The sequence below is a fragment of the Myodes glareolus genome, chromosome 8 (genome assembly GCF_982192425.1).
Source record: "Myodes glareolus chromosome 8, mMyoGla1.1, whole genome shotgun sequence".
NCBI lineage: Eukaryota > Metazoa > Chordata > Mammalia > Rodentia > Cricetidae > Myodes > Myodes glareolus.
This window is the reverse complement of record NC_142033.1, coordinates 45,018,135-45,162,313: the sequence shown is the minus strand read 5'-3', so window position 1 is coordinate 45,162,313 and position 144,179 is coordinate 45,018,135.

Sequence of the window (144,179 nt, the reverse complement as noted above, 5' to 3'; positions counted from 1 at the left end):
GTCAAAGGAATTAACTCTCCCTACTGAGGTGAAGGGAGCTCATCTGGGCTCTTCCTTTCCTTAAATGTCCAGAATCTCAAAACAATACTTACACATGCAATATTGTCACTTGACGATTTATTACCTTTAAATTCTATTTTACTTGCTTTTTACTGTTTATTTTGTTTAATTGCATTGTAACTTAAATTTTGTTTAGTTGTTATGACAGTCTTATTTTATAACTGAAGTTGGCCTCTAACTCGCCTTGTCTATCCTGAGTGATGGAATTAAAAGTATATGACAGCATCCATAATGATACAAGTTTATTTATTTATTTATTTATTTATTTATTTATTTATTTATTTATTTTGGTTCTTCAAGACGGGATTACTCCATGGCTTTGGAACCTATCCTGGAACTCGCTCTTGTAGACCAGGCTAGCCTGATCTGCCTGCCTCTGCCTCCCGAGTTCTGTGATTAAAGGTGTGTGCCACCACAGTCCAGCTTGGGTTTATTTTCTTTTATGTTAGATTGTGTGTGTGTGTGTGTGTGTGTGTGCGTGCGTGTGCGCGCGCGCGCGGTTTTGAGCATCAAGGAACTATTCTTAAAGGTAGATAACATCAGAGCTTGTGAAAGAACTAATATCTGATTTGATTTAACGCCCAACCCATGAGATGAAACCTATACCCAACACTGCTTGGGTGACCAAGGATCTGAGGCTAGATAAACTAAAGACCATATGAGGAAAGTAAATAATGATGTTCTATTAAAGGAACAGAGAAATAAGATAGTTCTTAAATGCATTCTACTAGACTCATATATCAGTGTCTTGCTCATTATCATATATGAGTGCCATCATTAGGCATGCCCACACTTGTAGTAAATGTGAACAAATACAAAGACTTGGAGACAGACAAAATGCAGATTGTGAGAGATCTTGGAATAATCATCCTAAAATGGGATATCTCTATCACATTTCTCTTCTCAGGGCTCAGGGAACTCTGCAAAAGAGGAGGCAGAAAGAGTGAAGAGTGAAAGACCCAGAGGAAACGGGAGTCACAAATAAATTAAGGTCTTCTAAACAAAGCATGACCCTCAGATACATAAACTCACAAAAACTGGGGGAGCATGCACGGGGCCTGTATGGGTCTGCACCAGATGGGTTTCTAGAGCTGAAAACAGAAGTGGACACATAATCCATCTCTCACCTAGAATCTATCTACAAATTGTAACCACTTAAAATGAAAAATTAGTTTTCCCCAAAGTGTCTCTGGAGAAACAAACTATTCTTAAGGGTAGGCCTCATGTCCAGCTGTAGAAGGCCGTCACAAGAGGAATTCAGCAACTTTGGGATAAGAAGAGTTGGGTTTTCTTTCCTTCTTTCTTTCCTTCTTTCTTTCTTTCTTTCTTTCTTTCTTTCTTTCTTTCTTTCTTTCTCTCTCTCTCTCTCTCTTTCCTCTTTTAAACTTATGGGTCCCTTTCATATATTTTATGCTGTTCAATTTTTTTTATTTTTATGGTGTTCTGTATATACAAACATGTGTGCCTTTGTGCATATATGTGAATTGTAATTTTCCTTTTGCTCCTTTTATATTTATCTTGACCTAGTGAAATGTTCTTAGTCTTTTTTTATAATTTTGCAAGTTAGATAATTATACATGTTTATTTTCTAACGAGATATAGAAATTGTGTGGAATTAAATGGGAGGGAGGGAATTTGGGAAGGAACTCGGAAAAGCAGGGGGACAAAAACTGTAATCATAATATATTGCATTTTAAATTCATTTTCAATAATTTATAAAATAAAATAAAACAAAATAAAAATAATTTGAAATAGATAATGAAATAAATTAATGGCATGAATAATACAATAATAATTCAAGTGTCACTCACTCCTTGCCAAACATTGTTTTGAAATTTGAACCATTATGTCCTTTAACTAATTTCTCTTTCTACAAAAGCAGAATTTGCATAAGCATATTGTAAAAGTCTCCCACAATATAAAACTATTATAATTTATTAATCACAGCTTTGCCTGAGAAGTTGTAATTCTTTTGATAAACTCTTTAGTGGTGGCAGTGTAAAGCAGCTGCTAAGCATTAATGGTACAGTAAATAATTTATTTTGAACTAAGCAAACACAGTCTGAGAATGTAAAGTTACCTTGAATGCTAGGAACACCTAAGAAATAGTTTCATTCCTTCAGAATGATGGATGGTAGTTTCCAAACATAAGGGTAGGAAGTATATAGAATTCAAGAAGATTATAATACCCCTAGAGACTGCAGATGTGACTTTACTCTTAATTTTGGGGTTGGTCTAGGGTAGAGACCACCAAACTTAAAAGTACTTTATACCTACCTAACTATCTAACAGATTTGAGCATTTTAGAAAAGATATGATGGGCACAATGAATGGTTCTTATTCTTATTATATATATTTTTGACACAGGGTCTCTCTGTTTAGTTCTGAAGCCTATCCTGGAACTGACTCTGTAGACCAGACTGTTCTTGAACTCACAGAGACTCACCTATTTCTGTTTCTCAACACCACCTGGTGAATAATTATTTTTTAAAGAACTTATGCTTATACAGCATTATTTTGAAATTCAACCATCAGTATTCCATCATTATAAAGTGTCAATGTTCTATTCAATCAAAAGCAGTATGAAAAATATTTAATACTAATGGCTTCTTCAGAGACCTTCAATTTCAAACCTATGATACACTCCAATTTAGTGAGAGTCAAACTCTAAATACAAGAAACCATATATAATCAAACTCTAAGAATGATTCCGTGCAGAAATTTCTTTGTGTGCAAATTCTTTCCTATGAGTGTTCTCGAATGCATGGAAGTTCAGGAAACATAAAACAAATCTCAATTTTAACAGTGTTTCTTCCTCTCCCTGTGTCTACTCCACAGTACCCTCTGCCATATACTCCAGCCTTTCAGTTTGTCAGTATAATTTTTCCCTCTCTCCCCACAGGCAGAAAACACAAACTCTTCAAGGGAAGTAGACAGACACAGAGAAGTAGCCTTTTGGTTTAGAGAACATGTCTATAGGCTATACATATACACATGTATGCACACGCACACACATACGTGTGTTTATATACATATGTACATACATACATACATATATATGTACACACACAATACACATATACATCAATGCTGGACATTATCAAGCTGGCAGATATGAACTTGAATGTCTAGAACCAAACTATACCCCAACGAGACAGTCATCTGAGATCTCCAAGGCATCCTTCCCAGAAACGAAAAGGTGGAAATCAGTTGCCTGAATGTACAAAGATGACTGGACTTCATCTATGAAAGATAGCACACAGACAGGAAGAACCGGACTTTTCATAGTAAAAATGCTAGGAAGGGAAATGAGGTTAGTACAGGCCCGAGGATTGATAAAGAGAGTGCCATTAAGTCTGACTTTGTATTTTCAACTCCTAAAGACAATAATGAACCAGTATGGAAGATGGACATGCCTTGTCTCCAGTATCACCTGATAACATCATCGTGACATATGGTGCTGATGAAAAGTTTTATAATTTAAGAGGGGATTAATCATCATTGATCAATTCTCCTGAACACATTTATCATATTATTCCTACAGCCTATCAAAATGCAGATAAGTCTTTTAGTCTACCATTTTGTATTATATTATACACCTGAAGTAACTTGGAAGCATACCAAATCTTACTAGAAAGTAAATGATCATGGAGATTTGTATTTGATGAATTTGAGTCACATATTTTTCTTTAAAAATAATTACTTTTAAAGTTCAGTTAACTAAGTAACAGATAAAAATCTGTCTACATATGACTTTTTAATACCTTCCTGATACACACATACACAGTAATGCCATATGGAGATAGGAAAGATGTAATATCACATAATAAAATAATCACCATAATGTGTTATCTCAGTATGTAGCTCATTCCTATTTAAAGAGATTAAACATAATAATTATACCAAAATCATTGATAATTATTCCTGTAAGATTTCCTAGTGAAATTGTGATTTTATAACCTAACTCATGGGTTCATGGCCAATTCTGATTTTACATTGTCAAAATCAGAAATAGCTAGTGAGTTACATGCTATCTCAGTCACTTGGACAAATTTTTACAACACACTGATTATTTCTTCTAAGCAAAGGGAATAACATTTTTGTAAAATTATAGTTTTGAGTTAAATAATGCTGCAATGCCGCTTAGTATCATGAACCTAGTGATCTTAACAAAATAAAGTACTGAAAATTCTACCACAATAAGCACTTTATCTCAAAAAATATTTATTTTAATCTTTGTATATATGTTTCTACTTTGAAACATTATTAAATGACTTCATTAGGAGATATGTAATTCTCTCTTAGAAGACTTTTAACTTGTCAGTTATATCATCAAATATTAAAATCTCCCTAACTTTTTACTTTAAAACAAACTTTTCTTGCCTTCTATGAGTCACTTCATCTAATTTTTAGAATCCTTTATAGATCCCAAGAGGGTAATATGTCGCCTTTTTAGTCACATAGAAATGGCAGCAGAAAATAAAGAGTGATGAGAGAAGGCATCAGAGGCTTGTGGAATTACCTGAGATGTCTTTAACTTGTCATGTAACAAATGCCACCAACTTCCTCCTCTCCTGTGAAATGAGTCTTTGCTTGATATAAATGTTGCAACAGTAACTATCTAAGGACATACTGTGACAAGAGGTCAGCTACATTAGTGATAGAGACATTTTTCTTAAGATATCAAATTTCATGCTTTAAAAATTACTGTATTCTGTTGTGTCCTATAATCTATCAAGGTTTCAAGGCCGGATGACTTTCTGAAAATGAGCACACACAATTTATTCAGCACAAGCTGGTGGACAAAGCGTTAAATAAAAGCGTTTTCAAATATTATAGATTTTAACAAATTCAAAGAGAAAACTGAATGCACAGTAGAGAAAATGAATTCTGCTACAGCAAATATTCCATTTTATTTTAAGGATGAGCGCATATAAATGTGGGATTCAAATACATACACCAATTTCAGAGAAACATTATAAAACCATTTTCTTTTCCTTACCAGGGTGAAGGCTCGGGTACATTAAAGAATTTGATGATCTTACAGCATCAACTTTCATTCTCTTTCATTATAGTGCATTGAAGATATTAGGATGAAAGAACTTAAAAGCTAGGTATCCAGATTTGTGTTTTTGAACCTAACATGCCCAGTACTTAGGGGAGAGTACTTCAAGTTCTAATTTGACATATTATTTAACCTATACTTTAGATAAGCTTCTACTGAAATATGGCTTTACACAAAAAAGGTATTCCAGAAGCAGTGCCTATGGGTCATGCCTTGAGTGGTGTTCTTATTTGTAAAATCATGTGTGAAATTATAAATAAGAGATACCTACCTTATTGATCTTTCTAACCTATACTTGAACATTGACCCACAGTGGAAGCATAAATACTCCTCCAGATGCAATTACTGTATTCTAAAAATATGAGCCTCCCTAAAAATTGACATGCAGAAATTCTAACCCCAAAGCTGATGTTAGGAGGAGTGGCCTTTTGAAAAATCCATTACCTCCTGCAGAAAAGATGCCAAAGGGAATTCAGCATCTCCATCTACTGTGAGAACACAAAGGTAGAAGCTGGCACATATAAAACACGGAATGACACTTGGTTAATAAAGAGTCTGCATTGGGCCTATAGCAGGGAACAATATAGCCAGGTGGAAAATCTGATATATAGAGAGAGTACGCAGAGTCAGGGAGATGCCATGTAGCCTCTGAAGGAAAAAGATGCCAGAAAACCTTAACACTAAACCATGAGCCCCATGGTGGTATATAAATTAATAGAAATGGGTTATTTCAAGATGTAAGAGTTAGTTAGAAATATACATAAACTATTGGCCAAACAGTGTTTTAATTAATACCAGTTTTAGGTGATTATTTCGGGTCTGGGTGGATTGGAAATGAATGAGCTGCCTCTGCCTACACAAGCTTTTGTTCTTAAGATAAAGAAAATAAAAACATGGCACTGGAATAATAATACCTGGTTAATGGTTTCAAACAGATGGATGACTTTTTAGTGGCCATAAAAGCAACGTCAGAGATTAAGTTCTACAGTGGGATGTGTTTTACCAAAACACAGATCTATTTAGAAACTGTAGTCAGAAGTTTCTGTCCCTCCCAGTTCCACAGCAGTTCAATCCCAAGGAAACAAACATAGTTCTACATTAATTATAAACTGGTTGGCCTATTAGCTCAGGTTTCTTATTAACTCTTACTTCTTAAATTAGCCCATTTTTCTTGTCTGTGTTAGCCATGTGGCTTGGTACCTTTTATCAGTGAGGCATTCTCATCTTGCTTCTTCTGCGTCTGGGTCATGACTACAGATTCAGTCTTTTCTCTTCCCAGAATTCTCCTATTCTGGTCTCCCTGCCTATACTTCCTACCTGGCTACTGGCGAATCAGTATTTTATTAAAGCAATATAACTGATGAATCTTTACAGGGTACAAGATCATTGTCCCATAGCAGGAAACCAGATCCTCATCTTCAATTTCCTTTCTAAGATGTGATTTGCATGTTGGTGCTCTATATTCTCTTTGTCTGATTTCTACGTTTTGGAAGGGTATTGTATATTGTTTGACATTACATGTTGGAAGTATGCAGTTTACTTTGGGTTTTATAAGGGATTACAATATAGAGACTGTCTTGAGTCTCAGGAAAAAACCCTTTTATTTTCAAACAGTTTTAAAGCAGAAAAACTGCAGTAACTTTTGAATATGGGAAAAAGCATTTTAGATTATATAGATTAAGTAATGAGATCTTAGGGTCCAGAATGTGGAGTGTAGAGATTTGAATAACAAATTTTCCCTATAGTTAGGTTTTTGAACAACCCATGAGGTGGCCTTCCTGGGAAAAGCATATTATGAAGGCCACTTTGTGGTTAAAAGTCTCACTACACTTCCTCTTGCCTTGGTTTGCTTTATGATTGCTACACCTGCACAGGCTGCCCTTTTCTACCTACCCTAACATGTCTCTTATGTCTCTGGAATTGCATGCCAAGATAAACTCTTTCTTACATAAGTCACCTTTATCACAGTGTTTTATTCCAGCAACAAAAAAATAAAAAATAAAAAAAAGAAGAGAAGAAATAAAACCCCAACAAACAAAAACAAAAATGTAACTCAGGAAGCGAGTGATTCTATTCATGTGAATATTGTAAAGCAAAATGTTACTAAGACAGAGATGAATATAGTCTTAAACTTAATCAAATATGTCACACCTGCAATGTGTTTTATGCTGACATACTTTTGTTGGCTGAGTAGTAATGAAACTCTCAGTGAGAAGTTACTGTGGGCTGTGAACTCCTGTAGTCATCATGCTAGAGATGGTAATGGTGTCACTTTTGAAAACTCAGGTCTTCCAAGCTTATGCTTTGGCTTTTCTGCATCTATTGATCTGTAAAATGCTTGAACCACAATAGACAGAATCCTCAATCTATTTGTAGTTCCAAGTTGAAACTATTCACTCAATATATTTGCAAATAACAAGGAGCAAGCTGTACTCCTTTTATGACTATTACCCACACAGAATAGATCACATAGTGTGTTACCCACACTTTAATAAGCATTATGCTTCACTTTCAAACTTTGAATGAGTTCTAACAACATCGAGCAAATCAATAAATGCCACTTATTTTGGAAAACTATTTTTATGTGTTTCATTAAGTTTGAATGTATATAATTTTAAATATCTTCACACTATTACAGTCTTTAATTTTTTTAATTTAGTAAAATTTTGTAGTGCTAAGTATCTACCTCAGTGCTTCTCACATTGTTGATAATCATCCAACCACTCTACTATAACTTAACCCAGTAAAGCCTTTTAAACATGTGCTTCAACACAGCAACTTCAAAGAAAGACAAGTACAACCATTTATTTTTTTTAAAGTTGATACAGAATGTGCATAGGCGTGTTGTTTCAAAACATTTTTTACAGTATAAAGAAAATAAATATTTTTTAGGAAACATCTAGAAATCTTTTCCTTTTAAGTTTCAACATACACTTTGACCATGCACTAATTAGAGATGGTGTGGTGGGATGCTGTGTTTAAATTGCTGCCATTTGGAATGTTTTTGCTGCATTTCAAAATGTGATCACACACCGAGTTAAAAGCTTTTTCACAAGCATCTTTACTTCCAGTTTCTACAGTTCCATAAAATAATTTAGCTTTCTTGTCAGTGTGGTTATTAAATTATGCTCATTCTTACTGCTCATCCAGCCTGAGGAAGCAGCAGGATGCTGTGGTGACAACGTGGTATAAACACTGTCCTCAGAGAAAAATTTAAGTGGTAAGATATAAAGTCCAAAAATAAACATTAATTTTTATTACTTAATGTGAATTCATATTATTGTCAATGCAATTTTGATTGTCAAATGATAATATAGAAATTTTAACATAAAACATTAATTATAGAGGAACAAACTCTATTGCACAAATAGATTTCAGTTAATTATTAAATTAAATATCATCCCCCCAAATTTTCACTGTATATAGATATACATACATATGCATGCAGACATTCGAAACATGTATATACATATGTATGTATATGCACTAAGCATGACACTTTGAACTTGCTAATTCTTTACATTTGTCTCTGTTAGAAAAGTACCGAAGGAAACCCTGGGGGAATCAGAAGATAGATTTCATCAAGTCAAAAGTTTGCCATGGTGAAAATAAGAGGAATACAAAATTCAAGATGTCATTGATTTTTACTGCTGAGTAAAACTCCAATGTGCATATGTTCCACACCTTCTTTAACCATTCTTCTATTGAGGGTCACCTAGGTTTGTTTCCAAGTTCTGGCTATTACAAATAGTGCTGCTATGAACATAGCTGAACAAATGCTTTTGTAGTATGATAGGGCATCTCTTGGATATATTCTCAAGAGTGGAATTGCTGGGTCCTGAGGTAGGTTGACTCCCAGTTTCCTGAGAAATCTCCACACTGATTTCCAAAGTGGCTGCAAAGTTTGCATTCCCACCAACAATGGATGAGTGTTCCCCTCTCTCCACATCCTCTCTAGCATAGTCTATCATTGGCGTTTTTTGAGTTTAGCTATTCTGACAGGTGTAAGACGGTATCTCAAAGTTGTTTTGATTTGCATTTCCCTGATCGCTAAGGAGGTTGAGCATGACCTTAAGTGTCTTTTGGCCATTTGAAGTTCTTCTGTTGAGAATTCTCTGTTCAGTTCAGTACCCCATTTTTTAATTGGGTTAATCAGAGTTTTAGTGTCTAGTTTCTTGAGTTCTTTGTATATTTTGGAGATCAGACCTTTGTCTGATGAGGGGTTGGTGAAGATCCTCTCCCAATCAGAAGGTAACCTTTTTGTCTTACTGACAGTGTCCTTTGTTTTACAGAAGCTTCTCAGTTTTAGGAGGTCCCATTTATTCATTGTTACTCTTATTGTCTGTGCTACTAGGGTTCTACCTATGAAGTGCTCTCCTGTGCCCATGTTTTGTAGACTACTTCCCACTTTCTCTTCTATTAGGTTCAATGTGGTCAGATTAATGTTGAGGTCTTTAATCCATTTGGACTTGAGTTTTGTGCTTGGTGATAGATATGGATATATTTTCATTCTTCTACAGGTTGACATCCAATTATGCTAGCACCATTTGTTAAAGATGCCTTCTTTCTTCCATTGTATAGTTTTAGCCCTTTTGTCGAAAATCGGGTGTTCATAGGTTTGTGGATTAAGATCAGGGTCTTTGATTCAATTCCACTGGTCAACATCTCTGTTTTTGTGCCAATACCAAGCAGTTTTCATTACTGTAGCTCTGTAATAGAGTTTGAAGTCAGGGATGGTAATGCCTCCAGAAGTATTTTATTGTATAAGATTGTTTTGGCTATCCTGAGTTTTTTGTTTTGCCATATAAACTTTATTATTATTCTCTCAAGGTCTGTGAAGAAGTTTGATGGGATTTTGATGGGGATTGCATTGAATCTATAGATTGCTTTTGATAAAATTGCCATTTTTACTATGTTGATCCTCCCAATTCAAGAGCACGGGAGATTCTTCCATTTTCTGGTATCCTCTTTAATTTCTTTCTTCAAAACCTTAAAGTTCTTGTCAAATAGGTCTTTCACTTCCTTGGTTAGAGTTACCCCAAGATACTTTATGCTATTTGTGGCTATCATGAAAGGTGATGTTTCTCTGATTTCCCTCTCTGTATCTTTTTTCTTTGTGTATAGGAGGACAACTGATTTTTTGGAGTTGATCTTGTATCCTGTCACAGTACTAAAGGTGTTGATCAACTGTAGGAGTCCTTTGGTAGAGTTTTTGGGGTCGCTTATGTACACTATCATATCATCTGCAAATAATGAAAGTTTGACTTATTCCTTTCCAATTCGAATCCCCTTCTTCTCTTTATGCTGTCGTATTGCTATTGCTGGAACTTCAAAACGCTTTACTGAATGAGATAACCCAGACACAAAAAGAGGAGTATTGTAGGTATTCACTCATAAGTGGATTTTAGCCATAATTAAAGGACATTGAGCCTATAATTAGTGATCCTAGAGAAGCTAAATAAGAAGGTGAACCCAAGGAAAATCATACGGTTATTCTCCTGGATATTGGAAGTAGACAAGATTGCCAGGCAAAACTTGGGTGCACGGGGTGTGGGGTGAATGGATGTAAGGGGAGATGGGTAGAGAGAAGGGAGAAGGGGAGGATTCAGGAGAGCTTGGGGGAATGGGATGGGTGTAACATGAGGGCCGGCTTGTTGGGGTTTCTGTCCCGCCCGGTACCCTACAGCCAGTAATTCCCAAAGAAAATCATACAGGACTCCATGAGATTATCAGTGCCCCCAATCATCAGGAAGTAGCCTGGGATACTACGTCCACATTCCCAACAAATGGATTATGGGTATTTTCCTTTGTTTAAAAAAAAAGAGAGAAATCGTGTGGGAGAATTGTCTGTATTCTGCCAATCATATTTTAAATAAATGCTAAATGGCCAGGCAGGAAGTATAGGTGGGAAAACCAGACAGGAAGTAGAGGTGGAGCAAAGAGAACAGGAGTATTATGGGAAGCAGGAAGCTTCCTCTGCCATTCCAGTCTGGAGCACTGAAGAAGCAACATGTGAGCTGCCCAGCTGGAAAAGGTACTGAGCCATGTGGCTAACGTAGATAAGGATAATGGGGTAACATAAGTTATAAGAGCTAATAAGTAGCCAGAGCTAAGGGCCAATCAGTTTATAATCTTATGGAGTCCTGTGTGTGATTTTTTTTGGGATTTGCCCACTGTGGGGTACTGGGCGGGGCAGAAACCCCAACAAACCAGCCCTCATGTTACAGATGGGTGGGGTGGAGGAGGGGTGGATATGGGAGCAGAGAAGTAAATATCTTAATTAAGGGAGCCATTTTAGGGTTTGCAAGAGACTTGTCTCTAAAGGGGTTCCCAGGTCCAAGGAGAGGTCCCCAGATTGTTCCTTGGGCAGCAGAGGAGAGGGTGTCTGATCTGGCCTTGTCCCATAGCCATACTGATGAATATCTTGCATATCACCATAGATATGCATCTTCATCTGGTGATGGATGGAGATAGAGACAGAGACCCACATTGGAGCACTGGAATGAGCTCCCAAGGTCCAAATGAGAAGCAGAAGGAGGGAGAACATGAGCAAGGAAGTCAGGATCACGAGGGGTGCGTCCACCCACTGAGATGGTGGGACTGATCTAATGGGAGTTCACCAAGGCCAGCTGGACTGGGAGTGATGGAGCATGTGATGAAAATGGACACTCAGAATGTGGCTGGCAATGAAGGCTGACTGAGAAGCCAAGGACAATGGCACTGGGTTTTTATTCTACTGCATGGACTGACTTTGTTGGAGCCTGGTTTGTTTGGATGCTCACCTTTATAGACCTGTATGAAGAGGGGAGGACTTTGGACTTTTCACGGGGCAGAGAACCCTGACTGCTCTTAGGACTAGAGAGGGAGAAGGAGGTGGGGAGGGGGAAGGAAAAGGGAGGTGAGGAGGAGGTGGAAATTTTTAATAAATAAATAAATTAATTTTAAAAAAGAAAAACATAAAGCAAAACAAAACAAAAAAATAAGAGGAATAGAATGAAGTCTAGATGATTTTTGTCATCGGAGTGCTTTGTAGTTTTTGTTTAGATTAATGGCTGAAACACACTGGGCAACCACTAAACGTTTGTCTGTGAAAACTTGTAGGAAGTAATTGATCACATTAGCAAAATTAAAGAAATCATTGTCAATATAATGTGTTGATATGTATTCATATCAACGTAACTTTTAATTAATTCCCAATTTTTTAGAATGAAGAATGACAGAAGAAAAGTCACCTGGCATTTGAGGCTTATATATTTTTACAGGTGTTATCATCCACACATTATCTTCCATTTTCAAATTAAATGTGTACATTTGGAAATTTCATATATTTAATTTCACTGTCTTTTCTTGAGAGGATATTTACTTTCAAACATAGCCAGCCTCACTGAATACAGCTTTCTAACAAATTATTGTCTCCCATTAACTATAAGCTTGTGAACACAAAAGTTTCTCCAGAAATTAAATAACCACTACCAATAATAAAAATATTACAAGCCAGTCTATTGCATTTTTATTTTATTTAAGCATACAACATTCTATTTGTTTGACAAATTCGTTATTGGATAAATTTTAATGTTTTCTTTATAATTACAGTATGTGGTAAATTTATGAATTCCAATGTTCATGTATCACTCAGGTTTTACTTCAGAAGACTGACCAGTGGAAGATACGCTAAATAAATAGTGGTTTATTTTGTTGTTCAATTATTTACACTCAGATAACACTAAAATCCATTACTGTTTCTTTCATAACACTATATTAATTCACTTTAAATGTTGCTACTTAGTGAAAATAAGACAAAACAAACTCCAAAAATATAACACCATAAATATTTAAAAATGCACTCGTCCTATACAAGTGATTTTCTGTATTGAAAGAGCAAATGAACACATGAACTAGTGTTCTTACATGAGCTGAAAGATTATTCTGTGAAATAGATTTTGCAAAGCATAAGACTACAAATTCTAACCCTGTTGATATAACTTTAATATTAATGGAATTTTGAGTAAAACTTAAATAGAGTTTGCTACTTCTTCAAAAAATTTTCACTGGCTGAATACTTCTTTTCATAACTAGCGTAAAATAAACTTTTTTAAAGGTAGAATTATGCAGATCACTATAAAGTGCCAACAGAATAACTGAGGAATGACTGTTTCCAAGATGAATATGCTTGAATTAATCATCTGCCCAGAGAATGTAAAAAACACAGAAAATTAAATAATCAGTATGATTTCCTCTTCATTGACATTTTTAAATTTATTCTATGCTTATGTATAAGAAAATATTCAAGATTACAGCCAACTTCAAAAGGAAAACAACTATATTTAAGTCTGTTAGCAATAAGAACAGTATTTTTTCTAAATTGGAGGGATTTCTGAGTAATATCTACTCATTTTTCATTCTCAAAGTGTATCAAACACATTCTGCTTACATGTTACCCTGGTCAGGTCTTTCATATTATAATCACTGTGCTGAGTAATTAACATTTAAAATTAATAAGATTGCTTTCATCAAAAGTAAAACAGTTTTGCTGAAGTCAATAATTCGACTAGGTATAAAAAGAGGAACAGATTAGACGTCAACAAGTGTTGGTATCAAATAGCCGATAGTCTTCAGACTTTATTAGCAGGAATGTTCCTACTGTCACACTCTTTAGAGTACATGTGAGTATGTTGTGAAATATTAGTTTAAGATGTATTACATTTGTTTATTCTGTGAAATATTTTTTAATGATGTGAAGATGAGTTGCGCTTTTTTATGTTGCTTTAGTTTAACTCTGTGAAGCTTTGTTACTTTGTCTGCCTAAAAAACATGATTGGTCTAATAAAAATTTGAACAGCCAATAGTTAGGCAGGAGAGGAATAGCCTGGGATGTCAGGGAGAGAGAATAAATAGGAGGAGAAATATAGGCTCAAAAAGAAGAGGGAGGAGTGGTAAAAGGAGGAGAGGAGGTCACCATGGGCCAGCCATTGAGCCTCACAACTAGGTTGGAAATAAAAAGGGAAGAAAGACATTTAGAATAAAGAAAGGTAAAAAGCACAGAAGTAAAACATAGATGAAGCGAAATGGGTATATTTAAGTTATATGAGCTGACTTGAAACAAGCCAAGCTAATGCCAGACATTTAAAGTAAGAATAACCCGAAGTGTTTTGGGAGCAGTTAGCAAGCTCCCAAAAAGTTTAAAAAACAAAAAAACCCTGCATGACTGCATGAGTACATAGATTTTCTCAAAAGAAAGTACTACGTAAAGCTAGATGAAAATGAAATAAACAATAATTATAAACATTATAGGATATATTAGATTATGCATCATAATATACCGTTGTAAAAAATAGATCCATATAACCATAATATTGATAAAGAAAGTTGTAACTGGATTTTGAGACCCGTTTAAAAAATACATATGGAGTTAAAGAGGATGAAAGGAGAGTGAAAGAAAGAAACAGGAGCTGATCATTTGAGGCAGGGAAAAGTTTATAAAAAACATGTACAGAAAGTAAGGTACTAGACATTTCTAAGCATGTAACAATAAATGTTGAAATGTATCAATTATTGGTTTATGCAGACATAAATAGAAAACCTAAATTAAAATTTTAATTTTCTAAAACCTAAAATTAAACAGCACTCATACAATATTTATAGATTTTTATTTCTAAACAATTATATATTATTTCATTCAAATTTAAGATTGTAATGAAATATGGTTACAATATCATATTCCAAATTCAGTCAAGGTCAGCATGGACTTTTATTTTTCCCAAACTTACTTTAAAGTATAAGGAATATAGAAAACCTTTGGTACAAATGACAGTAATTGACATTTTTGGCAGCCCAAGAAAACTAGGTGCAGATTTAAATTGAACATGAATTAACCCACACATTCTTGTTTCAAGCAGTTTCCACTGGACTTTAAGGTGCTATTACTGAGTGGCAGAGTTCATGGAAAATAACAACAATAGAAAAATGCTGTATTGCCAAAGGTATAAGAAATCTGTGTGATTTGTTAAGTTTGATTTTATTTTTACTCTCTTTCCTATTTTAAATAAGAATATCAACAAATAAAAACTGGTTATATTAAACCTGACCTCATAGTGATTTTTTTTTCTGAACCAAGCTATACTACTATCAAATAATTGACTATGAAGAACTTATTGGAGTTGGTAAAAGACTGAGCTTCTGTCCTCAGTGAGTAGCTCAGCACCATGTTAGCAGTGCTCAGGGTACTATCGTCTGCTGTGAAGCTCAAGCCATCCAATTATTGACAAAATTATTGCTTGCATTTCTTAAGGTAGAACATAACATAATTCTTCTCTGCTATTTTACTAATGACTGAATGAATTTACATTCCTAGCAGCAGTATATAAGAAGACCCTTTCTTAATGGTCATCGTCATTCCATCTGGAGTGACATAAGACCTCTGTATGATTTTGATTTGCATCTCCTTTTTGGCTAGTGACATTGAGTACTTTGTCATACACCCATTTACAATCTGTATATGTATTTTATGAGAGATCTCTGTTAAGATCACTTGTGATTTAAAATTTTTATGTCATTGAGTTGTTTGAGCTCCTATTGTAGTATGAGTTTCATTTTCTTGCTGTTTGTATAGTTTAATTTTTATAATTGAACACATTTAATGGGTATTTTATGATAAATTATGCATGTATAATGGGGAATCATTAAATCAAGACAATGAGTATTTTTGTGCTAGGAATCTTTTTGTCTTGTTTTTTTGAAATATATTAAAAACTTGCCAACTATAATCATTGATTATACATAGAGTACTAGAATTTCCATATCTTACTGACATGTGCTTACTTCATTGTTCTAGATATCAGGAAAATATTTACACAAACACAAAAAAAGAAAAAAATTAAGGCACATAAAGATGTCAAGAAGCATTCTGGTTAACACTTTATGAAGCTTGAGTCATGTACAGAATCTACCTCCTCAGAAAGCCTTAAACATAAGACTCAGAGTCTTGAATACTAACTAAATTGGATAAAGGACAAAGTTCTAGGACAAGTCAGAAATACACATTTGACTCTAAATGCCACTTTTAAAAGGGCATGTGAAAACTAAACTACGTAATATTTAGAATGTGTAGCACTTCAAAATTCAGTACAAAATTTACTGCAATAGTATTGGATGCAATTCAAATGTGGGCGCTAATTTTCATCCAAATGTTTTTTGATAATTTTCTTCTTCAGAGTTGCACGAGGCCACATACAGCTCCTAAACTCTTCTTCACTGTTGTATGTTATTGCAAAATACCAATTATTTCTGTTTTGTTGAAATTTTGATATTATGTAATACCGATTTTTTTCTGAAAATACTTGTATTTATAGAGTAGGTAGCTATTAATGAGGGAGAAAGAATGTCATGCTATAAAAAAAGGAAGCAGATATCAAGATCTTGTTTCTAGGAATAATGTTTCCTATTAATTTTCCTGTCCTGTAGGAGATTTGATCATCAATTTTAAGAGGGAGGAGAAAGAACAGAGATTCAGTTCATCAAATGATGATATTTAATATTAAAGGTAAAATGAAGTTAGACATAAAATAAAGTGGCCAACCCTTTCTGACAGTCTTTGAAACAGTTGCCTCAATGGCTTCCTCTGGCTGCTTTCATATCATGAGACAACATCATAATACTGTTAAATTAATACAAAGCATATGAAAAAACTATTTTTAATTCATAGTCCTGTGCTTAGCCATTATGTCCTAGATATATCTTTGCAACATTCACTTATAGGCTTAAATAGAACACACTGTTGATAGACATAATCTAAAGATACTTTTGTCTTAACTTGTGTAATTAGGTAAATAATTAACTGGCTTGAATAATATTAAAGCTATTTTAGTCAACAGTTTATAAAAACTAAGGATGGAAATTTCTAAGCACTGATTACAGTCAGAGGAAAGAGCATCAAGCCATGACTCTGGAAGGAGACATTCTAAATTTACTGTAAGGTCATTGATCGTGATTTGTCAAATCCTGTTTTCAGAAAACCTTAAATTCTGTATGTTAAGTGTTTAGTAGTGTGTTTTACCATAAGAATAATTTCCTTTATTACAGGAGTCAATCCAAATGAGCCTTTTGATATTTTGTACAGAGCAGCACCACTTAGGAAAAACAATCTCTTATAGACATTTTGAAATAGTGTAAAACCATTCAAACTGTAGATATGGGCAGTCTCATGGCATGAGGGTGTGCTTTAACCTGATGTAAGTTCTGCCTATCTTCTGTACTTTACAGTGCATGTGCCCTCTGAATTTTTTCCTTAGAGGCCACAAGGAGAGGGCGCTTATGAATAAGAAGCATTGAGGCTGAGATTCCAGTGACAGCCTGTATACATGTATATATGCATGTACATGTATATGAATTTTAATGCAATATCATGCATACATAAGCACAACACATACATATATATTTATACTACACACATATCATAGTGCATATGCATTATACACTTATATTCACATAAACACACAATATACATATATGCATATGAACAATATATATGCATACAAACATGTAATACATATACGTATACAAATATGTGTGTGCATATATCTATATATGTGTGCATGCATATATTATATATATTATATATGGGAGAGAGAGAGTACTGAAGAACTTTTAAAAATATAAAACATTTTCTGATATTTGTTATCTTTAAGGATGATTTTTTTCCTATTGCAAGGATGGCGATTTAATGAAAATATTTGAAGTTTTCACACCAAAAAGAATGGTTACAAGAGCTTGTTATTGTAGTAGAAAAAGAAGGCCTCAATGTACAAAAACAAACAAAAATATATTTAGACAGATGACTGTTATCTTTACCTAGAAACTTTGATTATGTTTTATTTCAAAGTTTCTATCTTTTCAACAACTTGTTTGTATTTTAATCAACATGACATATCTCATGAAGGCTCTTGTAAATTTTCTTATTAATCTATGCCATCTAGAACTTACTTTAATCTATTAAGAATTTATGATTTGTGACACATGAAATCTCGGTAAAAATTTTCAGCTAAAAGACAACCTATAACCTTCTCAATGCAAAACTTAAGGGAGAAAATGTAGGCAGAAGACTGCTTATATACTTTCCTTGGAGAGGACCAGGATTAGGCTTACTAGCATCACCAAGGGAGCCCACAACCACCGGTTCCTCCAGTTCAGGGAATCCTATATCATCTTCTGGCTGCTTTACCATTGCAGTGCTTCATTCAACTCATGCACATAAATCCATACAGGGCCATACATATAAAAATAAAGAATAATGACAGTGAAGGAACCAGCAAGAGACCAAACAAGGCCCTCTGAATGTGGGTGACAGCTGTAAGCCTGAGTCAGACTGTGTTGCTACTGGCAGTGAGACCAGGATTTAACCCCACTGCTTGTTCTAGCTTTTTGGAACCCATTCTCTTTGTAGGGATACATTGCGCAACCTATATATAGTGGGAAAGGCCTTGGTGCTGCCTCAAAGAAATATGCTGGACTTTGTTGACTCCCCATGGGATCCTTACTTTCTCTGAAGAGTGGATGGTGAGTGGGATAGGGTGTGGGAGGGGGGAAAGTGGAGGAAGCAGAAGAAGGGGAGAGAATGGAAAATGGATTTGACATGTAAAATGAGAAAAGATAGCTTTTTTTAAAAATAAAAATTAAAAAAATTAAAATGCAAATAAATATTTAAAAAATAAAAGTAACTCAGCAATTGTCAAGGACATTTTGACTACAGGAAGGATCTGTTAAAATAAGAACACCAATGTATTATTTCCAAAAGGAGATGAAAACTTGAATTAATTAATATAGGTGGGTCTAACAATCAAAACTCTATTACAAATTAGCAAATTTTTTTCTAGAGTATATAACCCATTTCACTCTCTATATATGTGCTGGAAGCAGAAACCAACTAGAACTCATAAGGTAAATATCAACTTTTGATGGGTGCTTATAAGGAAAAATGAACATAAAACCTGCTTATCTTCAAAAGTTGCATTTTTAGTGATGAGTAATGATTCTAGGGTATTGATATCTATTCAGAGAGTAGAAGCTTCAAGGGGCAAGGACACACAGCAGTAAAGCCAATAAAAATGCTAATTGTTACTAAAGTTAATTATTAAGTCATTAAAAATAATAATTTCCCCTGATTTTGAAATCTGAATTATAATCCCAGCTTGGTGAAAATCAGTCATATTAGTATATTATTGATGGTTTGAACTTCTAATTATGAAAGGCTCAGAAGACAGCTAATGGCTCACATCATATGAATTTGTACAGCAAATTAAATATAATACTTAATGAAGCATAGAGGCTATTAGTGCCATTACCTATAAACACTTGAAAAAAATTTGAAAAAGGAGGATTAATATGTGTTGCTCCAAATTCTCAAGTGACATCTAACAAGGTCAACCAGAACAGATAAGGAAATATTAGAGCATTGTGAACAGATGGCAACAGTGTTTGATGTTAGTCAGTAATAAACCTTATACAGGAATATAGTTCTATTTAGACTAGGACATTTGTTGAAAAACAGTATATACCTAAAGATTACCATGAATAATTTCAGTGCTCACCGTGTAAAATGGACACAATGTCTATAAATAAATATATTCTGAATATTTTATGCCTTTGGGTAATAAAAATTCCAAAATAAGTAATACTTGTTAGAATATGAGTACTTCGCTCAGGCAAACCTCAACTATTATATTATCCTATACCTAATACTCATTCAATAAATGTTAAGGTCGTGCTAATAAACCATTTTTATTTAATGATGTTGGTACCTTTTATAACATAATAAAAATAAGACTGAAAAAAAACACTATAAAATATTATTTATTAAATTAATAAATATTTCGTTTCATATTAAGATTATAGTAATTGATAATCCTGGAACAGTATATATAAGATAGATAAATAAATATACAGATATACAGAGGGATGGTAATAGATTCATCTTTACGATTTAACATTGAAAATACTCTTAACATTTAATGACATCCTCTCTGAAACCAAAATGAAGTGATTCAGGGCCATGTAAGCAAAGATTTTAGTAAAGACCTCTATCTTTGAACTTCTCACCTCCAATCTTTCAAATAGAAAATGATACTTAAAAGCAGTCACGTATTTCTTTTTAACAGAGAAGGAATACAGTACTGCCTACCAGTGTTCTTCTTATTATAAATTATTCCATTTTGCTGCTACTTCGATAAAAGAAATTTATTTCGTATACATTCTTCTGGATCCCCATAAATTGAAGTACATATTATTGGCCAAAATTCAAAGCACAGACTTTGTTTCATTATTTTCAAGTAAAAAAGAATGTAATATAACTATTCAGTAAGGCATGCTCAGGTTTATTATTCTTATATTTAGTAATAAACACAATGAATAACTGTGGTTATATAGAACACTTTTAAAAATCAGAAATATAGAGAGAAGACATACTCAAGAGACTCAAACTCTTCCTGTTTCATATTTTTTAATTTGCTATTTGCCATAACATAGCAAGGAATAATTTCAAGGTTGATAAAACCACGTTATTTCCAGCTTCTTCAAAAGTAATTTGAATAAATCCTTTGAGTTTAGATCAGATTTAACAGATAGAAACACATAATATGGTATTTGACAAATTCATCCTAAGTGAAGACATAAGTTGTTTTATCTACCTTTCAGGTGCGCTCAGAATGAATAGATAGATGTCTTCCTTGTTAATAAGGTCACGACTCTCAAAGAATCTAGAAGAAGCCACACCTCTTCATGGACCAAGTGACTGGCTGAGCAACTAAATGGAATGCCCTCCATCAGTCTCTAAACAATCATTTTAGTTTGCTGTCGCTCATTTTATATAACTATTCCTTGTCTTAAACTTATTTAGTCTCTCTTCTTATCATAAATATAACCCCAGCAGCACAAACACTAACAGAAACAATTAATAAAAGGAACCTCCTAAAACTGAAAAGCTTCTGATGGGGAGACCCTGGGGGAATGGGATGGTTGGGATGGAGGAAGGGTGGATATGGGAGCAGAGAAGAAGATACCTTAAATAAGGGAGCCATTTTAGGGTTGGCAAGAGACTTGACTCTAGAGGGGTTCCCAGGTGTCCATGGAGAGGTCCCCAGTTAGTTCCTTGGGCAGCTGAGAAGAGGGAGCCTGAAGTGGCCCTATCCTATAGCCACACTGATGAATATCTTGCATATCACCATAGAAGCTTCATCTGGCAATGGATGGAGATAGAGACAGAGACCCACATTGGAGCACTGGACTGAACTCCCAAGGCCCAAATGAGGAGCAGAAGGAGGGAGAATGTAAGGAAGGAAGTCAGGACCGAGAGGGGTGTGCCCACCCACTGAGACGGTGGGGCTGATCTAATGAGAGCTCACCAAGGCCAGCTGGACTGGGACTGAAAAAGCATGGGATCAAACCGGACGTTTTGAACGGGGCGGACAATGAGGGCTGACTGAGAAGCCAAGGACAATGGCACTGGGTTTTGATCCTACTGCATGGACTGGCTTTGTGGGAGCCTAGTCTGTTTGGTTGTGCACCTTCCTGGACCTGGATGGAGTGGGGAGGACCCTGGACTTCCCACAGGGCAGGGAACCCTGACTGCTCTTTGGATTGGAGAGGGAGGGGGAGGGGAGTGGGAGAAGAGGAAGGGAAATGGGAGGTAGGGAGGAGGTGGAAATTTTTAATAATAATAATAATAAAGAAGTAAAAAATCAACAAACAGAGAAAATATATCAGTTGTTATAATCATATAATATATGATATTAATATATGATTAATATATATGATTAATGTTTAAGTTTTCCACAATGAACAATAAGTTTTTCCTGCAGTGACATTTGAAGTTTCCAGGAAGAATATGGGGCCCCATAACAACAACTCCACCTGGTTGATATGACATCATGATACTGATAGCGCTACTACAAGACCTGTTTTGAGTACCAGCTGCACAAGACGATTCCAACGTGGTTAGCTGAAATGATGCACATCTTGTACAACATTCTGGCCAGTCCTCCACAAAATACTCAGAGACTATTTGCAATTTTAAAAGACATTGATCTTGAAATTTAACCATCATTTTGCTTTCACAGGATCCCCTAGAAAGAACGTCGCCCCCATGACAGCTGGAAGTAATTCTAGAGAACGACGTCCCCTCTCCCAGTAAAGTTTGTCCTTGGGTTTAGGGACATCATTTAGGGGTTGGTTATAATTAGTATAGGGTTGAGGGTTGGGGGAGGAATTTTATAAGCGCAAGAATCCTTAAAAAAAAAAAAAAGAGGGATAATTGGATTATGGGATAATAGCTTTGTACTTGTGAGTTATTGTTTTTAGACAAATATATTGGTATTGATTCTTATATATTGATACAAACTTAAATTATGTTGACTATTTTATGCATGCATGCTTCTACCTCTGTTTAAAACATTTTTATGTATTGACATATATATATATTGTATTGATATATGTATATTTTACCATATTGCATTGTACACTTCTACCTCTGATTAAGATACTTATATATTGTTTATGTATTGATATATACATTTACCATATTGCAATGTATACTTGCACATTGTTTATATTTGGAGGTCATATTGTCCCCATTTATTGCACAGCAGCGGAAGTTACTCCCACAAGTTGTCATAAAGGAAAAAGGAAAGAAGAAATGTTATTAAAAGAGAAGATACTCAAATGAAATACAGAAAATAATCAAAGATTTAAAAAAAAGCAAAGGACATGGTCAACAAGACAAAATGACAGCCTACAGAATCCAAAAAGTTCTTCACTAACCCAACATCAGACAGAGGTCTGATATCCAAAATATATAAAATATACAAAGTATTCAAGAAATTGGTCATCAAAAGAACAAATAATTTAAAAAAAATGGAGTATAGACCTAAACAGAGAAGTCTCTGATGGAGGAGGTGAATGGTTAGTTATAGTTTTCCTTAGTTATGATCAAAGATAAAATAGATATAAATATTGTAACTGTAATTCTTGCTTGATAACTTTTGTTATATGTAATTTTACTATGTTAAAGCGAAAGCCTTTCTTTTTTCTTTAGACAGAGAAAGGGGAAATGATGGAGGAGGGTTGTCTGTCTATTGTTACTTTCATTGGTTAATAAAGACACTGCCTTGGCCTTTTTGATAGGCCAGCCCTTAGGTGGGTGGAGTAGACAAAACAGAATTGTGGGAGAAAGAAAGCAGAGGCAGGCAGTCGCCATGACTCTCCTCTCCGAGACGGATGCCAGTTAGAATCCTCCCGGTGCTACACAGATTATTAAAAATGGGTTAATCGAGATGTGAGAGTTAGCCAATAAGAGGCTGAAACTAATTGGCCAAGCAGTATTTAAAAGAATACAGTTTCCGTGTAATTATTTCGGGTAAAGCTAACTGGGTGGTGGGACGCAGCCCGCCGCTCCTTCTACAAATAAACACAGAGAACCTCCCTTAGCCTTTGAGTAGAGAATAAGAGAATGCTGAGTGTTCAGTCCTTTCCCACATCACAAGGCTAAAAGATCTGTGTGGCCAAGACAGAGGAAATACTGTAAGAGGCAGAAAAGTGAATAATCAAGGGAGACTGTGCCCTTCTCTCAAGACAGATCAAATCCTAGCATAAAGAAGGGCAGCAGACATTACTGGGGAAAGTTAGGGCAGAAACTTGGAGGCAGGAACAACTGCAAAGGCCATTGAAGGGTGTTGCTCATTAGCTTAATCCACATATATTACCCAGGCTGCTTTCATATAGAACTCATGATTACCATCCTGGAGATGGGATCACACACAATTACCTGGGACCTCCCCTATCATTCACCAATTAAGAAAACGTCCTACAAGTACTGACTTACAGTTTCAGAGATTTAATTCATTATCATCATGAGGGATATGGATCTCAGAGTTGAACTTCTTGATCTGCAGGCAGCAGGAAGTAAACTTATTTGAGCTTCTGAGACCTCACAGCCCACTCCCACAGTGAAATACTTTCTCCAGCAAGGCTGCACCTACTCTAATAAGGCCACACCTTAAGCAGGCTACTAGTACAATATGTAACACCTAATAGTGTTACTCCCTATTGACTATGTATTCCAACACATGAATCTTGGGAGTCATTTCTATTTAAACCACCACAAAACATATATATATATATATATACATATATATATATATATATATGTATATATATTACAATGAGTAAAAGTGGAATTACTCTGTAATGTAAGGACAGTAGCCAGACTAGATACCACTTACTGGGAAGTAAAATTCCTTGTGATTTTTATCTCAATGGGTTCCCAAACACACCCAAATATTACAGACTATTTAAATTGCTTTTGTTTAGTCTTAAGAAATTTATGGTAAGATTCTTTTGCTGATGGTATCTTATATTCCAGTCATAAACATACCTGTAAACTTTATCTGACACGTCTTTTGTTCTGGGTACTTTTAAAGTTTTACGAAAATTTGGTATAATGTATGGTTTTATTTAATGAAAATCCTGTATCACAGTTTGTAATCTTTGACTTTTTATCAAGATTTGGAGTTCTTTTTCTTCATGATCTTTAAGATAAAAATATCTTGTTTCACTCCTTATATACAGGATTGCCCTTAGAGAAATAAACATTAACTAACTAAAAAAATATATTTTCTGGATATTTTATAGAAAAGTACAAGTTAATAGTATGCATCCATGCTTGTATGTGTCAGTATTACATGGAATTAATATATATTTATTGGTCTACATAATAGCATTTAATAAAGTATGGTGAGCCATTGTATAGGTAATATCTATGAAAATAGTAAAACACTTTGCAAAATTAAAGCCTGATATTGTATCCTAAATAGAAGTTATAATTATTTTAAGTATTCTTTTATCACGATTCATGTGATTTATAGTTGATTATGAGTTTTTATTTTTTTTTATTTTTTTTTCAGTTAGACTTGTTTATGCAAGTATCCGAAAACACTCTTTCCACTTCCTCCCCTCCTCCCAATACCCTCCCGCTCCCCATACTCCCTCTCCTCCTCCCTCACCATTCCCAAGAGCAGTCAGGGTTTCCTGCCCTGTGGGAAATCCAAGTTCCTCCTCCCTCACTCCAGGTCCAGGAAGGTGAGCATCCAAGCAGGCCAGGATCCCCAAAAAGCCAGTCCATGCAGAAGAAACAAGACCCAGTGCCATTGTCAATGGCTACTCAGTCTTCATTTGGACCTTGGGGGCTCAGTCAGCCTCCATGTCAGCCACATTCAGAGAATCCGATTTGATCACATGCTCGTTCAGTCCCAGTCCAGCTGGCCTTGGTGAGCTCTCATTTGATCAGTCCCCTTGTATCAGTGGGTGAACGCACCCTTCGCGGTCCTGACTTCCAGTGCTCCACTGTGGGTCTCCGTCTCTATCTCCATCCATCGTAGGATGAAGGCCCCCTCTGATTTTGCTTTCCTTGCTCACGATCTCCCTCCCTTTGCTTCTCATTTGGACCTGGGAGTTAAGTCCAGTGTTCCAATATGTGTCTCTGTCTCTATCTCCATCCATCGCCATATGAAGGTTCTGTGGTGACATGCAAAATATTCATCAGTATGGTTATGGGCTAAGGCCAGTTCAAGTACCCTCTCCTCTGTTGCCCAGAGTACAATCTGGGGACCTCTCCTTGGACCTGGGAACCCCTCCATAATCAAGTCTCTTGCAAACCCTAAAATGGCATCCTTAGTTGAGATATAAACTTCCCTGCTCCCATAACCATCTTTCCTCCCTCCCCCCTCCCATTCCCCCAAGCCATCCCCAATCCTCCCCATCTCGCCTCTCCCTAACCATCTCCCCTTATTTCCACCCTCCGCCCCCCCTTGTGCACCCAAGTTTGTCTGGCAATCTTGCCTACTTCTAATATCCAGGAGGATAACTATATGATTTTCTTCAGGTTCACCTTCGTATTTAGCTTTTCTAGGATCACAAATTATAGACTCAAAGACCTTTAACTATGGCTAGAATCCACTTATGAGTGAGTACATACCATATTCCTCTTTTTGGGTCTGGCTTACCTCACTCAGTAAAGCATTTTTTTATTTCCATCCATTTGCATGCAAAATTCAAGATGTCATTGTTTTTTACCGCTGAGTAAAACTCTAATGTGCATATGTTCCACACCTTCTTTAACCATTCTTCTATTGAGGGGCACCTAGGTTGTTTCCAGGTTCTGGCTATTACAAATAGTGCAGCTATGAACATAGTTGAACAAATGCTTTTGTAGTATGATAGGGCGTCTCTTGGGTCTATTCCCAAGAGTGGAATTGCTGGATCCTGAGAGAGGTTGACTCCCAGTTTCCTGAGAAACCGCCACACTGATTTCCAAAGTGGCTGCACAAGTTTGCATTCCCACCAACAATGGATGAGTGTTCCCCTCACTCCACATCCTCTCCAGCATAGGCTATCATTGGTGTTTTTGACTTTAGCTATTCTGACAGGTGTAAGATGGTATCTCAAAGTGGTTTTGATTTGCATTTCCCCGATCGCTAAAGAGGCTGAGCATGACCTTAAGTGTCTTCTGGCCATTCGAAGATCATCTGTTGTGAATTCTCTGTTCAGATCAGCACCCCATTTTTTAATTGGGTTAATTAGAGTTTTAGTGTCTAGTTTCTTGAGTTCTTTGTATATTTTGGAGATCAGACCTTTGTCTGATGAGGGGTTGGTGAAGATCTTCTCCCAGTCTGAAGGTAGCCTTTTTGACTTACTGACAGTGTCCTTTGCTTTACAGAAGCTTCTCAGTTTCAGTAGGTCCCATTTATTCATTGTTTCTCTTATTGTCTGTGCTACTGGGGTTCTACATAGGAAGTGGTCTCCTGTGCCTCTATCTTGTAGACTACTTCCCACTTTCTCTACAATCAGGTTCAAAGTGGACAGATTAATGTTGATGTCTTTAATCCATTTGGATTTGAGTTTTGTGCATGGTGATAGATATGGATCTACTTTCATTCTTCTACAGTTTGACATCCAGTTATGCCAGCACCATTTGTTAAAGATGCTTTCCTTCTTCTATTGTATACTTTTAGCTCCCTTGTCGAAAATTAGGAGTTTTTAAATTATAATTAGCCTTCAGTTCCTAATTGTTATACAGACTCTTTCCATAATTGAGTTCTTACGGAACTTTTTTTGGACTTCTTTTATTTCAGGTTTTTAATGAAGTGGCTACTGTGTTCTCATTCATCTTTGAATATGAGGTTTAATGAGAAATAAGGAATCCTACTTTAAATTCGACTAGGATTTCCTTTATTGAACCAATTTTAGTAGGTTTTAGAAATATTCCATACATAGGGTTCTGAGAAACTCTATACTAGAAGAGAGATTGAGTCACATACAAATTATTTACATAATAGTTTTAAAGACTTGGGAAAATAAATAAGAAAGAAATAATATCTTTACTATAGCTCTTTAAAAGGTTCTAAATTAGCTAGGACAAAAGAAACAGAAGGAAACTTCTAGACTCAGATTCCTGTTGTGTAACATAGGCTGGGCATAGACACGATGTTCCGTGGACAATGTGAGTATTTCAACTTTTAAGTGTATGCATTTACAGGCATGTGTGATATATATCCATCTACATCTTGAACTGTGTAAGTTATAACAGACCTCTATTGCTATTATATCCTCATTATACAAACATTCAAAATTTATTTCTTCAAACTTTATTGTAACTTCTTGTTGCAACTCTTTTCAGTACAATAGCCTGCTGTAGCCTTCTTGTGCCATTGACTGTATGTACTATTGACAAATATTTGTGTATGCTAATTTTCCTTAACTCTGGACCATGACCAATATCAATTCTTAAATTTTCTGAAACAAGTTTAATCAACTCAAAATTTGAAAGGCATGGTTAGAAATGGCAGAAGACACCTACCACAACTATCATGTGTTAGTTTGTTCCATTGAAAACATTTTCACTCATATTCTTTTTATTTCAAATATGTAAAATAATACAACCATTTAGCCCTTTATGTCTTAATTACTTTCCTTCAGTTTTGAAACAAGAAAAATAATTTAGCTCAGTCCTTTTTTTCTTCTGATTTCTAGAAGTTGTGTATTTACAAAGCAGAAAATATATGCACTAAAGTAAAATAATTTAATTTTAAATTCATTTGTAAATTACAGAAATGTATTAGTTACATTATTATTTTCCAACAAATTTGTCCACATATCTTACTTTCCAGATTTTCTATCAAAATAGTCTCATTAAAATGATACGTTAATGAGAAAGTGCGATCTAATTTGCTTCATATTGTTCTTCATTTTGGCTTGGAATTTTTTGTTTTAATTTTAAAACAATTATTTCAGATGGGAAAAAAAGAAGTTTTTAGGTTTGTATAACTGCAGAGATGTTAATCTGTCATCTTGAAAGAATATAATATCAGGAGTCTCATTTTTTCCTTTAAAGTAGAAGTGGAAGAACTTGACCATATTACATTATTCTTTGGTTTCTTAGTCCTCTAAATTCATTTAAAAATTACTTTCACCCAAGCTTACTAAAAAGTGTGGTACAAAAATTGTTTTTGGAGCTTCTGATATTTGCATAGGTAAGGTAGAAAACTAATTAGTTGTTGGAAAAATTGGTAATGGGTGTCTTAAAATTAATTGCAGACACCTTGTATTTTTTATTATCTTATATAAACTTAAAGTAATAAAAGCAAGCTCAAATAAATTCATTCATGTACCTTGAGTTGAGCTTTCAGTTTTGAAAGCATTTAAGAAAGTTTAACTGTGAAGCCATCAGAAAGATGGCTCCAAACCTCAGTTCTTATTTAGAAATCAGTAAGATCGTGATGGGTTCACCCACTGAAAAAGTCTACCTGAGCTAATGGGAGGTCACCAACTCTAGCCAGACTGGGAAGGAACAAGCATAGAACCAAATTATTCCCTGTGCGTGTGGTTGACAGTTGCATGGCTGGGGCACACAGTGGGGCCACTGGCAGTGGCACCAGGATTTATCCCTACTGCATGAGCTGCATGGAACCTAGTCTCTTTGGATGCATACCTTGCTCAACCTAGATATAGTAGGGAAGGCCTTGGACCTTCCACACAGCAATGTGCCTTACCCTCTCTGAGGACTAGAGCGGGTTGGAGTGGGAGGATGGGTGGAGGAAATGAGAGGAGGGGAGGAAATGGGAACTTGGATTGGTTTTTTTTTAAATCTAATAAATTAAAAAAAGAAATAAGTAAATTAACTTGCCTTTCACCTCTGACTTTCCTGAAGTTTAATATTTTAGAGGAAGTAGTGGATAATACATAATTGTGTTAAAAGAGCCCATCCACTCTTGTCTGCATTCACTGATATATTTTATAAATTATTTTTGTGTTAATTTACTCTATAGAATCCTGTTATATCTGTAAAACTGAATAATCTGTCACAAAATTTTATCTATTTTCACAATATTATTATTACTTTAAATAATATCAATTCAAATGTGCTGACTTGTATAGCCTTTAGAATTGGTTGTTATCAAAATTTCCCCAATTCCTTCCATCATTGAGTTCCTATAGATAATTCTTCTTTGGATACCTTAATCTCACATTTTAAATAATGTGGCTAATGTGTGACCTTGCTCATCCTTGACTGTGAGGTACAAAGACAAACCAAGATTTCTGCTGGAATGCAATAACTAATATCTTCAAAAGGAATCCAGGATTACCCAGGACATAACTTTAGAATTCTAAAACTTCAAGGTCACTCTGCATAAGCTTGGATTCTTATCTGAAGCTTATTTAAACTTTCTAAATTGGTAAAATTGAGCTGTTAACGTCACAAAACAGACTTCCTCGTGTGATTTACTGTACTTTAACTTCTGTTTCAAACTAAGAATACCAAGAGGACAATTTCTTACATAATATCCATCTGGAAAATGTTCAAGTCTTAAAAGCCAGACATGAAAATGCAGGAGGGTGAGCTCAGGAGGAAGGCAGAGCACAAATTGATCTAAAAACTTCATAAACGCTTGTTTTAATTTTTTTTAAAAACAAACTACTGTTTTCCTTTTCAGAAGTTTATTTATTTACATTCTTTGCTGCTTTTTATTTGTTGTTTTTTAAGATGTTTTTGTTTTGGCCTGGAAAGATGGTTCAGAAATTAAGAGCAGTGACTGTTCTTTCAGAGGACCTGGGTTCAATTCCCAGTGCCCTCATGGAAGTTTACAACTGTCTGTAACTCCAGTATCTGATGACTTACACAGACTTACATTCAGGCAAAGCACCAGGCACATAAAATAAGAATAAATAAATTATTTAAAAAACAAATATTTAATTTTGCTTCACGTGAGTAGGGTGTGTGTGTGTGTGTGTGTGTGTGTGTGTGTGTGTGTGTGTAGACCAAAGGATAACTTATAGCAGTCAAAATTTTTCTTTAATCATTTTGTCATAGAGATCAAGCCTGGGCCTTCAGGTTTGGCAGCAGAGATGTTTACCCACTGAGTGAATCACTAACAGCCCACACTCGTCACCCCACACCCACACCCCTGTTTTAAGTATTGGAAGTTTATTTAGTTTGATATAATTTCACAGTTGATAATTTCATTATGTATGAGATTAATTATTACTACAAGTATCCTCCTGCCATCTCTCATCCTGTCCCAACCCTTACTCACTGCAATTTCACATTTACATTTAATTGGCCCACAGAATTTAACACAGACTGCCGAGTGAGAAAGCTGAGAAGCTAACCACTGGCATGCAAGTGCCTCACCAGTGTTTAGAACACTGAAAACCAGACTCTTCTACCAGCATTCATTGTTAGCCATTGACTCTCCAGGGAAAAGCAGAGTTCAATGAATATGAACAGGCTCAGTCTTGTGTAAGCACACTGAAGTAAATCTATCTCAGCTTCTCTGAGCTCATGATAGCAATCTCAATGTCATATTGAAGAGGTAGCATTTCTTTCTAGGTAGAAATCCTTGCTATCTTTTATTTCTGCCTCTTTCTTTGCGATTTTCATTAATATATTATATTCCAATTGTAGATTCCCCTTACTCCACTCTTCTTGGTCTTCCCCCATGCCTTGCCTTTCTCCAGAACCGCTCTTCCCCTTTTACCATTAAAAGAAAAGAACAGGCCTACCATATAGGCACTGAACATGGATTAAACAGGCCAGAGGCCTTATATTTATAATCATTCATATCCCTTTACCATAAAAGAGAATCCTTCACTAATCAAGATTGAGAATGGCACTTGTTTATTGTTATCAGACATATACATTGGGAAGGTTGTTTTGCACAACATACATTCAGAAAAACATTAGTAAAACTTGTTCTCAGGGATATCTACTGAACATGTCCCAAACAGACAAGAGCCCTTATATTCATAATCATTCATAACAATTCCTCATAAAAGAGAATCCTTCTCTAATCAAGGCTGAGCATTGCACTTATTTACTGTTCTCAAGCATGAACATGTCAAAGATTTTACACCACACACATACATTTAGAAAAACACTAGTAAATGAATGTCCCCAGTAGGAGTAATGGAAGGTGTCTATCCTCCACAGACATGAGTGTATTTATTTATTCTTCTATTTATTTTGATTGTGGAGCTTTTATTAAGCTAAGAATTTTCAAAATTGTAAAGATCTCCTTGAAAGAAATAAAGGTCTCATAATCCTATGAATGATTCAAGGTAAATTTCAGCATAACTAAAACTCATTATAAATTAACATTCTAAAATGATATTAAATAGCATCAAGTCTCTAGTCCATAATACATTCTAACTTTGGTTTAACAACCAATGTGAAATCATGGCCACATGATAATGTTCTTTTCCAAAATAAAGAAATATGCATGATCCAATATTTTTATAGAACACATTTGATGTCACAAATAAATACTTTTTATATAAAACATATTTTTATATCTCAGAAAGAAAATGAATATGATAGAAAGTAGATACTACATGAAAAGTATTTTCATTAAAGAAATTTGAGGTAAATATGTGAATACAGCACAACCAATTACCATTAATTAACAACACATAAAAATAGATCCTGAATGGATCAGTGCCATGTAGATCTTTAGCAGAAGATCAGTAGCAGTAGATCTTTCTTATATCTGATTTATGTGAAGCATCATGGAAAAAATGGACAGAAATATTTCTGGAATTACTTGTAGTAACTGACACAGGTGGCCTTAAAGGTACAGAGGGCACACTGAAGTTACTTACATCTCTTTCAGGTAAAATGGAAAACCCTTCTCCTGTGATAATGAAGCCAATTCACAGACACATTCTATACCAGTCACTGAAACATTCAGTATTTGTTAGTAAACAGTTTCAACAATGAACACTATGCAGAAACCTTAGCATATTCTGCTGAAAGTCTAGGTGGTTAACACTAATTCGTCGTACATAAACATATATGATGTACTATTACATGAGCAATTATTTCAAAAGACACTGAAGATTTACCATGGGAAAAATATAGTTCATGAGAACAGAAAGTATGTTAATTTTGTTCCATCAGTTACAACAGAGAGCCACATAATATTGTTGATTCATTGTACCTCAAGCTATAAAATAGGTATTTTAAATATCATAAACTTTATATAACTAATATTGACTGGCGTGTGTGTGTGTGTGTGTGTGTGTGTGTGTGTGTGTGTGTATTAAAAGGGACAGTATGGAGATTGTTGCATGATGATGGGGAACTGACATATTGAAATGGCACGTTGTGTTTCTGATGACCTGGAATCTTAGTTAACATTAACTAACTCTAACATTGACCATGCTTAATACATCAGTATTTTGATCAAAACTCCCATATGGTGAGATGATCTGATGAACTTTGCCATTAAAGCAACTCTTTATTAAATTATGTATTTTATTAACTCTTCATTCTTACAGTTCCATGTTATATATTAGAAAATACCTACTGTATGCCTAATTAAAACTAATGACAAAGGTCATATAAATCCTATAGATTCAAAGAGTTTGAGCAAAATAGACCCATGCTTCAAATCCAAGATATTTGACTAGATATTATACATTTAGCTACTGCTTAAGTGTTAATTCTAATGCTGACTATCTGTTTCAGTGATTCTGTGTTCAGTACCAAAGTGTTTAATTCATTAAACTATTAATGGTTAAATGAGTGAATGTTTATAAAAATGCTTGCTTTCCAACCTGGATTGTAATGAATTCTTAATAAGTATCAGTTATTTCATAATTTTTATATGTTAAAATGAGTTATTATACAGTAACTTTTACTAATATTTCATTTTAGTCACTAAATTTTCAAACCACCCACAATTATGAATTTTGTCACATCTGTTTTCTTTTTCTTTGTTTTTTTTTACACTTGAATAATAATATCCACACTTTCCCAAATTTCCAGTCTTTTCTCTAATGAGCAATGAAAAGTGAAATTGAGAGCATAGAGTGGTAGCAGAAGGTGTAGCGACTAAGGCGTGTCAGTAATTCAGGTAGTTTTTAAGGGATAAAATCTGTAATTTTAAAAATGAAAGTATATATCAGAATAGGAAAAATATGGTATTACAATTAAAAAACAGAAGTTCTACTTACATAATTGTATGGAGTGGAATAATTAACGTGAGTGCTATTTCCTTTTAGCAATTTAACATCCCTCCTCTATTCACTTGAAGGGGTATTTTGTCATCCAGCTTGCTCGCTCATCTGTCCCAACAAATAGGACTGTATTAAAAAACTGACTTGTGCACTAGAGGAAAGAAATGTCTGTTCAAAACTCTCCAATTCTTAAGCCCAAAGTGACTGTTATTTTTATCAAGATGTAACAAGTGAAAAGCCAAGTTAATAGCTACAGTAGAAAAATCAGGATTGGCACATACTAAAATGTCAATCTTATACCCAGAGTATTAGAACTACTTTCTTTTGATTGCTTCTAAGGAAACCTGTTTCTTATTAACACCCTGAGGCCATCTACCTGACATTTTCATTTGTATTTCTACCCTAAGCTATAAACTGGAGAATGAGAAGAAAACATTAATATAACAATCATTGAAAGTTGTGATGCATTGATGAAATGTCAAGAGGAGCTATCTACCCTTGGAATCTATATGAAGGGTTTAGTTCAATGACACATAGTCAGGGAACGAGGAAAGACAACTTGGCAACAGAAAGCGAAAAATTAATTCAGAAATTCACCTAAACGCTTTCCCTTTCTTTTAAGAAAGGGCCAGGCATTTAAACAAAGTAATAAATACAAATTTGAACAAAGCAAGATTTACCAGTCCATGCTTTTCTATGCTCAGTTTGTGAACCAGAGGTTTCCAAAACTTATCCATCTTTTGAGGAAAAATAAAATATTTAAGAATCTTTAATTACCCTCATTTTTATTTACAGATAATATCAAGATGTGTAAATAAATAGATAATTATTGCACTATATTATTTTGTTAACAGTTTAGATTAATTTTTAAATTCCTTATAAAACACAATAAACTATATGCGTTAACACTTGCAAAATTATATTACATAAACTTAGAAATGGAATTACGACAAACACGTAACATACATTCTGATCAAAGCAATCCAAATGATACATTTATCAAGTAAATAAGCTAACATTAGTAGGCCAAATGGATCTCCAAAAATCTGTATCTCCTTGTAGTTTGTAAGCTGAAGTTCATTTCAACAATTTACACTGAAACAAGATATGACTATACTGGTTAACAAATCATAGAGTTTAGTAAAATCTGCTCATTTGTTTCCCAGCCACCCAGATCCAAATAACACAGAAAGTATATTTATTACAACACTATTTGGCCAGTAGCTTAGGCTTCTTATTAACTAACTCTTACATCTTAAATTAACCCATTTCTTTTTTAAAATATTTATTTATTCTTATTTTATGCACATTGAGTACATTGCTATTGTTTCTGTATATGTGCATGTTTGTAAGTGTGTTGTTTTATGCGTGTGTGTTGTTTGTGTGTGTGTGTGTGTGTGTATGTGTGAGAGAGAGAATGTCAGATCTGGAGTTACAGACAGTTGTGAGCTGTCATGTGGATGCTGGAGAACTGAACCTGGATCCTTTGGAAAAGAAGTCAGAGTTCCTAGTTGTTGAGCCATCTTTCCAGCACCCTAGAAAGAAATTTCACTGGGGTATGATCAAGATGAACTAATGGATAAAAGTGCTTACCAACAAGTTTGATTGCCCCCAAGACTGACATAGTGGAAGGAAAGAACTGACTCTCTAAAGCTGTCCCCTGACCTCTTGGATGGAGTGCCAAGGCCTATGTGTATTAATGGGCACATAAAATAAACTTAAGAAAGGAAGGAAGAAAAAGAAATATATTACTTTAGGAGCTAGAGAGATGGTTCAGTGGTGAAGAGCATTTGCTACTTTTCTAGCGAACCAGAGACTGATTAACCTATTTCTCTTAGTTACGTTTTACCTGAGGCTCGTGGTTTACTAGTAAGGTTCTGGCAGGCAGGCCTCTTTCCCCTTCAGTGGCTACGTGGGATCTCTTTGACTCTGACTACTTTCTCCTCTATTTCTGCTTGGAATTCTTGCCTTGTTTTATTTTGCTTGTCGTAGGCCAAAGCAGCTTTATTCATTAGCAACAAAACCACTGGTAACAAAAACAAAAATTCACGGCATACAGAGGGGAATCCTACATCAAGAAAGCAAGTCTCTAGACTGGTACTTACAGGTATGCTTCAACAACCTAAATATTTGAAGAAGGATAAATATTTAAAATTAGAATCTATGTTTATTTCCTTTTTCTTTTACTCATTTAATATAAGATCTTTTTTGCCAGAACACTAGGTATTTAATTAATGGCGAGTTGTTGCCAACTGATCTTTAACACCTCTTTTTCAGAACTGCAAGAAGATTAGTGGAGAATATCTATGGGTTTCTAAAAAAAAAGATGTACAGAGAAAACAAGTTCTCACGAGAACTTGATATTTCTTACATCAAGCAAATGTGATACTACAAGAAGTTTAATATGAATGATGACAAAAATATTCAGAAACATCATAAAAATAGCAAAACAAAATATGAAATAACCTTTACTACTCATCTGTAGCAACTTTTAAAAGTTAAGGTATTACATGCTCTCATATATTTAGAAGTTATTAAGTATTTATTCATATATAAATAATTTATTTTTAGGCTAATAAATTAAATGCAAAATTTAAAGATGGAAAATGATCTGTTAAAATTCATCATGGGAAAGATCGACAATGGTAACAGATGCATAAATAGAAGAGTGATAGGCGAAACATACATCTGAAACAGTTATTATCGCTTAATAAATCTAGCAAACTTCACAGTTCCCTTCAGTGATTTCTATTTTAGGTTTGTGTAGTAGAATATACTTTAATAGTAAAATTGATGATATGTCTATTAAAGATACAAATTTGATTTTATTACTTAATAGTTTCAATTAGTAACCACCAAGTCAGTTGTTTATTGTATAATGGTTTTAATTAGCAACAACCAAAACAGTTGTATTTGCCTTAATATTGATGATTACGTATGAGAATTTCTTTATAATATAGTGGTGTGGGACCATGGTCTACATTCTGTCAATCATATGTTAAATAAATGCTGATTGGCCAATAGCCAGGCAGGAAGTATAGGCAGATCAACCAGACAGAAAGTAGAAGGCGGGTAAATGAGAACAGGAGAATTCTGGGAAAAGGATGCAGTCCTGGTCTAGCCACAGAAGAAGCAGGATGTGACTGCTTCATTGAAAAAGTTACTGAGCTATGTGGCTAACATAGACAAGAATAATGGGCTAATATATGTTATAAGATTTAATAGGAAACCTGAGCTAATAGGCCAGTTTGTAGTTAATGGAGACCTCTATGTCATTTCTTTGGAATTTATTGATTGTGGGAACCAGGAAGTACAGAAACCTCAGTCAACAATATAGACATGAAACCTTAGTCTAAAAATATTTTAATTACAGCAGCTTATTTACTATAGAAAGGAAAGCTTGTCTTCCTTTATTAAAAATAGTCTATAACTTGATTTTCCAAAAATACATCTTGCTAAATCTTACTTCTATTTTTATAAACACTGAAAAATACCTACTAGGAAATGTCACATAGTATAGAGAAAAAATACATAATTGATATAGCTTTGACCAGAAACCTTCTATCTAAATCTTTGTGCATATCTGATGAAATAAGCATCTTTTGAGTATAAGGATAATTTATTTCTGTGAAGAAGGTCACGAAACTTTCTATATTATGTTAGAGGACTCCTTGACCCAGAACAATTCACTTCTGTATACAAGGGTACAATGATTTTATTTATTCTTGCAGTAATCACTAGGATGAATCACAAAGGATTAATTCAAAAGGCCATGGAGCATAAGAAAGCTCTTTGTTAAAGGGTTTATTTCAGTACTGTTTACTTTCTGCTGACCCCTTATAAACCTCATGAGCTTTTATAAATCTTCTTTTCCTCCACTCAATCCTTGCTTTATATAGTAGAACATTTTAAGAGGAAATTGATGCCTGTTTTCCACTGGCTTTATTAAAGACAAGAATGAACAAGCTAAGAAATAGAAATGAATGTCCACTTTTTTTTTGTAATTAGGTTGTTTTTTATTTTGAGATTTTTTTAAATAATAAATTGGTCTTAGAAGAGGGATAAATGGAGAGTAACAGACTACTTCTCAGCATCTGAGAACTTCAGTGCTGGTCCTTATTTCTTCTCTTATCAGTAGGACAAAATACCTGACACAAACAGCTAAAGGAAGGAGTTAGTAATTTTGGGTCATACAGAGTTATTTCCATCACAAGACTGAATTGCTCCTTCTATTGAAGAGGAATATGGGGTGGGAGTTGTTCACATGGTAGAAGATAAGAAGATACTTGGTTAGTAAACGGATTTGTGTGATACTCAAAGGCCAGATCTTTGGGATATACTTCCACATGACATGTCCCACTTTTAAAAACCAACAGAATTCAAAATAAAAATTTTTGAGTCTGGGATCAAAGAGTTCCAAATATGATCTTGTATATTACACAGACTCCTACAGAGACAGAATCTTTCCACTATCCCACGTTGCATTAGTTTGTGTATTCTAAGCTTTAAATATCTGATGTGGGAATTCCCTCTGTATGTTGTGGATAAGTTTTGTTACCTGTGGTAATAAAGAAGCGGCTTTGGGATAATGACAGTGCAGAATACAGTAAGGAGGAAATTCCAAGCAGAGCTAGAGGAGAAAAAAAGGCAGAGTGAGAGAGACATTATGTAACTGTCAAAGGAGACAGATGTCAGTCACCAGCCAGAACCTTACTGTAGGCCACAGCCTCATAATGATCTACAAATTAATAGAATGAGTTTATTTAAGATGTAAGAGTTAGCTAGAAATATGCATAAGCTATTAGCCAAACAGTGTAGTAATTAATATAGTTTCTGTGTGATTATTTTGGGTCTAGGTGGCAGGGGACAAAGGAATAGTCTCCTACTACAAAATGGCATGTCAACGTGGAGCATCTACATCCACATAAAACCTGAGAGAACTTGGAAAGGAATTCTAGACAAAAAAAAAAACAACAACAAAAAACAGAGTTAATCACTGCTTCATGGTAGCAGTGTTTTCTCAGTGAGCTCTGTTTGCTAGAAGCAAGCAGAAGCACGATTCCTTTAAGAGAAGTCTTTCCAACTCACAGGAACAGCAAAAACTGTGTAGTACCATTTAGAAGGTTTTCTGATTCGTGCTAGTTCCATGAACAGCTCTGGCTCTTTCAGGAGACTGAGATTTAAATGTGTTTGTGAGCAGCATGTTGCAAGTTATTTGGTGGTAGCATGGGCCAATTGCTTACCAGAGTGGAGGTGGTGAACATGGCTCCTACACAGAGGTCCCAGATCTGGCAGTAAAGGTATTCTGCCATATTGAAAGGATGAGAGAAGCAGAGCTACCATCCAGGGCCACTACAAATACACTGTTTCCATTTTAAAATGTTCCTTGTCAGAAAAGGTTTGCAGATATGCAATAAATACAGATTCAGACAAAAGTAAATCTCTGAACTAGTCACAGTGTGTTTAAAAAATGTACATAGGCTTCAGAGAGATAGAAAAAAGAGTATAAACAGTTTTTAAATGATGTAAAGTCTTTAAGGAGACAGTAAAAGTAATGCGAAAAGAGTTTAGACAGTCATAGATTAAAGGAGTAAAGAAAAATAAGTCACACAAAGATGGAATATATACAGAGAGTTTGGATTGTGTATAATAATGTGTTTTCTTTGAATTCTTTGACTGCAGAGAAATATTTGGTTCTGGGGCTGCAACATAAATCAACGTATATATTTTAAAGGTATCTTGACTTCAAAATTTGGGTCTAAGAACATGCTGATTTGGAAAAGATGTTTTTCTTTTGTTTCCTCAGAGGATAGGAAGCTGTGAATTCCTTACTGACTAATATGGCTTGATCAAACAAGACTGCCTGAAGCAATGGCACAGATGGTCTAAAATCCATGACAGCTTCAGGACAGCTGGCTGAGGTGGACCTATCACAAAGGATACTCCATGAAGTACCTGATTAACAGCAACCCCAATCAACAGAAAATAGTCATGAAAACAACATCCACATTTCCTAAATGATTATTTATAAATGTTTGCTTGCATTTAAAGAGGAATGTGCTACAGAGATGAGTACTTTTTATTGGTATGGATCATGGTCTATTTATACAAATTTAAGGTCAATTTTTATATTTATTTTTGCTCTTGTTTAAGATATTGTGTCTGTATAACTTGGATGCCCCAATGTTACAGAAGAACTCTGGGTGATTGTCCAGATGTTTCTGCCAATCTAAAAGTTTTCAAAGTTGCTTACAATGCACTTCCTGTTTACTTAGGTAATATTATATCCTTCTGGAATCTTTGATGGAATTAAGAAAGATAGTTATAATTATAAAAGATGGGTAAGACATAAAAGTTTAGACTCACAAAGGATAGATGATAGTGTATTTTCCTTAGTTTGCCATGTGTAGGTATATTAACTATTGTAACTATAATTCTTGCTTGAAAACTTTTTTGTTGTATGTAATCTTGCTATGTTAAAGTTAAAACATTCCTTTTTAATTACACAGAAAAGGGGAGGTTATGTGGTATTCCCCTCTGCATTCTGTGAATATGTTTTGCTACTAGTGGTTAATGAAGAACCTGTTTGGGGCCTATGACAGGGAAGAATAGAGCAAGCAGGAATTCCAAACAGAGATATAGAAGAACAGAAGACAGAGTCAGAATGACACCATGTAGCTGTCAAAGGAGATTGATGTCAGATGCCAGCTAGCCAGAATCTTACAGGTAGGCCACAACCTCATGGTGATTCACAGATTAATAGAAATGGGCTAAGTTAAGAGTTAACTTAAGAGTTAACTATAAATATGCCTAAGCTGTTGGCCAGTGTTGTAATTAACATAGTTTCTGTGTGATTATTCGGGTCTGAGTAGTTAGGAAATAAACAAGCAACTTTAGTCTAAAAATACCCATAGGTCACCGAACATCATGTGCCTTTCATTCTCTTAATTCTTGCTTAGTTTTTCTACCTTCTCAGCTCATCAAGTTTATCACTGACACGGACTCCTTTTGTTTTTCTAGATCTTACTTTCATAGTCCTACATACTAGTCTCCATTTTTTTCTGATTATTGTATTTCAATTTTTTTGACTAATGGATTCATTTATCTAAGTTTCTTCTTAATTCTTATTCTAGAGAGGGTCCATTTTGTAAAAATTCATCAATTCCCACTTTCTCCTTCCTCACTGAAATCTAGTGTTTTTTTTTCTTTGTACATCAGCTATATAAATAATCACTAATAGGGTAAGTTGAAACAATACTAGTCTCTCAGAGTTAGAGTAAAGCTTCTTTCCTTAGGGTCAGTGGGAATCAAATTCCCTAGGGAGTAGTACTATTACTAGATACTGGAGAATCTAACACTTGCTCTTTCAAATATTTACACTATTTGTCTCAACTCCTTGGTTCTTAAATCCTTTCTTCACCTCTAGAGACAATAAAACACTTTAATGCTTTGTTGCTTATATTTTTCTCCATTTTGATCTTTATACCTCCCCTTCCCTCTATTACAGACACTTTTATGAGATCTGTGACTAATTCTCATAATTCAAAATGATCTACTGGTCTTAAAATAATGAGCTTAATTACACTTTCAAAGTCATTTTTTTTGAAAATGTAACTTTTACATGTTCTTGAAATTAGGAACTACATATCTTTGTCAACCATTCTTATCCTTCTCTATCTAAGTAGGGCTCACTATGTATTATAAGAGAAAATGAGCATGACAGTTTTCTTGCCTTGATGATCCCCCCCCAAAAAACTAAGAAATTTTTAGAAAATAGAAAGTCATTTAGTATAACCTCACATTAAAAAATTTTGGTGGTGACCTTAGACAACTAACTTACATTTTGGAAGAAAGTGATACATAAAATATGTTGATGTCTAATCATTTTTAGTAAAATATGATTGCTTTGGTTATATGCTACTACTATTCCTTTTTCTTTGCTTTCAGATAAATGCAAAGTATTACCATTATTCTAATGACCAACTGTATTTATCATGCCATAGCATACCTTATTCATTGTTGTTTTCTTGCCAAAAGTTTCTCTAACTTGTGCCCCAAATCCTGTTTTGAGTTTTGATTTAGGATGATGTAGTGAGATCAAAATGATGATTTTATGATATGTCACACTTTCTTGTGTACCACCTGGATATTCTGCTGCAAGGTATCAATGGTTCACATTTCAAAGTTTAAATGAATATGTTTTAGTAGCCTAATGATGAATACAACTAATTTTCTATACATTTCAAAATACTTCTCATAATGATAAAAAATTATGTCATTATAATTTATTGAAATTTTTCTCTCTAACCTGTAGGTGAGATTTCTGCCCCTTCAATCAGGTCTGTCATATAAGCCAGTTCCCAAATAATCACACAGAGACTTTTTATTAATTATAAATTCTCATTCAGTAACTTAGCCTTGTTATTAACTACCTCTTGCACCTTAAATAAATCTATATTGCTTTTCTATGCTTTGCCATGTTTTTGTAATTTTTTCAGCACAATTTGTTCATTTCCTAAATCTTCTGTGTCTTTCTTCCTTCTTCTTCTGGTTGGTGAACTCTTGTGACTCTGTCCTTTTTCCCAGTGTCCTCTTGATTTGGTTCTTCTGCTTAGCCTCTCTCTGTCTACCTATTGAACAGTTATCTCTTAATTAAACCAATGAAGAGTAATGCATATTCACAGTGTGGAAAATGGATTATTCAACAGCATTACTTTATTGTAATAGTTTGAATTTATTTAGCCCTACTATCTCATAGAGAATTGCACTACTAGGAGGTGTGACTTTGTTGGAGAGGATATGGCCTTGTTGGAGGAAGTGTGCCACTATGGGGATGGGCTTTGAGGTTTTCTGTGCTCAAAATACCACCCAGTATCCCAGTTGACTTCTTGTTACTTGCATTATGTAGGACTCTCAGCTACTGCTCCAGTATAGCATCTGCCTTCAAGTCACCAGGTTCTCAGTCATGAAGATAATGGACTGAACCTCTGAAAGAATAAGCATGGAACACCAATTAAATCATGCTGGCCATAATTTTAAAAATAAAGTGTGTTGAATCAACTAAAAATGTAGTAATTTCTACTTTGTAAAAATAGACAGTTTAACCAGTATTTTGGATACAGAAAACATTCTCATTGTCATAAGAAAAGGGATGTTTAAGAACAGTGTAAAATAAGATGTCACAGTATATCATAGCAATTAGTAATTTGAAACAAATATAATAGCTGTTAACCTGCAACATGGAAATAATGAATATTCACAATTATTAGAAGGCAAATCTTCTGAACAGCAATACAATAGAAATAAGGATGCCCACTTATGTACCATGAATAACAGGTTTGTGATGCTTTTCAAACTATAATCTACATAAGAATCTTTTTAGAGGAAAAGAATCAAGTGTTGCCTTGAACTGTGAGCAGTACCACCCTGGACTGTTAGTTCTGAGTATTATAAGAAAGCTGGTTTAGCACACCATGGGGCACAAGCCTAGAAGTTGCATTCCTCCATAACATTTGCTTCAGATTCTGCCTTCAGGTTTTTATTTTGGATTCTTGCCTCAACTTCAATGAAGGACGTACTTTATGCTGTAGGATGAAATAATTATTCCCTCCTGAAATTTACTTTTGGTATTTTTTTAAAGCACAATAGAAACCCTAACTAAGAGAAAGAGAAATACTGTGGTTTGTTGTTGTTTCATTTTAATTTTAAGTAATAAGGTAGTTGATTCTTTGAGGCATTTTATTGATTGTTTTTTTTGAAAATTCTCATCCACCCCCCTTAAGTACTTAATAGAATATTATAATTTCTCAACTGGGAGGAAGAAATCCTGTCCAAAATATTCACTTTTTTCTGTTCACCTGTGCCTTCATCACAGATAAGCATACTACAGAGAAAGGATTGTGGCCAAAAACTAAAGCCAAAACACACATGAGTAAACTGGTAAATTTAGCATCACATTCAAAGGACATTTTTAACAACAATCTCTGCAAATTGTGCTCTCAGTCAGCAGTATCAGAGCAAAAGCCCATTAGGAATCACATTGATAAAACATTAAAACAGATTTGGCAGTTGAGATTACTGCTGAATTGGGAGATAAAAACTAACTGTACAATCTCAGATTTTTCATGTTTGTGTACATCTGCACACCTGGTATCAGAGAGCATTGAAATCTAGATACTGTAAATATGGTAAAAGTTTAGGGGATCCAATGGGAATCCACACATGAAAGCACTCAGTTTGTAAACCCTGTGGCTGTTTGTTGGCCCTCCTAGATATCTTTAAGCTTTAAGAGATTATGATTAAGTAGGATTTTCCATGATAAATTTTAGCTCTTAAGCTTCAGAAATCAAGATGAAATGTATATTTCTAACTGCCAAACATAGCTGGCAGTATAACACAAAGCTTTCCCTGTCAAAATTCCCATTTCTCTGTTAGGGAAAAGAGATGATGGAAGTGTGTCACACTGAAGTATAACAAAGCAGAGCCTTGCAGTCTTTCCAAGTTGAGAACCAGAGGACGTTTTTACAAAGAACTCTAACCTCAGAAAAAAAAATGGACTTTTGGCTAATAAACTTAATGCTGCCTAAATAAACTAACACTTCATGAATAAACACATTAAATATATTAATTTTTTTATAATTTAAGAGGAACCATACAAGTGCCTTGCTAATCTCTCAAACAAATAGGATATTAAATTATTTCTAAGTGTATTTTATATAATTTTTAATTTTTAGGAATATTACTAATAGCATTTCTCAGAAGCCACATATATGTTGTTGATGTCTTCCATAAGCAACCTCTGGAGATGCTCTCATGCTACGTGAACTGATCTAAAATGTTAGATAAAATATTATCGCACTGAAATGTATTTCATGGTTTCCAAATTGTTATAAGTATAGATTTTTGAAGTTGTCACTAGAATGTAACTATGTTCCCAAATCCTTGACAATAATTATTTTCTAATGCTGCATGAGGCTCCTACTAATCCTGTCTGTTGTGCTTTCCTCACCTTTCCTCCCAATGCTTTATGGTAAAATCTCTACAGCGCTGTGTATGATTCAGGAAGAATAGGCAGTATAGGAAAATTTTGTGGGTAGCAAGGAAGGAACATGTCACCATCCGATTAACAGCCACAGAACCACACCAAAAATCTTGAGGAATGTTCGAATGTGTACTGGGCATTTAATAAATTGACCTTACTTGCTTTTGCCAACATTCCCCACTCATCACCATAATTTTATTGCTGAGATTTCTCTTTTATATCAGAATCATTTGGTATGTTTAGATAAGGATGGCATAACTTACTGCACTTAATTATCTAACAAAAACTTATGGCCCATGTCCCAGTTATGTGACCAAAGAAATTTAGTTGAAACATTTGATTGACTGTTTCAAGTATTGTTTAGTCTTCTTGTCATCAGTACTTTCTTCCACATATGTAAAGCATCTATTCGAATGGTTCCCAAAACACAAGAATCATCTCAATGAATCATGGGTGATGAAATGTCAGGTTCTAAAATCGCCTGATAAAAATGCTTTTGAGTTAATATCCGGGTCTTCTATTCGATTCCATAGGTCAACTTCATTGTTCTTATGCCAATACCAAGCTGTTTTCATTACTGTAGCTCTGTAATAGAGTTTGAAGTCAGGGATGGTAATGCCTCCCAAAGTTCCTTTATTGTATAAGATTGTTTTGGCTATCCTGGGTTTTTTGTTTTGCCATATAAACTTGATTATTGTTCTCTCCAGGTCTGTGAAGAAGTTTGATGGGATTTTGATGGGGATTACATTGAATCTATAGATTGCTTTTGGTAGAATTGCCGTTTTTACTATGTTGATTCGCCCAATTCAAGAGCAGGGGAGGTCTTTCCATTTTCTGGTATCCTCCTCAATTTCTTTCTTCAAAGACTTAAAGTTCTTGTCAAATAGGTCTTTCACTCCCTTGGTTAGAGTAACCCCAAGATATTTTATTCTATTTGTGACTATCGTGAAAGGTGATGTTTTTCTGATTTCCCTCTCTGCTTCTTTATCCTTTGTGTATAGGAGGGCAACCAATTTTTTGGAGTTGATCTTGTATTTTGCCACATTACTAAAGGTGTTTATCATCTGTAGGAGTTCTTTCGTAGAATTTTTGAGGTCGCTTATGCACACTATCATATCGTCTGCAAATAACGAAAGTTTAACTTCATCCTTTCCAATTTGAATCCCCTTGATCTCCTTATGTTGTCTTATTGCTATTGCTAGAACTTCAAGCACTATATTGAAGAGGTATGGAGAGAGTGGACAGCTTTGTCATGTTCCTGATTTTAGTGGAATGGCTTTGAGTTTCTCTCCATGCAATTTGATGTCAGCTGTCAGCTTGCTGTAAATAGCTTTTATTATATTTAGGTATGATCCTTGTATCTCTAATCACTCCAACATTTTATCATAAAGGGGTGTTGAATTTTGTCAAATGCTTTTTCAGCATCTAATGAAATGATCATATGTTTTTTTTTCTTTCAGTTTATTTATATGATGGATTACATTGATAGATTTGCATATGTTGAACCAGCCCTGCATCTCTAGGATGAAGCCTACTTGATCATAATGAATAATTTTTCTAATGTGTTCTTGGTTTGCCAGTATTTTATTGAGAATTTCCGCGTTGAGGTTCATGAGTGAGATTGGCCTGTAATTCTCTTTCTTGGTTGTGTCTTTGTGTGGTTTTGGTGTCAGAGTAACTGCAGCTTCATAAAAGGAGTTTGGCAATGACTCTTCTGTTTCTATATTGTGAAATACATTAAGGAGTATAGATATTAGCTCTTCCTGGAAGTTCTGGTAGAATTCTGCATTGAAACCATCTGGTCCTGGGCTTTCTTTTGGTAGGGAGATTTTTGATAACAGCTTCTAATTCTTCGCGACTAACAGGTCTATTTAGATTGTTCACCTGTTCTTGGTTCAACTTTGGTATATGGTATTTATCTAAAAAAATGTCCATTTCTTTTACATTTTCCAATTTTGTGGCATACAGGCTTTTGTAGTAAGATCTAATGATTCTCTGAACTTCCTCTGTGTCTGTGGTTATGTCCCCCTTTTCATTTCTGATCTTATTAATTTGTATATTCTCTCTCTGCCGTTTGATTAGTTTGGAAAGGGGTTTGGCGATCTTGTTGATTTTCTTCAAGAACCCGGATATTAACCCACAATCCTATGAACAATTGATTTTCGACAAAGGAGCTAAAGGTGTACAATGGAAGAAGGAAAGCATCTTTAACAAATGGTGCTGGCATAACTGGATGTCAAACTGTAGAAGAATGAAAGTAGATCCATATCTATCACCATGCACAAAACTCAAGTCCAAATGGATTAAAGACATCAACATTAATCTGACCTCTTTGAACCTGATAGAAGAGGAAGTGGGAAGTAATCTACAAGACATAGGTACAGGAGACCACTTCCTAAGTAGAACCCCAGTAGCACAGACAATAAGAGAATCGATAAATAATTGGGACCTCCTGAAACTGAGAAGCTTCTGTAAAACAAAGGACACTGTCAGTAAGACAAAAAGGCTACCTTCAGACTGGGAGAAGATCTTCACCAACCCCTCATCAGATAAAGGCCTGATCTCCAAAATATACATAGAACTCAAGAAACTAGACACTAAAACTCTAATTAACCCAATTAAAAAATGGTGTACTGATCTGAACAGAGAATTCACAACAGATGAACTTCGAATGGCCAAAAGACACTTAAGGTCATGTTCAACCTCCTTAGCGATCAGGGAAATGCAAATCAAAACCACTTTGAGATACCATCTTACACCTGTCAGATTAGCTAAACTCAAAAACACCAATGATAGCCTATGCTAGAGAGGATGTGGAGTGAGGGGAACACTCATCCATTGTTGGTGGGAATGCAAACTTGTGCAGCCACTTTGGAAATCAGTGTGGCGGTTTCTCAGGAAACTGGGAGTCAACATCCCTCAGGAGTCAGCAATTCCACTCTTGGGAATATACCCAAGAGATGCCCTATCATACTACAAAAGCATTTGTTCAACTATGTTCATAGCTGCACTATTTGTAATAGCCAGAACCTGGAAACAACCTAGGTGCCCCTCAATAGAAGAATGGTTAAAGAAGGTGTGGAACATATGCACATTAGAGTTTTACTCAGTGGTAAAAAATAATGACATCTTGAATTTTGCATGCAAATGGATGGAAATAGAAAACGTTTTACTGAATGAGGTAACCCAGACCCAAAAAGAGGAGTATGGTATGTACTCACTCATAAGTGGATTCTAGCCTTAATTAAAGGTCTTTGAGCCTTTAATTCGTGATCCTAGAGAAGCTTAATAAGAAGGTGAACCTGAAGAAAATCATACAGTTATCCTCCTGGATATTGGAAGTAGACAAGATTGCCAGGTAAATTTTGGGTGCACAGGGAAGGGGGGGCGTGGAGAGGTGGAAGTAAGGGGAGAGGACTAGAGAGAAGGGGGAGGATTGGGGTTAGCTTAGGGGAATGGGATGGGGGGGAGGGAGGAATGATGGTTATGGGAGCAGGGAGGTATATATCTCAACTAAGGGAGCCATATTAGGGTTTGCATGAGACTTGATTCTGGAGAGGTTCCTAGGTCCAAGGAGAGGGCAGCAGAGGAGAGGGTGCCTGAACTGGCCTTGGTCTGTAACCATACTGATAAATATTTTGCATATCACCATAGAACTTTCATCTGGCGGTGGATGGAGATAGAGATGGAGACCCACATTGGAGCACTGGACTGAGCCCCCAAGGTCCAAATGAGGAGCAGAAGGAGGGAAAACATGAAAAAGGAAGTCAGGACCACAAGGGGTGCATTCACCCACTGATACATGGGGACTGATCTAATGAGAGCTCACCAAGGTCAGATGAACTGGGAGTGAATGATCATGTGATCAAACCGATTCTCTGAATGTGGCTGACATGGGGGCTGACTGAGAAGCCATTGACAATGGCACTGGGTCTTGTTTTGTCTGTATGTACTGGCTTTTTGGGATTCTAGTCTGTTTGGAAGATCACCTTCCTAGACCTGGAGGGAGAGAGGAGGAACTTGAACTTTCCACAGGGCAGGAAACCCTGAGTGCTCTTAGGTCTTGAGAGGGAGGAGAAGAGGGAGTGGGGGGAATGGGAGGGTATTGGGAAGAGGGGAGATAGTGGAAATTTTTATAAATAAATAAATAAGTAAATTAAAAAAAAACATGCTTTTGAGTGGGTCTAAAGAAGGGAGTTCTGAAAAGTATTAACAGGGTATGCCTTCATTTCTTTACATCCAAGGAAAAGTCAGAACCCTTTGCTGTTTGCCCTCCTGTCTTGTTGATGTATCTGCTATTGTTGATGCTGCAGCTCCTTTGTCAACATCAGTGTAGCTTCAATTCCCAGCCACATGGATTGAAGACTGGAGACTCTAGAGAACCTAGAGTTTCAGCACTACAATGGAACTCCGAAGGCACCCAGCTCTGTAGACTCAGGAGGTGCTAGTTTTCTCATTAAGCAGAACAAGAGACATTTTTGGACTACCCAGTTCCTATCAGTTGTAAGCTGTGCTAGTAATAAACATGCATTCTCTTAATTCTACTTGCCCCAACAGCCCAAGTGAAAATGTCTAAAGAAATATTGCACATGGTGACGAAACATTTGATCCATTCAGTTTAGATTTAAGGGTCTCCCATTCATAGGACAAATAACCTTAAGATTGCTATTAACAATAGAAATTTGCAAAATAGTTGTCCTTCCATTCTCTTCCCCTTAAACATATAAGCTGCCCTTAAACTACACAATAGATCACTACAAAGTACCCAATTATCATGGTCAGTGCTTGGAGAAGTATCCCTTAAAGGGCAAAATATACTAAATCTCAACTTTGTCTCCTTGGAGTTTGTAATAATTTTTAATCACAAATTAAATTCTTTTGATGTAGAGGATCCCATTATTATTTTTAATGTAGTAGTCCCATAATAGCTCAGAATTGCTTATAATAAAGGGTTCTTTATTTAGGGGTAGACTCAAAGATCATCAGTCCTTTGCAAGAGCAGGGAATAGAAACCAAATACAGCAGCCAAGAGAGAGAGAGAAAAAGGGAGATAGAGATAGAAAGAGAGAGAGAGAGAGAGAGAGAGAGAGAGAGAGAGCACGTTTCTACATCTGTTTTTATAGCACCCCAAGATGACATCCAAAGTGGTTCAGTATTTCAAAGACCATTGGCTGAAGGAGTTCCCACAACATTTTAATATTCTTTCCTGAATAAATTAACAAAGAGCAGCACTTTAGAAATAAAGTCATGAGGAGAATGGATGGATTTTAGTCTAGATTAACTTTTTAACTGTGGTGATGGAATCGATAGTGCTGGTTTTACTCTGTATAACCTTCATGGCCAGAAATTTCACCCAAGAATTTCTAACCTTTTTTTCTGCATTGTTTCTCAAACTTCTTTATTCAACATTATATCTAAGAGAATGCAGGCAGCACCTGTCCACTGTTAAGAGAGAACTTATATCAGTTTGAATGATTTCTGGATAAAATTTCTTTCTTGAGTATACCTACAATTTAGTGAGAAGACAATCCATGTGAACAGGATTTTTCATACAGACAATCTATTTAGAGATTCTTTTCTACTCCAAAAGACAGTAAAAATAATTTGTCCTTTTATTGTAAGTAGTAAAAAATAGTAAATAGCATGAAATAATGTACTTTGGTACAAAAATAAGTTTTGAGAGGAATCCTTGTATTTTCTCTTTTTTAAAAAATCCTTTTATTGATTTTTAGTAAGCTCTACGTTTTTCTCTGCTTCCCTCCTTGCCTCTCCCCTTCCCTTCAACCCTCTCCCAAGGTCTCCATGCTCCCAATTTACTGAGGAGATCTTGCTTTTTCGACTTCCCATGTAGATTAGGCCTATGTATGTCTCTCTTAGAGTCCTGATTGTTGTCTAGGTTCTCAGAGATTGTGATTTGTAGGCTGGTTTTCTTTCCTTTATGTTTAAAAACCACTTATGAGTGAGTACATGTGATAATTGTCTTTATGGGTCTAGGTTACCTCACTAAAAATGATGTTTTCTAGCTCCATCCACTTGCCTGCAAAATTCAAGATATCATATTTTTCTTCTGTGTAGTACTCCATTGTGTAAATGTACCATATTTTCCTTATCCATTCTTCAGTTTAGGGGCATTTAGGTTGTTTGCAGGTTCTGTCTATAACAAACAATGCTGCTATAAACATAGTTGAGCACATGTCCTTGTGGCACAATTGAACATCCTTTAGGTATATACCAAAAAGTGTTATTACTGGGTCTTGAGGAAGGTTTTTCCTAATTTTCTGAGAAATTGTTACACTGACATCCAAAGGGGATGTACCAGCTTGCATCCCCCACCAGCAATACAGGAGTGTTCCCTTTTCTCCACAACCTCTCCAACATAAGTTGTCATCAGTGTTTTTGATCTTGGGCATTCTTATAGGTGTAAGATGGAATCTCAGATTTGTAATTTCTTGTTGATTCAGCTTAACATTGCTAAATTATTCAGGCAAATCTTGTTTTGAGCAATAAATAAAGAAAGAAATAACTATTACTCAAAAGGATTTGATTCATCTATTAGGTAATTTAAGCTTAATTGCCTTAATTATTCCATTAATTATCTTTTATCATTAATTAATTTTTCACTTTTTGATCAGCTACAGACTTACTCTGTGCTCTTGTCCATTCAGTTGCTATTTCATTGGAGGTATGTGCTCAACTGGACATTGGAGAGCAAAGTCAACCTGAAGAAATCCAAATAGATCTAATCCAGTCAAATGTTTTCTCTCCAGTGTCTGATCTTTGATAGAAAAACTTAATCACTTTCACTCAAAAGCACCAACTTTTTCTAATTTTAGGTAGTAGTACAGTCTTAGAGTGGAAGAAAATCCATTTCTCATAAAGATAATATCATCTGCCATTAGATTCACCAGCTTAGTCTCAGTGTCAACAAATACAGTAGCTTATCCAAGTTAGAGGGTTCAAGGTGAAGGATGAAATGAGGGACAGAAATGAATATAGTACTTATGGGTCATCAGGGGCACATTGGAACATCTGAATTTTCCTGAAAGTTCCAAATAGAATGTCAGCATAATTCAGCAGCTTCCAAAAAGTGTGAAAATATTACAACTATCTTCATGACATCTGCAAGTGGGAACTTCCAGCTGAGTAGAGTAGTCTTTGGGTTATATTTACATGGAAACATTTTTTATTTACCCACAACACATGAGAATATACATACAATGTTGAATAGAAAACAATGGAAATTTTGGTGATCATAATTAGCCATTTTAATTAAAGTTTTATTATAAGACTTCCAGTTTTTGGCTAACATTCACTACAAAAATAATTAGAGAATTTTCCTATGATTGTAGAAAATTGATAAAAATATCTATCTTTCATTATCTTAGAATTTCCAATAATATGTAGAATTAATTCATCCCAATTGCTGTACCTTTCATCAGTTGAATTAAAATGTAAGAAAAGAATAATAGTTGTTGGCCAGTTTATGTACTTCCTAGAATGAATTATAGTGAAATTGAGAAAAATAAACTCATAAAGTCAGAGAGGTTCTGAACTATCACAGACACAAAATGGTACATTAAGATAAACATACACAGCTGGAACTCTAAATAATTAGTGAATGTCACTTAGTTTACTATTAAATACTTCTTAAAGGCATCACTTGTTATGAGATTAGTAAGCATAATTTATTCACAAATTGCTATAGAAACACTGTTTTCCACTTATAAAATGCAGGCAGCTCTAGTATTCATAGATAATGGAATCAGAATGAAATTACAAGGACATGTGACCTTTTATCTATTATTATAATCTAGCTACTATTTAAAACATGAAAGTTGACGTGAATCTTGAAATATTAGGTAAATTTCCAAGAGTGAAACTTCTGGGTCATATAATAGATACATGCTTAGCTTCCTTGAAACCGTGATACTGATTTCCTTAGTGGCCGGACTAGCTTACTTTCTTTACCTGTATTTGATTTTTCTTTTCATAATGATTACTGTTACAACTGGGATGAAATAAAATCCCAATGCAGCTTCAGTTTGCATTTCTCAAATGGCTTATGAAGTTGGTGAGGAAGAAGAACAATGAGACAGGAGAGAATGATGAAGTAGAGAAGAGTGGAGCATGGAGGAATATGCTCAATATAAAATATACACATGAAAATGATCCTATGTAAAAATACAATGTATTTTTAATTCTATATTCCTAGAATTAAAGTTTATTTTGAATATATAAATTTTGGAGCATGGAAAGTCATTTTAGAGTTCTCTCTCTGGAAAAAAATTTACGTTTTACCTCTCCTAACAATTATCTATTACCAATAACTCATCAACTATAAGTAGGATTTGTGACCTTCAGCTCTCCAGGTGGGAAATATGGCTGGCTTGATATTGTGTATGGAATTCTCAAACAAAATTTTAAAAGCATTCAAACAAGTTTAGAGATGTATTAATAAATAGAACACCCTCTACATTTCTTAAATGGATGTAAATTAACATAGACAATATGGAAAACAGTATCAAATATATTTCTTAGCTATAGCTAGGGTATCTATGGCTGCAATAAAACATCATTATCAAATAAAAACTAAAGAACAAAGAATTTATTTGGTTTATAATTCTATATCACTATTTTACTTCAAAGGCAGCCAGGATACGAACTCAAACATGGTAGTATACTGGAGGCAGGAGCTGGTGAAGAGGTGATAGAGGGCTGGTGTTAAATGAATTGCTTCTCATAGCTTGCTCAGATTACTTTCTAATGGAACCCAGCATTATTCTCCCAGGGATGGCACCACCCAAAAGGGCTAGGTTTTCCCCCACCAATCACTAATTAAGAAAATGCCTTAATTTTCTTAACCTGCATTAACCTGATCTTACGGGGGGAGGGTAAGTTCTTAATTAAGATTCCCTCCTTTCATATGAATTTAGCTTTCATCAAGTTGACACAAAACTGTCCAGCACAATATATATGCATAACATGATAAAGCATCCCATCCAATGTGTATATGTCCAAAAGAAATAGAGTCAATATTGAAGAACTTGCTTCATTTTCATGTTAGCTACAATATAATTTATAATGACAATGTTATAGACCAAGTGTTCATTGAAAATGAACATATAAAACACACACATATTGTTTGGCTTTAAAAATAACTGAAATATGATTACATGCAAAAATTCTGATGAACATGAAGAAGATATGCTAAGACAGACAAAGAAATACAAGTACTTCATGAATCTAAACAGTTCAAAGTAATTGAAACCAAAGTTGAATAGAATTTATTTGAGACTGGGAAAGAGGAGTGAAGGAAGATTGAGTAGATTATGGTGAGAAAGCACAGTGTTTCAGTTGGAGAAGACGAACAACTCTAGAGATGCATTTTGCAACATAGTACTAGATTTAAAAGAATAGCATGCAACTGAAAAAGGCTAAATTATATAAGATGACATACATTACAGCCTATTCCTTTTATTCATTTCACAGTGTATGTGGATATGTATATAATTTATAATTGTAAAGTTATATTTTTAAAAAACTGAGAGTAGATAAAACCTCCATGAATTTTGGGATTACTTTACAATGCAGAATCACACAAATGTTCTTAGCAAAATTTTGTACTAATCTTCTAGTTGGCAACTTCAACTCCTAGCATGGGAATAATATGTAAGAACCACATGTACAGTCATGAAATTAAGTGTGACGTATCTGAAAATTTGCTAAAAGGCTTTTGAAGGTCCAATAATGACAATTTAATTTAAAATTAGTTGGGTTGAATCTGGGTGTTTTTAACAGCACTCATTTGGCTTATATTGTCCAAGCTGACTGCATCCCCACACAACATGTACACTTTGCTGTGTCGTCAAGCATCGTGCCATGAAGTGTCACTGAATGCAATCTGGCACTGCAGTTAAGGGCAGAGACATTTATGTTACAACTTGTAGCAGTTTTACTGGATAAAGTTTTTTGTTCTTATCAGAAACATAGTGTATTGGTACAGGAAATCAAAAGATTATTAATTTTGAATTAATATTATTCTTCAATATCTAAGTATAAAATTAGCATATCTTGGGTTGTAGTGTGCTAGAAAGTTTGATTTAAAAATATTATTTGAATTGCTGACTTGAGATTAATAGAAAAATGATGAAATAATCCTTGACTTGATATTAGAAAAAAATTTCCAAGTTTATGAAATTATCTTAACATACTATTGACATTGAATAAACATATTTAGAGAGTTTATCATTTTCTAACTAAGCTAGGTGTTGTGGGAAAAATTATCATTTTCAGCAGTAGTCTTTATAAAATGAAAGTTTAGATTGTCATGGGAAAATCAAACAGTTTCAATTTGATATTTTGTCCACTTGTTTGTGAATCCAATGATGACTGGCACCTTTGTTCATTTCTACTGAACTTTATACACTGTCTGATCTGTGATGTGTGATTCCCCTGTATATGCTGTGATTACCATTAGGGAACTACTTTGGGCCTATAGCAGAGCTAAAGGGGAACAGAGTTAGGTGGGGGAAAACTAAACAAAATGCTGAGAGAAAGGAGATAAAATCAGGGAGAAGCCATGCAGCCCCACCCGAGACAGACACTGACTAGAATCTTGCCGGTAAGCCACAGCCTCATGGCGATATACAGATTACTAGAAATGGGTCAAATTAAGATGTAAGAGTTAGACAATAAGAAGTTAGAGCTAATGGGTCAAGCAGTGTTTTAAATAATATAGTTTCTGTGTGATTATTTTGGTTCTGGGTGGCTGGGACAAAAAAGCAGCCTCTTTCTACAGATGTGAAATTTGCTTTCTGTGTCAATGTTACATTCAAGAATGAAAAAAAAATCTACATCTTGGTGCAGCTTGATCAACTTGAGCCCAAATTTGAACTATCTCTTTTTCACCTTGTGTTTTTCATCTATCTATAGTCTGTGGTTACCAGCTTGTTTGTCTTTTGTTATGTGAGTCTGAAATGTCCTATACATAGCTTGTGTGTGTGTGTGTGTGTGTGTGTGTGTCTGCCTGAGCATGATTGTGTATATGTCTGTCTGTAGCTATGCATTGTCCATGTGTGTACGTGTGTGTGTGTGTGTGTGTGTGTGTGTGTGTGTGTGTATGCCTGCCTGAGCATGATTGTGAATCTGTCTGTCTGTATCTATGCATTGTCCATGTGTGTGTATTTGTGTGTGTTTGTGTGTCTGCCTGTGCATATTTATGTGTCTATTCCTGCACAATGTGCCTGTGTATGATCTCTCTCTCTCTCTCTCTCTCTCTCTCTCTCTCTCTCTCTCTCTCTCTCTACCTGTGTGTGTGTGTACCTTTCACAGATTACATATTGTACATGTTTATGGTCTCTCTATTATTCTCACTCTCTTTTTCTGCATGTGTGTGTGCCTTTCCTTAACAAAGGGCTTTGCTCTGTATTTATTAACCAGCACATAAATACTAACACAAGGCATAAATGAAGAAAATGTTTAATAGATATATTTAACAGGATTCTGGTAGGAAAGAAGTTACTCTACTCAGCCCATCTGACAAAGAAGAGCACTTAGAAACTATTGAACCTATCCACATGTTACTTTCAACCTTCATGCAATATTTAATTTATTTAAGGTTGTCTTCAACCTGCTGGCCGCTTTAGGAAAATGGTTAATGCAATACACACAAACATATGTCTATTTACCAGGGTAAGGAACTCAGAAAAGGACAAAGCTTAAAATTACAGCTTTGTATTTATCAAAGTTGAAATGGCAGAAAAACACAAGAAATCTATGGGGTAGAAGAGTTATCTATATTTTATTCTTAAAGGCAGAAACAACTTAAATGGGCTGAGCACATAGTAGGTTGACAGGTTAAATACATGATGATCTCAAGACATATGATCTCAAGACATATTGTTAATTTTGTGGCAAGGTCTTGGAGAAGTTTTAGTATCTTGGAAGAAAAGCAACATATTTCTTTCAGAAAATGTATCACCATATCAAACCTATGTCTTTATACTTCAACATTTACCTTTACCTAAAGGTACACTATCCCTAAAGTGAACATCCTTTGTCCCATAAATTCAACCCTGAATTATTGTGTTCAAATACTAAATAAAGGACAATTATTACTAATACAATGATTTAATAAATTTATTCTAATACAGTTTTATCTACAGTTACCAGTGAAGATATTCTACTTTCAGTTCAATAGAATCTTAAATTTAAATGTCAGTCATGACCAAGTTACATTGATTTGAATAACAGAATAAAAGCTCCTATTTTAATTAGTCCTGAGAACTCTCCCTTATAAAGGGTAATGCTCATTATTATTGAAAGATCCAATTAACCATTGTATTTAGAAAGATACTAAGTGTAACAATCCTAGTTTTATTCCTATTGACGTTGGTTTTATAATATGCTTTTCCAGGATCACAATGATGTGCTGTTTTACAGACTGGAATAAGGCCCACCAACACTGTTAAGTACCATCCCACTCAGAAAGCCTCATTGTCAGTGCTGCTGAAGGGGTATGTGGCCTGAAGATGGATGAATCTCCAAGACAAACTAATTCCCAAAAGCCATCACCAATATCCTTAAATGGAAAAGTTCCCCAATTTAATCCTCAAATGCAGGTATCTTTCAATTATCCATCTTTCTACCATGATGCAAGCAAACAAGTCACATCATTGAGTTCAGAACTGACTACTGAAAATATAAAGAAAATGTGAGATAAATAATTTAGGATGTTTTTATCTTAAAACTTACATGTTTTATCACGATAAACAATTACTAGAAGCCTTGGGTGGGGAATTGGTTATTAATATATTCAATTAATCTTATTCATATTATTTAGCATGTTTTATAGACTAACCAGTAATAGTTTGTTTATATATTTAAACAGTTTTATTATTGCTATTCTTGTTGTTATTGTTGTATTATGGAACTTGATTAATAGATCAACAGTTTAGAATGCTTGCTGCTCTTGTACAGGATCCAAATTCTGTTCCCATCATCAAGTAAGACAGCTCACAACTACCTGTAACTCCATTTTAAGGTGTTCTGATATCTCCTTGCATTCAAAGACACAGTACCCATTAACACACATACACTTAAGTAAAAACATTAAATAGTTAAATAAAAAATGTTACAGATAACTGATGTAGGAGGTTCTTCTGACTATGTGTTGCTTTCACTGGTTGAATAAAAAAATCTGCCTTGGCCTTTTGATAGGGCAGCACTTAGGTAGACAGAGTAGACAGAACTGAATGCTGGAAGGAACGGCAGATAGCCGCCCCAGAGCTGCCAGGTCAGACATGCTGAATCTTTCCTGGTAAACCACGACCTTGTGGTGACATACAGATTATGAGAAATGGATTGAATCAAGATGTGAGAGTTAGCTGATAAGGGGCTAGAACTAATGGGCCAGGCATTTTCACACAGGCAGTTTCTGTGTGATTATTTCGGGTGTAAGCTAGCTGGACGGCTGGGAGGAAAAGCAAGTCCTCACCTCTCTCCCTACAACATATAACGAGCTAAGCTCCTCATTAACACTTTAATTAGATGTATTGCTTAGAACTTTTGGTAGAAACAAGCTCAGGGAAAATGTATGAATTTAAATTATTTATAGCCCAAAGATAATAAACAATTGATTAAAGTAAAGCATGGAAGTATTTATAGGTAGTGACATTAAAATAGACATTTTGGGTAAACATAATAATTTGTACTGCTTTCCCTTCACATTGACTCCTTAAGGAACAAAAAGGCTGAGACTCGTGTCATATATAAACGCCATTATAAGGAACTTAAGACAATAAGAGAGAAATATAGAGGCTGTCTGTTTTAGAGTTAAGTTAAACTCTATCTGTCGTGATCTAAAAATGTTTTGTCACTTTTACTTTGTAAGTTCTATTTATACAGATGCCTTTGGGCATAAAGCGCTTTTTTTTTTACAAGTCTAGTTGCCTCTTGTAAATCCTACTTCTCTTGGTTCATTGACAGCTCATCAACTAGCAAATCTCAGTAGTGACAAACATTAATGATTGAACCACATACCTTCATTTCTCTCAGAACCCAATATAATTTAGATTCAATACTCACTTTACAGTTATTAGCTCATCCCCTCTCTCACAACCTCCTTTCATCCATCAGCAATAAACTATGTGTCAAGAATCTAATCATTTGAACTGAGAGAGAGAGAGAAAAAATAGTTCACTGTAACTTGCCATCATTTAGCTAAATATGCTGTATAATATTTCCTAATTATTATATCCAACAATAAATTACAATTTTACATGCTGTTAATAATTGCTGAAAATTTGAATTATTTCTCATTCCATAATAACTAAAGATTTGTTGCATTTTTCTACTATGCTTCAGTATATGAAGTCTGGAAATAAATCTATAATAAAATAGCAGATTATAAATATTATAAGTAAAATATTAATTTATCATACCAAGATAACACCACCAACATAGTACCCTATACTGTGTACCATGACTGAAGTCACTTAAGAAGAATACAAATGTCATCACTATATTACTCCCTCTATTCATCATCTAATCTTTTGTCTAGTATATCAAAACAAAATTTTCTATACTTCAAATAATTATAGCACTAATGTAAACTCTAAGAATATATGATTTTTCTTTAATTTAGGCTGATAAAAATAAGTTACAAAACATTATGAGAAGTATGGCTAAAATTTACAGCTCTATCAATAGATTACTGTGTATGTTTGTATGTTTAAAATATGCATAAATATGTAGGCTAATAGTATATAGATGAAGATAAACAGCATGCTTGAATAAATAACTATAGACAAACAATTGTGAGATGTGTTTGTATTAGACCAGAAGCATGTGGCAAGAAAACAAATTATACACAAGTATTTCTCATTTTAAAAGTTGTCATGTGAATGTTTGTAACAGAATAATGATTCCATTTTCTCAAAAAAGTATATTATAATTGTTGATACAATTAAAGTTATTAATTATCTAAATTAAGATAGGAAGATGATTCCGATTTTCCAGGTGGAATTATATAAAAATATGGATCCTTACAGCACAAGGAGACAGAAGACACAGTGGAAGAGTATTCACTATAAGGACTCAGTCTGTTCTGCTGCCTTTAAAGATAGAAGGAGATGTTTACATACAAACAGATAAGAATGACCTTCAGACAGCAGGAGAGGCAAGGAAGCAGATTCAGCGCACAACCTGCCGAGGACTACATGTTGGCAGACAGCTTATTTGTGTTTGGAAAGAGTGAAACACTAATAGAGTTAATATTCTATTTTACAGAAACATCACATGTCTGTTTAAGATGATAGACAGACAACAGATGAGAAACAAATAAATAAGACATAAAAATTTCAGTGGGCCACACTAACATAAGCATCTTGCAGTACTTATGACTTTCATGAATTGTGCTTAATTGGACTTCGGGGAAGTAGGTCAGTATAAACTAGCAAGTTCCTGGAGCAGACCATAAGAAAATATTTTTTTCCAGCAAAGGTCACTGACATCCTCGTAGGATTGCAGAGTGGCTTAAAAAATGGTGTGGTTACCATGTTTAATAAATTGATCCTTTTTGTGTCCTATTCTCTCCCATTAACTCACTGGCAACTTAGCTTGTAGAGTAAATGAAGGTAAATGATTCAAGAACCAAGCGTGCCTATGAATGGCAATTCCTAGCACTGTTGTTGTCTATCTGACACCCTGAACTACAGGTTTTTACCTAACTTTCAACTAACACCCACTAAAGGGAAACATTGGCCTTCAGAGTACCTGTGACCACTGAGGGGAGACCCCTCTGTGATTGGACATATTAACATTCTTTTTAGAGGCAGAAAGGTGAAGGCCATCCAAAACTCAATTTAGAACCCAGTCACCACATCCTCCTGCTAATAAGGTAGTGTAAAAGATCCTGGATTACCTCCTCATGATCTCCAGTGTTGAAGAGGTAAAATTTTGAATAGGCTAAGGACTCCTGTACCTCATGCAATTTATAAGGAGTTAGGACTTTCATATAATGAAATTGTTTGAGGTTCAACTATATCCCATTAAGTAAAGACAATAAACTCCTTGACTCATTAAGTTGAACTTGGGAGAAGTCATTTCTGAGACCCATTTGGAAAGCAGATATTTTTGTGAATTCCCATCAGGAAAAGTCATATCCTTGCCACAGTAGAAGAACTGTGAATTAATTAGCAAGTGTGCCAGTGGTGGAGGATGCATATGATTCTCCTAACTTAATAGAGATAAGCTATACTGTGTTTATACTGTAGTTGGAATAAGAAGTAGTCAGGAAGGATTTTTAGTAGTCTAACAGCACAGACTTACTTTTATAAATGTTGGACCATGCTACAGTTTCACGTTTAAATGTCTTTCAAAGGTTGGGTCCCCAGCATAATGCTGTAGGGATATGGGCCCTAGTGGGAGTCCTTCAATCATTTTTGTGTGCTTCAGTTTCTGTCCATGAAATTGTTGGTTTCCTTCTCATCATAGCATCATGCTGCAAACTAAGATACTATGTCAGACAGCATAAGGAAGCCTAGTTAGACATGGGGATAGTACATTGCCATGTAGATCCTCCAGGGAACACTGTCATGGGTCCAAATTATTTGGTCCAAGTATTCTTAAGTAAAACCTTCAAAATCATGAACTCATAATAACCACCTATTTTAGTAAGTGTGTTTCTTTGGGCTTTCCTATAACAATGAAAACAAAACACTAATATAATGATTTAAAATAGCATATGATTATTAACTATTAATCACTAGTCTATAAATGATTAATCTCAGTAAGATCAGCTTGGTCTATACTTCACAAGGTAACAAAGCATCAAACAAGTTTAACATTTTATCCAGAGATTAGAGAAAAAAATTCACTTCTGGAACCATGTGTTTCCTTAGCAGAGATCAGTCCCATACTTTTGTATGACTGAATCATTTTTTAGTGTCTCTCAGTCAGGTTCTTAGCTTCCACAGAATGACCTCCACTTTCAAACTGACATAAACTACATTGAATTTTCTCATGTTTGTGACCCTCTAATAATCTACAGAGAAAAGACTCTGCTAATCAACCTATACTCACTCATGTTAACTACACATAAATAATTAAGATACTTAACAAGCTTTGAAAATGTTTGTCCATGAAATGCAACATCAGATACAAAAACATCACCTTTTACTAAAATGTTGCAGGTAGCTGCTTGTTTCATTCCTGGCTGCTCAACCCTGAAATAACCACACAGAAACTGTATTAATTAAAACTTTGCTTGGCACATTAGCTCTAACTTCTTATTGGCTAACTCTTACATATTAATTTAACCCATTTCTATTTATCTGTGTATTGCCACATGGCTGTAGCTTACTGGCTAAAGTTCATGGCATCTGTTTCCAGAGGCACCATGGCTTCTCCCTGACCCCACCCTTCTTTCTGCCAGCATTCAATCTAGTCTCTTCCCTGCCTAGCTCTGCTTTGCCCTGCCTAATCTGCTATAGGCTCAAAGCAGTTCATGGTAATCACAGCATAGAGAGGGAAATCCCACATCACAGAAATACCAATTTTACCAAAAAGTGGTATGCAATGCACATAAAGTTATAGCTTTACTCCTCTGACCACAAATCATCTACTATATGCCAAACATTGTGACCTATCTTCAAGTTTGGGCAATTGTGTGGGTCCTTATAAGAAAATTGGACTTTTAAGTGATTAGTCCTCTCAAAAGAATACACAGAGCTCATTCCCAATGTGCAGGCATAGCAATATCAGACTGGAATATTGGAAAAGTTCTTAGCAGACTGATTTAAACAACAAAGCAGTCTTGAATCCCCCAGTGTCCAGACTATAAGAAACAAAATACCCACTCTTTTGCATTATGTTATTATATTGTAAACTAAGACACTCTTGCTATGGGAGACTGCCAGTTCGTTCCTGACTGCTCAGCCCCAAAATAATTGCACAGAAAACATATTATTTGCAATATTGTTTGGCCAATAGCTTATGCATATTTCTAGCTTGCTCTTGTATCCTAAACTAACCTACCTTCATTAATCTGTGTATCACCATGTGGCTGTGGCCTACTGACAAGTTTCCAGCTGGCGACTCACATCTTTGTCCTCTGATGGTTCCATGGCTTCTCTTCAACTCCACCTTCTTTCTCCCAGCATTCTGTTTAGTTTTCCTACCTAACACTAGTCTGCTAATCCACTGGAAAAAAAACATCTTTATTCATTAACCAATAAAAACAGCACATATACAGAAGGACTTCCCTTGTCTAACCAAGGAAGTAATCCTGATGAAACATTGGAATGGCCTCTTGAATGTCTAGTGCCTATTAGAGCTTCAGATTAGATACCATGATGCTCATGTACTTTTAGGATCTGGCATATTCTATACCATCTGAAAATATTCATTGAAACATGATCACTGGCAATCTGACAGAAAAATATTTCTATTTCCAAAAATCTATTTGAAGACTTTCAACATTTTATCTCCAGATTTTGACCTGGTGAGTCCATTTCAGCTCCAGAAAGGTAGAGGTTTCTTATCAGGTGTCCCAGTAACAATTCCATCATACCAGGCATCAGTAGTCTTGTGATATTTTGGAATTCTTTGGCTCTTTCATGCAGGTTGACTTGTAAGTAAACAAGGAGTTATCAAGCTTGGAGAAGTATACATACATCTTATATGTTTGTGTACACATACATGAATACATACAGGTATGAATATATACTTTCAACATCATATATACATATATATAATATGTGTGCTTATGTATATAAATATAAAATAACAAATAAATATATGAAACTGTAAATGTAGCTATGTTTTACTTTTTAAAAGAAATGTTTCTTATTTTCTTGTCAAACCCAGGTTTAAAAAAAATACACTAACAGCATCATTCTACCATTGTAAAAGTAAAATGTTATATATTTTACAATCTTCAGAAAGTTTGTTAAATTCATGAAATGACCATGACTACAATCTAGACATAAATTATTTGTCCTATTTGCTGAGCCAGAATAAATACAAGATCTACTACAGGGAGATATGAGGGAGGGAAAGGAAAGCAGAAAGGGAATGGTAGAGAGGGGGAGGGAATTCCTGCAGATCTGGAATGAGAAGGTAAAAGAGGAGATGAGAAGAGAGGAGAGGAGAAGTGAGGAGGGCAGGCAACACAAGTGGAAAGGAGGAGAGGAGAAGAGGGAAAAGGAGAAGAGGAGGGGTGGAGAGAGGAGAGGAGAGGAGAGGAGAGGAGAGGAGAGGAGAGGAGAGGAGAGGAGAGGAGAGGAGAGGAGAGACAGAGATGGGGGAGGGAGGAAAGGCAGGATAGCTAAGGGGAGGTGAGAGGAGGAGAAAGACAGAGAGGTGAAAGAATGACAGGGGAGGGGTCAGAGACAGAGGGAAGAAAGGGTAGAGGAGAGGGAAATTTTATAGCAATATACAAGAAAAGAAACATATCAACTTCAAAATACTCAGGACATCTATTTATACTTGTCAAAAATATATGTTATTCTCTATAAACCTTTACTTTTTCTAAAGTGCCCAAATTCACAAACACATTAGAAATACACCATAATTTTCCATGAAATCACATACTAAAATAAATAATTAATATTAAAGTCTCAAATCATGCCATTTTATTTTATCACTGTGGAATTATTACCAAACATATAATATTTGATATTTATTATATTACATTTTAAGCATAATTTTGTTTTATTTTAAAAATTTTGTATGTATAAGGCCTGAGCCTTCTTTCCAGCTTTACAGTTTGTTACTGCTTATATGATATAAAGTGATTATAACAATAAATGACAATACTCATTTCAAAGCAGTAAAGGTTATTAGTAATATGTGTGATTTGTGCTGGAGTGCTAAAATAGTATAGAAAGTAATGAATTATTTGATAGCATGTGTCAATAATATAAATTTTATGCATAAAAGTTTGCTTGTGAACTTTAGTTCAAAATAGTTGGATTAAAAACAAGTTGTCTCCCAGATATTTTATTTGAGATGGTTCTCTTCCTCCCTCCCTTCCTACCTCCTTCCCTCCCTCCCTCCCTCTGTTCTTTCTTTCTGTCTGTCTGTCTGTTTGTTGTCTTTCAAAAAAGCCGGTTTGTGACCATGGATAAATCCTGGTCCCACTGCTACGATCGCTCAAACAGACAAAGTCACACAACTGGCACCCACATGCGGAGGGTTTAGTTCTGTTCCATTCATGTTTCCTAGTCAGTCCAGAATCAATGAGCTCCCAGGACTCTGGCCAGCTCTCTCTGTGGGTTCCCCAATCATGATCATGTTCACTCTGGCCTTGCTTTGTTCATGTAATCCCACCTTGCTCTCTTCGACTAGACTCCTGAAGCTAGGCTTGGTGCTCGACTGTGGATCTCTGCATCTGTTTCCATCAGCTACTGGGTGAAGGTGATATATTTAAATGCTTCTTAATCTCAACATTAGCTTGCAGTTTTGTCCATTTTATGTTGGCTGATAGTGTGATCCATGAATATAATTATGGAATTTCAGATATCTTAAAGAACTTTGTTTTATTAGCCTCATAGAATTATTGATTTTCCCTAACAGAGGAGATACATGTTCTGTATTTCTTACCCACTAATGGGCAAGTAGACTGAGGATTAAAGGAGTTCAATCTTATCAATTATTAGTTCATAAAATATAAGTCAGTAATGCTTTTATGGCCAAGGGAAAACTTACTACTTATTCTACAAAAATTTTACTATGAATACATACATATACATATTTATGTATAGACATATATATGTTTATTATGCATGCATACATGTATGTATGTATGCCAAATAAGATCATCACCAATTTCATTAAAATAATGAGCAATATTTGAAAGCATATTTTGAGAATTCATATTAAACACGAATATTTCTAATCATTAATCTAATTCTTACCCATAAACTCTTTCTTCCTGTTGGCAGTCTTCAGTGATTACATATAGAGGTGCACTTGATAAATGCTATAGAGAACTGCTGAGAACAGATATTCAAAGTCAGGCAAGTATGGACCACAGACTCCAATCTACTCAAATATCCATGACAACTTCTTCATTAATTTTCATCCCTCTTTCTCTTATTCATATGGCACTAAGAATAAAATTTCCACTTTGAGGGATTTTTAAGAGTTTTAATTTTATTAGCTTATAAACACTTATGTTTCATTATGACATTTTTTCCAATAAGATTATTGGTTTTTGAACTACTTCTTTCTCTCATCATCTCATTTGTGTCCTCTCACCTGTAGGTTCCTCCTCTCCAATTTTATGTCACATGTTACAAAGTTCTACTTTCCAAAGTTGTTTATTGATATGCCTGACAGGTAGTAAATATTTCATAGATGTTATTTTCCATTGTTTTATTATTGGTAAAAATGAAAGGTTAATGAAGTATAGATAAGATCAATTGAAGGAACATCAAAAGCTGATGTGTTTGATGTCTTTTAACTGCCAATTTCTTGGGCCATTAGGTTCAAAAATAAAGATTAAATCAGCCATACTTCACCTAAAAACAAGTGGAGCTTTTATGACCATTGTACATATCAGATAGCTGTGTTTCACTTTATGACATTTGACATTTATTTATTTATTTATTCTTTTTTTTCAAAGTTTATTAAATTATGAAAGTTTCCATTTCTGCCCCTCCTCCCAACATCCTCCCACTCCCCCCACTCCCTCTCCTCCTCCCTCTCCATCCCTAAGAGCAGTCAGGGTTTCCTGCCCTGTGGGAAGTTCAAGTTCCTCCCCCCTCCTTCCAGGTCCAGGCAGGTGAGTATCCAAACAGACTGGATCCCAAAAATCCAGTATATGCAGAGGAAACAAGTCCCAGTGTCATTGTCAATGGCTTTTCAGAAAGACTCCAGGCCAGCCACATTCAGAGAATCCGGCCACATTCAGAGAATCTGGTTGGATCACGTGCTCGTTCAGTCCTAGTCCTGACAACATTTTTTTAAAAAATGGTTATACTGGTATGGGACAGAAGGAAAACTTTAAGAAAAAAAATTTACTTTCTCCATGCCTATTTTGTCTATATCATATTCTTCCTTGCACACATGTTTATATGAATGATGTTAAAGTTTTCCATGATGAACAATAGATTTTTCTAGAGAAACTTTTCCTGCAGTAATCTTTGAAGTTTGCAGGAAGAAGATGAGGCATCACAGCAACAACTCCACCTAACTGAGATGACATTGTGATGCTGACAGCTGAGGTACACCATTTCAGCAGCTGATACCCCCCAAAAAAGATGTGGTATGGGACAATGATTTGTATTCTGTTGATTATATTTTAAGTAAATGCCGATTGGCCAGCAGCCAGGCAAGAAGTATAGGCAGGACAATTAGACAGGAAGTAGAGGTAGGTCAATGAGAACAGGAGAATTCTGGGAAGAAGGAAGTTCTAGTCTGTAGTAGTGTCCCAGCCACACAAGAAGCAAGATGTGACTGCCTCGCCAAATAAGGTACTGAGCCATGTGGCTGACATAGACAAAAATAATGGGTTAATATGTTAAAAGAGTTAATAAGAAGCCTAAGTTAATGGGTCAATCAGTTTATGATTAATATAGACCTCTCTGATTTTAAACAAATGCTTATTAATTGGGTCATAGTTACCAATAATAGTAAGTCTAATTGCCATTCCTACTTTCTAGATACTGTCTAGCAATTTCTTGCAATATATGGGCAAAGACACCAAGTTTTGTGTTTGATTTTATTTAAATAAAATATTTGAAATATTTTTGTCTCAATGATATAATAGCATAACCCAATAATGATATTGTATATATTTAAGTCAGGTTTGTTCACACCTATCTATGTGTTGAAAGTTATAAATAGCCTGCACTATGATTACTATTTTAACACAGAGGGAACAGTCCTTACAAGTTAATTGTTAAGTACATGCAAGAACTAATCTCATTAGATTGCTTAGAGGTTGCATACTTAAATCTCTGATTTTGAAACCATGGTGTTACTCTCTCTCAGATTAAAAATAACTAATAATTAAAATAATTAAAAACTTAAAATTCACATTTTGTATTCTCATGGTATAATGTTGTTGGAGGTTTCTGTCCTGCCTGGTTTCCACAGTTCTTAAGTCACATAGAAACCACATATAAACTGATTGGCCCATTAGCTCAGGCTTCTTATTTACTCTTATAAATTACATTAGCCCATTAATCTTATCTGTGTTAGCCACATGGCTCAGTACCTTTTTCAGCGGTGTAGACACATCTTGCTTCCCCTGTGTCTGGACAGGACTGCAGAGGGAGCTTCTGTCTTCCCAGAATTCTCCTGTCCTCATTGGCCCACCTCTACTTCCTGTCTGGTTGGCCTGCCTATACTTCCTACCTGGCTACAGGCCAATCAGTATTTATATAAAACATAATTGACAGAATATAGACAATTGTCCCACACCAAAAGTCAAGGTGTTTATCAAATATAAACAAATTACCATTTCCTCCAGTAGATAATAGGAATAGAGCATGCACTCTATACCAGACATTTCAGAATGAAAATATGCAATAAACTAATAAGGCAAGATAATAATGTCTAACTAAAGCTAAGTGTGATGAGCCTTAATCTTAAAAGTAGGGAGGTGGAAGCAGAAGGATTGTGGTCAAGGCCATTGTGGATATTTTATCACAGAAATAACGTCTTATAATTTCATTCATGTAAAATTTATATGATATTAATATAAACTGTCATTGTGATAGCTTAGCCTGGAAACTACGTAGAATTTCTCTGTGAAGTCTAGGCTGCCTTGGAGCTATCTCTGTAATACTAAGATTTGTCTTTCTCTGTTTCCCAGGTGCTGATATTAAAGGTCATGATCAACTCATACTTGAATTCAATAAAGAATTAAGTATTGATACACTCAGAAGCCTGAATAAATCTCCTGCACATTACAACTTACCAAAAAGAAAGCCTTCATTACAAATTGAATACTGAAAAGATATACAAAGAACAAAATACAGCGTGTTGTAATTAGAAGGTAAGTTGAAGACTTATTGATATGATGTTTCATTACTCTTGAATATGAATTGACAAAAATCATAGCTGTTCAGTGAGTTATATTGAACAGTGACACTAATGTACAGTATTTCAACATATACTATCTCGAAGTCTTTAAAATATTCATTAGATAAATGAGTTAAACTCATTTGTTGAGAATTACTAATTTCTTACATAGGGTATCAGCAAGTTCCTCTGAACACTGATATGACAAAAAAAAGGGACCTGCAAATGGAAGTAGAAGACAGCTAAGAAATAGATGCACAAGACATCAAAAGACTTAGCATTAACTGGATAATTCCAGGTATCACAGAATGGCAACCATTAAATTGCCATTAATTAAAGAAGATTGATTAATATATGTAAGACTTTCAGTGACAATATCAGAGAGGATTTGTCTACATACTGGAGCCAAATGAGCTCTGGCAACAGACTTTTTCCAGACCCAATTTAAAAGAGCTTAAAATTAAGCCCTGATAAATTTACCATTAAAGTACAAATAGAAGAAAAAAAAACAAGGCAAAAATCTTTAGATGATCCCAACAAAAATCAACTTTAATAATGCACTAGTCATAATTGCTAAAGCTAAATAAAAATTGGAAACTACACCTCCTAGCCATAAAAAACTCATTCAATAGAAAAAATAAAAATAACAGAAATAATCTTTCAACAATGGTACTCTGTTCCACAACTTCAGAGATATAAAGGAAATGAGAATAGTGAGGAACTTAAGTATGAGACTATACAAAAATTTAAAACTTTAATTAAAGATTGCAATCTGTGTACTACAGGATCTTTGAATTTTTCCTGGTCCTGGATCATATAAAACCTTGCTAAAAAATAATACAATACACAAAGAGGGAGCCAGCAAGTGACAGTGATGTTATTTCATGGCTCCTACTTACAGGTTCTTGCCTTGGGTTCTTTTCTCATCTTTCCCCAATGGCAGAGTGTGATTTGGACATGGAGCCCAAATAATTTCATCTGCTTAACTGTGTTTGCTGAGAGGGTTCTACTCCAGCAACAGTAATGAGACTGGAATCCTTTTAATAAGTAATTCATACAGAACAGAGATGTGTTGACTACACTGGAGACTGTGAAATCCAAGAGCATGAATCTCATTTTTGTACTGTGATATCTCATGCTGAATGTTGGAGTAATGAGAAAGGGTGGAAGCCAGACTGATCCCTTTTATTAGGAATCTACCCCTGTGATAGCTAGTCAAGTCTTCCACCAACATGTCTATGAAAGCACACTTTCATAACTGAGCCATTGCTTGGCAATCAAGAAAAATTCTATTCAACGTTAATTTTGAAGAAGGCAAATCCACAGACTTGAGCATGCATGTATACAGAACTGCAGCTTGCCTACACTGTCCATAGAACATCTGTCAGTGTCAAAATCATTTGAAACTATGATCACTTTCAAAAACGATAACAATGTTCAATCACTTATTAAATTTCAATAACTTTTCTAATATATTTTCAGATGGTGGCATTTTTGTTCGTTCCTCTCATACATCCAGACTGCATGAAGGAGTTTGCCTTCCCTGGAGCTTTTATGGTTAATGTTGATGGATTCAGTACAGATTGTCCAAGTCATTTTATCTTTACTTACAAAAGAAACCTACTGGGTGATGGAATGATGCTTCATAACTCTAACAGTGCACTTCATTTGTAGTTATTAAACACTCAGCAGGCTCCTCACCACTCTGACATTTGTTTCCTAGTCAAAGCTCCTGTCTGACATGGCACCACTGTGCAAGGTGCCATTTGCTGAAATGAGAATTCAGCTGGGATAATTAATAAATGCCATCATGCTCTCAAACAAATGCACAATTTGGTTTGTGTGAAATAAAGTGCACAATCCAAGGACAATCAACATGACTTTCTTGCTTGGTACTTTAGAGGTTTCAAAGGCGTAGGTGGGCATCTGGCCCTGTTGTTTTGTAATTATTTTATTTGAACACATGAAACCCCTATGAAAAAGCCTTGGGTTAGCATAGTTAGAGTATTAATAGGTATTTTTACTAGGAGAAAGTTAATAATTATGTAAATATTCATTTTTCATACCTACTGCATCCATCAATACATGTTTATTTCTATACAATGAATATATGATATCTGTCTAATCTCTATCAAAGTATAGTTGCCAGATAAATGAGAAGAAATTATTTATATAAGAAGTCATAGATATGTACTTTTAAATTTTCTGAGTTGTATTTATTCTAGTTAATATTAAAACAATATAAAAATAATCATCATGCATTAATTTTTACAAAGATAACATTTTCTAAGAAAGTTTAAAACTAAGCTGAAATGGGATATTTACATGAGTTTCAAGAAAAAATATGGTGTAAAATATATTTCAAATGAACTAAAGATATAGAAAAATTATCATAAATATACAATAATTTCTTAAACACATTATGAAATATTCTGACTTTTAATTCAGTACTATTATGCAGATGTTGATAGTGACGTGAACATTAGTAGTAATTGCACTAATAATTGCAGTAGGAAGGTAATGTATAAAAGCTCACTTCCAGTTATTATTTTCAGTTGCTTACTTTTAAAGTTGTTTTTTTTCCCACAAAGATTATCCTTTAAATGAACATTTAGAATGTATAAGGATGATGTAGGAAGTTAGTGAGAATAGCTTCACTTAATAAAGGAAAATACAGAACATGGTACTAAGTGCATGATGCAGATTCACACAAATTGTACTGGGAAAGGAATAATCAATCATCTTAAGAGAATGGGCAACATCAAAACACTTATGACAACTTATGCTGGAGAGACTGTGGGATAAACGGAACACTCCTGCATTGCTGGTGGGAATACAAGCTGGTACAGCCCATTTGGATGTCAGTGTGGCAATTTCTCAGAAAATTAGGAAATCTCTTCAAGATCTAGTAATACCACTTTTGGGTATATACCCAAAAGATGCTCAATTGTACGACAAGGACATGTGCTCAACTATGTTCATAGCAGCATTGTTTGTCATAGGCAGAACCTGTAAACAACCTAACTGCCCCTCTACTGAAGAATAGATAAGGAAAATGAGGTCCATTTACACAATGGAGTACTACACAGCAGAAAAAAATAATGACATATTGAAATTTGCAGGCAAATGGGTGGAACTAAGCAACATCATATTGAGTAAGGAAACCCAGACCCAGAAAGACAAATATCATATGTACTCACTCATAAGTGGTTTTTAGACATAATGTAAAGAAAACCAGCCTATAATTCACAATCCTCGAGAACCTAGACAAAAATGAGGACTCTAAAAGAGACATACATGGATCTAATCTACATGTAAAGTAACAAAAAGACAAGATCTCCTGAGGAAACTGGGAGCATGGGGATTATGGGAGAGGGTTGCAAGGGATAGGAAGGGAGGGGAGCAAAGAAAAATATACAACTCAAAATAAGCAATGAAAAGAATAAAAAAACCAGCATTCAAAAAATCAAGGAAATTGTTTCTGTAAAGTGATCAAATCTTTTAAAAATTAAACTTTCTTTGATAATAGATTAGCTATTACATAAATATGATTAGAGAATTTTAAAAACAATTTTTGTTTTACAGATTATGAGAAATGAAGGTAATTAGAAAATTAAATTAATTTTTAATACAAATACTGAAACATATTTGTTACAAGGCATTAAGTTTTTCAGAATTAAAAATAAAGTAATTACATTAAGACTATTTTATATTTGCTTAAGAAATTTAGTCATATACCATGATTTGTGTCATGGTGAAGTGGCTTCTCTCTATGGCTTTCCACTTTGCTTAAGCATCATACTTAAAGAAATTACCAAAATAATGTCTCATTAAATGCCAATTTTCATCAACAAAGGTCCAAGAATAGTTTGGTTAACTTAATGCAGGTTCCAAATAGTAATTCAATTTCCTAGGCCTTATCAGGAAAAAAATTAGTTGTGGTTCATGTATTCTGGCGTTAAGTTGAGTGACAGTCCTTGTTAATCTAGCATATTCTTCTGAATCAGCAGATGCCTATCTGAGATTATTTTCAAGAAATAGCATCCAATGTGGAAATTTTGATTATTTTCTATTTTCTATGTTTTCATTATAGATATAATATGATAGAGACATAAGACAACAGACATGCACATGTTAAAGAAAAAAGGGAGTGAGAATGAAATTAATTTCATGATTTCACAACTCTGTAAACCACTGCCTTTTCTCACATTGTCTAGGATCTATTGTAATTCATTTTGTTAATTGTGATTATTTTCAGTGGGATAAGATAAAATCTCAAAACTATTTTGATTTCTATTTCCCTGATAATTTCTCTTTCCATACTTCAATGGTGACATTATACTCAGCCATTTGTGTTTTATCTTTTGAGAACTTGAATTAGATCTACACCCCAATTTTTAATGTGATATTTTTTTACTTGATGTTAACTTATTTTGGCTATTTATATATTCGAGATACAAAACCTCCATTAGATGTATAATTGGAAACTATTTTCCTAAGTCTGTACGCTTCCTCTTTGTTGGTATGATGGTGTCCTTTGTTGTACAGAGCATTTTAGTTTCATGAGGCTACATTTATTGTTGGTCTTAGTACCTGTGCTATCATGGTCCTATTCAGAAAATTGTTCCCTTTGCTAATAATTAAAGGCTCTTTTTGATGAGATTAAGCGTATCTGATCTTATTTTGAGGTCTTTGTTCCATTTGGAATTTAGTTTTATACAGAGTTATGAATGTGGATTCATTTTCATTCTTCTACATGTGACCATCCAATTTGACCAGAACCATTTTTTGAAAATGTTAACATTTTTCTACTATGCAGTTTTGGTGTATTTGTCAAAGTTCAAGTGTTCATAGAGGCATGGCTTCCAATCAGAGAGAATAAATAAGAGGAGAAATATATAGAGAGAAATTGGGAAATGCAAGGAACAAGAAAAAGGAAGAGAGGAGAATGCCAAAGGCCAGCCATCTAGCCACACAGAGTAAGAAGGAAGAAAGATATACAGAATAAAGTAAGGTGAAAAGTCTAGAGAAACACGATAATTTAAGTTAGAAAAGTTGACTTAAAAACAAGCCTACCTAAGACTGGGTGAACATGCATAAGTAAGAATAAGATTCTCTGTATTTATTTGGAAGGTGGATGGCAGGCCCCCAAAGAATAAAACAAAACAAAACAAAAAGGATATCTATGTAAAATTTAAAGCATGTGATTTAGAAGAAGAATATTTTAAGCATTAAAATCCAAATACTCTTCAATCATCATTAAGCACAAATTCTTAATTAAATATTAACCTATAAATTGTTCACTGAATTTTTGCTTTCCTCTGTTTATGATTAATATATAAAATATACAGAGTGGCTTTAAAATGTACTCTGAGATGGGTTTCAATGCACATTTTTAATAAATTTTAAACTTTTGCAAATATATCATGACAGTGGTTCTAACATATCGATTTTATGGAGACATAAATCTTAGATTTTAAAATAGGGAACAAATGCATTGATCTTATAATGAGAAAATAATGCTGAGTTTGTACCATGAATGCAATGAAAATATCGAAGCACTTTTTATTGATGAATTTGATGACATTATTACATTTTAAGTATGAAGAAAGTGATGAAATTTCATCTAGAGGCAGTTATTTTATAGATTTTACTACTAGCTGTTCTACAGAATTCATAACTCACAAGAACTCAAGTTTAAGTATACCTAATTTTCTAGGGATTTACCATTTTATTTTTATATACTGCAGTGAAAATGGCTGTGTGCTTGAAAAACTTACACCATTCATTATATGAAAACATACCTTATGAAGAAGAGGTTTCGACAGAAGATATATTAATGAGGATATGGAGTAGAACAATCATAAACAACTCCAACTGATGCTTTTCTCTGATCTCATATTAATTTAGTTATGTGAAAATAATTCATTATATTGAATATTAAATACATAATTCCAAGATTCTAGCCATAAGAAAACAATGAAAACACAAAAGTGAGATATTCTACTACATTGTTTTCTTTGTAGAAATCAGTTGTTTAAAAACAAAAAAAAATTTCATAGTATCAGTAAGGACAATTCATCAGTTAAATTGACACGTGTGTAAATGATGTTATAGTTTTATTCTTTGCTTGCATGTATATCTGTGTACCCTGTGTATGCCAGGCATCCGATGAGGACAGAAGAAGGCATCAGATCCCCGAAAACTCTAGTTGAAGACAGTGATGACCATATTGGAGCTAAAAATTCAGCCATCATCTGCTGTTAGAGCAACAAATGCTCTTAATTAATGTATCATTTCTACAAGTCCATGAAGGATGTTTTTAGTAGAAATTGACTTTGTATTTATTTTATTTTTAGATATAAGAATTTGTTATTTCGGAGTTGATCTTGTATCCTGCCACATTACTAAAGGTGTTTATCAGCTGTAGGGGTTCTTTGGTAGAGTTTTTGGGGTCGCTCATGTATACTATCGTATCGTCTGCAAATAACGAGAGTTTAACTTCTTCCTTTCCAATTCGAATCCTCTTGATCCCCTTATGTTGTCGTATTGCTATTGCTAGAACTTCTAGCACTATATTGAAGAGGTATGGTGAGAGTGGACAGCTTTGTCTTGTTCCTGATTTCAATGGAATGGCTTTGAGTTTCTCTCCGTTCAGTTTGATGTTGGCTGTTGACTTGCTGTAAATAGTTTTTATTATATTTAGGTATGATCCTTGTATCCCCAATCTCTCCAACACCTTTATCATAAAGGGATGTTGGATTTTGTCAAATGCTTTTTCAGCATCTAATGAGATGATCATATGGTTTTTTTCTTTCAGTTTATTTATATGATGGATTACAATGATGGATTTGCATATGTTGAACCAGTCCTGCATCTCTGGAATGAAGCCTGCTTGATCATAATGGATAATTTTTCTAATATGTTCTTGGAATCGGTTTGCCAGGATTTTGTTGAGAATTTTTGCGTCGATGTTCATGAGTGAGATTGGCCTGTAATTCTCTTTCTTGGTTGTGTTTTTATGTGGTTTTGGTATCAGGGTAACTGTAGCTTCATAAAAAGAGTTTGGCAATGACTCTTCTGTTTCTATATTGTGAAATACCTTAAGGAGTATAGGTATTAGCTCTTCTTGAAAGTTCTGGTAGAATTCTGCATTGAAACCATCTAGCCCTGGGCTTTTTTTGGTCGAAAGTAGATCTGTATCTATCACCATGCACAAAAATCAAGTCCAAATGGATTAAAGACCTCAACATTAATCTGACCACTTTGAACCAGATAGAAGAGAAAGTGGGAAGTAGTCTACAAGACATAGGCACAGGAGACCACTTCCTAGGTAGTACCCCAGTAGCACAGACAATAAGAGAATCAATGAATAAATGGGACCTCCTGAAACTGAGAAGCTTCTGTAAAGCAAAGGTCACTGTCAGTAAGACAAAAAGGCTACCTTCAGACTGGGAGAAGATCTTCACCAACCCCTCATCAGATAAAGGCCTGATCTCCAAAATATAAAAAGAACTCAAGAAACTAGACAATAAAACTCTAATTAACCCAATTAAAAAATGGGGTGCTGATCTGAACAGAGAATTCTCAACAGAAGAACTCTGAATGGCCAAAAGACACTTAAGGTCATGCTCAACCTCCTTAGCGATCAGGGAAATGCAAATCAAAACAACTATGAGATACCATTTTACACCGGTCAGATTAGCTAAAGTCAAAAACACCAATGATAGCCTATGCTGGAGAGGATGTGGAGAGAGGGGAACTCTCATCCATTGTTGGTGGGAATGCAAACTTGTGCAGCCACTTTGGAAATCAGTGTGGTGGTTTCTCAGGAAACTGGGAGTCAACCTCCCTCAAGACCCAGCAATTCCACTCTTGGGAATATACCCAAGAGATGCCCTATCATACCACAAAAGCATTTGTTCAACTATGCTCATAGCAGCACTATTTGTAATAGCCAGAATCTGGAAACAACCTAGGTGCCCCTCAATAGAAGAATGGTTAAAGAAGGTGTGGAACATATATACACTAGAGTTTTACTCAGCGGTAAAAAACAATGACATCTTGAATTTTGCATGCAAATGGATGGACATAGAAAATGCTTTACTGAGTGAGGTAAGCCAGACCCAAAAAGAGGAATATGGTGTGTATTCACTCATAAGTGGATTCTAGCCATAATTAAAGGTCTTTGAGCCTATTATTCGAGATCCTAGAGAAGCTAAATAAGAAGGTGAACCTGAAGAAAATCATGTACTTATCCTCCTGGAGATTGGAAATAGACAACAGTCCCAGGTAACCTCAGGTGCATGGGGGGGTGGGTGGGAGGGTTGTTGGAAGGGGAGAGGGTTAGAGAGAAGGGAGTAGGGGAGGAATGGGGAAAACTCGGGGGACTGAGATGGGGGGAGGGAGGAAGGATGGATATGAGATCAGGCAAGAATATATCTCAACTAAGGGAGTCATTTTAGAGTTTACAAGAGACTTGATTATAAATGGGATCCCAGGTCCAAGAAGAGATCTGGCCCCAGATTGTTCTCTGGACAGAGGAGAGGGTGCCTGAACCGGCCTTGGCCTATAACCATACTGATGAAGATTTTGCTTATCACCATAGATCCTTCATCCGATGATGGATGGCGATACAGACGGAGACCCACATTGAAGCACCGGACTGAGCCCCCCATGGTCCAAATGAGGAGCAGAAGGAGGAAGAACATGAAAAAAAAACTCAGGGCCGCGAGGGGTGCGATCACCCACTGATACAAGGGGACTGATCTAATGAGAGTTCACCAAGACCAGTTGGACTGGGACTGAACGATCACGTGATCCAACCAGATTTTCTGAATGTGGCCAGATTCTCTGAATGTGGCTGGCCCGGAGCCTTTCTGAAAAGCCATTGACAATGACACTGGGACTTGTGTCCTCTGCATATACTGGATTTTGGGGATCCTGTCTGTTTGGATACTCACCTGCCTGGACCTGGAGGGAGGGGGGAGGAACTTAAACTTCCCACAGGGCTGGAAGCCCTGACTGCTCTTAGGGATGGAGAGGGAGGAGGAGGGGGAGGGGAGGAATGGGAGGATGTTGGGAGGAGGGGCGGAAATGGAAACTTTCATAATTTAATAAACTTTGAAAAAAAATTTGTTATTTCTTTTCTTATAGTTTGCTTTTTCTTATTGAGTTCTGATAGTTTTCCAATGACTATAAAAACCCCTCAGTGAAAAATATACAGCAATCTTTTCTGTATTTATACTTGAGGAACTAAGTCTTCTGTAGCATTGGAGCAGTCTCTACATTGGAGTTTTTCCAACCCTCCTAAAAATCCACAGGAAAATGTGGCACATAGTTGAGATATTTCTGGCTATATAATCTTTAATGAGAGACGGTGCGATGAAGGTGCTAAACTTTGTGCAATTCACAGAACAACCTTTAACAAGAGAGGTTGTCTCAAACCCAAAAGAGAAACAGTGACAATTAAAAAGCTTATCTAGTAGAAATGCCAGAAGGAAAGTCAGAATAATTACCTAATGAATGATATCTGAACTAGATTTTCACTAATTTTTCACCTTCACTAAACTTTGTTCTGGCCAGTTATTGGACTAAGCATGAGTAGTTATAAATGTTAAGACAGGATATCGAGTCCAAAATATGCTTCTCAAATCATTCTTCTTCTGTAGAATTGAGAGAGTAGAAATATTTCCCTGTGATTTTTCAGAGATTGAGATTTATGTAGCGTGTATATAATGTCAGATTCACGGAAGACACTCAGCACACTGCACCTAATCACACACTGGAATTCTTCCCAGAGCAGAGCTTAAGGAAAGCACTTAGTTGCAGTGTGGGAGGCAAAATAGCGATAGGTGCAAGAACTCTGAAAAATACAAAGTCCTAGTTAGAGATGCAATCTTAAAAGAATTTCTTAAGTTTTAATTTTACCATGTCCATCTGATATTACTATAGATACACACATATACATTTATTTGATGATATTATATATATATATATATATATATATGTTCAGATGAAGGTATTTAATATACTTATCACTGAAACTTTTATCATTTTCCTTGGGTTTGGAACATTCACAATTATTTGCACTGTTTCCTTCCAATTTCTAGGAGGATCTATATATGTTTTTCTTTGGGTTGACCTTGTTATTTGGCTTCTCTAGGTTTGTGAACTATAAGCTTAATGTCCTTTGTTTATGGCTAGAGTCCACTAATGAGTGAGTACTTACCATACTCATCTTTTTGGGTCTGGGTAATCTCACTCAGAATAGTGTTTTCTATTTCCATCCATTTGCGTGCAAAATTCAAGATGTCATTGCTTTTTACTACTGAGTAGTATTCTAATGTGTATATATTGCACACTTTCTTCATCTGTTCTTCCATTGAGAGGCATCTAGGTTGTTCCCAGATTCTGGCTATTACAAATAATGCTGCTATGAACATAGTTGAACAAATGCTTTTGTAGTATGATTGGGCACATCCTCTCCAGCATAGGCTATCATTGATGTTTTTGATTTTAGCCATTCTGACAGGTGTAAGATGGCATCTCAAAGTTGTTTTGATTTGCATTTCTCTGATCTCTAAGGAGGTTAAACAAGACTTTAAGTGTCTTTTGGTCATTTGAACTTTGTCTGATGAGAATTCTCTTTTCAGTTCTGTGCCCCATTTTTAAATTGATTTAATTAGAATTTTCATGTCCAGTTTCTTGAGTTGTTTATATATTTTGGAGATCAGACCTATGTCTGATGTGGGGTTGGTGAAGATCTTCTCCGATTCAGTAGGATGCCTTTTTGTCTTAATGACAAGATTGCTGGGCAAAAGTTGGGAACATGGGGGTGGGGTAAGGGTGAGCATGGAGATAGGAAGGGGAGAGGGGGAGAGAGAAGGGAGAAAGGAAAGACTGGAGAGAGCTTGGAGGAATGGGAGGGTGGAGATGGAAGAAGGGCGGATATAAGAGCAGGGAAGAAGATATCTACATTAAGGGAGCCATTTTACAGTTGGCAAGAGACTTGGCTCTAGGAGGGATCCCAGGTGTCACTGAGCAATATCTAGTCCTGATACTAATTTATCAAATGATTTTTTAAATTTATAGATATGACTAAATTATTTCATTTAATTAAAATCTAGTTTTGTTTGCTTCTAAGTTTCATTTTTGTTTCTGTGATTTAAAAAAAAAATCCCGACCAAAAGAACTTGGGGAGTGAAAGGTGTAGTTTAGATCAAAATTCCAGGTTTTAGTCCATCAGAGCAGAGAAGTCACATTGACTGGAGCACGAGAGAACTTGTTCCATTAAACCCAATCAGAAGAAAAGACTGACAGATACATGCCTACCAAAGTAGTTAGCTCATTTTCTCCACATTTACATCTCCAGGACCTTCATCTAGGAAACCCTGTGTCTGTTACCTACAGTGGATAGATTTTCCCTCCTTTGTGTAATCCACTTAATCATTCACAATATGCCAGCATAACAACCGATTCTAAATATTCCATCACTGAGACTGTCTTCTTTGGTGAGTCTAGATAGTTCAAATTGACAATTAAAACTAGCCATCCTCGTAGGTCACAATGACAGTATAGTATTATGCTTGTGACTAAAGACTTAAAGTTCTTGTCAAACAGGTCTTTCACGTGTTTAGTTAGTGTTACCCCCTAAGATATTTTATGTTATTTGTGGTTATTGTGAAAGGTGATTTTTCTCTAATTTCTTTTTTATCTTCTTTATCATTTGTATATGGGAGAGCTACTGATTTTTTTCTTGAGTTTATCTTGTATTCTGCCACATTACTGAAGGTGTTTACCTGCTGTAAGAGTTCCCTGCTAGAATTCTTGAGATCACTTATGCTTACTGTCACATCACCTGCAAATAATAAAAGTTTGACTTTTTCCTTTCCAATTTGTATCCTTTTGATCTTTTTTGTTGTTGTTGTCTTATTGCTCTAGCCAGAACATCAAGAACTATGTCGAATAGATATGGAGAGAGTGGACAACCTTGTCTTGTTCCTAATTTTAGTGGAATCACTTTGAGTTTCTCTTCATTTAATTTGATGTTGGCTATTGTCTTGCTGCATATTGCTTTTATTATGTTTAAATATGTTTCTTGCATCCCGAATCTCTCCAAGACCTTTATCATGATGTTGATATCATGATATCAGGATGTTGAATTTTGTCAAATGCTTTTGCAGCATCTAGTGATATGATCATGTTTTATTTCTTTTCGTTTATTCATATAGTAGATTACATTGATAGATTTTCCTATGTTGAACTGTCTCTGCATCTCTGGAATGAAGCCAACTTGATCATGGTGGATGCCTTTTTTTATGTGTTCTTGGGTTCGATTTGTCCATATTTTATTGAATATTTTTACATCAATGTCCATGAGGCAGATTGGTCTGTAATTCTCTTCCTTGATTGAATTTTATGATACCTTTGGTATCAGGGTAACTGTAGCCTCACAGAAAGAGTTCGGCAATTTTTCTCCTGTTTCTATTATGTTGAACAATTTGAAGCTCTTCTTTGAAGTTCTGGTAGAATTGTGCCCTAAAACCATCAGTTCCTGGGTATTTTTTTCAGTTGTGAGGCTTTTGACGACAGTTTCTATTTCTTTGAAGGTTATAGGTCTATTTAAATTGTACCTCTGTTCTTGATTTTATTTTGGTATGTGGTATCTATCCAGAAAATTGTCCATTTTGTTTACATTTTCCAGTTTTGTGGATTATAAGTTTTGTAGTATGACCTTATGATTCTCTGGATTTACTGAGTGTGTATGTTACCTTTTTCATTTCTGATTTTGCTAGTTTGGATATTCTCTCTCTACCTTTTCATTATTTTCTATAGGGGTTTGTCTATCTTGCAGATTTTCTCAAAGAATAATTTCTTTGTTTCATTGATTCTTTGTATTGTTTTCTTTATTTCTATTTTATTGATTTCAGCCCTCAATTTGATTATTTCCTGTGGTCTATTCCTCCTTAGTGATTCTGCTTCTTTTTGTTCTAGAGCTTTCAGCTGTGGCTAAAGTTTAAGTGAAGCCCTAAGGATAAATTTTTGTTTTAGTTCTTTAGTACAATGAAACTATGCCTGATAAATCCTCTGTATATTCTTTGGGAATATATTATTCCCAGACCCCAGAGACAACATAAAAAATAATAGTAGCCTTTCTCATCAATTTTTAAACAAAAGTAACCAGTTTTGAGCAATTACACTCTAACTCATCCTACATATTTTCTCATTGTATAATTTACTATAGTTAGCTGCTCTGTGATATATTTTCACATTTAACACACATTTTTGTGAAGATGTGTTTTTAAGAAAATGAATATGGTAGTTATTTTCAACCATGTACTAAATTAATGAGCAAATATTTAAAGCAATGGAAAAGTAATGAGGAGGGATACTCTTATTGAAATTGAAAAACCACTACAAAATCCACTGTTGAATAAAGTATTATCTTAATTTGTATTTTACTTTTTCTATTAAAGAAAATGACTTACAAATGCAAACTATCACATAACTCTAAAACAATTTAAATTAGGAAACAATTTAAATGAAACATACATATCTCGAATTTTTAGCATAATTTGAATATAAAAATTGAGAATTTACTCAAATAACAAGCCTTTTAGTATAATGATGCTCATAAGACAAATTGTGAAGCATAACATGACCCACAGAATTTAAATATGCATTTGGTATATTAGTATACTTAATGATACTTTATATGCATAATTTTCTCATTAATTGCCTATTAGCAATTGAAGTTTCCGATAATACACTGAAAAATCTTCAATTTAATACTGAATTACATTTTTAAGTTATAATGTTGCCTTCTCGTCATTGCCTCTCTTTAAATATGTCCCTTTATTTACCCCTTAAGCAGATTGGGAATTGTGTCTATTGTATGCTCAGTTAATAATATTCATAAGCTCTAGCCTTGCCTCAAATTGCACAGCTAGAGGCGTAAAGATAAAAGGGGATTAGATATGTGGTGGGATATGAACTCACAATTACTTTCAGTTTTCCATTTGTTTTTCACTGTTTAATTTCTTTCAAATGATCATTGGTCCTTGAAAATTTCCAATGCCAATTTGGCTATGTTTACTTAGTAATTGATGTCTGTGTATTTGTTCAATAGCCTATCTTACAGGCTTTTAAAGAAAATATTCCAAGAAATCAGAAAACAAAGCAATACAAAAACATGCAAACAGAAATAAAACATAACATGCACATGTCTATTTATATGGATACTTATATGTCTCCAAAATTTTACCAAAGCCTAGAAAATAAATCAACCTATACTTGTAAGCACTTAACTAATTAAACATAGATATTATTATCTAAGAAAATTATTGATCAGTATATGCCTTTTCTGCAATTCACACACTGATCATAAATAGTATCTTAAATAAAGATAACTAGAAGGGCTCAGAATTTGGGAATTTGTTGAGGAGTAAAGTTGAAGCTCTTTATTAGACATAATGATTTTAGATACCTTATCAAGATGAAGAGGACCAGTTGGAAGTTAGATATATTGGGGAAAGTGGTGACATCACACAAGAAATATATATGATTGATTTTTGTTCATTATCCAATAGTTTGTTAATGAAGACAGAAGGCTTTTAAAATGAAAATGAGGAAGGGATAAATTTAACTCTTGAAGAAAGGCAGTATCTAAGAATAGTGAGAACTCGGTCTGATGGCACAGGCCTATTATTAAGCCAGCCTTCTCAGGAAGCTGAGATAAAAGCATAGCAAATTGAAAGTTTGCTTGGCCTTCAGAATGACTTCAAGGCCATCATGGACATTTTTACAGCAGTCCTTCTTCAAGATTCTTCTTAAAGAATCAAGGAATATTAAGGTATTTATTATACCAAGTAACAGCATATATGAATTTCAAAGTACAATGTGGTGAGTGGGAACAATGGAAGGAAACATTTCAAGATAAGACAAAAAATTTTAAGTAGATAGCAAATAGTAAAATTGGCAAAAGAGAATTGCAACAGGTCTCAGACCAATTTCTGGGGTAAAAACATCATAAACCATCATTTATCAAATATTTCCTTGGGTACTACAATTTCCAATAATAATAAGAAATGTAAAAGGCTTACAAGAATGTATTAGTCTACTTTTCAGAGTTTTCTCAAATTGTGCCAGTGCATGCTTGCACATGCACCTGCAACCATACAAATATACATATGGCTTGTCTTTTTCTTTCCTTGCTTGGTAAAATGTTTTCTTTAAAAGTTGTAAGACAGGTCTCTAATTCATGAGACATATCTTCAATTACTTTGAACTCAAAGTATCTTCAAAGATTTGGATGGATGAATGATCACATGAGAGAAAATTAATTACATTTTGACAGAAATCAACCATGCAGATTTCATAAATCACGTCAGTGCATTTGGTTTCACATACCCCACTTTCAGATTGCACTCTTCATCGAGAGTTTATGTTTTGGAAATCACAGCTACAATAGGATGAATAGAATATACGAAGTAGACAGAGAATCATGTGAAGTCTGTATGTGTTAGTTCAGAAAAGTGATAGCACATTCTCAGCATAGAGAATGTGCTATGCAAAGGAGAGATTCTCACCTAGGGCCTACTGAGAGGCATTAGTAGAGTGTCACAGAAGTGAAAATGAGAGGAAGAAAAGAAAGCAGCGACATAAAAATCAACTCCTGGAATCCTTAACAAGAAAATTCAGTAAAGTTCACTTTCCAAAGAGAAGCAAGGTTGTGCTAAAACTTTTAAAGAAATGGGATAAAAAAGATTATATTTAGTTATTGGATAATGGCTTCAGAGAGAGGAAGAATGAGACAGGTGACAAGAAGGCAAAGCTGTTCAACGATATTGGGGCTGTGGCATTGTATCTGAAACAGAAAAACCCAACACCAATGAAGCTGTTGCATAGGCAAGATTTTTGTCTAACTGTGTTTCCAATATAAGAATAGAAGTGGAAGGAAATACCAAATATTCAGCATTTAAGAGTGGCTATTATCTGTTAAGGGATTGGCAATCACCCACAGCCCATAAATCTAGAGAATTTGTTGCTCATTGTCTTGGTTATGGTTTCTATTGCTGTGAAGGGACACCATGTCCACAGCTTTCTTTCTTTTTTTTTAAAGTTTATTAAATTATAAAAGTTTCCATTTCCGCCCCTCCTCCCAACACCCTCCCACTTCCCCCACTCCCTCTCCTCCTCCCTCTCCATCCCTAAGAGTAGTCAGGGTTTCCTGCCCTGTGGAAGTTCAAGTTCCTCCCCCCCTCCCTCCAGGTTCAGGAAGGTGAGTATCCAAACAGACTGGATCCCAAAAATCCAGTATATGCAGAGGAAACAAGTCCCAGTGTCATTGTCAATGGCTTTTCAGAAAGACTCCGGGCCAGCCACATCCAGAGAATCCGGCCACATTCAGAGAATCTGGTTAGATCACGTGCTCATTCAGTTCCAGTCCAGCTGGCCTTGGTGAACTCTCATTAGATCAGTCTCCTTGTATCAGTGGGTGATGGCGCCCGTCGCAGTCCTGATTTCTTTTTTCATTTTCTTCATCCTTCTGCTCCTCATTTGGACCGTGGAGGGTTCCGTCCGGTGCTCCAATATGGGTCTCCGTCTGTATCGCCATCCAACATCGGATGAAGGTTTCCTCTGCTCTTGCCCTCTTTGTTCACGATCTCCTTCCTTCTGCCTCTCGTTTGGACCTAGGGAGCTAGGTCCAGTGTTTCGACGTGGGTCTCCGCCTCCATCTCCCTCCATCGCCAGATGAGGGTTCTATGGTGATATGCAAAATGTTCATCAGTATGGTTGTGGGCCAAGGCCGGTTCAGGCACCCTCTCCTCTGTCCAGAGAACAATCTGGGGATCTCTCCTTGGACCTTGTATCCCCTTTATACTCAAGTCTCTTGTAAACCATAAAATGACTCCCTTAGTTGAGGTATATACTTCCCTGATCCCATATCTATCCATTCTCCCTCCCCCCCATCCCAGTCCCCCGATCTTTCCCCATTCCTCCCCTACTCCCTTCTCTCTAACCCTCTCCCCTTCCAACAGCCCCCCATCCCCCCCATGCACCCGAGGTTACCTGGCACTCTTGTTTATTTCCAATCTCCAGGAGGATAGCTACATGATTTTCGTCAGGTTCACCTTCTTATTTAGCTTCTCTAGGATCACGAATAATAGGCTCAAAGACCTTTAATTACGGTTACAATCCACTTATGAGTGAATACATACCATATTCCTCTTTTTGGGACTGGCTTACCTCACTCAGTAAAGCGTTTTCTATTTCCATCCATTTGCATGCAAAATTCAAGATGTCATTGTTTTTTACCGCTGAGTAAAACTCTAATGTATATATGTTCCACACCTTTTTTAACCATTCTTCTATTGAGGGGCACCTAGGTTGTTTCCAGGTTCTGGCTACTACAAATAATGCAGCTATGAACATAGTTGAACAAATGCTTTTGTAGTATGTTAGGGCATCTCTTGGGTATATTCCCAAGAGTGGAATTGCTGAGTCCTGAGGGAGGCTGACTCCCAGTTTCCTGAGAAACCGCCACACTGATTTCCAAAGTGGCTGCACAAGTTTGCATTCCCACCAACAATGGATGAGTGTTCCCCTCATTCCACATCCTCTCCAGCATAGGCTATCATTGATGTTTTTGAGTTTGGCTATTCTGACAGGTGTAAGATGATACCTCAAAGTTGTTTTGATTTGCATTACCCTGATCACTAAGGAGGTTGAGCATGACCTTAAGTGCTTTTTAGCCATTCGAAGTTCATAGGTTGTGAATTCTCTGTTCAGTTCAGTACCCCTTTTTTTAATTGGGTTAATTAGAGTTTTAGTGTCTAGTTTCTTGAGTTGTTTGTATATTTTGGAGATGAGACCTTTGTCTGTTGAGGGGTTTGTGAATATCTTCTCCCAGTCAGAAGGCAGCCTTTTTGTCCTACTGACAGTGTCCTTTGCTTTACAGAAGCTTCTCAGTTTCAGTAGATCCCATTTATTTATTGTTTCTCTTATTGTCTGCGCTCCTAGGGTTCTGCTTAGAAAGTGGTCTCCTGTGCCTATGTCTTGTAGACTACTTCCCACTTTCTCTTCTATCAGGTTCAAAGTGGTCAGATTAATGTTGATGTCTTTAATCCATTTGGACCTGAGTTTTGTGCATGGTGATAGATATGGATCTATTTTCATTCTTCTACAGGTTGACATCCAGTTATGCCAGCACCATTTGTTAAAGATGCTATCCTTCTTCCATTGTATAGCTTTAGCTCCCTTGTCAAAAATCAGGTGTTCATACGTTTGTGGGTTAATACCCGGGTCTTCTATTCGATTCCATAGGTCTACTTCTCTGTTGTTATGCCAATACCAAGCTGTTTTCAATACTGTTGCTCTGTAATAGAGTTTGAAGTCAGGGATGGTAATGCCTCCAGAAGTTCCTTTATTGTATAAGATTGTTTTGGCTATCCTGGGTTTTTTGTTTTGCCATATGAACTTGATTACTGTTCTCTCCAGTTCTGTGAAGAAGTTTGATGGGATTTTGATGGGAATTGCATTGAATCTATAGATTGCTTTTGGTAGAATTGCCATTTTTACTATGTTGATTCTCCCAATCCAAGAGCAGCGGAGGTCTTTCCATTTTCTGGTATCCTCCTCAATTTCTTTCTTCAAAGACTTAAAGTTCTTATCAAATAGGTCATTCACTTCCTTGGTTAGAGTTACCCAAAGATATTTTATGCTATTTGTGGCTATCATGAAAGGTGATGTTTCTCTGATTTCCCTCTCTGCTTCTTTACCCTTTGTGTATAGGAGGGCTACCGATTTTTTGGAGTTGATCTTGTATTCTGCCACATTACTAAAGGCGTTTATCAACTGAAGGAGTTCTTTGGTAGAGTTTTGGGGATCGCTTATGTACACTATCATATCATCTGCAAATAACAAAAGTTTAACTTCATCCTTTCCAATTCGTATCCCCTCGATCCCCTTATGTTGTCTTATTGCTATTGCTAGAACTTCAAGCACTATATTGAAGAGGTATGGTGAGAGTGGACAGCCTTGTCGTGTTCCTGATTTTAGAGGAAAGGCTTTGAGTTTCTCGCCATTCAATTTGATGTTAGCTGACGGCTTGCTGTATATTGCTTTTATTATATTTAGGTATGATCCTTGTATCCCCAGTCTCTCCAACACCTTTATCATAAATGGGTGTTGAATTTTGTCAAATGCTTTTTCAGCATCCAATGAAATGATCATATGGTTTTTTTCTTTCAGTTTATTTATATGATGGATTACATTGATAGATTTGCATATGTTGAACCAGCCCTGCATCTCTGGGATGAAGCCCACTTGATCATAATGGATAATTTTTCTAATGTATTCTTGGATTCGGTTTGCCAGTATTTTATTGAGTATTTTTGCGTCAATGTTCATGAGTGAGATTGGTCTGAAATTCTCTTTCTTGGTTGTGTCTTTGTATGGGTTTGGTATCAGGGTAACTGAAGCCTCATAAAAAGAGTTTGGCAATGATTCTTCTGTTTCTATATTGTGAAATACATTAAGGAGTATAGGTATTAGCTCTTCCTGGAAGTTCTGGTAGAATTCTGCATTGATACCAACTGGTCCTGGGCTTTTTTTGGTAGGGAGATTTTTAATAACAACTTCTAATTCTTCACGACTGACAGGTCTGTTTAGATTGTTCACCTGGTCTTGGTTCAACTTTGGTATATGGTACTTATCTAAAAAAATGTCCATTTCTTGTACATTTTCCAACTTTGTGGCATTTAAATTTTCGTAGTAAGATCTAATGATTCTCTGAATTTCCTCTGCGTCTGTGGTTATGTCCCCCTTTTCATTTCTGATCTTATTAATTTGCATGTTCTTTCTCTGCCGTTTGATTAATTTGGCTAGGGGCTTGTCGATCTTGTTGATTTTCTCCAAGAACCAGCTTTTTGATTCATTGATTCTTTGGATTGTTTTCTCTATTTCTATTTTGTTGATTTCAGCCCTCAGTTTGATTATTTCCAGTCTTCTACTCCTCCTGGGTGAATCAGCTTCTTTTTTTTCGAGAGCTTTCAAGTGTGCTGTTAAGTCTCCAATGTGTGCTTTCTCCGTTTTCTTTAATTGGGCACTTAGTGCTATGAACTTTCCTCTTAGCACTGCTTTCATAGTGTCCCATAGGTTTGAGTATGTTGTGTCTTTATTTTCATTAAATTCAAGGAAGACTTTAATTTCTTTCTTTATTTCTTCCTTGACCCAGGGGTGATTCAGTAGTTGACTATTCAACTTCCATGAATTTGTTGGCTTCCTGGGGGTAGCACTGTTGTTGAATTCTAACTTTAATCCATGGTGGTCTGACAAGACACAGGTGGTTACTAATATTTTTTTGTATCTGTGGAAGTTTCCTTTGTTACCCAGTATGTGGTCAATTTTCGAGAAGGTTCCATGAGCTGCAGAGAAGAAGGTATATTCTTTCCTATTTGGGTGGAACGTTCTATAGATGTCTGTTAAGTCCATTTGATTCAATACCTCCAATAATTCTCTTATTTCTCTGTTAGGTTTCTGTCTGATTGACCTGTCCATTGGTGAGAGAGGAGTGTTGAAGTCTCCTACTATTAGTGTGTGTGGTTTGATGACTGCCTTGAGTTCTAGAAGTGTTTCTTTTACATAAGTAGGAGGCTTTATATTAGGGGCATAGATATTCAGGATTGAGACTTCCTCCTGATGAATTTTTCCTGTTATGAGTATAAAATGTCCATCTCCATCTCTTCTGATTGATTTTAGTTTGACGTCAATGTTGTTGGAAATTAAAATGGCCACACCTGCTTGTTTCTTAGGTCCATTTGCTTGAAAAACCTTTTCCCAGCCCTTTACTCTGAATAGATGTCTATCTTTGTGTTTGAGGTGTGTTTCTTGTAAACAGCAGAATGTTGGATCCTGTTTTCGTATCAAATCTCTTAGTCTGTGCCTTTTTATAGGTTAATTGAGTCCATTAATATTAAGTGATATTAATGACCAGTGGTTGTTGACTCCGGTTATTATTATTTTTTGTTTATTTGTTTAATAGAGTTTGTATGTGTCCCTTTTTTGAGTTAAGCTCGTGAAGGGTCGCTAGATGTCTAAGTTATTGAAGGTAATGTTGGCAATGTTGGATTCCTTGGGTTGCGATTTTCCTTCTATTACTTTCATTAAGGCTGGGTTTGTGGCTACGAATTGTTTAAATTTGTTCTTATCTTGGAATATTTTGTTTTCTCCATTGATAGTGAACGATAGCTTGGCTGGGTATAGTTCTGGGTTTGCATCCATGCTCTCTTAGTTTCTGCAGTACCTCTATCCAGGACCTTCTGGCTTTCATGGTTTCCATAGAGAAGTCCGGTGTAAGTCTGATAGGTTTACCTTTATAAGTTACTTGCCCTTTTTCCTTTGCAGCTCTTAATATTCTTTCTTTAATCTGTATGTTTTGTGTTTTGATTATTATATGGCGAGGGGATGTTTTTTTTTTTTGATCAAGTCTATTCGGTGTTCTGTATGCTTCTTGAACCTTCATAGGAATATCATTCTTTATGTTGGGAAAGTTTTCTTCTATTATTTTGTTGAATATATTTTCTGGTCCTTTGATCTGCAGTTCTTCTCCTTCTTTGATCCCTATTATTCTTAGATTTGGTTTTTTTATTGTGTCCCAGATTTCTTGAATGTTTTGTGATGAGAATTTACTGGATTTGCTGTTTTCTTTGATCAGAGCATTTATTTTCTCTATGGTATCTTCAGACTCTGAGATTCGTTCTTCCATCTCTTGTATCCTATTGGTTATGCTAGATTCTGTAGTCTCTGTTCATTTACCTAGATTTTCCATATCCAGCCGGCCCTCGTTTTGTGTTTTCTTCATTGCCTCCATTTCTGTTTTCAATTCTTGCACTGTTTCCTTTACCTCTTTGATTGTTTTTTCTTGGTTTCTTAGGGTATCATTCATGGATTTACTCATTTCTTCGATCTTTTTGTTATATTTCTCATCCATTTCTTTACTCATTTCTTCAATCTTTTTGTTGTACTTCTCATCCAGTTCTTTAAGGGAGTTATTCATATCCTGTTTAAGGGACTCTATTGCTTTCATAATGGCATTTTTTTCTGCTTCTTCCGAATTAAGAGGTTCAAGACCTTCTATTGTAGGGTCATTGGTATCTGGTGTTTTCATGTTGTTTTTTAGATTGTTGGAGGAGTTCTTGCCTTGGCGTCTGCCCATCTCTTCCTTCAAATGCTCTCTACTGTATCTTCTGGTACCAGGTCAGGTTCCCTTGTTGGGCAGGGACTTCACAGACAGAAGGTCTACCTTTCGGCAGGTAGTCTATTGAAACACAGGCACTCCCTCCTGCCGGGTTGCACTCACAGCCCAGGCCCAGTGCGCAAGGGAGCTGCTCTGGGGAGATCTTGTGTCCCCAGAAGGAAGGGGGGAAGAGAGGAAGGTGTGCCTGGATAAAGACTGGGACAGGATTCGGGAGAGCTCTGCAGGGAGGATCCTCCTCTGCCTTGTGACCAGAAAGTCGAGGGGGGCGGGGAAAGTCTGAATTCCTCCTAGCCAAAGCCCTAGGGACAGGAGAAAACTCACCCCTCCTCCAATGGATGTCTGTTAGAAGATCACTGTCTCTTGCTGGCCAGGAGTGTGGCTGAGCTGAGACAGAGCTTACCTATCCTCAGGCAGGCTCTCAAAGCAAAGGAACTGCCCCTGCTGGCCTGAGCCTACTTCCCAGGCCCAGCGTGCAAGGGAGCAGCTCTGGGGAGATCTTGTGGCCCCAGAGGGGAGGGGGGAAGAGAGGAAGGTGTACCTGGATATAGGCTGGGATGGGATTCGGGAGAGCTCCGCAGGGAGGACCCGCCTCTGCCTGGTGACCAGAAAGTCAAGGGGGGCTGGGAAAGTCTGAATTCCTCCTAGCCAAAGCCCTAGGGACAGGAGAAAACTCACCCCTCCTCCAATGGATGTCTGCTAGAAGATCACTGTCTCTTGCTGGCCAGGAGTGTGGCTGAGCTGAGACAGAGCTTGCCTGTCCTCAGGCAGGCTCTCCAAGCAAAGGAACTGCCCCTGCCGGCCTGAGCCCACAGTTCAGGCCCAGTGTGCAAGGGAGCAGCTCTGGGGAGATCTTGTGGCCCTAGAGGGGAGGGGGGAAGAGAGGAAGGTGTACCTGGATAAAGGCTAGGACAGAATTCGGGAGATCTCTGCTGGGAGGGCCCGCCTCTGCCTGGTGACCAGAAAGTCCCACAGCTTTCTTATAGAGGTAACATTTAGCTGATGCTAACTTACCATTTTTGAGGGTTACTCCATTATCATCGTGTCAGGAAGCATGGTGGCACATGAGCAGCCATGGTGCTGGAGAAGGAGCAGAGAGTTTTACATCTTGATCTGCCAGCAACAAGAACTGAACAATGAAACTGGGCATAACTTGAGCATAGGAAACCTCAAAGCCTGCACCCAGAGTGACACTTTCTGAAACAAGGCTATACCTACTCCAACAAGGCCACACATCCTAAAAGTCCCAATCACTGTGTGGGCCATTTTCTTTCAAACCACCACAGTTAGAGTAGTCCAAGTGACTTCCCAAATGGTACAAGTAATTGATATTTCCCTTGGCTCCCTCGCAAAATGTGAAGTTTAGACTATATTGCCAAAAAATGCTACACAACTGGGACACAGCACTGTGTTGCCTGTGAAGCATAGGAATGATCAACACAGCAACATAGTCCTAAAGGTGCAATAGTGGCACCCATATCCTGGCAGTAACCAATAGATACCTGATTTAGTGACCACTCAACAGAAGAGAAAACATATCTGGTACTAGTTTTCTAGCTGTACTACCCACAGTTGATGTGGTACTGGATATTAAAAGAGAGTCTACTTTTCTAAACTAGTACAATTCAAACTAAATTCTGAAATTTACCATTGTACCCACAGAGAAGCATAGCTCACCTCTCAATAAAAATCTCTACAGCAAACAGTGACCATTTACACAAAATCAAAGAAGGACAAAATACCAAGACCAATAAATTTTGGAGATTCCAGACCCAATGAATGTACTGCAACATAACTACTGCACCTAAGTATCAGAGAATTTGCATAAAAGGAGGGCAAAGATAATAGGAGTCAGAGGACCAAGGATTGTGCTTTGAGACTAAGAAATGTGTCTCATAGAAATGGCTGTGGAGAGAGAGAGAATTAGCCTATCCTGAAGATAAGCTTCCAATTAGTTATGCAAGGCAAAAGTGGTCATCTCTGCAATCTTATATGTATAAAAAATAAAAACAACCTCAGCAGATTATATATGCATACATACATACATATATTTGTTCACACACACACATACACAAACTCTCACACATACCCACACACAAAGAAAAAGAACACATCATTTTGCATTTTGAAAGGGAATGAGCACATACATGGGAACAGCTGGAGTAAGGAGACAAGAAAGGCATTGGAGAAAGTAAAGAGGGAATATAATGTAGTTTTATTTTTAATTTAAAAGACATTTAAATATAAACTAAATTATAATTGACTTAAAACCAAAGGAAAAGAAAAGAAAGAGAAGTTTGTTTGGCTATTTATAACATATATTCTCCATTAATTAGACTATCATCCAGTTAGTAACAACATAGAAGAAACGGGGAATTGAATGATAAAAGCATTGCAGTATAGTGACTTAGTGAAAGTTCTCAGAGATTTCAGAAAAAATAAGCAAAACAGAATGCAGTGGAAGCAGTAAATGCATCTAATTAGTCTAGTATAGATACTAAGATCTAAGGGTATGTGAAGGCATAGAATAAAAAAAAACACATGCTGCGGGAGACTGAGGCAAGATTGAAAAATAAATAGATGGATAAAAATATAAGTAAGTAAAGAAATAAATAAATAAAAGAACCCAATACGGGTTTCTTTTGCAGGAATCAAGAGAGCAGACAGTGGTTTAAACGAAACTGAGTGAATGTGTGCTCCAGTAGCACACATTTTATATGTGTTTATTCTTTCTTCTTGTCTATAAAGTGCTCAAAATACAGAATAATTTAACGAAGTAAAAACAAGAGACTATGCTTCAGAAAAATCAAGTAAATGAGCATGTATATCACATTAAATTGAAGTCAGAAAGATAAGCCATATGAGGATGTATGCTGTTTAATTTATGTAACAGGAAATAGAATCACGTGTGCAGGAGTTTGTACATTAGGAGTCTTGTAGGTGGCGATGTTATAGTATTAATTATTTATGACACCTCTAGAACAGAAGTACAGGGATATCTTTTAAAAGAAAATTTGGAAGAGTGGGAATTCAGAGTGGAGAAAGTAACACATACAATGGATTATTTGATAAATTATAAAGTATAAATGCATGAAGACTTCTACCACAGCAAAGGTAAGGTGAGGTGTGGAGAAGATATAGGATACAGGATCAGTAAGGTTATTTTGTCAGGAAAGCACTTACTTCACAAGCATGGGAACCCAAGTTCAGATCCCAGCTTCCACATAAATAGCAGAGTTTAGGGGTATGTGCTTGTAAGCATAGTGCCTAAAGGTGGAAATAAGAGGATTCTCAAGGTGACTGACTAGCTAGTTTAATCAATTGTGAACTCAAGGTTAGTGGGACTATGTCTCACTAACTCACTAAAAATAAGGCAATAAAATAGTTGAGCAAAACATAATGCTGACCTCTGCCCTCCAAAAGAGCAGGTAAATCCATACATGAATGCAAAACTATACACACACACAGACAACAAGAGGTTGGGATGCATATGATATTGACTCTTCAGATGAGTTAGAGTCAGAGAAGGACGATAGACACATTGTTTAATGGTAGAGATTGGACAAAGAATACAAATAGAGTATTGATGAACACTGTTGAAAATAGTGAAAGCAATTGTTCAATTAACCAGTGATTCAGTATATACTATTCAACTTTGACAAATGTGCTGATTCAGCTATTGTTTGAATGCTGTTTACTCTACATTGGGATGATGATACTTAACATGATGTAAAGATCTTTGTAGAATATACTGTAAAGAAACGTTAGTGAACCTTCAAAGATTATTCTTTTTCTTTTCTTCAGAGATATGTAGAAAATGCTCAGAGAATAAAATTGTTCCAGGTTTTGACGATAGCAGAAAGTGAGAAGTAAGCACAATTACCTTCAACAGGAACTTTGAACACAGTACTCACCCTACAACCACATCACATCATCCTCCCATGAGCATTACACAATGTGCACAGTCAGCTAACATTGTCTTCCCATGATGTAAATGTACACTCGAGAAGGAAGTTTTCATATACAATGAAAGTTAAGGATTTTATAATGAAAAATTTCTTAGGGTTTTAAACAATGCCTTGGAGAATAGAAAGGTCTCATAGGATTCCTAGCACAAAATATGTTTTCCCGCTGCTCACATTTAATTTTTCACTGTGTACTGACAGGAAGAGCAGAGACAAACTTCTGGGATTTACTGTTTCCTCTTGGGAATACAAGGACATTGAAATCTTTCACAAGAGGCAATCTCAACAGCAGAGCCCTTCAACTACCCAACTGAGAGCAGAATCTTACAAAGCTAGGGTATGGTTTTAATACACTAATTTTCTTGAATGATGCTAATTTTACAGTCAGTATTTCTCAGATATCTTTGCTGCATGACTTTCCATTAAACCATCATTTTCATTCTGCATGAGGCGTATGCTACTCAGTATGTTGGAAGCCTCATAGGTTCTGAAATGACTAAACAGCTATCTGCTCATCAGAAATTCATGAAGGTGATTTATATTTTTCTGGCTTTCAACCAGAGTGAGCTGTTTGCTTGGCCATGTCCTCCTCATAGAATGCAATCATGAATATATTACTACGTATTATGGAGTTATGATCACGTCTATCATAATTCCATCACAGAGAAGATGGATGATCTTGTTTCATAAATATTTTGTTGAAGTCAAGATACTACAGCTAATCAAGATCATGGAGAATATAATCACCAATAACATATTTTGCATTTTAGAGTCACTGACAGTTTATTTCGAGTATTCTAGAAAACATGTTTTTAAGTGATGGAATGCTGACTGCCTTAATTAAGTTATTATCAAACCATAAATAAACATTGTATTTCATGAATGAACTATAATTTACCAATTTAAAATTTGGAAATTGAAATTTCAGTCAAAAAGTTTTAGTTACTCCCAAGGTATTAGTAATCACTGTTACACCATTGGGCATATCTTGCCAGACCAGACAAAATTGTCTTTCATAGGTTTTACAGCAGAGATGTACAGAAGAAGCCTGAGTAAAATCTCCTGATGCTATAAGATCTAGCCATCATGTAAGCTACCAGATCAGTACCAGCTTAATTTCCCTGAACCCTGTGACTGAAATATGTACTGTCTTCAGCAATAGGGTCTTGTTCTGAAGATCTGACAGTAACTAAGAGAAATGGTAATAATGTGAATTCATGTTCTCCCCATTGCAGATGGTTCTTAGAGCTTCCTGACCAACAAAGAATGTCTAAAGGATATACCCCACACCAAGCACTGAGGGTTTTGTTTGATAATATATGTTTTCTTGAGGGAGCATCATTCCTTCATATGAGGTAATTCTAATTGAACTATTCGTGAAGACACACACATGAGCACACATATTATATAAATATATAGAGTGCATAAATTATATAAATATATAAAATACACAAATATATTGCATATTTATATGTTTTATAAAAAGTCATAGAGAAACCTCTGATCTTATAAGCATTCTTTAGTATATACGACGTTACAGAACTGAAGTATTCTGAGCCAACTTATAAAATCAGAAAATTCCCTTTGGCTCTTATCAAATATCCTCAGTATTATTTCTACACCTTCCGTTATCCTTCAGCATCCCCTTCGTTTGCCCTGCCTATTTCACTCCTCTTTGTTTTAATTCTTTCCCCCTTCATAATACTTGTATTTTATTACACTACTGCTCTCTAATTCCTTTCTCTACTTCCAAGGTGTCCCTTCCCACAGCTTTGGCTTCTACAGCTACTACTAGTTACATACTCACACTAAAGATGTAGAGCTAGGATCCACACATAACAAAGAACATGTGGCATTTTTTCTGGGTTATGGTTAACTTACTCAATATGGTACTTTCCAGTTGCACCCATTTATTTTCAAACTTCATAGCTGCAATTTTCTTTCTAGAGGAAGAGAATGTCATTGTGTGTAGTCACTGTGTATCCACTCTCCATTTATCAGCTAATAGGAATTTAGGTTGTTTCCATGTTGGTAGTATATTTTTCTTATTACACACTCAGAAGTGCCCATGAGTTACAGCATTCATTGATTATGTTACAGTTCAACAACTTTACATGGGGGTTCCATATGTATTTCCTTACAGATTTTATTTTCAGTAATGCCTTTTATGTTACTCTGGGTACAAGTTTTCCTTTCACTACAGACGTAAGTTATTTTTAGTACTTTATCCCTCAATGTGTTGAAAACTGCGTTTTAAATATCTTTTGAAGTGTGTGTGTGTGTGTGTGTGTGTGTGTGTGTGTGTGTGTGTGTGTATGTATGCGTCTGCATTCCACAGTACAGGTGTTGAGGTCAAAGGACAGATGTGTGAATTTATTTTCTAATGTTCAAACTCAGATTATCAGCCTTGGAAATAACTTAACCAATGAAGCATCTTGTTGACACTGAAAAGCGTATTTTAAAAATTTACATTGGTAAATGCAAAGGCCATATTTCAAGCAGGTTCTCAAATTAGATGCATTTTTAACCAGCTTGTTACAGAACTAAGGCTATTTCCCACACCAGATGGATCTACTGAGCCCACCTAGTTGCAGTATTCATCTATTCAAACTGATTGAAAAGAATACCAGCTATGTGATTGTGACCCTGGAGAAATCATTACAAAAGGAGCGCCTGCTATTTGCTTTGAAGAATCCCTACTGATATTGTTGGGATGTTCTTTGCTTCCTACATAACCTACAATTAAAGAGGGATCATCTCAAATATCACTGCAAATCTGTGAAAATATGTCTAGGTATGCTCAAATTATATTAAAATTGGGGGGAAAGACCACAGAATTTTTTTATTTAAATAGGAGCTTTGTTTACTTCAGGCCTTTCTCTAATAGACCATATAAACCTTTCATATAACAAAAGAGATTTTTGGATCTTATGAGAAAGCCATTAAATATTTAGGATGAAGCTAATTTATCTTTAAATTAAACCAAAAAAATGTATATCTAAAACTTGCAAAATATTCCTAACAGAGTTTGGCATTTTGTATTAGTATTTTAAAGAGTTTCATACATGAATACAATGTATTTTGATCACATCTAACCTTCCATCCCATATATATATGTGTGTATATATATATACACATATATATATGTATGTATATATGTATAAAATCCTCCAGTATCCTCCCCTAACACATACCCTCAACTCATTGCATGCCATTTTCTTTAAATATATACACACAGAGAAACACACACACTCTATATATACTTATATACATTATATGTGTGTCTGTCTGTGTGTGTGTGTATACATATACACAGATATAAAAAGTGTGGAGTCCGATTAGTGTTTCCTTGCCTATGTGAACATGGTATGGGACTAATGACTGAGTCATAGACGACATATCAGAAACTCATTCCTAAGTAAAACTGTTTCTCCTTCATTGCCCAGCTACTTAGTGTATGTAGTTCTGCTGAGAGTGAGGGAGAGCTTTTACACCCTCTCCAAACCATGCTGGTGTGGTATTGTGCCGATCTTATCCAGGGAAGCAGAGCTGTGGAGAGTTCATGGATGCAACAATCATGTGCCATAGAAGTCAAAAGACTGGTAAAGTTGATGTAACTTTAAAATAGGATCTCCAAGATACTTTATTAAATTTGACAGTTAAATTGCAATAGATGCCTTTTAAATTCATTCTAAAAACCAGTCTCTGGAAACTAGGCATCCCACATAAATGATGTCAAAGAATTTACAGCAAAATTCTTTGAAACAAAATATCAAGCATGAAACATTTAATTCCTAAAATTAAGTTCTAACTAATTTTAACAACTTTATAGAGGCCTAATAAAGTACAAAAGATCATGTATACTTTGTATAGGTTAATTTTAATTTCAAATTCAAATTTAATTCATTTAATTCAAATGTTTTCTTTGTTCGACCTAATCATTTTCCCCATTCTGTCACATTATGTTACTCTTTCTTATTTATGAAATAAAAAATTTAAAGTATTTTTTCTTACCAAAATTTGAGTTCCTAGTAGAGTAATATTAACTAGAGTTGCCACTCCATCCCTCTGGTTAACATAACTTATACATCTTACATAGTTGAAGCTTGTTCCTGGTACTCCATATCTTTCCATTGTCCCCCAGCACTAAATTTAAATGGGCACAATTATTTTTCATAGAATTTGTTTTTTTTCTGGCATTAAGTATAATTCTGATCATTAAAATCATTTAACAATTATTCCTATAGGCAGAAGTTTCTGTCCTGCCTGGTCCAACATCTCTTCAGTCTCTCCCCCCCAAAAAAAACCACAGGGGCTTACACCAATTATAAACTGTTTGGCCTATTAGATCAGGCTTATTATAAACTAGCTCTTACAGCTTAAATTAACCCATAATTCTTATTTATGGTTAGCTTTGTGGCTTGGTACGTTTTCTCAGTTTAACATTTTCATCTTGCTTCCTCTGTGTCTGGGTGGCAGCTACTTACTGAGTTTTTCCTCTTCCCAGAATTCTCGTAGTCTGATCACCCCAGTAGTACTTCCTGCCTGGCTATTGACCAATCATTATTTTATTAAACTAAAATGAGTGACAAGTATTTACAGGGTACAAGATCATTATCTCATTGCACATACTAATAAATGTAAAAGTATGAATTATAATATGATGATATAAGCTTGAAATATGTTTTATTTTCAACTTTCACTTACACGTGAAACTTTGTGTGTGTTACTTTTTATTGGCACTATATATTTGATTATGTAGGAAGTATTTAAAAACAATGTTGAAACTTATATGAGCAATTAAATATGAAAATGTAATTTTATGCCTGGATATTTACAATTTTAATATTTCAGGAAACACTCAGGCACACCTATGAGAATGACTATTTCAGCCACTCCATATTTTTTTGTAGAAATTCAGAATTTTTACAAATAATCATCATGTCGTGAGCATTCTACATCTTTATTGCAAACTGATCTGCATCTTTTTTGCAATACCAATCAAAATTCTAGCACTATTTATTAATAAACAAATAAATGAACAATCCAATGAATTATCAAATAAGATAATGCTTAGGGTCATATTGCAAAATGTTATTTAAAATTATAAAATAGAACAATAGTAACAAAAACACCACGGCATTGCAAATAAAAAGATACTTTTATTTAATCCAATAAATACAAAGTGTTTATACAAATAAATAAGTGTCCAGATATAAATCCATGAAAATAGTTATCTGATTTTTGAGAAAGATCACAGTTTTTGAGAAAGATTCCACCATCTTCAGTAACTAATCCTAGGAAACCTCAATTTAAACATGAAGGGAAGTGGAGATAGATTCTTATTTCCCATCTTGCTTAAAGCTTAAATCAAAGGAGACTAGCAACCTCAACATTCAACAATGTGATGTACATTCCTTCCTATTTGCTCCCTTCTCAACCATTTGTGTTTTCTTTTGTGAGAATACTGTGTTGAGATCTGTACCCCATTTTAAAATTTGGTATTTATTTTTTTCATTTTTTTGACTTCTCAAAAAATATATAGTTTACAGATTAACCCTCTGCGCAATGTGTACATATCTTTGCTCATTCTGAAGTATGTCACTTTGTATGTTCTAGATAACAGTCCTCTGTAAGATGGCAAAAATTTTTTTTTCTACTTGATGGGATTACTACTCATTACGTTCACAAAATTCCTTGCTTACAGATTCATGTCAGAGTTATAATATCCAGATTGCTTGTCATATCTAATAAACTACCTGAGTGTTGCTTACCTAAAGCTGAGGTAGCAAGCACAGGGGTTGCACAGGTCTAGCCATAATGGGTCTCTGGACGGAGGATGGAAGTAGGCACAAGACACATTCCTAACCAAGAACTGATCTCCACTTGATAACCACTCACAAATTAAAATTTAGTTTTCTCTAATGTTGTTTTACTGGCTATACAAACCACTTCTACTGATGAAGACCATGCCTGCAGCAGATAGTAAATGTGAATGAACTCAATGGTTTTATAGTTTCTTCATTTTCTTCAGAATGCTTTGTCAGAGATTTTATTTTTATTATTATTTCATTTTTACCCTTCAGGTCTTTCCCTTTTCCATTTTCTGCTTTTAAAAGATTTCTATGCATAGCAATTTATGCGCCTCTATATCTATACGTTTCTTGTGCTTTACTTTGGGCTCTTTGCTTTTTGTTTGTTTATTTGTTGTTTGTTTAATCTTATTCAAGATTTTTTGGTATTCTTTTATCTTGATTATCATTTTTTTCTATTTTCTTAGGTATCTGTTTGTATTATAATAAGAGAGAAGAAGAAAGGATGTGGATTTTGGGTGAGAATAGCCATGGTAAAGACACTTGCTTTAAAACTGATGACCTCAGTTCAAGCCATGAGACCAACAAGGATTAGAGAAATGAATTTCACAGTTGTCTTCTGGCTTCCTCATTAATGCCTTGGCATTTCTGTGTATGCCCACATATCCATATTAATGTGTAAAAAATAAATAAAACAAAATGTAATAAATTTTATTTAAAATTATATTTATTTATTTTTTTAATTTCATTTGACATTATTGTTATGGTTTTTCACTTTTTAAAAATTAAAAGTAACAAAAGTAATGAGCATACATACAAGCAATAATTTATGAACTCAATAATTTATATTTATTACATATATACGCTTATGTAAGCATATATGTGCATACAACGACAATTAACTTTTAAAAGGCCATAAATAGGAGTTTCCTTCGGGCCTTGGCAGGGTCCCGGTGAGGAGGAGCTTGGGTGTTCCCCGACCCCATAGACGCCCAGGTCGCCCTGCAGTGCTGGCTACCCCCTCCCGCCTGCCATCCCAGCTCCCATCCAGGTACGAATTCCTATATTTCTCCCTTCCCCCTGGGGCCATAAAATTTCCCCAGCTCAGCTGCCTTGCGAGCTGGGCCTGGGCTGTAGGCGCAGCCCGGCTCGAGGCAGTTCCTGGGTCTTAAAGGCCTCCCTGAGGACAGGTGGACCAGGTGCCAGCTCAGCCACATTCCTGACCAGCAGGGGCCCTGACTTCTAGCAGAGGGCCATTGTAGGGGTGAGTTTGCTTCGGGCCTTGACAGGGTCCTGGTGAGGAAGAGCTTTGGCGTTCCCCGACCCCACAGTCGCCCAGGTCGCCCTGCAGTGCTGGCTACCCCCTCCCGCCTGCCATCCCAGCTCCCATCCAGGTACGAATTCCTATATTTCTCCCTTCCCCCTGGGTCCATAAAATTTTCCCCAGCTCAGCTGCCTTGCAAGCTGAGCCTGCATTGTAAGCGCATCCAGGAAAGAGGGAGTGCCTGTGCTTCAATAGCCTGCCTGAGGAAAGGTGGGCATTCTGTCAGTGAAGTCCCTGCCCAAGAAGGGAACCTGACCCGGTAACAGAAGTTCCAATAGGGAACATTTGAAGTAAGAGATGGGCAGACGCCAGGGCAAGACCTCATCCAACAATCTGAAAAACAACATGAAAACACCAGATCCCAAGGACCCTACAACAGAAGGACTTGAACACCTTAACCCAGAAGAAGTGGAAAAAAGTGCCATTATGAAAGCAATAGAGTCCCTTAAACAGGTTATGAATAACTCCCTTAAAGAATTGGATGAGAAATATAACAAAAAGTTTGAAGAAATGAGTATAGAAATTGATGAGAAATATAACAAAAAGTTTGAAGAAATAAGTAAATCTGTGAATGAGACCCTGAGAAACCAAGAAAAAACAATCAAACAAGTAAAGGAAACAGTGCAAGAATTGAAAACTGAAATGGAGGCAATGAAGAAAACACAAACGGAGAACCGGCTGGATATGGAAAACCTAGGTAAATGAACGGAGACTACAGAATCAAGCATAACCAATAGAATACAAGAGATAGAAGAACTAATCTCGGAATCTGAAGATACCATAGAGAAAATAAATGCTCTGGTCAAAGAAAACGGCAAATACGACAAATTCTCTTCACAAAACATTCAGGAAATCTGGGACACAATAAAAAAACCAAATCTAAGAATAATAGGGATTGAAGAAGCAGAAGAACTGCAGATCAAAGGCCCAGAAAATATATTCAACAAAATTATAGAAGAAAACTTTCCCAACCTAAAGAACGATATTCCTATGAAGGTTCAAGAAGCATACAGAACACCGAATAGACTGGATCAGAAAAAAACATCCCCTCGCCATATAATAATCAAAACACAAAACATAAATATTAAAGAAAAAATTTTAAGAGCTGCAAAGGAAAAAGGTCAAGTAACTTATAAAGGTAAACCTATCAGGCTTACACCGGATTTCTCTATGGAAACCATGAAAGCCAGAAGATCCTGGATAGAGGTACTGCAGAAACTAAGAGAGCATGGATGCAAACCCAGACTACTATACCCAGCCAAGCTATTGTTCACTATCAACGGAGAAAACAAAATATTCCAGAATAAAAACAAATTTAAACAATACGTAGCTACTAATCCAGCCTTACAGAGAATATTAGAAGGAAAATCACTACCGAAGGAATCCAACATTCCCAACACGGCCTACAATAACTCGAACATCTAGCGACCATTCACAAGCACAAATCAAAGAAGAAAAACACATACACTCTACTACCTAAAAAAAAAAAAATGACCGGAGTCAACAACCACTGGTCATTAATATCACTTAATATCAATGGACTCAATTCACCTATAAAGAGGCACAGACTTAGAGATTGGATACGAAAACAGGATCCAACATTCTGCTGTTTACAAGAAACACACCTCAACCACAAAGACAGACACCTACTCAGAGTAAAGGGTTGGGAAAAGGTTTTCCAAGCAAATGGACCTAAGAAACAAGCGGGCGTGGCCATTCTAATATCTAACAAAATCGACTTCAAACTAAAATCAATCAGAAGAAATGGAGATGGACATTTCATACTCATAACTGGAACAATTCATCAGGAGGAAGTCTCAATCCTGAATATCTATGCTCCTAATATAAAGGCACCCACATATGTAAAAGAAACTCTTCTAGAACTCAAGGCGGTCATCAAACCACACACACTAATAGTAGGAGACTTCAACACTCCTCTCTCACCAATGGACAGGTCAATCAGACAGAAACCAAACAGAGAATTAAGAGATTTATTGGAGGTATTGAATCAAATGGACTTAACAGACATCTATAGAACACTCCACCCAAATAGGAAAGAATATACCTTCTTCTCTGCAGCTCATGGAACCTTCTCGAAAATTGACCACATACTCGGTAACAAAGCAAACTTCCACAGATACAAAAAAATATTAGTAACTACCTGTGTCTTGTCAGATCACCATGGACTAAAATTAGAATTCAACAACAATGCTCCCCCCAGGAAGCCAACAAACTCATGGAAACTGAACAGTCAACTACTAAATCACCCCTGGGTCAAGGAAGAAATAAAGAAAGAAATTAAACTCTTCCTTGAATTTAATGAAAACAAAGACACAACATACTCAAACCTATGGGACACTATGAAAGCAGTGCTAAGAGGAAAGTTCATAGCACTAAGTGCCCAATTAAAGAAAACGGAGAAAGCACACATTGGAGACTTAACAGCACACTTGAAGGATCTAGAAAAAAAAGAAGCTCATTCACCCAGGAGGTCTAGAAGACTGGAAATAATCAAACTGAGGGCTGAAATCAACAAAATAGAAATAGAGAAAACAATCCAAAGAATCAATGAATCAAAAAGCTGGTTCTTAGAGAAAATCAACAAGATTGACAAACCCCTATCCAAATTAATCAAACGGCAGAGAGAGAACATGCAAATTAATAAGATCAGAAATGAAAAGGGGGACATAACCACAGACACAGAGGAAATTCAGAGAATCATTAGATCTTACTATGAAAGTTTATATGCCACAAAGTTGGAAAATGTAAAAGAAATGGACATTTTTTTAGATAAATACCATATACCAAAGTTGAACCAAGAACAGGTGAACAATCTAAATAGACCTGTTAGTCGTGAAGAATTAGAAGCTGTTATCAGAAATCTCCCTACCAAAAAAAGCCCAGGACCAGATGGTTTCAATGGAGAATTCTACCAGAACTTCCAGGAAGAGCTAATACCTATACTCCTTAACGTATTCCACAATATAGAAACAGAAGAGTCATTGCCTAACTCCTTTTATGAAGCTACAGTTACCCTGATACCAAAACCACACAAAGACACAACCAAGAAAGAGAATTACAGGCCAATCTCACTCATGAACATCGACGCGAAAATTCTCAATAAAATACTGGCAAACCGAATCCAAGAGCACATTAGAAAAATTATCCATTATGATCAAGTCGGCTTCATTCCAGAGATGCAGGGCTGGTTCAACATACGCAAATCTATCAATGTAATCCATCATATAAATAAACTGAAAGAAAAAACCATATGATCATTTCATTGGATGCTGAAAAAGCATTTGACAAAATTCAACACCCATTTATGATAAAGGTGTTGGAGAGACTGGGGATACAAGGATCATACCTACATATAATAAAAGCAATATAGAGCAAGCCGACAACTAACATCAAATTGAATGGAGAGAAACTCAAAGCCTTTCCACTAAAATCAGGAACGCGACAAGGCTGTCCACTCTCCCCATACCTCTTCAATATAGTGCTTGAAGTTCTAGCAATAGCAATAAGACAACATAAGGAGATCAAGGGGATTCGTATTGGAAAGGACGAAGTTAAACTTTCGTTATTTGCTGACGATATGATAGTTTACATAAATGACCCCAAAAACTCTACCAAAGAACTCCTACAGATGATAAACACCTTTAGTAATGTGGCAGGATACAAGATCAACTCCAAAAAATCAGTGGCCCTCCTATACACAAAGGATAAAGAAGCAGAGAGGGAAATCAGAGAAGCATCACCTTTCATGATAGCCACAAATAGCATAAAATATCTTGGGGTTACTCTAACCAAGGAAGTGAAAGACCTATTTGACAAAAACTTCAAGTCTTTGAAGAAAGAAATTGAGGAGGATACCAGAAAATGGAAAGACCTCCCCTGCTCTTGGATTGGGAGAATCAACATAGTAAAAATGGCAATTCTACCAAAAGCAATCTATAGATTCAATGCAATCCCCATCAAAATCCCATCAAACTTCTTCACAGACCTTGAGAGAACAATAATCAAGTTTATATGGAAAAACAAAAAACCCAGGATAGCCAAAACAATCTTATACAATAAAGGAACTTCTGGAGGCATTACTATCCCTGACTTCAAACTCTATTACAGAGCTACAGTATTGAAAACAGCTTGGTATTGGCATAAGAACAGAGAAATCGACCTATGGAATCGAATAGAAGACCCAGATATTAACCCACAAACTTATGAACACCTAATTTTCGACAAGGGAGCTAAAGGTATACAATGGAAGAAGGAAAGCATCTTTAACAAATGGTGCTGGCATAACTGGATGTCAACCTGTAGAAAAAAGAAAGTAGATCCATATCTATCACCATGCACAAAAATCAAGTCCAAATGGATTAAAGACATCAACATTAATCCGTCCACTTTGAACCTGATAGAAGAGAAGGTGGGAAGTAGTCTACAAGATATAGGCACAGGAGGCCTCTTCCTAAGTAGGACCCCAGCAGCACAGACAATAAGAGAAACAATGAATAAATGGGATCTACTGAAACTGAGAAGCTTCTAAAGCAAAGGACACTGTCAGTAGGACAAAAAGGCTGCCTTCTGACTGGGAGAAGATCTTCACCAACCCCTCATCAGATAAAGGCCTGATCTCCAAAATATACAAAGAACTCAAGAAACTAGGCACTAAAACTCTAATTAACCCAATTAAAAAATGGGGTACTGAACTTAACAGAGAATTCACAACAGATGAACTTCGAATGGCCAGAAGACACTTAAGGTCATGCTCAACCTCCTTAGCAATCAGGGAAATGCAAATCAAAACCACTTTGAGATACCATCTTACACCTGTCAGAATAGCTAATGTCAAAAACACCAACGATAGCCTATGCTGGTGAGGATGTGGGGTGAGGGGAACACTCATCCATTGTTGGTGGGAATGCAAACTCGTGTAGCCAGTGTGGAAATCAGTGTGGCGGTTTCTCAGGAAACTGGGAGTCAACCTCCCTCAGGACCCAGCAATTCCACTTTTGGGAATATACCCTAAAGATTCCCTAACATACTACAAAAGCATTTGTTCTACTATGTTCATAGCAGCACTATTTGTAATAGCCAGAACCTGGAAACAGCCTAGGTGCCCCTCAATAGAAGAATGGTTAAAAAAGGTGTGGAACATATACACATTAGAGTTTTACTCAGCGGTAAAAAACAATGACATCTTGAATTTTGCATGCAAATGGATGGAAATAGAAAACGCTTTACTGAGTGAGGTAAGCCAGACCCAAAAAAGGAATACGGTATGTATTCACTCATAAGTGGATTCTAACCATAATTAAAGGTCTTTGAGCCTATTATTCGTGATCCTAGAGAAGCTAAATAAGAAGATGAACCTGATGAAGATTATTTAGCTATCCACCAGGAGGTAGGAAATAGACAAGAGTCCCAGGTAACCTCGGGTGCATGGGGGGGGTGGGAGGGTTGATGGAAGGGGAGAGGGTTAGAGAGAAGGGAGTAGGGGAGGAAAGGGGAAAGCTCGGTGGCCTTGGGATGGGGGGGGGAGCAAGGAATGATGAATATGGGATCAGGGAAGAATATATTTCAACTAAGGGTGTCATTTTAGGGTTCACAGGAGACTTGATTATATATGGGATCCCAGGTTCAAGGAGAGATCCCCCAGATTGTTCTCTGGACAGAGGAGAGGGTGCCTGAATCGGCCGTGGCCCATAACCATACTGATGTATATTTTGCTTATCACCATAGATTCTTCATCTGGCGAAGGACGGCGATACAGTCGGAGACCCACATTGGAGCACCGGACTGAGCCCCCCGAGGTCCAAATGAGGAGCAGAAGGAGGAAGAACATGAAAAACAAAATCAGTACTGCGAGGGATGCTATCACCCACTGATACAAGGGAACGGATCTAATGAGAGTTTACCAAGGCCAGTTGGACTGTGACTGAACGAGGAGGTGATCTAACCAGATTCTCGGAATTTGGCCGGATTCTCTGACTGTGGCTGGCCCGAAGTCTTTCTGAAAAGCCATTGACTAGGATACTGGAACCTGTTTCCTCTGCATATACTGGATTTTGGGGATCCAGTCTGTTTGGACACTCACATTCCTGGACCTGGAGGGAGGGGGAAGGAACTGGAACTTCCCACAGGGCAGGAAACCCTGACTGCCCTAAGGGACGAAGAGGGAGGAGGAGAGGGAGTGGGGGGAGTGGGAGGGTGTTGGGAAGAGGGGCGGAAATGGAAACTTTTATAATTTAATAAAATTTACAAAAAAAGGCCAGAAATATGAAGTAGAACAAGGGGGTGTAAGATTTGGAGGGATTTAAGGAATGATAAAAATGTTGTATTTAAATATAATATAAAAATAAACAAATACATATATATGCATATGTATAGATGGTTACATTTATCATTGGCTATTGGGGTGATGGGAATAGGTAAATAAGATACTATTTCAGACAAAATTAAATGCTTTCATATGAAATCACTGTGGTGATTACTTCAAAATACAAATTAAAATTTATCAGCTTAGAAAAAGAACAGATAAGCATATAATTAAAATATGATATCTATACACAATAGAGCTCTACTTAACTGAAGAATGACAAAAGTAGTTTTGGGAGGCTAATACTGATTGGGGTACTGCAGGCCCAGAAAGACAATGACACACCTCTATGTGTTCTTTCTCATTTCTAAACTCTATGTTCAAACCTTTATTTTATGTGTTTGACATGAAGTTCAAGTATAAGCCAGGCAGGTAGGATGAGGTCTTCTGGGAGAGGCGGAGCAGTCTAAAGCAAAGGTGCAGTAGGTTATGGGTAACTAAAGAGCAGAAAGGTGAAATACTGAGGGCAAAATGGCTTACACAGGGAAATGTCGGTGATTATGGATGAAATCAATGAAAGGTGTGCCAGGGAATACTAGACAAAGGAAGTTATACAAAAGCCATATGGAAACCTGCTGTTTCACAATCTAATTTAAAAAGATAAATAAAAAAAGATAGAACACATGTATTATACAGCATGTACAACCTGCACGTTGCCATGGGTACACAAGAAGTTGAGATCACACCTTATGTAGCATATCTTGGCTTTTATTCATTTGTATAATACAAATCAGAGGGCTGCTTTTCAAAACTCCAGAACAGTCACACTGGCTCCAAATTTTAAAATGGCAAGCTCTATTTCACAAAGTCACTCATCATTAGAAAGGAAAAGTGCAGAGTTCCAGCTCCTGGTATTGTAGACAAGTGCCAGTTCTTTCCAGAACTTCTATCATCACCCATGCTTTCATGTCAATAATTACATGAGTCCAAGCTACATTTATCTAACAATGCATTGTAATGGAAATATTTCACCCAAATTTAAAGTTTTAAGGAATAAAGAGGGAAATTGGTTAACTAATTTAAATCTATTGCTTTTAACTTTCAAAGACAAAAAATAGGAAACAAAGAAGGCTACCCTCTCCGCCATCCTTCTTCCTTTCTTTGCTCCTTTTCTTCTACTTTCTTTAATGACATACATTATTATTTAACATGGAAACTTGATTTCAGCATTCTTTTGCATCTCTAAGAGCAATCCATACAGTCAATTTTTAGTTATAATCATGTTGTTATACTGTCAATTTATTTAACTTATCATATGGCAAAAAGATACATTAAGATTTTAGAAATAGTTGCATCTGAACATGTTAAGAGGTATGCAGGTATCAGGAAAAAAACTAAAAATAAGTCTATTACCCAAGACCCAATATTTATCCAAGTATGTATTTCGTAAGAAAAAGCTGGTCAATTTTATTACCAGAAAGATCAATTTCAGATCATTTTCTCCTGACGAAAAATTTCAATTATGCAAGGTCTTTTGGGTCTATAAAAACCTCTCTATGAAATCTTGCTTTACTCAGACTCCATTTCCATCCTTTTCCCAGAAGATGTCAGGTAATTGCTAAAATAGATAACTTCTACAAAGATCAAAATATGCTCTTGAAATTACAATCCAACGACAAATTGTCCTTTCTATCTGAAAACCCCAGAAGAAATGAGAACCACTTAGAGATTTATTTACTAGCTTCAGAGAAAATGTAATTACATACAGAGAATATTAAGCCCATGTATATCCTACAAGGCATCTGAGGTCTCAATTCAATTTGAAAAAATAAGAACTCCATGTATATCTTGTAAACTAGAAATCTAGTCTTTATTTATCTACAAATAGAAAATGAGAAATAATTTTTCAAAAAAGTATTTTTGTAACTATGTTTAAACCATTAATCAGCATAATTTCTTTAATTAGGCTGAAATTTTATTAATCTGTAAAAGTACAATTATCTTGGTTTTACAGCATACATACTATAAAATAACTTCAATAAATTTATTCATAGTGCTAAATAAAACACCTTACTTGGTTCTCACTAAAATATTCTGAGTGAGGTAACCCAGACCCCGAAAGACAAACAGGGTATGTGCTTACTCATAATTGGATATTAGCTATAAAGCACATGATAAACAAGCTACAATCCACAGACACAGTGAGGTAACCAGGAGATCCCAAAGGGGATACAAGGATCTCTCTGGAAAGAGGAAATCTTTCCAGGAAAAAAAGAGATGTGCTGGGTGAACTTTGGACAGGAAGGAATTGGAATTTGTAGGATCTTGTTGGGGGATGAGTAGAGGGAGAGAGTACTGAAAGAGATAACTGGAAAAGGGGTCATTTCAGGGTCAGGTAGAAGCCTGATGAAAGGGCAGCTTCAGAATCTACAAGGAATGCCCCCATCTAAGACATCCAGCAATAGTGAATACCTAGCCTGAACTGGCCATCTCCTGTGATCAGATTAGGGACTACCCTAGTTTTCATCAGAGAGATTTCACCCAGTAACTGATGGAAGCATATGCAGAGACCCACAGCCCCAAAATTAGGCTGAGCTCAAGGAATCCTACTGAAGAGAAGGAGGAAGGATTGTAGGAGCCAGAGTAGTTAAGGACATCATGAGAAACCCCACAGAAACAACTAACTTGGCTCGTAGGAATACACAGAGTCTAAATCAATAGCCAAGGAGCCTGAATGAAACCGACCTATGTCCTCTCTATACATGTGGCAGTTGTATAGTTCGGGCTATTTATGGAACTCCTAATAATGGGAGAAGGAGCTGTCCCTAATGATTTGTCTGGCTCTTGGAAACTTGTTCCTCATACTGGATTGCCTTGCCCACCCTAAATATAATTGGAGGTGCTTAGTCTTAATGCAACTCAATATGCCATGCTTTGTTAATAACCATATGATCAACCCCTTTCTGAGCAGAAACGGAGGAGAAGTGTATTAGGGGACTGTGGAGAAAGGAGTTGGGAGGAAGGAATGGGAGAGGAGAGGAGGGAGGGGAAAGTGTGTGTGCTCAGACTGTAAAATAAATGAATAATTTTTTTAAAAAAGCACATTCTGTTACTATGTGGTTTAGAAAAGAACTTCCAATGAGAAGAAATGCATGAGGAAGAACAGGGCCAAGTGAGAAACAAGAGAGAGTAATGAACAAAATGAAACTGTGGAGGAAAATCTTCATTTGGAAACTGGTATAATGGGACAAAGGAAGGATAACCCCATAGTAGTAAACCAGAGGGTAGTAGAATTTAGAAATGATGGTGAAAACTTCCAATGAAAGCTTTTCTTTTCTTTATTGTTTCTTTTCTTTATTTTTTTTAATTAGTTTGTTTCTTAACTTACTGGCTTATTGAAAGAAGTGGCTGGAAGCAGGAACACGCCAAGAAGCAATGTAACTTTCCACATCACATTGAAATGAGCCATGATGAAGCTTTTCTGGGAGTCTAATAATAAATTCAGTACAACAGTCTTAGAAATAAAATTTCAGAATCCATGATTTCACTTGTAGTTACTATAATACTTAATCCTAGTAAATGTCAAATTGCAATCCCATGTTTGTCAAAGTGTCTTTGTATTTAGAATGCAAATAGCTTTTGTGAATATTATTTGATCTTCAAGACCCACAATTTCAACAGTAACAATACATTAGTGACCTTCCCAAATCTATCATGAAGTACAGAAACTCCAGAAAGTATACGATTCTTACAACAAGCTAACTCCTATAGTTTATTTTGCAAGACAGTAATTAGGTTACATTATATAAAGGCAATAAGGTAAATTGATAGTAAGAATGTAGATATCACAGAAATGATCATAATTGTGGATGTCCTGTTTTTTGAAGTTGTCTCTTTGAACAACTCAATGTCTCTGATCATTGTTTTAAATTGCCAAATAGGGTAATTATATTAATTATAGTTCAAACCATGTTGAAACTGTTATTGATGTGCTATCAATAAAGGATTTGACATTGATTGATTATGAGGTCTTATATTTCATTTCGTTGCTCCTTTACATTGTCACTTCATGTTTTAATATGCTCAAGAAGTGTAAACACATGACCATTTAAATTATGCATGACTGTGAACTTCTTCCCAGTGAAATGCATCCATAAATGTGGTAGTGGTAGAGATGGTGGTGGAGGTGGTAGTGGTGTGTGCCACAGAGGAGAGCTACAACCATTCATATCAGTATATGTTTTGAAATATAGATGAGAAATTTTCATTTTGTACCAAGTGGTGGAATAAAAAATAAAGGATAGTTCCAGGAAATGTGTAATTATATTTGTACCACTTCATGTCAGACTTGGCAAGAATAGCTGACACACTAAAGCTAGCTAAGAAATATTAGTGGGAATCTATGAGATATCTACTACTCTTGCCTCATGAAGTTTAAAGAAGCATTGTGCCAAATTTTAAAAAAAAAGATTATTTCAAAATCACTGAAGTCAGTAACTAAATAATAACGAAAGCTGTCATTTCTCCTGGGTAAGTGATTTCTTGTGCTATGAAGACATCCTGAAAATTTCTTTTGATCTTAGAGTTGTACAAAATGTAAAATACATAGCCACACATATTTTGTAAATTGTTTTCTTCTGTAATGTAAATTTTAATTAAACCCCTCCTTATTTTTAATGGAAAAGTTAAATCTCAATAGATAGTAATATTATAGACCCACTAGACAGTGAACTCAGTACACAACAATAAGTGCAGCCGAAGCAATTTGATTAAGCTCTGTAAATTGAAAAATATGCAATCTTGTCTATGATAATTCAAAGCTAAAGAAGAGAATTGGTAAGGTCTTAAAGAAAAAAGACTTTGGTTAAACCTCTCTAGAATTTCCACGTTTCTTCTACTAAATCAGTAACTATAGGAAAGTGAAATGATTATACTTAGATAATGATAAGAATATTTTCTTTCATGATGCTTTAGGGAGTAGCAATTATAAGATTTCTATTAAAGTTGCACAAATATCTGTGTATTTCAGTGATTCTTTATATAATGAGGAACTGTTAGCCCTCTTGTTCTCAGATGACAGAAATGGTAGCTTAAACTGCTACTTATTTTTAAATTAGGATTATAATTAAATTTGGAGCCTGAGACAAGGTTAAACTTACTCTTCATGAGTCTGATTATGTAACCTCATTGGAGTAGAGCATCAATCATTTATGCCAAATATGCCAGTTCTTTATATATTTAGTAGAAAAATAGAGGTAAGGTTTTATTTCTCTTTTTAGGGCAGTTATTTTTCTTTGATTTTTCACAGATTTAAATACTGTCACTCCACCTAATTTTTAAAATAATGTTGTCAAGAAGAAGAAAAATAAAGCTCTAACTCAACAAACGTCACATTATTTATACTTAATTTTACAAAGTGAAGAAATTTATAGTGAACAAGGATAAAAGTTTGAAACAATTCTATTTGATTTGTGCCTAACACCTATTTCTTTACTCGATTGGCATCAAACAATGTCATGGCATTTAGATGGTGTGTATTGTATTACTGAAGTTGAATGAATGTATGAAAGTATCAAAAATGGAAAGTTTGCCTTAAAACAGGCAGTTAGATATACTAAAGAAGGAAAGAAGGAAGCAAGGAAACAAGGAAAGAAAGAAAGAAGACCAATGAAGTGCCATAGTCATATAAAAAAATGAATCCACCTAGTGAAATTGAAGAGGCCAGAAGTTTTGTGAAGAAAAATGAATATAATTAACAGGGGACAATAAATTGCATTTTGGACATAGAAAAGAGAGAGCTATTCTTGAAAGTGAATTTAGGGAAATGACAAAAGGAAACTGAGATATGAATAGATCCAAGAGTACATGTGAAATGCAGGGCTGTTTTAGTCAAAAAGAGAGAAGAGATGTACTGTTCTGTCTGGAGCTTAGGGTAGCTTTAGATAAAGAACAATATCTCTTGAACCTGAAAAAGATGATAATGAACCATGTGAAATACAGATGGGGAAACCTTTGAAAATGCTGCCTGTTAAGGGAAAAGAATAAATGAATAACTGATTATTATTCAATTCTAGAGATATTCAGAGAGGATAATGATGAGGATTTTGCCAATCAGTTATCTTTAAGAGGTGGGACCAAGTTAGCGTGTGGATTTCTGAGACCTGGAGAAAAACAGCATATGGTCCAGGTGCCCTCTCTCTCTGTGGTTCCCATGCAGCACAGCTGAGCTTGGACTTCTAATTCCTGTTTCATGAATTTTCCCCTTATAGTAAATAAAAATGTAATTGTTTTATCTTTTAGCTAGCCTGGTTATTTCCCCAATCGAGCTAACTTCTTCAGTCAGTGCCTAACATGGGGCTTGGGTGTCTAGCAGCTCTAGCCAGCTGCCCATCAGACTCTATGCCATTTATTTGGGTATAAGATTCCCACGCAGCAGCCCTGAATAGCAGCTAGCTGCAGTCCTTCATATTTTCTCACTAAATGTCTCAGAGCACCTTGGCTACCCGTGACTGTATGGCTGGCCTCTGAGTCCAGTTTTTTCAGCACTCTCAGGAAGCTCAGGTGGGATACAGGCTTCCCCGGGTGTCTCTGCTTGGCTTTGATTTCTGGCTCTCTTTGTGCTCATGCGACTGCTGATCAGTCAGAGACTTCTGTGGAGCACACAGTCTGTAATATACACTGATTAATTGTTTTTAATTTGAGCATATCTTTCAGTATTGAATACTAAAATCAGATTCAAGATGGCCACATGGCTACAAGTGCGCCACAACACGTACTGGCAGGTAATACCTACTGCACCTATTCCTGCTCAAACTCAACCACAGGTAAGAGCTATAATTTAAAATACGAATTCTAAATTTATAATTTTAAAAGGCAAGATGACGGACAATTTAACAGTCCAAGAATTCAATATCTTTTCTACTTATACCATGTACTATGTTATAAAAGGTTTAAATGACTTACCTCCTTCATCCTCTATTTGATTCTGGGGATTATCTTTCTCCTTCATATTTTCTCCTTAAAAACATAGTTTGATAATAGGACCCCAAATGAGGCACTTTTAGAAATGATACAGTTTTTACAGACTGACAGTGACCAACTAAAAGGAAAAATCAACACTGTGGAGAAGGATACAACCAATTTAACAAACAAAACCTAGTCAATTATAGAGGGTGCTGAGACATTGTCTGAGAGAATTTATACTGTTGAATGTATTAATCAGACTCTGTCAAATGGTTGTGATAGACTGACTGATAGAATGTCTCTCCAGGCAGGTAATATGCATGATATAAAAATTATATTCAAAAATGAGTCATTATCTTTACTGGACAGACTTTACACCTTAAAATCCTCAATGAGGGCATTAAAACAGAACACTGGGCAGGAGTTTCATACTGTACAAAAGACAGTGCAAAGAAGATTTAAAAATATTTAAGAATTTTTCAAATTTGATGACCAGGGACAAAAGGTACAAAGACAAAATGTAGCCTTATCAGTACGTACCAAACTCTGTGATAGCTTACACAGAGTTCTACCTGTCTTTTCAGTGATATCATCAAAAAGAGCATCTGGCACCTTTGAAAAATGCCAACTTAGAATGCTGCAATAAGATCTTTGGACCTTTATAAGTCAGATCAGCACCAATAAATGAATTGATTTTACATACAATAAATGTTGAGATACTTGACTGTAATACTGAAGCTTGGGTAGTAGAAGGAATTTCCAATGGTATGAGGAGATAAAATACCAAATGTTTTAATTATGGTAGAATTGGATATCTGAGAATAGATGGTAGGCAAGGAATTCCTAGAAATAATATCTCCTCTGAAAATGACAAAAATAAAAGGACTCAGACTTCAGGTATTTGTAGGATGTGCGGTAAAGGCCAACATTGGACTAATGAATATAGATCAACAAAGATAGACAAGGCAACCTAATATCATTTAGAAACTCCTTGGGGAAATTCTCGCAGGCCCCATGACTAACTTGGTCCAATCATTTTCATTTACTGTTGAAAACATGTCTCACCAGGAACGTTAAAATTCCAGTGCCTACTGTAAAAAAAACCATACTTGTCTGGATGATGAAATAGATGTGGAAGATGAATACAAAACTCCAGTAGGACAAGAAAACCTATATTCTGGCAGACTTCTATAAATGATCAAAGACGAAAGCAAAGAGTATGTATAAATGGCATTTTTATTGAAGGCTTGCTAGACATTGGTGCTGATGTATCATTATTCCAGAATCTTGCCATCCAAATTGGCCTTCTCAAGAGGCAGATATTCAGTTCCTAGAAAATGGAACCCTATCTCAAGCAAAACAAAGCACAAGATGGGTTAAATACATAGGGCCCAAAGGACAGGGAGAAAAGTTAAGGCCATATGTAGCTAATATTGCAGTAATTTTGTGGGGTTGTGACCTATTACAACAATGAAATATCCAGATTAACATCCCTACAGCCCCCAAAACTTATGTTTTGGGGGCAGATATTAGAAGATATTATAGACAAAGGTCACAAGTCATTCAGGCTGTATAAGAACACAAAGCACTTGACAAAACTTTCAAATACTTAACTGATAAACAAATGTGGGTTAAACTGTGGCTGCTAACAGAAGAAAAGTTGTGAGCTTTAAAACAGCTGGTACAAGAGCAACTGGATGCTCAACATTTTAAAGAATCTACCAGATCTTGAAATTCTCCTGTATTTATTGTTAAAAAGAAATCTGAAAAATAATAAATGGTGACAGATATTAGAGCTATCTACAAGGGTATTCAACCTATGGGCCCTCTACAATCTGGAATTCTTCTGCCTACTCTGTTACCAAAGGGATGGCCTCTAACAGTTGTTCATTTAAAGAATTGTTTCTTCACTATCCCTTTACAAGAAAAGAATAGAGAAAAATTTGCCTTCACAGTGCCTAGTTATAATAATTCTCTGCCTACTAGGAGATATCAATGAACAATCCTCCCACAGGGAATGCTCAATAGCCCCATCCTGTGCTAAAACTTTGTCAGTCAGCCATTGGAAATAATATGGAAGAAACTTCCTAAGTCTATAATCTAACATTACATAGATGACATTTTGTTATCTAATTAACATGCAAATACTTAAAAAATGTTTAAAGAAGTAAAAAAAAAGTTTTGCCTAAATGGGGATTACAAACTATTCCTATAAAGATTCAAGGGGGAGATTCTGTTAATTACCTAGGTTACAGAATAGGTTTATAAAAGTTTAGAACACAAAAGGCACAAATTAGGAGCGACCCAGTTGTGGACTCATAATGACTTCCAAAGATTGTTAGGAGACATTTCCAGTCTACAATCAACTGTTGGGATAATGCCTGATCTAATAATTCATTTAAACAAACCATTGATGGTGACAAAGACTTAAGTAGTCCAAGAGAATCAACAGCTATAGATAAGTTAGTGTATAGATAATAGAGTGAATACTTGTGAGCTATTATTTATGGATAATTGACATTGGTAAAGTTTTTCATATATTGATACAAGTTCAAATTATATTTGTTATTTCTGTTTAAAATATTTGTACACCATTGCAGGGTTATTCTGTCAGATTATATGCATGCATGTCTCTACCTCTGTTTAGAACATTTTATATATTGATACAACTTTTAGAATATTTTCATGTTGCATTTTATATTGTTCTTACCTCTGATCAAGATACTTATACATTGTTTACATTTTAAGGTCATTGTCCTCATTTGCTGCACATTTGTTTACAGATTAATTAATATTCTGACATAAAGTCTTAGCCTTTAAGTTATACAGGTATTAAGTATTATAGGTCAATAGTTGTTCATGTTTGTTATACATATAGTCAGATTAGTTAGGTTCTTTAGATACATAGAGATTATGTTCTGACTGATAGATAATTTTAAACCACTTCAAGAATCTGTAGAACATGGCATTTAAATAACTTAGGATTCTGTTGACATGATTGCTCCTGACAGCACCAATCTATTCCCGAAAGAATGTTAAGCACAAAAGACACTCTACTGGGAGTTTGTCTTCTTTTTGACACAATTGGCCTTTGGGTAAGGAACTGCCTTGGTGCGGGAGAATTGTGTGTATTCTGTCAATCATATTTTAATAAAACGCTGATTGGCCAGGCAGGCAGTATAGGTGGGAAAGCCAGACAGGAAGTAGGGGTGGAGAAAAGAGACTGGGAGTATTCTGGAAGCAGAAGCTCTCTCTCAGGCACTCCTGCGCAGATCACCGAAGAGGCAGCATGTAACTTGCCCAGCTGAGAAAGGTACGGAGCCATTATGGCTAACATAGATGAGAATAATGGGTTAATATACGTTATAAGAGTTAACAAGAAGCCTGACCTAATGGGCCAATCAGTTTATAACCTTATGGAGTCCTGTGTGTGATTTTTCCTTGGGACTTGCTGGCTTGTTGGGGTACTGGGCGGGACAGAAACCCCAACAAGCTGGCCCACACACTACACTGCCTATGCCTCAATCACTGACAAAGTACATGGTATCCAGACTGGACAAGCAGGACACAAGAAAAAGGACTGCCAAACCTTGCCAAGACAGGGTAAGACAGTTCTAAAAAATTTCCTGCCTCTAAAAATGGTCTGTCAGTTACGCTAGACCTTAGCCAAAAAAGTTACTTCAAAATTGAAAATGAGACTTCAGGTGATTGTTTAGGTAGCCAATTGTCTCTGTCAAAAACTGTTCACTTTGGAAGCTTCTTGATTACACTTCCTATCTACTCAAGTAATATTATCTCCATTCTTAGGCCTTAGATGGGGTTGAAGATTAGATATTCATAGTTACCATCCTCTTATGGTTAGCCAAGCCTTTTTCCGATACAAGACTTAGATTCTTTGAAATAGAATGTCTATTAAAACATTTATCATGTGTTCCTTGTTTAATTTTGTTTATGTTGGTTATAATTTTATTCTTGATATCTGTTCCTATTGTATTTAGTTTTATATTGGATTTGGATTGCTCTTATTTAGACAAAAAGGGAGATGATGGGGAATCTTTGCCAACCAATCATTTTTAAGAGGTGGGACCAAGTAAGGGTGTGACTGTCTGAGAAACAGAGAAAAATGGTGTGTGTTCCAAGTGCTCTCTCTTTGTGTGGATCCCTCACAGCACAGCTGATCTTGGATTACTCATTACTGTTTCATGAGTTTTCCTCTTATAATAAATAAAAATATAATAGATTTATCTTGCTAGCCTGGTTATTTCCCAAGTTGAGCTATCCCCTACAGGATAAGGAACTAAACTCAAATTAGAAGATAAGATGATAAAGAATCATTTTATCTATTTAAAGTATGTTGGCATCAGACAGTAAAGGTGAGAATGTGTGCGTTAAAGCAATATTATTCTATTAGAATATAATCTACTATTTCACAGGGTAGCATGATCATCTTCCCAAGATATGACTGAGATTTGCCAAGGTCAGTGTAATAAAGGAAGGATGTGAAAGATAGTTTCCACGAAATAAGTGAAATTAGTACTTCTACTTTTAATTAACAATGTCTGGATTATTCCTTAAAATAAATCATCTCCCTCTATAGCATATGCAATTAGCAAGTTGTTTTTACTTAAAAACTATTATATCCCCCATGAAAAAGTAAATATGATTATTACATATAAATTTTTTCTAAATAATTAGTTTGTTTCTAAAATAAAAGTTGTAACTACTAATAAATTTCACAGATGCAAGAGGCTCTCAAGTCAACTATTAAAAATAAATTTTTTATAGTACTGTATAATTTTATAACCAATTAAACTGTTCAGAGCAATCTATGCAAACAAAACATAATTAGTCTTTATGATTCAAGATTTAAACTGAGAGCCAGCCCACCTATTTTATAATTTAACTGATATCTCTATTCTCTAATATGGAAGTCCACAAAAATTGTCAATAGGATCAAACATTGACAGTCTTAGTGTGAAAAATGCCAATTGAGATATGTTTTGGGTCTATTTTCAATGATATATATTACAATATTTGTATGTTACATTTGTATTTCAGGTTGATTTTTCAGTCTGAAAAATGAAAAAAGAGGCAAGTCCATAAAAATAACTCTACAGCACAGGTTACAAAGTTAATATTCCTCTAGATTGTTTGGTAAGAGAAATAGAAGAAACTGAGATTAAAGTATTATTTCAGAGAACTTTCCTTTCTTGTAAATTGCTGAGGTTGGTCTTGAACTTTCAATCCTCATGTCAAGGCCTCCAGATTCCTGGAATTATAGCTGTATGCAGTCATGTCAGGCAGCACAGTGCTTGTTAAAGATTGTAAGAAGAACTGATCAGGTATAAACAGTAACTAAATCAGTTTCTCATTCAAAGAGTGGTAGTGTAGAAAAAGTTAGCAGAGTTTCAAAATTATTCTTTTTCAAGTAAATCTCAGAGATTACAGTAATATGGTGAAAAGATATCTTATAAATATGTGGAAATTGCAAATGCTGAGCACACAAGAAGCTTGGAATTGAAATTGCATAATCGTCAGTAAGAGATAAGTTATTAAGGAATAAGTACAGAATTCTTTTTTTTTTTGCACGGTTTTATTAGGTTTAGAATTGTTTAGGCAATTATTTGAAACAGATAAATAATAGATGATATACAACTTTGGGCAATTCACACTATAAATATTTATTATAAAAATAATCTTCCTCAGTTTATCACTAATTAATTATATATGTATGTATTTATTCTTTCAGCTTTCCAGTTCTGAGAGCAGAAAGTAAATTGTGTCTGCTGTGTCCTTGCATGTACTCTTAGCTTCAACAAAGTTCATTCTTAACTCAGCGTTTAAAGGGATCCTTTTATAAAATGCACTTTAGTTCATATACTTTCTTTGTCTTACATTCAAATAGAAACCTATTTTTACTTGGCTATTTGCTTTCCTTATTCTGAATTGCATCTGTGCTGTTATGATGATGCAAAGACTTTGTGTAAATGCTTGGCAAGGACCCTACCACTAAGCTGCACTTTTCTCACACAGTTTACCATTCTGTACAGAGCAAAAGCTCAAAACATTATGTTTCTAGCAATGTTCTAGTCTCAGTGGCCTCCTCTGTCTTCCTTGAACATTCATGAATTCTACGAGGCAGAGACTTGAATTTGCTGTTTCTTTTACAAAAATATTTTCTTCCCCCAAAATAAAATGTCTTTCTTCTCCTTTCTTTTTGCTAATTGGAGAGTTTTCAATTTTTTTATTGAAAGTATTAATCTAGTATTCTTTGGATTCTGATTTTTTGGAATAATCAATGTTTTCTAAACTGGTTATAATGTTTTATTTTTTTGAAGTTTATTAAAATATAAAAGTTTCCATTTTCGCGCCTCCTCCCAACACGTTCCCACTCCCCCCACTCCCTCTCCTCTTCCCTCTCCATCCCTAAGAGCAGTCAGGGTTTCCTGCCCTGTGGGTAGTTCAAGTTCCTCCCCGCTCACTCCAGGACCAGGAAGGTGAGTATCCAATCAGACTGGATCCCCAAAAATCCAGAATATGCAGAGGAAACAAGTCCCAGAGTCATTGTCAATGGCTTTTTAGAAAGACTTCGGGCCAGCCACATTCAGAGAATCCAGCCTCCTCCAGAGAATCTGGTTGGATCAAGCGCTCCTTCAGTCCTAGTCAACTGGCCTTGGTGAACTCTCATTAGATCAGTCGCCTTGTATCAGTGGGTGATCGCTCCCCTTGCGGTTCTGATTTCCTTTTTCATGTTCTTCCTCCTTCTGCTCCTCCTATGGACCTTGGGGGACTCAGTCCGGCGCTCCAATGTGGGTCTCCGTCTGCACCGCCATCCATCGCAGGATGAAGGTTCCCTCTGATCTTGCCCTCCCTGCTCAGGTTCTTCTTCCTTCAGCTTCTCGGTTGGACCTAGGAAGTTAAATCCAGTGTTCCAATGCGGGTCCCCGTCTCTATCTCCATCTATTGCCAGATGAAGGATCTATGGTGATAAGCAAAATATTCATCAGTATGGTTATGGGCCAAGGCCGGTTCAGGCACCCTCTCCTCTGTCCAGAGAACGATCTGGGGATCTCTCCTTGGACCTGGGATCCCATATATAATCAAGTCTCCTGTAAACCCTAAAATGACTCCCTTAGTTGAAATATATTCTTCCCTGATCCCATATTCATCCTTCCTCCCTCCCCCCCATCCCAGGCCACCGAGCTTTCCCCATTCCTCCCCTTCTCCCTTCTCTCTAACCCTCTCCCCTTCCAACAACCCTCCCACCCCCCCCCCCATACACCCGAGGTTACCTGGGACTCTTGTCTATTTCCTACCTCCTGGCGGATAGCTAAATAATCTTCATCAAGTTCATCTTCTTATTTAGCTTCTCTAGGATCACGAATAATAGGCTCAAAGACCTTTAATTATGGTTAGAATCCACTTATGAGTGAATACATACCTCATTCCTCTTTTTGGGTCTGGCTTACATGACTCAGTAAAGCGTTTTCTTTTTCTTTTTTTTATTTTTCTTTTTATTTATTTATTTATTTATTTTATTTAATTTTTACTGGGAACCCCTCAAGAATCAAGTCTCTTGCAAACCCTAGAATGGCTCTCTTAGTTGCGATATAACCTTCCCTGCTCCCATAATCATCCTTCCTCCCTCCCCCTCCCATTCCCCCAAGCCATCCCCAATTCTCGCCCTCTCCCCTCTCCCTAACCATCTTTCCTTACTTCCACCACCCCACCCCCCATGCACCCGACTTTGCTTGGCAATCTTGCCTAGTTCTATTATCCAGGAGGATAACTATATAAATTTTCTTCAGGTTCACCTTCCTATCTAGCTTCTCTAGGATCACAAATTATAGACCCAAAGACCTTTAACTATGGCTAGAATCCACTTATGAGTGAGTACATACCATATTCCTCTTTTTGGGTCTGGGTTACCTCACCCAGTAAAGCGTTTTCTATTTCCATCCATTTGCATGCAAAATTCAAGATGTCATTGTTCTTTACCGCTGAGTAAAAATCTAATGTATATATGTTCCACACTTTCTTTAACCATTCTTCTATTGAGGGGCACCTATGTTGTTTCCAGGTTCTGGCTATTACAAATAGTGCAGCTATGAACATAGTTGAACAAATACTTTTGTGGTATGATAGGGCATCTCTTGGGTATATTCCCAAGAATGGAATTGCTGGGTCCTGAGGGAGGTTGACTCCCAGTTTCCTTTGAAACCAGCACACTGATTTCCACAGTGGCTGCACAAGTTTGCATTCCCACCAACAATGGATGAGTGTTCCCCTCATTCCACATCCTCTCCAGCATAGGCTATCATTGGTGTTTTTGACTTTAGCTATTCTGACAGGTGTAAGATGGTATCTCAAAGTGGTTTTGATTTGCATTTCCCTGATCGCTAAGGAGGTTGAGCATGACCTTAAGTGTCTTCTGGCCATTCAAAGTTCATCTGTTGTGAATTCTCTGTTCAGATCAGTACCCCATTTTTTAATTGGGTTAATTAGAGTTTTAGTGTCTAGTTTCTTGAGTTCTTTGTATATTCTGGAGATCAGACCTTTGTCTGATGAGGGGTTGGTGAAGATCTTCTCCCAGTCAGAAGGCAGCCTTTTTGTCTTACTGACAGTGTCCTTTGCTTTACAGAAGCTTCTCAATTTCAGCAGGTCCCATTTATTCATTGTTTCTCTTATTGTCTGTGCTACTGGGGTCCTACTTAGGAAGAGGCCTCCTGTGCCTATATCTTGTAGACTACTTCCAACTTTCTCTTTTATCAGGTTCAAAGTAGACAGATTGATGTTGATGTCTTTAAACCATTTGGACTTGATTTTTGTGCATGGTGATAGATATGGATCTATTTTCATTCTTCTACAGGTTGACATCCAGTTATGCCAGCACCATTTGTTAAAGACGCTTTCCTTCTTCCATTGTATACCTTTAGCTCCCTTGTGGAAAATTAGGTGTTCATAGGTTTGAAGGTTAGTATCCGGATCTTCTATTCGATTCCATAGGTCGACTTCTCTGTTCTTATGCCAATACCAAGCTGTTTTCAATACTGTAGCTCTGTAATAGAGTTTGAAGTCAGGGATAGTAATGCTGCCAGAAGTTCCTTTATTGTATAAGATTGTTTTGGCTATCCTGGGTTTTTTGCTTTTCCATATAAACTTGATTATTGTTCTCTCAAGGTCTGTGAAGAAGTTTGATGGGATTTTGATGGGGATTGCATTGAATCTATAGATTGCTTTTGGTAGAATTGCCATTTTTACTATGTTGATTCTCCCAATCCAAGAGCAGGGGAGGTCTTTCCATTTTCTGGTATCCTCCTCGATTTCTCTTTTCAAAGGCTTACAGTTCTTGTCAAATACGTCTTTCACTTCCTTGGTTAGAGTAACCCCAAGATATTTTATGCTATTTGTGGCTATCGTGAAAAGTGATGTTTCTCTGCTTCTTTATCCTTTGTGTATAGGAGGGCCACTGATTTTTTGGAGTTGATCTTGTATCATGCCACGTTACTAAAGGTGTTTATCAGCTGTTGGAGTTTTTTGGTAGATTTTTTGGGGTTTTTTATGTACACTATCATATCGTCAGCAAATAACGAAAGTTTAACTTCATCCTTTCCAATTCGAATCCCCTTGATTTCCTTATGTTGTCTTATTGCTATTGCTAGAACTTCAAGCACTATATTGAAGAGGTATGGAGAGAGTGGACAGCCTTGTCGTGTTCCTGATTTTAGTGGAAAGGCTTTGAGTTTCTCTCCATTCAATTTGATGTTAGCTGTCGGCTTGCTCTATATTGCTTTTATTATATTTAGTTATGATCCTTGTATCCCCAGTCTCTCCAACACCTTTATCATAAATGGGTGTTGAATTTTGTCAAATGCTTTTTCAGCATCCAATGAAATGATCATATGGTTTTTTCTTTCAGTTTCTTTATATGATGGATTACATTGATAGATTTGCGTATGTTGTTTTTCCTTTGCAGCTCTTAAAATTCTTTCTTTAATCTGTATGTTTTGTGTTTTGATTCTTATATGGCGAGGGAATGTTTTTTTCTGATCCAGTCGATTCGGTGTTCTGTATGCTTCTTGAACCTTCATAGGGATATCGTTCTTTAGGTTGGGGAAGTTTTCTTCTATAATTTTGTTGAATATATTTTCTGGACCTTTGATCTGCAATTCTTCACCTTCTTCTACCCCTATTATTCTTCAATTTGGTTTTTTTTATTGTGTCTCACATTTCCTGAATGTTTTGTGATGAGAATTTGTTGGATTTGCTGTTTTCTTTGGTCAGAGCATTTAATTTCTCTATGGTGTCCTCAGAGTCTGAGATTCTTTCTTCTATCTCTTGTATTCTGTTGGTCATGCTTGTTTCTGAAGTCTATGTTCGTTTACCTAGATTTTCCATAGCCAGCCTGCCCTCGGCTTGTGATTTCTTCATTGACTCCATTTCAGTTTTCCAATCTTGAACTGTTTCCATTACCTGTTTGATTGTTTTTTCTTGGTTTCCCAGAATTTCATTTACGAATTTACTCATTTCTTCAAACCTTTTGGTATATTTCTCTTCCATTTCTTTACTCATTTCCTCAATCTTTTTGTTATAGTTATCTTCCATTTCTTTAAGGCCGATTTTCACCTCCTGTTTAAGTTCCTCTATCAGTTTCATCTAAGATCCACTTAGAGTCGATTTCTTCTATTTCTTCTGGAGTAGGGTGTTCAATTCTTCTAGTTTCGAGCTCCCTGGATTCTGGAGATGTCATGTTGCCTTTTAGGTTGTTGGAGGAATTCTTGCATTGGCGCCTGCCCATCTCCTCCACTCTGGATGAAACTCCTCAGCACTTTCTGGATAGAACTCCTCAACACTCTCTGGGTAGGACTTCTCAGCACTCTCTGGATAGAGCTCCTCAGCACTCTCTGGGAAGAACTCCTCAGCAGTGCAACAGGGCTAGCTGGTCTTCCCAGGACCCGGGAGACAAAGGGCCCGCAGCAGTGGGGGGAGGGAGGGGTACCGTGGAACACTGAAGACCCTGCTGCAGAAGCTGAGGGGGGAGGGGCTGTGCTCTCTTCCCGGATGGGCAGGCTGCCCAGGCGAGCACCCACTCACCTCTCTGGGAAGAGCTCCTCAGCAGTGCAACAGGGCTAGCTGGTCTTCCCAGGACCCGGGAGCTAATGTTTTATATAATTCACTTTCTATCAGAATATAAATTGAATAGTGGAGAAAGATTTTTACATTTATAAATATTTGCATAAATTATGCTCATCCCATTATTAATATTTGAATAATTAATTAAATACTGATGACATGTCTGTAATATCAGTGTAAATGTATTTAAGAAATACATTTAAGAAATTTAAGAAAGTTATAGACTCAAAGCTACTTGGGCTACATAGTAAGATTCTGTCTGGAACCAAATATTCCGTGGTACTTTTAAGTTCTCAGTGATATTCTGTGAATGGTGTGACATTCTTTATCTGCTAAGTATTATTCTTAGATACTTTACCATTTTTAGAAAATTCTAATATTTTTAAATAAATCAAAAATGTCTTTGATATGTATATTAAAATTAGGTTAAACAGGAATCAGATTAGGAAGCAATCTGAAACTTAAAAACCAGAAGAACCAAATGATCTTCATTATAATTAATGCAGCTATATGTATCATCTGGACACTATTCTCAAACTTTCAAATACAATTTACAAAATTGTATATATTGTTTTCATTAGTTTTAGAACTGTGAGCCACAGACCTCCAGCATCTTTCTAGACTATGATTCCAAGAAAATCCTATAGCAAAAGCTGAGTAGCTTTCTCTAGAGTATATTTCCTGAACCACTGCCTTTCAGTGTCTAATGAGCACAAGTCCATTCCCTCTACATGAGCTATGTAGTAATCTTCACTGCAATGGCCAAGTATCCTATTTTTAAATGTGTAAAAACTGAGCATAAAAATTACTAAATTTGGGATAGAGAGGTGATTCTGCAGTTGAAAGTACACAGTGCTCTTACTGAGGACCTTAGTTTGGGCCCTAGCATTCACGTCAAGTGGCTCCTCGATGTTACTACTGATCCAAGGCTACCTGAAGCCTGCTACTTCCTCAGGCACTGTACTTGAATGTGTAAACCTACACTCAGACATACAAATATACACATGACTAAAAAATAAAAAACCCTGACAACATTTATCCTATTTCTTATTAAATTATGAGCCTATATGCCACAATTCTCAGTGCATTATGGGAAAAGTTTCACCACAGTATGTCCTAAATGGCTTATTTTAATGTTCCAAGGCTGCAAAAACACCAAAGGGTTTAAAATTGAGAGTTAACATTTGACTCCTGAGAAAGCTGTGGAACCATTTTGTAAAACTTTTCCCTTAGGGACTTTTCCAAAACAACTGGATCAGATCAGTGACAAACCATGATGAGCGAATGAGAGAAAGAAAGCAGAGGCTTGGCTTTCTGGCCCAGAGGCTGGACTACCTGTGGCTCTCCTGAACAAGTGGGCCACCTCTCCAGAAAAGAGAATAAATGCAAGATACAAAAATATCAAAACTGAACCAGCAGCAATTCGAGCTGCAGCAATTATTCTTTCCTGGCAATGTTAGAAATGCACATTCTCCAAACTAATAGAGGGGCCTTTCTGCTTGTGCCATACCTCAAGGACATGCTCATTCATAGTTGATCTGCAAGTGTTTGGGGGTGTTTCAGCTGTGTGCTTACCAACACAGATAAAGAATAATTCCTGTTTCAATATAGACATGAGGAAGTAGATATTGATGCTAAGTTCACTGAAGCACTAGAAACTCATTTATTGCTTAAGTTCTAATTTCACCATAAATCTATTTGGAATACATTAAAATGTAGAAGGGATAATGCTAATTCAGTTGAAGTCATTAGTTAGGATATGCCAATGTTTGTACTTTCATTTAAAAACAGGAAGACTGCATGCCAAATGGTACCTCTGAGTTCATTATGTCAACCATAGTTCTAAGTAATTGGCAGATACCAACATTCAATCAAACTCGTTAAATGATCTAGAGGAACTACATAACTTAGTCATGGCTACATCATTCACAGTTAGTAGCACTGTTATTCAAATGCATACTGTCTGGTTGTGGAATCTTTGTTCTTAATAAGAGCACAAGGAAAAGGGGAGATGAGTTTGTCTTGGAAGTATTTGCTTCAAAGAAAAACAGACTGAAACATTAATGATTGTTAACTTGTTTAAACAACATTAACCAAAACTTGGCATATTAATGATTATTGAACTCATGCTTGTGTTTTTTACAACAAATATAAAAATGTAGTCATACTATGTCTTTAATAAGAAAGTGGGATGTTTTTGTATCTATATTAATCATTAGGGAATTTTTGAAAATTAAGAAATAATGTGGACTACACAGTTTGATTCTTCATTCTATGTTTCTGTATTAAACTGTGATTTATTTAAAATCTGCTGATGACCTAAATTTTTGTATTGGAACATGTAATTATTTTTATCACCAAATTCCTTTTTAGGTTTTTAAATATTTTACTATAATTACAATATATCTCATATTCCTCTTTCTACTTCATCCATATTCTCTCACATTTATGGTCTTTGGCCTCTTCTGGTTTGGTTGTTGTTTTACACACACACACATACACATACACACACACACACACACACACACAAACACACATTCTACTTACCTCACTCACATATCATTACGTGTATATTATTTCAGAGTTGGCTATTAGATATTGCATAACTGGTTGAAAGACATTTCTTCTCTGGGGAAGACTATGTCTTTTCCACTCTAAGCATTCTTTAGTTGCCTTTGGGTCTTTGTGTTGGGCTGTCACAGATCTTGGAGGAGAATCTATAATACCATTTACTAAAGCTGCATAATTCCTAATTGTATTTGAAGTATTTATATTATACCCACAAAGAAGTGTAACTTCCATACCTCATCAAAGAAACTTCTCTTTGAAACAGATGAAGAACATTACAGGAAGTCACAACAGAACAAACTGCAGAGAACAAGTGATCCTGGGGTACCCATCCTCAGTTTATCCACCTACAATACAACTTCTAAAGTAAAGGAAACATTGTGGGAAGCAAAGGCAGCTTGAACAGTTCAGGTAAAAAGTTAGTTTCTTGTCTTCAGGTGTTCTCAGGGAATATCAACTAAAGTTATGCTATCTGTGCACAAAATTGGAGGCTTGGCTACTTGTTAAATGTACATAAGAGTAAAAAAAAGGCTTATTTAAAATGCTGGTACTTACAACCTTCACAACAGAAGAGACAAGTGGTAACAAACTAAAATGGAACTTCCTGGCAAAAGAACAAAGAAAACTTTGTAGTGTGGGATGAAGTGTTTGTTCTTCTGTGTATGGATGCATATTTGTGATTTTATATGAGGTCTTTGAGAAAAAATAGAAAAGTGGCTGATCTAACAGAGTCAAGCTCAGGGGAGAGTTAAATAAATTACTGTTTCGGTTCCATATTGATGGCATTTGTTGTCATGGGACTGGATGAAAAACCACACAGAACTGAAACCTGAAGCGCTTTAACAATTTAAAACGCCGTCTGGAAATGGACAGCCCCTGAGGCTTGAAAGTAAGTATGGAGTTTTTAAGTAAAGAAGCCACTAAAAGCAGTAAGAAACAGAAAGCCAAAATATAAGGAGATACTGGATTTCAGACAGATAATGTGCATATGTGCATGTGTGTTTGTGGTGGGGAGTGTGGTATTAGGCAGAGAGTGTAGAGTAATAGCTGCAAGTTTGCATATTGTTTATAAACATTAGTCAGATACAAGGAACACTACTTGGGAATAGTTGGGAATTTTGAAATTTTCAAATCAAACTGCATGTCTACTCACAATGCCACACTTTCTAATCCTTACCAAACAGTTCCACCTACATGAGGCCAAACATTCAAATATATGAATCTATGGGGCTCCTTCTCAATCAAACCACTAAATTTTACTCCCTGGCAACATAGACTTATAGCTACATTAAATGCAAAACCCATTTTGTCCAGTTCTAATAGTTCCTGAGTTTCCAGTCTCAAGACTGTTTAGAAGTGCAAAGTCTCCCTGGGTGTTGATGACACACACTTTTATTTCCAAAGGAAAGCAGATTCTGACTCTGATGTCAGCAGCCTGGTCAACAGAATGAATGCTAGGAATACACAGAACAAACCCTGTCTTGAAAAAAAAAGATCAGTCTCTTCTGAGATTCAAGGCAACCTCTTAACTCTAATATCTTGTAAGATCAAAAAGCAAATTACATACTTCCAACATACAGTTTTTGTAATGTATTCTGAAAGAGAGAAGAGAGGGTACAGTTAGGAAATTCTAGAACAAAACAAGATTAAAATCCAGCAGGACAAACTCCAAAACTTGTAGCTCTCTGCCTGATGTCAAAGTAATTAGATGTTAGCATCTGTACATCTCTGTTTACACAACACATTTTCATCTCTTGAGTTTTCTGGTTTTCTACTGCCTCCTTTGACAGATGTCCTATGACTCTGGCATTTCCAATATATTGAAGCTTCCAATGTAATCTAGGATTTACTTTCACAGCAGCGTGCATTGGCCCCTTCTAGCATCCAGGAAAGGAAAGCCCTGCCACAGCCCTTGCTTAGCAACCTTTTTTAAACAAGAAGATTCTACAACCCCTTTCTCCTTTATTGTCATGTCTCTAAAGCCAGAAACACCTGGCCAAAGCTGTCAAGTTTTGCTGCCTACTTGGGATGGAACCTGGCCCTTCCTTTAATTACATTTACACAAATTTTGATGATTTGTTATTGCTCTGTAGGGACAGATAATTTCTTAGAGATTTTCTTACCAGAAGTTCAAGGATTAGATGGATGTGGTCTTCCCTTGAGTATATCATTCCCCATAATTTCTTTAACTTACATTCTTACACACAAACCATGGCTCCAACATTGTATTTCTTAAACTCTTTTCTTCTTAAGCTGGACATTTTATTTTTTTTTGCCTTGATTTATCTTATTAATTGTGTACAAGAATTATTAATAATAAGCCCCAGACTCTATATATTAGGCTTCTTAAAAATCTCCTTTGTGAAAAAAATTAGACCAGAATGCATCAATTTTGCCTCAGGAAGATTCTTAGGACAAAGACAGAAAGCAACCACATTCTTTGCTAAAACAAAAAAAAGAATTGTTTCTAACTCAGTTGCTATTATTGTTCCCCTTTGAAATATCTTGAGCTTGGACTTCACAGTTCACATTGATCTCAGAGCTGCTGTCATCTGTGAGCTTGTTAGAAAGGCCCATTAATCCTGCTTCAAGCATTCAAACACTTTCCTAGTTCAAGTTCCAACACAGTTCACATTTCTCCAGAACAAACTAACAAACAAAACATAATGATCAGTCCTGTCACAGGGATGGCCTACTCTCTGATACCAACTGCTCTTTAGCTTTTCTATCGCTTCAAAGAAACACCATGACCAAAGTAACTTATAAAAAAGTTTATTTGAGCTTGAAGTTCCACGGGATTAATCCATCATGGTGGAGAACATGGCGGCAGTCAGACATGGAACTCTAGCAGTTGCTGTGAGCTCACATCTGGTCCTCAAAGCCAAGACAAAAAGAGGTCTAACTAGGTCTGGAGAGGGCTTTTGAAACCTCAAATTCCATCCCCAATGACATACTTCCTCCAACAAGATCACACCTCCTAATACTTCCCAAACAGATCCAGCAACTGGTGACCAAACATTCTAATATATGAGCCTTTGGGGGCATTCTCATTCAAACCATTACAGATAGTTTCCTTGAAAATTCTTTCTAGTATACAATTTCTGTTTTATAGAAACAAGAGCAAGCTGGATTAGAGCTGAATGTTTAAAACATAGATAAGACTGTACATGTGATAATTGGCCTCTGCTGGTAATATGGTGGTAGAAAATTAAGAAAATTCTTCTGGAATAGTTTCTTAGGAAATCTCTCTAAAGTTATCTAAGCTCCTTGTGAAATATTCAAATAGCTGTGCTTCCTGGTGGTAGACTAATAATTGCTATGGAAAAATTTTTGTCTACGTTAAATATGCTCACTTTTGTTAAATAAACTCAGAACTTCCGGATTCATAAAAGTGTTACCTATATTGGAGTATAAAATAGAGTCATGAGTCATTTTGTAAAAAAAAAACATGGCAGGTGTTGGGATGCAGCATTTCACATTCTTCTATGGGTCCATGTACCCAGTGTTTCAAAGGAAAGGTCAAAGGAATAGGTCATATTGCATTCATGAGCCTCCTGATCAAGACAGGATGAATATGATTTCCCTTTTGTGAGTCTGATGTGACAAATGCACCATTCTTCCACATATCTCTCATTTTATTGCTAAATATCCCTCATTGCAAGAGGAAGATGCCAATACTGAATGACAGCTTTTCTCCAAGACTTAGGATCTGAAAACAGATAGAATTCAACTAAGATGGCACTCTAGTAAAAATAAAAGGGAAAATGAGTAAAGTCAGCTGAAGGTATGTATTACTTTTTCTCTCATTCATGATCCAGCAGGATACAGTTGCTACAGACAGGAAGTGAATTCTTCTTCAAGATGGACTATTATCCTAAATTATGTGCTAAAGTGGCATTCTTTTCAGAGGCCATTTTTTGTTAAGCATTTGATCATAGCAACGTGAAATACAACCACTAATACAGTATATTAGAAGATATTCAAAACAGAGGAAACAATTTTATAACTTTTGTAACATTAGGACAATTCTTCCGCACCAACTTTGAAGGCTTAATAATTTAAAATTGCTATAAAATGAATTTAAATGCTTTATAATAATTATAGCTTGATGTTTTCAGATAACTAAAAATTTGTTTATATAAATATAACAAGAAACATTGTATTAAGCATATAGATATCTTATAAAATGTTCAATATAAAAATTGGAGTTTTAAAATCCAAAACAATAATTTAAGCTATGGTGTTTATTAACTTTGAGTGTTTTTTCCTATTCTCCCTACTCTGTCCTCACTATTCCTTACTTAATATTTTAAACTTTTCAGCCTTAGCGGATCTCTAGAAAATAAGAGTCAATAACATATTGAGTAAGATTAAAGAAATATTTTGGTTAGTTTATCAATAAGTCAATACTAAAGGAAGTGTTTAGAATACACCATCCTATTAGAAATAACGCATGGCTAAATTTCTAGAGTGGTAGTTTCTTTGTATGTGTGTGAATTCAGTCACCTGTACAACAAAGATATCAAAAAGACTGCAGGAAATAGTTCTAGAGGCAAAGGGCCACTAAGAGACAACTGTGTTCACTCCTGTACTTGCAGAAACACTGAAGATTTCACCCTCTGCTTTCCTCTTTGGTGTGAACTCGATTAGGGGGGTCTGCATTTGATCACGGATTGCCAAGGACAACGTGTGTCTAACATATGCCAATGCCACGAGATTCCTGGCCTTTCCTCCTTTATCTTCACATCTCCCCTATAAGGAATAATCTCATATCGACCGTCCAAATTCATATTGCTGTGTGTGGCTTTTTATCAGTGCTGAGAAGCGTCTGGGTGCTTGCCTCTGGCTTGACAAATCCATGTGCCCTTTCCAGGACCACTGGGCAAGCCGGTGTTGTTTGAGTCCATTTCACAGGGAAACCAGCAGAGCTGTCAACAAAGTTGGCACCATCAGAGCTCATTCTCTTCTGCAGTCGGTACCAACTGTTGGCAGTGGGCATTTCTACAGAGCTGGTCGCAATTAGAGCTATCTGAGGAAATTATAACAAGCATTAACTCCACATTCTCCCTGAAATGCTGTCGATTATATTTCACACCCCAAAGCTCACATGAAAGTCATTTTCCAGGACTTTCCACCACTACTATATTCTATAAATAGCTTTTCTCTAAGCATGATCACAATCTGAGATACTAGGTGTTAGTGCTTCCTATATGCATATAAACTAATTACCATATACCTATAGGTCACTGATGACTAAAATGGTAAGTAAAATTAGGTTGCTAAATGATGAAATTCCTGTCATATTTATCATAATGCAATATCATATAATTGTAAGTACAAAACTATCCATAACTGGTACATATGCACAGAGAAAAATACTTTAATGTATGTTGCTCCTAATAAAATTTTAACAAATGTTGAATTTGATTTAACACAGTAAAATTATTGATTATATGCCTTCAATTTAAGGAAGAATAAAAAAATTCAGGTAAGGTGGTATAGTCCTATATGCCCTGATTCTTGCCCAAGACTTTGAACAGTAGCCAAATCTCTCTGATATTTGTGGTTATAAAACCATTCATGGTCACAGGGAGTGGTCTTGATATGTAAGATATAGCAAAGTTGTAGAGAGGCCATTAGTTTGTTTCTCAGCCACCCAGCAGCTCAGACCCAAAATATTCACATAAAACTATATTTTTTAAATTACTGCTTGACCCATTGGATCTAGCTTCTTATTGGATAACTCTTTTAACTTAATTTAACCCATTTCATTAATCTGTGTATCGCCATGTGGCAGTGGCTTACCTGGTAAAGTTCTGGTGTCTGTCTCCAGCAGGGCTACATGCCTTCTCTCTACTCTGCCTCCTTTCTCCCAGCATTCTGTTTAGTTTTGTCTGCCTACCTAGGTTCTGCCCTATCAACATGTCAAGGCAGTTTCTTTATTCACCAATTGTATTCACACCATTTATTCACCAAGGGAATCCCACATCTTAGCAATAGTTTTTGATCTGAAGAAAAATAAATTTAAAGAGTGATATTCTTATAATAACTCATGAAATGACATATTGCTATTGTTGCTTACCTAATATGTACATACGTTTATAATGTAGAAGATTTTAAAACTTGTTTATAGTGCTTAAATTAAATTGAAGACTATCATCATATCCTTAATCTTATATAATTCAATCTGTCCATTATTGTTACAGGTCTCTTCTTTTTAAACAGTTAACAAAAGAGGCAATTTTAAATTGAGCTTCTATTTCTCATTAGGGAATATTAAAGCAAGCAGATTGAATTAGATTTCTTTTAAATGTTTGAGCCTGGAAAAGCAGAAACATCACACTTGATTAACAATTTCAAGCTATTAAAGGTTATCAAAATTATTTTCTTAATATACAAAGATACTGTGTCAATAAACCACCACTGCTTTGAGAGGTCCATGCATTGAGCTTCCAGATAGCAGCCTAATTAAATATATATAGAATTGCACTATCCTGCAACCTGAATGTCTCTTGCAAACACTTTAATAAGCTTCCTCAAATAGCTCGGCATCTGTTCATCTTCTTTTACTTAGCAAGGTGGCTAATAAGTTTAACTCCTATTAAGATCCCAGAAAATCATTCCTCTCAATATTCAGAGCTCTTGAAGTAAAGGACATATCCATTTTCTTTACTACTTAGTAGTGCCTGAGGAGGGAAATGGTTCTCATCCTCTGTTCAGGATAAAAGAGAAGAGAGAGGACATGTGAGGCATTTCATATACCCATGATTCAACTGCTGTGCCTAACTGAACAAATGAGTGAATTATAAAGGACTGGAAACTGCTCTTGGACAAACTCATTCATTATAATTTAATCATACAATGCACACAAGCCCTAGGGTTTCCTCTAACCTTTGTATTCTTATTACTTCATTTGCTCTACAGCATACTACTAGAGCAACACTCTGGTTCCCTGAAAAGAGAAGAAGGTTACACCTTATTCCTTATCATGCAACGAAAAAATGGTTTGGGGCCTTTGGTTTCTACCTTTAGACAACTGAAGAGTTCACATAACATCTTCATTCACTAGAATCCATCTGCATATAATTTGTGCAACATTTTTTTTAATTGAGGTCTACATTTTTCTCTGTTCCCTTCCCTGCCTCTTCGCATGCCCTTTAACCTTCCCTCAAGGTCCCCATGCTCCCAATTTACTCAGGAGATCTTGTTTTTTTCTACTTTCTATTTTCCATGTCGATTAGATCTATGTAAGTCTCTCTTAGTGTCATCATTGTTGTCTAGGTTCTTTGGGATTGTAGTTTGTAGGGTGGCTTTTTTGCTTTGTGTTTAAAAAAAATCCTATGAGTGAGTACATGTGATAATTGTCTTTCTGTGTCTGGGTTACCTCTCGCAAAATAATGCTTTCTAGCTCCATCTATTTTCCTGAAAAACTCTAGATGTCATTATATTTTTCTGCTTTGTAGTACTCCATTGTGTAAATGTACCATATTTTCCTTATCCATTCTTCAATCGAGGAGCGTTTAGATGGTTTCCAGATTCTGACTATGACCAACAAAACTGCTATGAACATAGTTGAGCACATGTCCTTGTGGCATGATTGAGCATTCTTTGGATATATACCCCAAAGTGGTATTACTGGGTCTTGAGAAAGTTTGTTTTCTAATTTTCTGAGAAATTGTCACACTGACATCCAAAGGGGTTGTACCAGCTTGCATTCCCACCAGCAATGCAGAAGTGTTCCCTTTTCCCCACAACCTTTCCAGCATAAGTTGTCATCAGTGTTTTTGAGCTTGGCAATTCTTACAGATGTAAGACGGAATCTCAGAATTGTTTTGATATGTATTTCTCTAATGACTAAGGATGTTGAACATTTCTTTAAGAGTCTTTCAGCCATTTCAGATTCCTCTGTTGAGAGTTCTCTGTTTATGTCTGTACTCCATTTTTTTTTTACTGGATTATTTCTTCTTTTGATGACCAATTTCTTGAGTTCTTTGTATATTTTGGAGATCAGACCTCTGTCTGATGTGGGGTTAGAGAAGATCTTTTCCCATTCTGTAGGCTGCCGTTTTGTCTTGTTGACCATGTCCTTTGCTTTATACAAGCTTTTCATTTTCAGGAGGTCCCAGTTATTAATTGTTTCTCTTAGTATCTGTGCTGCTGGGGTTATATTTAGGAAGTGGTCTCCTGGGCCAATGTATTTAACAAATTTTTAAATAAAAGCTGTGTATAATATCTTCTTCAGTTATCTATCAACTATGATATACTAAGCAACAAAAAATAATTAGGATACTTAAATGTTATAATATTTATGTTTATTTTGCTTTACAATGGAGCATCACTTGTGTAAGCATGCTCAACCAAATAGTATTCAAGCTGACCCATGTTGAAATAGAAACTGAATGGAGACTCAATTCTTGTATACTTCTTTGGACTCAACAGATGGAAAAATGATTGATTCAGAAACTTCAGTGAGCAAATATAGTAGACTTGTGCGATTTAAAAATTAAAACTGTATGCTGTCCAATTCAACTTGAAATTTAGATAAGCAATGAATAATTGTAACTGAATGTGGGTTCCTAATAGTCTCAATCCCTATTTTTAGATTACACAACTTCAGAAACCTCAGCCAATGTTGGACATTAGCACTATCAAAAGACCTGAGATTCAGGTTCCCATCTGCCCCTTCTTGAATTTACAGTACAAAGCAAGAGTGAGCAGATGTCAGGACACTTGAGTAGAATCATGGAAGTCATAGATTAAGCTGAACAAAAGACTTAATTCTACCTACAAGTCAGTCATTTCATTTTAGGTTCTTGTAGGCAGAGGCTGCTCATTTATTTTCCAGCTGCCCACAAAGTGACTGACAAACTGCCAATAAAAGGCAAAAGAGTCTTTCAAATTCCCTGCTTTGTGGAAAAGTCTGCTAGATACTCTGGGCCTGTACTCTGAAGATGCATGCCCCAATGTTACAGAAGAACTTTGGGTAACTGTCCAGGCATTGAGATGTCTCTGTTAATTCTAGAGTTTTGGTAGTTGCTTACAATGCACTTCCTATTTATTTAGGTAATAATATATTCTTCTGGAGTCCTTGATGGAGTTGAGGAATAGATAGTTATAATTATACTTTTCCTTAGTTATAAGAAAAAGTAGATATAAATATTGTAACTATAATTCTTGCTTGATAACTGTTTTGTTATATGTAATTTTACAGTGTTAAAATCCTTCCCTTTTGTTTGTTTGTTTTTTTTAGAGTAAATTTTATTAAATTATAAAAGTTTCCAATTCTGCCCCTCTTCCCAACACCCTCCCACTCCCCCCACTCCCTCTCCTCCTCCCTCTTCGTCCCTTAGGGCAGTCAGGGTTTCCTGCCCTGTGGGAAGTTCAAGTTCCTTCCCCCTCCCTCCAGGTCCAGGCAGGTGAGTATCCAAACAGACTGGATCCCCAAAATCCAGTATATGCAGAGGAAACAAGTCCCAGTATCATAGTCAATGGCTTTTCAGAAAGACTTCGGGCCAGCCACATTCAGAGAATCCGGCCAAATTCCGAGAATCTGGTTAGATCACCTACTCGTTCAGTCCCAGTCCAACTGGCCTTGGTAAACTCTCATTAGATCCGACCCCTTGTATCAGTGGGTGATAGCATCCCTCACAGTCCTGATTTTCTTTTTCATGTTCTTCCTCCTTCTGCTCCTCATTTGGACCTTGGGGGGCTCAGTCCGGTGCTCCAATGTGGGTCTCCGTCTGTATCGCCGTCCTTCGCCAGATGAAGGATCTATGGTGATAAGCAAAATATACATCAGTATGGTTATGGGCCACGGTCGGTTCAGGCACCCTCTCCTCTGTCCAGAGAAAAAAAGGAAATGGTGGGGGAAATCCTTCTGTATATGCGTTGCTTTTGTTGGTTAATGAATAAAGCTGCTTTGGTCCACAGAAAGACAGAATTCTGTAAGTGTAAGAGTATGGTGGGAGTTCCAAGCAGAGATAGAGGAGAAAAGAAGGCAGACTCAGGGAGACACCATGCTGCCAAGGAAGAAAGATGCCTGCCAATGTCTCCCAGAACCTTACCAGTAGTCCACAACATAGTGGTGATGCAAAAGATTAATAGAGATGGGCTGATTTAAAATTTAAGAGTGAGCTAGAAATATGCATTAGCTAATAGGCCAAGCAGTGTTTTAATGAATACAGCTTCTGTGTCATCATTTCAGGTCTGGGAGGCCAGGAAACAAATGAGCAGTCTCTGCCTACTGGTTTTTAGACAAACTGTAGAATTATTTGCAGAATTTAACTGGAAGGAATTAACACACTTGCACTACAGGGTTCTCTGAGCATATTGTGCTTCTAGAGTCACCATCCCAAACTCTACATACAATCTAAACAGGCATCTTCACAAGAACTAAATATGCTGGATTCTTATGGCTTTAATACCAGCAAATTAGTTGGCATCTTTTTTCTCTGATTAGGTAAGAATTCTGTGTAGATGAGCAGTAATTCTTCTAGAGATGTCAGGGCTGAGTTTATGAATGCTCACTGGTTATGAAATGGGCTGCAATTCAGAAGCTTATAGCTAAAAGCCATAGAACTAGAGATTGTGGCTCTCACTGTGGAAACCAGAAATGCATAGCTTCACATCCTCTGGGTAGAGACATGATTATCTAAGTTTTCATGGTCAATAGTCTGGGATTTGGTAGCTAGCGACTGTAACAGATGACATTATCCAGGGCCATCTGCAGTCTTGTCTCTCTTCTTTCTCTTCACTCTCTGTTCATTTACTCATGTTTGGTTTGGTGCTTCGTGCTCCACTGCCTCTGTTTCATCCACTCTCTGAAACCCTGCTGCTGACTTCTCTCCAAAACTACTTTTACCACCTGCTTCTGCTCCGTCCTTGTTACCAGCTGTACCACTGCTTTAGGATAGATATCACATATATTCAGGAAAAGGTCATTAAAAAAAAGCCTTGTCCTGGGACTGAAGTCTCAGTGGACATCAAAAAAGGGTGTCTCTTTGATGAGTAGGAATGAGCTAAACAGGTTGGTTAAAAGTCCAGAATGGGGTGTGGCATCAGATGAAAGATCCTTTTAAGCAGTAATTGCAGAAGGACTTCATGTTGCACCTGCCACTGACTTCTTTGTGAGCCATTAGGGAGATGCTTCTACCCAAAGCTTATGTGAGAATTGCTGAAGGGTCATGTAAGTTCACCAGTATATGTCTTATCTGCAAGTCTCTTGTTCCTGGAAGTCTGTGTAGGCCATCCGGAGAAGTTGTGACTAGCAAGGTCTCTTCAATGAAGGAGGAAGTTGATGTGGTCCTTAAAGCTGATAATCTTAATCAATCTTAATCAAGTATTCAAATCAGCAAGAAATCATAAGGACAGTCTATCTGGTTACAAGTAACAGGACTTTTAACTGACAGTTACCTACCCAGGTATCCTGGGATAAGGGAAGGGACAATCTGCTTTCATTCGAACACCTGCATATTCTGTTCCCTAGAATTGTACCTATTCGGAATAAAATGAATCCATAGGGTGTTTACAGCCAAAGGTTAAGAGAGTTCAACACAAAACTCCAGTTGTCACCAGCATTTAATAATAATAATTGTTTCACCTCAATCCAGTGCTCTAGGAAAGTTGTTTCTCTCTGTCTCCCTCCCTCCTCTCTCTCTCTCTCTGTCTCCTTCCCTCCCCCCTCTCTCTCTCTCCATATTCCTGCCTCCCTACATACACACACAAAAATCTTAGGTATCTCATGAACTTAAGATGAACCTGATATCACAAAGATCACAGCTGAGAGGATATTCACTACATGAAAAAAAGATCTTTTCCCAGAAGGGTGGTATATCTGTCCTGTGCAATTCTCTGACAATATCGTGTTCTATGGTAAGAGCACTGCAGCAAACGACCCCATTAACTTCCCATGAGAGAAGGAATGTGATGTGTGTGCATTTGCTTTGCTTTTGACATGCTCTAGTGACCTCTGCGACCATCAAGTATACATATGGTGCTCATCTATATTTGTGCATGAAAGCAAAATGCTCATGCATATCAAATAAAGTAAATAATCTAAATGTTGAAAATTGACCTTAACATATTAACGTTTTATAGAATATTTTTATCAGAAACTAGTTTTCCTCAAAAGGAAAAACGAGAGAGAGATTTTCTTCACTTTTTTTGCTTCATTTGGATGTCAGTGATTAAGAACAAGATGTAAATATGTGTGTATTCATGCACATGTACATTTATGTATAAGCACAGAAAAAAATCTTATATTTATTATTTATACTTTGGCTAATTTGCTTAGGAACACACAATATATGAATTTTTGGAGCATGGACAAAGGAAGAGGAAATTCTTATACAATCTATTAATTCTTAATATAATTTCAAATTGAAGCTAAGAACATTTTGACATTTACCAAGTAGAAATTGACTTTCAAGATTGACTATTACAGGCTTCATTTCTGGTGATAATATTTCAAAAAGTTAAGGCTCAAATTTCTTTATCTTAGAGATTTAATAATTGGAAGATATTTAATTGAAAGTTTTGACATCTTATGCAGCTGATACTTTACTATTACATTTATGAAATAATGAAGGCTGAACTTTCAACCATGGAAACAGAATAATCCTGAAAAAAAATCATCTTACCTAAAAGATAAACCTGATCAATGTCAGAGATTACTCAGGGTAGAACTGAACTTCCAGTGTAAAGATGGCATCAGTGCTTGAGTAAGCCTCATGAACTTGAAGACACATCATCCTGAAAGACACTAACCACACCTGCCCCAGTACCCAGTTGCTACCTGAGATTAATCACTCCAGAGTAAGAGGAAAACTAAAAGCTGGTTGTAACTCTGCTCTATACCGTGATCCTTGACTTTCCATAAAAGTTTGTGGCCCAGGAACATGGAGTAAGGGGAACTAGAGTTCAATAGTCGCTGTGTGTCCCTTCCAGTACTGCTTCCTCTTTAATTAGAAATTTAATAGAAAACAGTCCAGGCCCAGTTCTTAGATACTACTTCTGTAATTAAACTAGCATTTTACCTTTTCACACCAGAAGGAAATTAGCACTATTTCCTGGAGTCCTCACACGCTCCAAAGCATTGAAATGGGGATTCACGATAAAAAAAAAAAAGCAATGTTTATCATTAGCTCCTTGACTTTTCTCTCTAATTCACAAAATATCATTAATATTTATAGGCAGTACTCTTTTGTCTGAAAATTGGAATTAGTTATCATAACATCAAACTTACAATCCCTTTAACTTTTCATGAATTTGCAATAGTAAGTTTTTCCTCTCTCTCTCTCTCTCTCTCTCTCTCTCTCTCTCTCTCTCTCTCTCTCTCTTTGCCAGGACCTCCCTATGTATTGCTGATTATCCTGAAACTCACTATGTAGACCAGGCCTCAACTCACAGAGATCTGCTAGGTTCTGTCACCCAATTGCTAGGATTAATGGCATGCACCACTAAAATAAGCAAACTGTCACATTTATTTTTTATCTTTTATTTATTTTGAGAGAAGTTTTCTTAAAAACTAACTTCTCATTAAAATTAAAAATTATCTTCTCCTTGAAATCACTCATGTCAGTCAAGATAAAGCTGAAAATCCTTACCAATATGTTTTTCTTTAAGTGGGTTTTGGTGAATGGTTATTTCATTACTTGTTTGTTTGAAGTTTCAATGAAATGTGGTGTTTATTTACTTATTTATTTCATATTTTGGTGTTTTGAGATGAAAACTTGGTACCTAGCTCAGTCTGGAGCTCAATATTCCTCTTCCTCTCTCACTTAATAGTTGGTTTCTTAGTTACCTGCTTATTTCTCATTATCTCCTCACATTCACTCTTCACACAATGCTCTGGTAACTTGAGGATAAAATCTGTGGCTTGCTTCATGCCCTGTACAATGTTTTCTTCATCTGACACATAAAATGTTATCTCATTAACACATCTTAAGGTTAGCCTCTCTCTCTCCTGCCCTGCTTTCTGCTGTAGCTGACTTCATGTTTCTGATGTTGATAATATAAAATCATAAAGAACCCTATGGATTAATTTCTATTTTCTTAATCTTTGTTTACATTTCATTTTCTTTGTCAAATGTTGTCCCTTAATGTTTGGTGAGATATCGTTGAATTTTGAAGCCTCAGCTTGATGCGCGTCCCTCCCAGATGCTGAGAGTAATGAGAAGTGCTTGCTGCCGGCTGGAGTAATAGCCAGTACAGACATCTCTGATAGCACTTTCCACATCATTTATAATTATCCGATTGTCCAGGAGATTTCAGCTCTTCAAGGGCAATGGCTTAATTGCATAATTACTTCCTCTGGGCCTGATGAATACAAGGTACTCAATAATTAAAGATTGGATGGAACAGTGAATAAATGCAAGAATACATTCCATGGTGAATGATCCCAGGAAACTGCTAGGAAATCTTTAGATGAATCTTGCAATTCAAAATTGTTGGAGTGTAAACTGATGTAGCACTTTCATATAGAGAAATTTCTTTCATATTTAAGATGTAATAACTTTCCTCCAAATTAAACTTTTAGAAAAATATCCCATATAAAACACATTTATGAGCATAGTGTCATGTGGGCTAATGACAAGTTACTTGTATACCATAACGATGATTAAATTTTAATCACGTTGTCTATGCCATTAAACTCAAACACTAGCAGAAGTGTTCCTTCAAACTCATGTTCAGATGTTACCATTTCACTCTTCAGGAAGCGAATGACTGTTATCCCTCAGAATGTAAAGTGGGTTTAGACAAACACTTGAAGGCTTCTGTATAAAAGAATAAAGCTTCTCAAAAACAACAATAACAATAACAAAAAGGATTTCTGTTGCAGACTGCCTGAAAGTGGAGTAATCAAAAGCAGCGCTTCCCTGGATCTGTCAGGCTGACCCATCCTGTAGATCTGGACTCGCCGACCATGACAGCTACAAAAGATAATCCATGAAAATATTTCCTCACTTCTATATCCCAATCAAACAAATTGATAAATGAGGATGGCTGTAGGGAGGATGCATGGTGGGCAAAAAGACAAAGAAGGGGAGAAAGAAGAGCAGAAGGGAAGAAGGCAAGTGCCT